This window comes from Pipistrellus hanaki (genome assembly GCF_964339955.1).
Source record: "Pipistrellus hanaki genome assembly, chromosome: 4".
NCBI classification, from domain to species: domain Eukaryota; kingdom Metazoa; phylum Chordata; class Mammalia; order Chiroptera; family Vespertilionidae; genus Pipistrellus; species Pipistrellus hanaki.
Genome location: NC_140506.1, coordinates 46,676,884 through 46,821,062, shown reverse-complemented (window position 1 = coordinate 46,821,062; position 144,179 = coordinate 46,676,884). Strand labels below are relative to the sequence as shown.

The window sequence follows — 144,179 nt, the reverse complement described above, 5'->3', positions numbered from 1 at the left end:
ACAAGTCTCTAATTTCACAAGAGATCATTTAAACCAAAACATAAGGAGGAACAAGTCTTTTAAGTATATCTGTGAAGGCCCCCTTTTCAATGGAATTTCCAACTTTGTCATTAGAATTGACTTTACTTTTTTAAAATGTATGTATATTGAGTGGCCTTGTAATTTAGATAGCATACTTAAGTTTTGCTTTTTTTTTTATCTTAATGTGGATAAAGTTTGTTTTTGTTGTTAATCCTAACTAGTATGACCTATTCTGATCTTTCATGGAGTTAGACCCTTTTAGGGACAGAATTTTTACCGTAGTCAGGAAAATGTACCTGTGCACTCTTGAGCCTTTCCTTCTGGAAGGTTAAGTGGGCTAAAATGACTCTTAGTTTTCTGCTCCAAGAGAAAGGGAAAGGCCTGATGTGAAAGAGTTTCTCCTCTCAACCCAGTGATACAACTTTTAGCAGTCCACTTCCTCTGAAGGGTTTTGCCCTACAGTTTCAACTATTAACTATTTTAATCCAGTTAAGATCTGGCCAACACTGTGAAATATAAGAGGTAAAATAAGATTTTGCTGACTTTTACATTCAAATATTAAATCTATCATTTTAATTACATGAAGAATTTAATTACCTAGTGAGGAATTGTTTCTAATAGATGAAGATCTGAATTTAATCTTCATTTGTTTGTGAAGTATATGCAACAATATGACTGCCTTACATGAGGACATGATAAAATGTACCCAAATACTTAGAATTGTCCGCCTCCTCAGAAAAAAAAACAATTTAAAATAACCACCTCATGAATAAAATTATTTTATATTATGAACTGATTTCAGCAACATTTTAAAATTGATAACATCTTTTTTTGGTATACAAGTATAGTTATTAGTTCCTGTAGTTTTAAGAATGGCAAATTAAAGTGATATTTTTCAGTGATCATATATGCATATATTTTGCGTGTTAGTTTAGCAGAAACAAATAGGAAAAATCAAAACAGCATATTATCCAGCTTCTGGATAACTTAAAATGTGTAACCCCAACAATGTCAAGCCCTTTGGTCTGCAGTCTTTTCTAGGTTAGAAGTAATGGTGAACTGTATGAAAGAGTGATAATTCCCATTGAGAGGATTTGAGAATTGATGTAGATTGAATCTATTTTTCAAAGTGTTATAAATTGTGTTTTCAAAACATGAAAATATTCATGGGAAACTAATTCTGTTGTCTTTTTTTTTTAATCAGCACTTATGCAATGCTAAATTTGTGATGCTTCTGCAGCTGAATTAGAGCAAAGTAAATATGCTCAGCTTATAAAACAAATCATTCCTGTTTCTTAGATTTTCTCACCTCTCTTCTTAAAACCGTTACTTTTAACTAGAGTAAATCACTGTTAAATTGCCTTTAATAGTTTAAAACTACTGGGTTGTTAGGCCTTATTTAACTATCCATAGAGCTGTTTGCAATCTTAAGCTGTGTAAATGTAGTTTCTACCTGTGAATCTGAGCTGTGGCCACCAGAAGAGAGCTAAGCAAACTATCCCAGACCTCCAACTGAGAACTGAGAAGGCTCTTTGCGATGTAGGCTTTTTTAACCTGTTGACTGTGGGTCTGTTGGTGTAAATGTAACAATACCTTCACCTCCATTTTCCTGGAGTAAAGATGATCAGTTGGTAGCAGTTCTTCTGCTTGGAGGTGACAAGTGTTAATATTTCCGTTCTGATCTCCCCAGTTTGGTTTCTTTAGACAGGGTTTGTTTTGGAGAGGTTTAAGTTAAAATGTGGATTTTCTTTTTAATTATATACTCGGTTCTTAGAGCAAGTGGAATGGGGAGCAGAGTTGTTGATAAATCTGAGATTCAAAATCATCCTGTTAAAACTTAAAAAGCTAGAAATTGCAATGCTTTGGAGCTTTCTAACGGTACCTAACCAGGCAGCCATTAAAAGTTTTTATGATATTTGAAGGGAGCAGGGGGAGTCTACTTGTAATAATTGTTCTTTTATCAAGTTTCCACCTTGTGCTTCAACCTGGATTACATTATTGTGTATACCAAAAGTAAAGCACAGGAGTTTCCTATATATTATATATTTCTGTTTGTTTGCCATTTTAAAATAAAAACAATTTTCCCAAAAAGCAGTGGTGTTATTCTTGGTCAAAAGTTCATTTATTCATGTACAGATGTTAATAAAAGCAGAAACTTGCATGATGGGATACCATTCATCAATATTTTAATCCTTATAGCTGCTTAGTATTACTATTATTGTTGCTGCAATGTAATTTCCTAACTCTGGTTGAGTCACTATTTGGCTTGGACCTTTCACAAAGCTACCATTTTTTAATACATTTGTTTTTCAGTATCTAAAATATCTCCTTAGCTACAAGGAAATTTGAACCCATTTGTTAAACTATCATTTTATAAAATATACCTCAGTGTACAGTAAACAACTAAGTTTTCCAAAAGGAGTCTGGCGAGATTAAATTGTTCCCAAATCCCAATATAAATCCCTGAAAATACCTTATTTATATTTATTTTACAGCTTTTCCTTTTTCAAAACCTATAACTCCTTTGAGAAAGTTGGGTGACAAAATATGTTAACTATATTATCAGTGCTAATAAATTAGTAGGTTTTTTTTTTTCATGTTTCTTGGATTATCTGAGTTTCAATCCAAACATGTGTGCCTCCTCATCATAATCATTGTCTGTAACTGTAAATTAGCAGGTTCATTCTGGTATCTGTAATCCTGATTCATTAAGAAATACTACTTTACAGAAAGTCTAAAATTTTCTCCAAAACTTTCCCTATGCCGCTGTAGAGAAAGAAAAAAAAAAAAGTCTTTAAATGTGAGATATTCTTATCTTTGAAATATGGGTGGCCAGAAAAGGGAGTGATAATGGTGGTGGTTATTTTATGATTACTTATCAGGGGCTGTAATAATATAAAATAAAAGACTCCAGGAGGTACTCCCTTTCAAAAATTGAATACTTACCTTCCTTCCTTGTATGGAGTGACCGAGTGGGAGTCTCTTGAATTGTTCGTCTTCCTTTTATCTAATATTCTATTAATCTCCAAAAAGATCAGTTTGAGTCTGGGAAAGGGTTTTTAATCAACACTTCACAGAGCTTAAAGCTACCCTACCTAAAGTGTCAGCTTTGTTAGACGGTTTTAGATTTAAAGCATTGCAATTGTCATGCACTGTACTAAAAGTAAAGAATGTACACCAAGTGGAAGATGTTGAAAAGAGGGAAATAGCACAAAGTCGATTAAGGGAGATTCAAGAATAGAAGTAACCATCAAAGCATTCCAGCACTTATCTCAAAATCTATGTAGGGTTATAAAAAAAAAAAAAAGGCAACAATGATAGTTTTAAACCTCACACTTAGGAGGGATGAATGTTGATTTAATTGATTCATTTGGATCAATGTTTTTAAAGTTTCACATCACTGATCTTTCATGTAGTGATGTCTTTAGCAGTCAGTGGTCTAACATGAGGCTTCTCAGATTTCATCAGTGGGACTCTCCATGACATCTGAAATTATGCAACAGCCTATACGATGGTAACTTTGGAATTGGAAGACCTCAATGCCAAAGAGCATGGTTAGATTGAAGAACTCCTCTTGTTAATTCTTAGCACAAAGGTTTTAGAGAAGTAGTCATTGTAAATGAGCCATAAAGGTTAAAGACACCAAATATTATATAGTGGGCTTTAATTGGTAGGTAGGAGAAATCATCCTCAAAGATTGACCATCAAGTGGATATCATGCAGTGACCAGAATTTCCCCCTCGAATAGAAAAAATCCTGAAAATGGAAATTTGACTTAATTCATGAGGCCTTCTAGGAAACTTTTCCCATCCCTTTGCCTTGAGATTTGTCAAAAACCTTTCACTATATTTTTGTATTGTTGGAGTTGAATTCTATTTAAAACAGACAGGAAAAATGTTTCCAGGGGGAAAAAATCCAGGGAGGCCCTGCATCTTTCTTTCTTGGCTATTACATCTGGTAATATGAGACACTGTCATAGATAAAATAATGTCAAACTGTACTTTGCAGCCAAACTGCGTACCAATACAAAGAATCTGAAATGAAAAGACAACCAGCACCCTAAGAATGATATGTCTCTTTTAAAGTTTACAATTTGAATAATGAACTTGGATAGAAACTTGGCAGGAAAACAAATCATGGCACCATCACATCACCAACCATTTTCACTTTTCTGTCCAATTTCAGAGTGCATGTGTTTGTGAGTATTTCACTAGATCAGTGACAGCTCTTTATTTGCATAATTATATGCTCTGGTCTGAAGAGAAAACTAACCCCCAAATTTCATGGGTCACCAAACTGCAACAATCAATGTTTTATCACGTATGCTAAGCAAAATCTAAGAAGCTATATGAAGTTTCTTGGGGAGTTTTTACTCCTCAGAAAATTAAAGAGTTTTCCTCTTCTGAATAGATTCAAAATCTTTCCAAGTTCTTTGTAACTGAATTCTGTTTGAAGGCAAAACTAGAGATTAACATGTAGATCTGGATCTTAGACTCACTAGCATTACTTCAAAGTGACTTAAGAAGAGCAGCATTTTGGGAACACTAAACTTTTAAATTCTAAGTACTGTCCTTCAAAATTATTGGTCAAATTATGGTTAGCCAAATGAAGTCTGAATTAACTACAATTGAATATAAAGTTCATTTCTTTCTTTGAAATAACTCAGGGTTACTTTAAAGACCTATTAGAAAAATATGTATATATGCCACATACATATACATATTCAGACATGAAATGCATATGCCATTTCACCAGAAGTAGACAATATATATAGTATGTCTTTTCAGTGCCTGTAACATAGCAGGTACTCAATGTATGTTGGTCATCAGGATTGTTTGTAAACTTATTTTCTTTTGAATACATTTTTCATGTTCAAATTCTGCAAGGCATTGAAATAAAAAAAAAATTTAATGCCTCAAGTTTATTTGTATCTGTAGATTCCCTTTGTCTCTAATGTATGTTTGTGTATAAAGTGGCTTTATTTCATTAAAGAAGGGTTTATTTAAATTGTTGGTGTCTTTAGTTTGTAGGCAACCTGCCAGACTTGAACTACAATGGAGCATAGAGACACATGCAGAGAGTGATTGTTTGTTATGAAGTGATTAAAATCCTGGAAAATGCAGCTTTACCTAGGCTCTTCAGGAATACACTAGGTGCATGATTTAATTCTACTACACAGGGACTTAGATATGAGTTTCATTTAAGAGCATAAAATAAAAAATGCCTTTTATTTGAAGTGATTTGGTTGTATAATAACAGTTTATCAGGCATTATACTCTCATCAAGGAAAATGTTAGGAAAAAGGAACATTGAGGGGAAAAGTTTAAGAATTGCATAGTTTTGAAATATTTTATTCTCTACCTTGAAGAAGGATGAGAGGTCTTTAGGTCAGGTGCCAGAAGTTTCCTATAATATTTCAAGTGAAAAAAAAATCAATTTCTCCCAAGTTTTTAATTAAAGTTGAATTACAAATAAAATGCTTTTTTTTTCTTTTAGTCTAAAAGTTTAAAGATCTGCTTAAAAGTAAGACCACCCACAGCCACCACATTTCACCTTACTGAAATGTTCACCTAGTTATACTCCCTCTCAGGCCACCCCCATCTTCTACCTCCCCAGAAATCGCTATTTGTACTGAAGATCTTGGATTCTTCTTGGTGAAAATTCCTCCAAATTGAGTCTGTAAAAACAAATACATACAAAGGTTAGCATTTTTATCAAAATGAGTTGGTAAGCGAATGAATTATGCTACTGTCTGACTAAGAAATAAAGACAGATAAAAAGTAAAACCCTCCTAGATGACTGTTTAAAGGTTTATAGGTTGAGGACCTATGTGCCTCTTAGTTAGATGAATTTGCATTCTGTTATTTAAGGTATACATTCTTGAAAGTAATAGGCAACATGTATACCTAATTACTTCTTTTTTTCTTCTTTATTTGACCTTTGTGGGAACCTGGCTGTGAGTTTCAGGGAAGGCTCCCAGTTTTATACTCTGCCTGGGACACAGCGAAATCTATTATTTCACACTGAATTCCACACGTGAAGGGATTGACCCTAGAGCTGAAAGGCCTAGGTTTTCTCTTTTTTATCATTTTTCATTTCTTTTGGCTCAAATGCCACCTAACCCCATTGTGTCCGAGAAAACTATCTCTGATCCAGTTCTTCTTCATGTACCTCCAAATATTTTTTCAAAGGTTTATGTTTTGTTTGTTTTTAATCATAAATGTTTTCCCAAGTAAATGTTTATAACTTTTCTGGCTACTTACATAATCAGGATTTATCAACTAAAGCAATATTAATGTTTTGTTATGGTGATGTGGGTTGGGGGAGGGTGTTTTGTGAGTTTTTTTTAATCTATTGTTGAAAATATTACATATGTTCCCCTTCCCCCCCCCCCCATTGACCCCTTCTAGCCTGCCTGTATTTTTTTAACTCCTTTTTTCGCTTTTGCTTTGTCTCAGTAAATTACTTAATATCATCCCCTGGAATAACCAGCTCTAAAAATAACCCTAGCACAGAGTGTCACAATTTGGCTTTCATACAGTTTTGAAAGAAAACCATTAAAATTTCATTGATCTCACAAATATTGATCTAGTGCTTGATATCAAATATCATATGAGATGCTGTCAGTTGCTGCTGATCATTGTGTCAGCTGTTTGAATTCCTGTCCTTTCCCTTCTTCATAGTCACATGGATTCAAGTTACTGAGACTAAAATTTTCATGATTAACACAATTAAGATAAATTTTGTTCTGTTTTTCATATTTCTCGTTTGACCATAGTACTCTACCTGCAGTTTTGTCAAATGATTATATATGTGTGTGTGTATACACTCAGTTTTGTAAAAGCATGTGTTTTACACCTGTGTGTAAAAACATTTTAAAAGTGATTCATCTACTAGGTAGCCTATGTTTCTATTTAGTTCTTCATGAAAATTTGAAATAATTTATATCTATATCCTGCTTTATTTCTGATCACCTGTCTTTTAAGAAATCACAATTTGTTAATAGAGTGCAGTTGTTTAGAACTTAGAATAAAGTCTTAGCCATTTCAAATTTACACACATTACAATAGGTATATCGCTCCTTGTATTCTTGCTGAAAAAATATATATAAGTGCAGCAATTGGCCAATGTGGCTTTTAGAGAATTATTTACATGAAATTGGATCTATATTTTTTAAATACTTTCTCAATAAGCTCCTGTTAAGTCGTGCTGTGCTTTTGTATCCTATCAGATCTGGAAATAGCTAGGTGCCTTTGGATATGTTTAAAATCTCAAATCACCCTGTTCCTTCCCACCTTCCTCTTCACTTTTACATCAAGAATTGATGGTTGTCCAGCCGGTTTGGCTCAGTTGGTAAAGCGTCGGCCTGGAAACTGAAAAGTCCAAGGTTCCATTCTGGTCAAGGGCACATGCCTGGGTTGTGGGCTTGATCCCAGTGGGGGACTTGCAGGATTCTCTCTCATCATGGATGTTTCCATCTCTCTCTCCCTCTTCCTCTCTGAAATCAATAAAAATGTATATTTTGTAAAATAATTGAAGGTTACATTACTTTGAAAAACGGAACACTTGAGGGAGGAAGCCATCCTATAAATGGCCAGCTAACACTGTGGTCTGCCTAAGCAGGACAGGCTGCGAAAGGACCAGAACTCCCCTAGAGTGCTGTTGGAATCGTACCTCCACAGGCGTACTTTCCACATTCACGGGGAGAGAAAAAAAATTTTTTTTCTCAGCCGCTCGGGTTGTTGGTTTCTCTTCTGCTCAAGTGCACCTAAGGTCTGTTTGGGACCAGGGAAAGGAAGCCGCGGTCTTCCCAGCACCATGGACAGCGCTCAGCGCGCCCCTTCTCCCTTCCCTCCCCACGGAACCCCCAAATCTGCCCCTGATGACTCTCTCCCATCACTGCCTCACCGTAGGGAACTAACTCTTCCAACCTTAGGATCTGAGCCCAAAGCGACCATGGGTTCTTTTAAGTATGCAATGTCGGGGTGCTGAGCCCTGCTTGCTAGCAGTGCCCCAGAGTCCACACGCCATTCGCCTGCTCCCCGAATTTGCATCTACTTTATCATGAAAGCAGCGCCACTCTCTGTCATTTTCGCGGTAGAAGTCTTACCCCGCAACTTTGTTTGGCCAACTTTTCCCTGCCGCCCCGCAGGTGGCCGGTCCGTGCCGCCCCAGGGGAAGAGGTCTGCACTCGCTCCCTGGGCTGGGATCTGCGTTAGAGCAGACACACGCCCAGACCCCCATTCCCCCGAGTCCCCAGGCGCGGCCGGGTCGGAGCTGTCGGCGGGCTGGCGCACCCAGGTACTGGTTAATCACCTCAAAGGAGCGGCTGGAGAGCCTGACAGCAACCTATTTGACAGCTCTAAAAAGGGGGGGGCGCCTGGCTCTGTACCCACCGCCACCTCTGCTCCTATCCCTACGTGCAGACCAACTCCCACCTGCACATCGCAACGCTCTCCCTGTCTGCTTTCTTCTTCACTGTCGCGCTCAGAGAAGTGTGGTGAAGGAAGATCACTTCCGTGCGGTATCTTTTTCATTTCATGTCTCCCTGGAAACACTCAAGTCACCACTCTCCTGAGACAAGGCTAGATCTTACAGATGTCACCTTGCACTTTGCCTTATGGAAACTCATCTCACTTGTTGGCTTTGAGGGAAGTGGCTTCCCGCCCGCTGCAACCCTATTCTAGTCAGCGACTCCCTTCACCTGACTTTGAAGATGAAAATATTACATTTAGAGCAGGTGAGGTGGCCAGAAACACCTTTTTATTTAAATACCAATTGTACAAAAATAGTTTCAAACCAACTTAATCCAAACTTTATAAGAAAGGGCTGGGAAAGTGAAAAATAGAACCCCTTAAATTAAGGGGTTTCTTTCCTATAAGATAGGCTTATTAAACCGATTTCAAACTTGCTTTTTTATAGTAACAGACACTACAATAATTTCAGGATAAAATTATTCTCTACTTGACATATTATAATAAAATATTTTTGTGCTTCCTCCGCGTAACAAGTTAGCTTCACAACACTGTAATTTTATGTCTTAAACACACATTTTACTAAATACGTCTCTGGTTAACAGTGTAATCTTTCTCATACAGCGCTGCTTACAGAAAGTCCCCCCCCCCCCTTTTTGTTTTAGTATGCAAAGTCACTATTGAGTTTTCCCCAAAGATGATTTTTTTTCCTCCTAGTCTGGTCATTCTTAGGTGACAAGAGTTGTTTTGCTCAAATACTAAAACAAGTCCGCGCTGCTGCTAGAGAAAGCGGGCCACTGCGGGTGCTATTTAAACTAGCGGCCGGATCCTCCTGCGGAGGAGAATCGTGGAGAACTCGTGTGGAGGCAGCCTGGCAGCTGCAGTGTACAGGAAAGCACAGGGGACCTGTTGAATAATAGTTAACTTGGAGACCCGCGCGTATCCTAGGCTGGGGTGCACCTGCCAAGGTCTGAACCAGCAACTGAAATCTCCCCCTGATGTCTGTATGTATTTTGCTGGTGTCATTTTCAGGAGCTTGGTCCGTGAACTGAGATTCTATCTTTGGATAAATAATATATTTCCCTCTCACCTTCCAGAGGTTCAGAGCAGAAGCAGGGAACCAGGTGCAGGAAGGGCGGAGCGCTTTGCTTTGGTGGTGCAGAGCAACTGTGGCGATGTGGGTGGAAGAGCTAGCACGTCACTGAACTCCTGGGTGCCTGGCGTGTGTTCCCTCAATCCGGGTTTTGGGGAATCTCTTTCCTTCCCTAGGGATTTTCCTTGTGAACTAAGGGACATGGTGGCTAGGACCTCTATTTAAATCATCAGGAATTTCTTCTCACTTTTAGGAAAAGTGCATTGTTGACAGTTTCAGAATGGCTTTTCTGGGTTATTCAAAGTAAACCAGAAACTCCCAGACCTGTGTGGATATTTCAGGGCCACTTTGTCAGAGAGAAAAAAAATATGTGGAGAAAAAAGTACAAGAGGTTCTTTTTAAAGATAAATAATAATAATAATAATAATAATAATATATTGAGTCATACGGACTAGGTCTCCTCCCCCCAAAAGAGTATCTGCAACGATGTTTGCTCACCACCTGTTTGTGTTCAATGAACTTCAAAACACTTCACCGGGTACATAGCATCCCCCTCCCCTTTATCAGGCTTTTCCTTTAATCCCAACTTTGGTTTTCTAGGGGATTGCCGCTGCTTTATCCACTTTCCCCCACTTCAACATCTTTTAAAATAAGTTTCCTTGTCTCTTGCTCATTTGTCAATGTCAAATATACACTGCCCATTTAAAGAAAAGTGTGTATTTCATACGTTATAAAAGAACAGGCTTCTTTATTTGGTTTCTTGGAAATCAATAATCTCTTAAACACTTGCCAAGACCCCTTGGGAAAGGGAAAAATGTAAACAATAACTACCAAACTTCAACATGACAGTGTTGGTTAAAATCTGCAGGACCACAGGGGGAGGTAGGAGAGGGAACTACAGGAGGCTCGGAGACTAAATAGAAAGAGACCAGGGGTGTCTGCTGTTCGCTCCACCCTTTGCCACTCGCCCAGGGAGCTAGCTGTCTTGGAAAGTCGAGTCACTTATAAGACATCTTAGTAGCCACTTTGGTCTTCAAATTATTGAGCTGGGAAATGGTTGGATGACCACAGTGAGGTTGCAAAAGACAGTTACCCTCATAAAAAAAAATCACCATAATTCCTTTCCTTTCCTCCACATAATTAAAGGCTTTGGAACACTGCTTTATTTTATATCATGCTGTAAAAAAAAAAAATCATCTACTCTTCTAGCAAACCAAACTTTAAAGTAACTTTAAAATAAAGTCAACCATTTAATGTGTGCTTTTAAAAATTAGTATGTATGTGAGGAAATAGACAAAGCATTAGAGCCATTTGGTTACACATTAGCAATTACACATTAGAGGGAAGAGCTCACCCAGTTTTTAGCCCCTTTTAAAACTATCTGTGTTCCTAGAAAGTAGTACCTGGTTGTATTAAATTGGCAGGAGATTATAAAGTAGGCTCGCAAGAAGGTAATAAAATATATGAAGTTTCTTGAGTTCAGGGTTGGGAGAGATTTATAAGCCTTTGAGGATCCACTGGAAGCACGACTCATTCAAATTTGAATTTTCATGATCAACTTTCAACCCTGAGAAAAGGAGAGCCATTTGCTTAACTTAATCTGGAACATATGTTTGCACCAGTAGCAGGTTTTTTGGTGTGTGGCTGGGGCTGATCAAGTTGTAAATTTTCCGCTTTAGGTTTTCAGCGCCTGCTAGTTTCAGCCTAACACCTAGAGAGAGACTTTGCGGGGTTCCTCACCAAAGCAGTCAAGATTTGACAAAAGGTTTCCAAACCACTAGGCTTTGATTGTTATTGATTTCCCCAAAGGTGGAACATATCTATACAAATGGATTCTCTAAATCCTAAATGCAAGTAACAAGTTAAACTCTCTTTTGTTAAAGGGTTTGTATAAAATGTCTGCATAGAGATTTTCTTTCTTTTTTTATTTCCTTTCATTTTCCTTCCTCACCTGCAACCCTTTCCCTAAGGGACACACAAGAGTAGGAGGGTGGTGGGTGCAGTGAAAGTGACATCTTCATTGGACAAAACAATACACAGGTCCCTTTGGCTTGTCTTAATTTTTCCCATCAGAAACTTAGAACTATTGATTTTCTGTCTCATTGTGCTCCAACACAAAGGGGTTCCCCCCAAAAGTGTTTTGAATAATCACCTAGTGATTAAAGTAAATATGCATTAGAATCCACAAATCATCCTTCATGGGAAACAAGCCTTGTGGCAGCTGGTATTACTAATATTAAAACATATCTCTCTATGGACATAAATTTTAGTATCTGGGCTTTAAGCAAGTTATAATAATTTTAGAATCAATTAATTATATACCCTAATGATAAATGAACGTAATAAAGTTCCCTAGGATCAGCTTAATTCATCCAGAAATAGGAGTGGGCAGTAGTGGTGGGAGCCAGAGGAGGACATGGGTGGTAAACCTCAAGGGTTGTAAATACCCATCTGGACCTGCTGGTTTATCTTCTTCCCGAACACCTCAATCAGATTACTGAAGGAAAAGTTACTAACGTGCCTTCAAATGTATCAGAACGAGCCACTGCACGATAAATGTGCCCTGAACTCAGGTGCACAGTTTCACTCAGTTTTATTATGCAGAAGGAGATGGGCAGCGCCCACTTGGATGCTGCCTTCATCATAAAATGAACAAGAGTGACCAAAACAAGAGCAATAACAGCATCACCAGCACTGTGGCTAATCAAATGCCCAGGAGTAGTTGAGAACAACGGTGCTAAAAAGCGGCTTTAATTCTGAAATGGAAGGTCCTGAGACACCGAGCGCCATCTAGCAAGCAAAGTTAGAATCAAAATGCACACGGAGGAGTCCAGCCCAGAGTGCAGACAGACCAGGGAATTGGGAGGCAGAGGGAGGACTTCAAGATGCACCTGCTGCGACTTAACCACCGGCACAGGCCCAGTTTCACCTGAGCCCCGGCGCTACCTGCAGGTTTCTGCTTTGCACCCCAGCAGCCAGCTCAAACAAACTAACTACTGAGGTGAGACAGACCCTTTCTGCCTGGAGCTAAGGCTAAAGGACAGCTCCTCGCAGGGTTGCTTATTGTCTTTAATTAGAACAAGCCGGCCTTCCCGTGCCCAGCACCCCCGACCCCCAAACCAGCCTAGTGTCTAATTCTGCACCTTCCCCTCCACGTGGGGACAAAGAGCAGCGCCTGGAAGGCTCACCTTGGACTGACATGACTCCCAGGGCTTCAGCGCAGAGGAAAGCACATCGCAGGGCAGACCCAGCAGGGTCTGAGAGTCATTCTGAGTTTACCAGGCTGCCCAGTGGCCTCCTGACAGGCAATTCCAGCTCTCTCCAAGTTCCCTAACAAGCCAGGGATGGCCATGGGGACTGAATGCTGCCTGCTAAACATGAACGTATAACTTTTTATTCTTCCACAGGCAACTACATCTTAGATATTGCCTTGGGCTGAAGGAAATCTAAGATAGCTAGAATGCTACCAAATACTCCTGTTGGTTTGTGGCTTTTTTTTTGGGGGGGGGTGTAAAACAGCACCTTTTTTATTTTTTTAGATTGGAATGAATTTACACCTACTTACATGAGGAACTGGGTTAACAAGATAATGCTTCTGGGATTGTGATATGAAGAACGTAAAGAGTAATCTGCTGGTTTCTGTATAAGCAAGAACCCCATGTCCTTCATTTAAACCAGTCGATCTAAATTCAAAAGACGAAGAGGGTTCATCTCAAAAATATGTCTGCTTTTGAAAGTACTTCTGTTGAGGCTTTTTGGAATTTCATTTTTAAGACTGGGGTTGGGGGGATCCAGTGTACATACATGCTACCCTTAAACTACTCCTAATTCCCTGCTATTGGATATTGCCTTTATAATAACTCATTGATTCACATTGTTCTTACACTACCAAGCCAGAGCTTGTGTTTTCTATTGTTCTGCCCTGCCTCCACCCCACACATACAATTTTTCCCAGCGAAGTATTTTGTTTAGAAAACACACACATATATATACACACACACAAAAAAAAAAAAAAAAAACCGCACAAACGTTTGAAAATAAATATTAAACAATTTCAGTTGAGCTTTAAATGCTACTCAGCCTCAGGGTCTGCTTCTCCATGAAAACAGGCATAATAGATATGAAATAACAGATCTCTTTAGTTTCCTTCTATGCTATTTACTGTGTAAAACATCCGCATTGAGAATAAAGGACACATTAGATGAGAAAGTGCTCAAAGTGCTTATTAAAATGTCTCCACAGGTTATAGTATTTTACAGAAAGAATCCTACAAAAATCCCAACCCAACCAACAAACTTAAGCCAATACAGAGGGGTTGTCAGAGCTTAGTCAACAATCTACAAAGCATCCAAAAGGGTTCTGTGAAACCTCCTTGTCTCCTTCTGGCTGAAAACATGTGTCAAGACCTGAGGGTGGAAAGTCGATACAATTCTCACTGCCTCTTCTTTCCCTCTTCCTCTCAGAACTTCAGACAAGTTCCCAGGCCAGTCTTCCCTCAGATAACAATAAAAATTTAACTTTTTTTTTTTTGGTGTCTTGTTAAATAGCACGTTTCTCCCATCAAGGTCTTCTTACACACGGAACCTTCCCCTAGACAGGGTGCCCAGCTGTTTAATTTAACATTGATTTATTGCTTTTAAAAGTAAATTTACACACATGCCAGCAGCGCTCCGTTTGTTTCCCCAGACCCTGAGATTTATTTTCTACTTAGCGCTTGTCTGACAAAACAATGTCCTTTAACTTTATTACACATCGATGAGGAAATCCGTCTTATTTTTGTTCGGATTTATTGCTGTGTTGCTCGTGGGGACTTTTGTGATCCAGAAAGGCTGGGGTCCGAGAATAAATAGAAAATTAACCAGAGTTGATGACAAAATAATAGTCAAAAACCTAGAATATGGCCCAGTCTATCCCAGCCAGCTGGGGGTGGGGCAGGGCAGAGGGTGAGGTGAGAGCGGTTGCTGAGGAAGAAAAACCACTTTGAGTGGTAAGGTAGCAGCTGAGAGCTAACGTGGCCAGGGCTGGGCTCTGTAAGGTCTCCAAATTCTGGGGGTAAGTGCGCTGGGAATCCCAGGGCGGGGAGGGCGGCGCATCTGCAGACCTCCCCACCCCGCGGCCGCCCGCACCTCCGCGCACAACTCCCAATTATCACATGTTCGTGATGGCTGAGCCCAAGGGAATTAAGATAGACTTTGAAGCAGCTTTTACGGTACACTTCATCTACATTTGAGTTTTCTTTGGTTCTCATTAAAAGGGCCACTTTCTTCTTTTCATTAATATACTGTCTTTGTGTCCTTCATTTCACACTCTTTAAAAAAAAGTTCTCTCATCAGATCAAGTGCAGAAAGGAGGGGGTGACATAATAACCATCATAATCACGGTAACAACAACAAACAACGGGAGCTGTGGGCTTAAACCTATTTCAGAGGGAGGTTTTCTTCTCCAGGAGGCAGGGTCCCTCCATAAGGAAAGAAAACAAGCGAGGGCCGAGCGTGGGGATCATAAAAGTGTTCCTAGGGTTAAATTATAAAGACAGGCAGGCTTTTAAGAGCCTGTGTGTGAGCGAGGGGGCTTCCCTCAGAGCTGATTTCTCACAGAGCCATCCGCTAATCACCTCGGGGGTGGGTTGCATGGGCCCTCCCTCTGCTGTCCGGAGTGAAGATGTGACAGGGCTGTCAGGGTGAGGGGGAACTTGGTCGGAGGCCCTTTGTTAGCCTCACAGAGCTCCACCCCGACTCCTCCGCTGCCACAGGCAGGCTGGCCAGGGAGTCACAGAACCAGGCTAGAGGGTTTGTGTCATTTTTATCAACCCAAGGAGGTTTTTTAAAGTGAGTGGTTCATCCTTTATCCTGAAACACACAAGACACCTTTGCATAGGCATTTCATACCTTGATGAAGAGGAAGAAAAGGAAGGAAGGAAGGGAAGAGGAAGGAAGGAAGGAAGGAAGGAAGGAAGGAAGGAAGGAAGGAAGGAAGGAAGGAAGAAAGGAAGGAAGGGAGGAGAGAAAGAAAGAAAGAAAGAAAGAAAGAAAGAAAGAAAGGAAGGAAGGAAGGAAGGAAGGAAGGAAGGAAGGAAGGAAAGAAAGAAAGAAAGAAAAAAGAAAAAAAGAAAGAGGAAAGAAAAGGAAAGAAAGAAAAAGGAAAGAAAAGAAAAGAAAAGAAAAGAAAAAGATCTTGGTCCTAAAATGGGGGAGGGGGAGTAACTCCTAGGATCCTTGAAATTTCGCCTATTCACTCGAGGGGCTGTTTCATCCCTCTCCTGTTGGCCCTTTGAAAAGGAGTCCTGTCACTCAGAAAGGGGCCGGTTCTCCCCCACCGCCCACCCTCCGCCCGCGGCCCCTCGGCCTCCCGGGCCACCCCGGCCTCCGGGCTCCGCTCCCCCGAGTGCTTTCCAGGGGGACCCGGGGGAGGAGAGGTGCGGAGCCCCTGGCCCCAGCGTCTTTGGGTCCAGAAACCCCGGGACGCCCCCCCCCCAGTCCCTCCCCGTCACGTGCCCGCGCCCCCGGAGCCTTTGTTCAGCCCGCGGCCCCCACGCGCGGCGCCGCTGGGGGGCTCCCGGCTGGGCCCCCGCTCCCGGGGCGGCCGGACCGCCCGGCGGACGCCCCCAGCGCGGGGCGAACCCAGGTTCCCAGCACTTTGGGGGAGGCAGCCCCGGGCCACCCCCCTCGTTTCCACCAAAGGCACAAAGGGGGGCGAGGGGCCCGGGGAGGGCGCGCCTCCGCTCAGGGGTGTAACCACTGCGCGGCTTCCCGCCTCCTTGCCATTCCGCCTCACCAGTTTCTGGTCTTTTTTTTCTCCTCCTTTACCCTCGGCCACGCTCAGAGGCTCAGTGGGTGGGAGTGGGAGTGTGTGTGAATGTATTTGTGTGTGTGTGTGTGTGTGTGTGTGTGTGCGCGCGCGCGCGCGCGTGTGTGCAGCTAGGTGGAAATTTCACAAGAACATGGTCTGCACCCTTATAAACTCGCGGGGATGGGGAGCCTGCTCTGGAGTGCTCCTCGCCCCGGTGGGAGAGTTCAGGCGAGTTATTTGGGAGGAAATAGGGGGTCAGATTTGGTCTAAGTGGAACATCTGCAAAACATTCGAGCAGCTTATTCAACAAAGAATCTAGCCATTTATTGTAGAAATAATAAAAAGCCACTAATGATTATGGTTCCCACCCCTTCCCCCAAAAGGCCAAATCCTAATGAAATAATTCAAAGGTAGGCCTCATTTCCTAATAGTGGAATTAAACAACAACAACAACAACAAAAAGAGCCCAACTCAAACTTTCCAGCGCGGCCTCCTCAGGGCCCTGGGAACCTTGCTGGGAAAGAGGGTAAATAAAAGGCGAGTTGGAATTATTTCGGGCGGAGCCCAGGCTGCAGGGCCCTGACTTGCTGCACCCAGTTCTGCCTTGATGTGCAATTAAATTACAGCAAATTCCTCTTTAAATAATAAAATGGGGAAGACTCTTCAGGGTTCGAAGATGTCTGGGGTTAAGGAGCTTTTAAAGCTTCAGTTTTCCAATGGCTTGTGCGATGAATAGCTACCTTCAGCTCCTAAGCCCATTATAAATATGCTATACATCTGGGTGCCAGTTTATCTCTCCATATTTCTTTTTTAAAACGAGGAGAGCATTCATAAAAAAGCTACTTGGCACACTTTATTTTAGGAAAGCAGATGTTAATTTTTCCACGTATCAGTTTATGACCAAGTACATGTGTAGCGTTGGAAAGCATCCAGAACGCCTCTATTATTTGCTAAATGACTGTTAGTCGGAGGCACAGTATTCTCAGCCTCACCATGGTATAGGTTCTATCCATAAAGTAAACATCTGTGATTTTTTTTTTAACCAGGGGAAGGGGGTCTAAAGAGTTCCTATAAACGAGGGGAGGGGAGGAGTTTAGGTAGGAAGGGAGAGCACACCTGCGTGGCAGCAAATACGATATTTACATTGTTCTGTGCGAAAACAAAGTGGTCCCTGCACCGGGCCCTCGGGGGCATTTACGTGGCGGGAGATAAAGTGGAAAGCCTTTCCCCGCGTGCCAAATGGGGTTCTCCCCGCGGCGTTCTGCGTGGCGAGATAACAGGTACCCAGCGCTCCCGGGGCGCAGGGCTTCCCCGCCGCCGCACCCCGCCCGGCCCTCCTCCGCCTACAGGCCCCGCGAGGGGCGCCAGCCCCGGGCTCCCCAATCCCTGGGCTCCCCGAATCCATGGGCTCCCCGAATCCCCGGGCTCCGCGGAGGTGACTGCGGGGTTCCCAGCCCCGAAAGGCGCGCGGGACGCGTCCTCATTTGCCCTGCACCGCTCGCTCTCTAGGATGCCGGCTGCCGGCGCCCAGGACCAGCCAGCGGCGTGATAATTAATGGAATACAATATTTATGGTCCGAGGTATTGACTCTGAGGCGAGCGCGCCGGAGAGACAGCCCGTGGGGGTCTGACAAACAGGGGGAGGAGGGTGAGTGCACAAACATAATGACCGGGGTACTTATGTCTATCCGGTTTACTTACTTGCACCCGAGGTAGGTAACCTCGTGATAAATATTAATACCCACCTAGACAGCCCCTGCGCCCTCCTCCTGAGCTCTCCCTTCTTGAGCGCTGCCCTTGACAAAAAGGCCAGAGAGGAGGTTTTGGTGGTGTTGTTTTTCTTTTTTTAAAATAAAAACATAAAATGCTGCAAATATGAAAAATAGGTCACCAATAAAATTGGTCTCAGCATGGAGCGTAATTGCAACAAAGTGCCGCCGAGTAAAAATCGAGGAGTGTAGCTGGCTGAGGCGGCACAGTCGCGAACCATCTGCTGTGTATTAAAAGTGGTGCTGTAAATATTGCTGAGAGCTAATGCATTATCGGCTTCTATAAGTGCACAGGGCCTGTAAGCTTTCCATATGTTAGAATATGTAGATCGGGCCAGGGTACAGAAAGGTGTCCTATCAATCACCAGCTTCTAAAGCATTGTTTTGCCCACTCTTTGTGGAATTTTTGGCCCCAAAGTGTAGGATATCCATTCTTATTCTCTCCTCCCCGCCCCTCCCTCCATCCTCTCCTCTCTGCCTCGCTCTTTCTCTTTTTCTCTGTGGCCCTTTCTCCCAGCTCCTTCCCTCCATCCCCTCCTCCTCACTCCCTTCTCTCTAAGGGGATAGGGCAGGCGTGCTGACGTCACTTCACATCAGTCAAGGAGAGTAACTGTTTCAGAGAGAGGGAGCGAAAAATTCATCTGTTTTTCATCAGTGCTAAAGTTTTGCCTTTTTAATAGAAATGAGCCGCCCTGGCTGAGTACTCCTTCTGTTCTGAAGCCCCCTTTTGGGGGGAGGGAGGTCTGAAGAGATTGGGAGGTGTTCTTCATTCTGTGAGTCCAATCATCCTACACCTGCACCTAATGCCAGACTCAGCTCAAATAGGTAAACAAAATTTAAAAAAAAAAGAGGCAAACCTGATGTCTTCTAGGGAAGGTTTCACACCCAACACTTACTAGACAACTTTTGCCAAGGATGGTGGAGGGCTCTGGCTCCATAACACTTGTGCTTTGAGTCCTGAAACTCCTTCCCTTCTCTGCAGTTCCTCTGGTTGTAATTCCACCCCCCACACACCAAAACCGCCACACACTGCACAGCTCACAATTTCCCTGCTGTCCCTCTACTTTTCGAGGGAAAGCAGTCCGAGTCTTCCTTTTCCTGATGATACCCCACATTTAAGAATTAACTATAATTATCCCCTCATCGCCTCTGAGTTCCCCATCCCCCATACTTCTCAGCTACAAGTTTTTACTCCAATCTGCAAATCTGGTGTTAGGCAATTCCCTCCATTACATGGTCCACAGAGATCATTTTCTGTCTCCCCAATGCTGCCCTTGTCTCTCTCATTCTGCCTATTCCACACCATTCTCTCTTCCCCTTCCTCCACTCCCCACCTCGCCCTCTTGTGCACACCCAGTACAAACCTCCAGCACTTCCAGTGTGGACAAAACCTGCTGGTCATGACAAACCAAGTTCAATCAGCAAATAAATAAAACTCTTACTTTTTTTGGCTGCCGGCTGCATTCCCCCTCTGGCCGTTGCCTCCTTTAATTATAGGAGCTATATTTCTTCCCTGGGAGACATTCGAGGGGGTTTTTGGTTGGAAACTTGTTTCTGCTGAGTTATTTTGGAGCCAGGACCAGTGAGTGAGTGGCCGGTACCCAGAGGCTTTGAGTGAAGTGCAGATTGAGACATATCGAGTTCCCTCTAAAAGGATCATTTCATGTGGGAGGTTGGACACAAAGTTTGCACTCGTGACTGGCATTCCAGTGAGAGACATGCATATTTTAAAACAACAAAGCAAGCTAGAGAGAAGGCGTAGGGGAGGGGGGAAACTTGGAAAGAAGTTACTAAGTGACAAACATCTGTCAACATGGGATAATTTGTACACTCTGATGTAAAACTATCTGCCTCCTTAGAAGAAGTTCAAGGCACAGGATCCAGGAGAGCAAAGTGGGTACATACTTTATTCCTGTGTGATATGGTGAAAAGACACTTTCCCCAAAAATAGGTATAAGGTTGATTAAAACTTCATAAATGAGAATAGTTTTTAAATGTTTCTTAAAATAGTGGAGGCCTCTGAAATTGCTTCTTTCTGATAGTTAATACAAAATTAGGTCCATTTAATTTTGAACGATGTACTTTATTTAAACAAGAGAGAGTGATAAAGAGAAAAGTAGGACATTTATTGTAGAAAATAAAATGAACATTATCATGACCAAAAGGGAAAAAAAAAAAGCAGAAAAAGAAGAGAAACAAAAAAGCTCCAACAATCCCTGGTTGCTATGCTCTGGAAGTCTTTCACTAAAAACACCAACTTCTTACAAGTGCATGTGAGCTGAACATACAAACATCCACCTCCCGGCAGTGTCAACTAGGAGAAACGGCAAAATATTTTCAGGTCTCTCATTTACGTGGGAACTTTCCACAGCATGTTACACTTTGAGAGAGAAAAGCAAAAAAGTTCCTTCTTTAGGAAGGAAGTTAAAAAAAAAAAAAAAGGCAGAGTGAAAGATCAGGCAAGATCCTGGAACCTCCTCTTTTTTTTTTTTTTTCTTTTTTCTTTTTTTTTTTTCTTTTAATAGCATGAATTTCCAACAGCCACATGGAAGTTCAGGCTGCAGCTTCCACCGAGCAACCCCTTTCTCCTCCAGCTCTGAAGACAAAAGGAGAGGAGGCCTGGTGGTGAGCGGGATATCTCTGTTAGTTGTCAGCGCAGGTCCATGGGCCGGGAATGCTAATGAGCCCCTGGGCCCGCGGAGGACGTGGCTCTCCGCAGACCCTGCCGCTCACACACACACACCCGGGCTCCTGCCTGCCGACTGACAGGCACACAGGCAGAGCCTCGTGCTCGACCCTGTCTCTCTCCTTTTTCCTCCGAGCCCAGAGATCGATCGCTGACCCCACCACTGGGCCAACGCTTTATTTATCTGGCCGCGCAATGATATTATCAGCCTTAAACGTTATATACAGCAAATGTCTTCGTAAATCAACACAATAGGAGAGCCTGCGGAGACCAGCCTGGTCTGCCTTAAAGAAATCCCCTCGCTATCTCCCTCTCCTTCTCCCTCTCCCCCCCTCTCCCTTCCAGACACCCCTTCTCCTTTCTATCTTGGCAACCGGGGACATTTAAGACGCTGGGCTTGGGGATCTGATCCCTTGCTTTCAGCCTGGTTGGAGAAGGCCTTGGCAGACTAGGAGATGGATAGACACCGTTATCCACCCATCACTGTGATCTCCATCAGAGGTTCCCTTATCAGCCGGATCCGATTGCCTAGACCTACTCCACAGACAAGATCCGGATTTCTCTAAACTGGGGTAGGAAGAGAAGGCGAGGGCTGGAGGATCGAGTGTGCCACCTTGCACCGTGTTAATTGTTTTCTTTCCTCTCGATTACAGTCAGAACCCTCTCTTCTGCGTTGCATGTTATTTCTTTGTGCTTTAAAATTGAAACCACGTGCAGCCTTCTCCCCTTTGCGCACACACAATAAACGCACTGCCCCCTCCCCCAGCCCATCACACAACTATTTACATCTTGGTTACTCACTCAGGCTCCTCCGGCCCGGAGAGGAAATTGGCCCCTTGGGACTAGGTGAGGCTTTGAGAAAGCCCATCTCAAATCCATATCCTGGGCCCCCTCCCGGCCCCCCCTCTACCCTCTCCTAGCACAGGTGGTTGAGGCTTACTTTGGGGAGAGCTAGCAGGGGGGACAGCCAGGGAGAAAGGGAGCTGTGTCTGGCCAGGCCCAGGGGCTGCTGCCGGCCCGCACACCGGCAGGGCCAGCGGTGGCGGCGAGTGAGCCTCAGCCGCACCCGGTCCCAGTCCCAGCGCTGGGCGCCGCGCAAGCCGCGCAGGGAGCAGTCCTCACCCAGGTCCTCCCTGGCAAAGAAGTCCCACCACAAGTAAATAAGTCAGTAAATAAATAGGCAGATAAATAAATAATCTCCGAAGGGGGGAGGGGGGAGCTTGGAAAAATGGATTCGCTGACAGGGAGAGATAATAAATGAGAGGCGCTTTCAGATAGATATCTCAGACGTGAAATTGCGCCCAGCTGGTTGTGTAAGCAAACAAATAGTTTCATGTTAGGAACTCTCAACTTGTGGCTTGATGAATAGAACACGACAGAGGTAAATGGGTCTTTAACTCATTTAGGAATACAACTCTTTGGCTTTCCAAGTTGTAGGCGCAGGGGCGCGGCGGAGGCTGAGCAGGCCTCTAACAAGAGTTTTATTAGTTGCCACTGGTGTCTCCCTGCGCACCCACCCCGCGGCCCTCCAGGCTCCCCCGTCTGCAGACATCCCTGCGATTTGTTCTGAGGGATGAGGGAGTTTCTGGAGGTGACCTACACTGTGGACGATATAAGGACTTCGAAGAAAAGGAGGAGGAGGAAGAGGAAGAGGAGGAGGAGGAGGAGGAGGGGGAAAAGGAAAAGGAAAAAGAGGAGGAGAAGGAGGAGGACGAGGAGGAGGAGGGGGAAGAGGAAAAGGAAAAGGAGGAGGAAGAGGAGGAGGAGAAGGAGGAGGAGGAGGAGGAGGAGGAGGAGGAGGAGGAGGAGGAGGAGGGGAATGATTAAAAAATGAAAATAAACTTTTTGCACGCCCCAAGCAGACAAGCTCAGGTGGGTGCCCAGTGCCCTTGAATGCACAGCCAGCCCGGCGGGCGGGAGGAGGGGCCTCTGGGATCTGATCATCTGAGCCCCTTTCGGTAGCCAGAGACAGCTCACCCGCACCAGCCTGGGGGGCAGAGCCTGGGAACACCCCCCCCCCATTCCCACCCCGGCTTCTGCCACGCCTGGGGCAGGTTGGGGTGTCCCATGGGGCAAAGGTCAGATTGGAACTCCCCCGAGCAGGGTCCTGTCTGGCCTCAGAGGAGGCGCAGCCGCACTCCCCAAAGGTTCCCGCAGGAAGGCACCTCCGTCCCGAGGTGGCCTTTTTGATGTTTTCAGCAAAGCTTGTAGTTTAAACTGACTTCAAAGCCCTCCAAGTTCTGGTGGCTCAGCAAGTGTTTCGGTTGGAAAAGGGGACGCTTGGCTTTCAGATGTCACAGGTAATTCCCGGAGGGGAGTCCTCTTGTGTGGGCCGCTCTGCCCAGATGCATTTCGCTGGGGACCCGTGGGGGATCCCTGGCCTCTGCCTCGCCCGCCCCGTCCCCCCAGCCTCCTCCCTGACTCCGCAGGCCGGCCCAGGCCCCAGGGGTGCAGGAGGCTCCGGCCTCGCCTGCCTGCGCCTCACACCGGGCGCCAGGCTCGCCCTGGCGCTCAGTCACCGCGTGGGGGACTCCAGGCGGCCACCCAGGCAGAGGCTCCCACCTGCGCTGCATCGCCTCCTGCCAGGCGGCTTCCAGGGGCCGTGGAGGTGCGGAACCGAGAGGGGCAGCCTGGCTGCTGCTGGAGCTGCCCCTGGGCACTGCCAGGAGGTCCACGCCTTGGCCACTGCTCAGCCCTGCCCCGCAGCCTGTCCATCGGAACCCAAAGGACCATTTGTGGGTGTGAGAAGGCTCAGGCCCTGGCTCTGATGCCTGGACCTGGCTCCTAAACCTCCCCTGAACGCGGGCACATTCAGGAGGCCGACAGCTAGAGAAAGCCGCCTGTCCTGCCCCCAAGGCCCCTGAGTCCCGGAGGCTCCATCTCTCTGGTGGAGACACACAGAGCCCCCTGGAGACTGTGTGTTACGCAGGTGAGGATGCCCCAGCAGCCTCAGAGACAGCAGAGGAGGAAAGCACTGCTGGCAGCCCCCAGCCTGCTGCTCACCCCAGCAGCAGAGCGCCCCTTCCCCTCCCTGGTCCAGCCCCACAGCCTCCCAGTTTTTAGCCTGAGCCTGTGGGGAGCTCTGTGAGGCCCAGGATGGGCTGCTCCTCTTCCCATGCTGGCTCTTCCTGGGGTGAGGTCCCAGGGGCCCCCAGGCAGTGAGCAGTGGGCAGTGGGTGCCACTCCAGCCTGCCTAGCACAGCCACCTTCGTACTGACACCTCTGGACCCTGGAGCGGGTGCCTCCTACAGTCCAGGCCTTGGCTTCTGCCAGTCCCACACTGCGTGCCTTGTGTGTGGGCCTCCATATTGAAATTAATTGAAAAATACGTTTCCGACCTATGAAAATGTTTATCTGTTTTCATCAGAGGGATCACACTGTAATGAATATATTTACATCTCATTTGGAGAAAAGCAGGAAAGATGGGGAGCTCTTAGGGACACAGCATGGCTTCCCCTCTCTCACCCCACTGGGCCCTGGCTCTGCCATCAGCCTGGAGGACGTCTTGGGAGGCCATCAGGGGTTAAATCTGAGTTCTCCCCAGGACCCAACTGCCTTGGGTTGCCCTAGGTACAAAGACAGTGCTCCTGAGTGTGGTGTGAAGGATGAGGGACATTTCTGAGTGGGATCAGTGGGTTGGAGTGTAGGAGCTCGTTAATGCATTTTTAATGGAGTGAGGTGGGGACCTGGAGACTTCTACAATACATAGCATATTGAAAGCAAAACTTTGTCAATTGCTTCTAAAAGTGGTGTGCTAGCTTGAAAAGGGCCTGTTTGGGGCTGGGGAAGGCGGAGGGGGGTGAGAGGTGTTATTTTAAAAGATCTGGCTTTATTAATATGGGTAGAAAAAGCTCCGTTGGCAGTATGTGTTCTCCAAGTGCCGCCAGTGATCCTGTAAAAACATCCCTGCTCTGAAAGCTGTAAGAGAGCAGCCATGCCCATCCCAAGCACACCCAAGGAGAGGCCCGGCGGGAGGCTTCTGCCCTGCTGGGCCACTAGGACCCAAACACCCCGTTTGAAGAGGACCTGCTCCAGCCTAGCTCCCCCACTCCAACATCTCAGGCTCACACCCTTAAGGCCACAGCAAGGCCCTTCCACTCTCCCCTCCCCCAACACACCTGGAGGGCCCTGCATGGAGCCCCTTCGTGGGGTTTGGAAAAGGGCAAACCCTCCCCACCTCTTCAGCGGGCCATAGAGGGAGCAAAGCCAGGGCTCCCAGCACCTCTCTCCCAGGGCCAGGGAGAGGCCAGACCCTCCCATCACAGGCATGAGGTACAGCGGTGCCTGAGCAATCCTTTCCCTCCCTTGACCCTCCTCTTCTAATGCGTCACACCCCTACAGCCAGGCAAGTTCCCACGGGCAGTCCCGGAAGCAGGTGGTGCCTGAGCCTGGACCAGCCATAGGACCAGGTCCGCCAGCCCGAGGCCCAGCTGCACACAGGACCTCTACGGCCCACCGCACCGCCCACAGGGACACAGGGAGGCTTGCAGCCACGGCTCCCTGTCGTCCCTGACCACAAGGGCCCCCGCAGCGCCTGGCCCTCTACATTTACAAAACCAAGCACTGGCTTGGTTTAGGAAACAAACATAGCCAACTTGGTACTAGACCTTAAAATTTCCCCCCTCTTAACCCCACCCCCACTCCAGTAAGAACTGGAGTGGAGACTAATTGGAGTGTTCTTTTGCACTGATGACATCTGTCAAACAACCAGACGCGTGGGTTTTTGCTAAATTCTTTTATTTTTGTTTAAATTTTCACTTCAATTTTAATTCTTGAAGAACAGCCTTGACAACATATATCGCACTCATTATAAGAAGCAAAGGGTTATATCAAAAATTATTAGTATAGAATCACAGGAAATCTGGTTTGGAACCAGAAAAAAATACAAAACAGATATAGATACATAGACACAGGACAATTTTTTTTTTTATAATTATTTGGAAAATGTTATTTTCCCCTAATTCTTGTTTCCTTTTTTTTTTATGTGCATACGATGTTTAAATTTTACAAAAAAATGAAAATAAAGACTAGTATCTTACAAAATGAATAACAATGTTGGGGTGGGGGGGTGCGTGTGTGTTTCTACATAGGATTCAGTCCACTTCCGTGTGTTGTTTTTCTGTACAGAATATATCCACATCCGTCCACAATAAATCCTGGAAGGTCCGTTAGTCTCCTTCTGTTTTATTAAAATTCCTCATGGTCCTCTCTTCCAAAGATTGTTTGCTTTTTCTCACCAGACACAAGGTCCTGTTCCTTTCCTTCCCAGTGGGTTCACAGATCTGATCCTAAGAGTCTCTTGTTCTCCTGGATTGTAGCGTTTCTGTAGGGTGGGCTGCTCCTGCCTTCTCTCCCCTCCTTCCCCCCTGCCCAGCCTGCCCAGCACGCTGCACCCTGCATCAGCTGCCCGGTGTCCCCCAGGCTTTGGAGTCCACGGCCCTGCAGGTCCTCTGAGTCTCTAAGGAGGTGGGGGCAGGTGGGAAGTGCCCGAGGATTAGGAACACTGGATGGACATGTAAGGCCAGTTGAAGCTGCTCCCGGACAGTAACATATCGCGGATGAGAGTTTCGATGGGGGTTTTACCTACCAAACGGACGAAGAACAGCTGCTCGATGACAGAGGAGGACACCGTGCGCAGCGAGGGCAGGCGCAGCAGCAGTTTGCCGAAGCGGCTGGGCTGGTTGGGGTACTGGCTCCTCACGTACTCCTCCAGGGCACACTGCGACTTCTCCTGCAGGCTCTCGATGTGGGCGGCATCCGACAGGCCACAGGCGTCTGCCCAAGCGGGAGCCCCCGGAAGGGAAGAGAAGGGGAGTGGGCACATGGTCAGGTCGGTGAACAGCAAAGGCACAAACAACAAGCCATTAAAAGAATCTTGTTTTTTTTAGGAGTAAAGGAGGAAAAAAGGAATAGAAGAGAAAATGAAAGAAGCCCACCCCTCCATGCTTCCCCACTCCTCGACCAGCCCCAAAACAAATAAAATAAACCAAACCCCCACCAAGCCCAGGGGGGCTGGAGAGAGAAGCACACACAGGCAGAGGCAGCAGCCTCTCTCGTCCCTTTGTGCTTCCTCTTTCACCTTTGGATGAAGCAATGTACGATGCTGGAGCCATGTTTGCTGCGCGGAGCAACCTGTCTCTGCCTGCAGGGGAGCATCCCTGCACCGGGCTCATTAGAAGCAGGACGTTCACCCCACTCCCCCCTGCTTTCTGGGGGTTCAGGAGCCCTGAAGAAATGTGCAGCCTGAAGGCAGTTCCTCAAGGCTTCGTGGAGCCCCCCTCTCAGCCAATGACCCCAACCAGAACCCTCAAGGAGAACCTAGATTGTGTCGTGAACAAGCACATGAGAGCAGGCAGGGCATCCTGGGCTGGCAGTGCCCGGGATCAGATCGAGCACAGGCTTTAGGAAGAGAGAGGATTTGAGATCCACTCTCCATGCAAGCAAGGGCTCTGCAGCACAAAGCCTTGGTGAGGGTGTACGCTTCTACCTGCGCCTTAGATCAAGTAATTGAAAATTGGTCACATCTCTGTAAACTGTATAATGATCAGGAAGAATGTGGCTCAGTTACTCCAGGCTGCGGAAAGGAGACATCTTTAGGATCAGACACAAAGCTGGGCTAGAGGCAGCAGCTGCTGCTACTGCTTCAAACTGGAAGGTGGGGAGTTGAGGGGGGATTTGGGGAGATAGGCTTCCTTTACAGGAACAACGGGGAATGGGGGGAGGCACCTACACGCAAGGACAGCATCTCAAAACCTGTGTGTTTATCTCATCGATAAACCAAGGCTCCTCTTGGTCTCCTAAAAATGTTTCAAGACAGCAGTGTATACTATATCAACTAACTGGAGGCAAGCAAATGGAGGGGATGGTGGAATCAGGGGAATGAGGTGAAGGCTTCCTCCCCTAGTTTTAAGGCCTGTGTTGTTTCTTATATTAATAATGAATACTTCACAAACAGGAAGATCGCAGAGGGACCCTTAGCCAGTCAGGAGGTTGACTAGAGATCAAAGGCAGAGTTTGCTAATATATAGATCTGGGAAGAAATCCATGCACGGCGGCGATGCCCCTGGAAGGACACTGCATATTTGTGAATGGGCAAGTGTGACCCTACAAAGACATAGCAAATGATTCAAAAGTGAAACCTGTGTCTGCTAGGTTTCTGAGCTTCATGTCCTTATATTTCAAGAACTGGGGCTTATCAAACACCCTACCCCCTTCATTTACAAGGCTATGGCCTTGAGCAAAAAATACAAATAAAACTAGTGATGATGATTCAAGAACTTCTGAGGCAAGTGTCCTTTGACCCCAGACCCAGACCGGGTTCCTGTCAGATGTCTAATTACTCCAGCCAGCTGCTAGGGTGCATCCACACCCGCCTGCCTTGGGAAATCAGTCAGGTTTTATGGCTGGCAGGGCGAGGGCAGGAGCACTTTGGGGCTTTGCTCCTTAGAGAGGGGACCCCGAGGTCTGCCCTTGGCCCTGCTTGCTAACCTGGCTCTGCTGAATAGCCACCATGCAGACTCATATTTACATATATCTTGCTTTACATGCATTATCTGCCCATTATTCGTCAGGATCCCTTTCAGCCTCAGACAATGCAAAATGAAAAGGACCCACTGATACCCCAGCAGATTTTTTTTTTTTTTTTAAAAAAAGACCCATATGGCGTCCCCTCAGGTCCGTAAAATATTTATCTGATATTTATGATGAGGGACCCCAGAGTGCAAGGTCACTACCCTTCTCCCAGCAAGACCACACCAAGGGAGAGAAGCCCAGGAAAGTCTTGCCTGGGCCCTGTGCTGGCTGCTTTGATATCTTTCCTCCTTTGAAGGCAGAATGCCTGTAGCTCAGTGGACTGCCAGGTGCCAGGCGGCAAGCCCTATGGCCCTAGTTTGGGCCTGGCTTCCCAGCGTAAACAGTCAGCCCCTCTCTGGATATTCCTGCAACAGGATTCCCCCAACTGAGGACAGACGGTACGAGCTCTTAGATGGATTGGGTGGTTGTGGTAGCAAAGTGAGGTGAGCAGGGGGTGTAATGTAGTCCATATTTATATGCCATGAGTTATATATACCCCAGATCAGAAAGGGAGTCAGCATGTGCAAAATCCATGTCTCACTTTTTATATGGCAGTGTCAATGTGGGAAACCTCAATATTTCTTCTACGGTATATGGGAAAGAAATTATGTAAATAAATAACCATTACTGTTCAGGCCCTCCCGGCTTAGCCTTTGTAGTGCAGAGAATGTATTTCATGTTGTGCATTCAGAAGAGTTTAGTGTTCAGGAAATATAGATGTAATCAGCTGCCATAACTAGAAATCAAAGTTATTATTGTACTGAAAATGGATTTATTGTATTTATGTTAACTAGGTGGCTCCTTTCAGGGAAGGTCTCATTTATTTGAGGGAATATTTAGGTGTATGAATTAATGAATTTTTTTTTTAAAGTAAGTTCAGGTCATGACCTAGTCTTTGGATGCTGTCCAGAATATTAAGGATTAAGCATACCATCCGGAGGCCAAATGTGAAAACCACCACAGGGAACCCCCCGTGCCAGCTTCAAATACTTAACTGGAGCAAACCTCATTGGACAATATGTCTAAAACTGTCTTTTCCATCATTCAAAGTTTGCTCAAAAGTTGGATGACTTTGAGAAGGCTTCCCATGAATTCCCTTCTGGCTGGCAATCAAAACAAGTTTAGTCAAAAGTGGAAATGTGTTGTATGAAAGAGGGGGGTGAATTACTACTGACAGCTCCATTTCCATTTTCAGATACTCTGCTTGCAATTTTCCAGCAAAATAATGTTATTGTTCACTTCTTGCCTCCCCCTTGCGCCTTGAAGAAACTTCTTTGGGCCTTTTTTTTTTTTTTTTTTTTTTTTTTTTTTTTTTTTTTTAAGAAACACTTTACACAGGGATGTTTTAGGATGAAAGTTGAAAGAAAAGCCAAATAATTCCACAGTCTACTCTGCAGCCTTGCCACAGTTCTTGCCTCTCTCTCTGGGAAAGGGCAGGGGATCGGAAAAGTCAAGGGAGTTCAAAGACCCTTAGGCAGGACAAGGCCAAGGGAGGAGAGACCTCTCTTGAGAAGACCTCTGTCCAGCTTCGAGTCACATATTCTGCTTCAAGACACCTCACTGGACGAGGCTGTAAAACCCCAGCCTCCCTGACACTGGCTTGCTTCCTGATTAATTTGGCGAAAGAGCCGGGTGGTGGAGAGCCAGCCAGCCAGGCCCAGGCCTGCCAGAACTAAGGCAGCCTGGTCATTGCCTCCCAGGCTCTTTGTCACTTGTGAAAAACACGTTTCTATCAAGAAGACTTATTAAGATAAAATGCATTCAAACTCCAAGGAGGCCATTCAATAAATCTTCCATTTGTTTTAAGGTTCTCACTTTATCCTCTTGCAGAGAACAACTCCCTCTCCCAGGAGCAGACCTGTGTTTTCACTGAAAGTGAAAGGGGGGCAGTCCAAGTCCAGAGCCATGGCCACCCTGCATACAAATGAGATGCTCTTGTCTAAATAAATTATCTGCTGCTCCGATCGATATTAATACTACATTTGCTACATTACAATATTGTGCAAATTTAAGAGTCATCTTAATACAACGTAAATACGATTCTTCACGCATGAAAGCCAAGAGATACTGATAGATTGTACCACTGCTTACTGTTCAGCCAGGCCGTGGGGAAGGGGTTTCACCATCTCCGCTCAAGAGTGGTTTTAATTTGGCCTTGGGGTGTCCTGGTTCTAGGCTAGATTTATTAGGATAGTTTATTTGTTCTCCGAACGGAGGAATGAAAAACAATAGTGCCAATACTGGAGGTAAAATTGCAGCTCTAACCTGCTCACAGTGGGCAAGGCTGAGATCCAGCCTGGGCCGCTCTGTTCCCCACCAGCGTCCCTTCTGGCTTTGTTTATATTTCCCCCATTACCTGCTGTCCCGGGTGTTTATATGTTTCCCTCTTGCAGGTTACAATAATAAAAAAGGCGGGCAGTGTTCTCAGAGGCTCAGACCAGAGCCTTCAAAGGCAACACTAATGCACTTTCCTGGAAGTTAATTTGAACCATCTATCATAAGAGGAATTGTTAACATGCATGTTACCACCGCCTACATTTAATTTGATATTTTTTAAGGCACTCTGTTAAATTTCCGACGCTCAAGTGTTTTGCATGGCGATGAGATTTACCTCCGGGCAGGGGAGCCTACCCACACTTTCGGATTCCCCAGCCTTGCTTTTTTTTTTTTTTTTTTTTTTTTTTTTTTTATCTTTCTTGTTTAGATCGAATCCTTTTTTTACTACCCTCAATAACCCCAGCAACTGCAAACATGAATGGTTTCCGATAAGGGAAAATCGGGCAGCAATAAAAGGGGATTATTTATGATTTACTTGTGCGTATTCTTCTCTTTCCCACCTATGTGTGTGTGTGTGTGTGTGTGTGTGTGTGTGTGTATGCGCGAGCGCCTCTCTGTCGGGAAACTCATCCCTGAGCGTGCCGCACGGAGGAGAAAGCCGCATTCCCACGTTCTCTCCTTCCTTCCCCTCCCCCAGAAACACACACACACACACATGGACACACACACACACACACCGCACACACACACACACACACACACACACGCACACCGAACACACGCGCAGCCAGGCGATCCACAGCACCGCTCCCCCACGAGACCCGCACCCGCCGCCGCCCCGCGCGGGGGTCCAGGCCGCTAGGCCCGCAGCCGTATCCTCCTCTCCCTCCTGCACCGCCAGGCTCTCAAGATGGCAGCGCCGCCACCAGCCGCGTCTCTACCGCGGGGGGAGAGGGAGGAAGAGGGGGCCCCAGCAGGTCCGGGCCAGGCCCCGGGTCCAGCGGCGGGCGGCGGCCGTGCAGAAGGCGGCCCGGCCGGCCCCAAGGCGCCCGCGGTGGCTCCCCGCGCGGCCTGGCCTCCGAGCGAGCGAGCGAGCGCAGCCTCACCTGACGTGAACAGCACGATGGCCTTGAGGCAGCTGTACTCGGCCGAGTCGACGTGCAGCGCCTTGAGCTTCTCCACCTGCTCCTGGAAGATGCGGATGTGGTCCATGAAGGCCACGACGCGGTCGGCGGACATGGGCGAGGCGTGCAGGCCGGCGGCGGCCAGCAGCGGCGCCACGTGCAGCGGCATGGAGCACTGCGCCGCGTTCAGCACGAACAGCTCGCTCCAGGTGAGGCGCAGCAGGGACACCTGGTCAGTGATCTGCAGGTCCGGGAAGAAGGGGATGTTGCGGGCCCACTCGACGGCGCTGAAGAGCAGGCGCGCGGCCAGCTCGCAGATGTTCTCGATGCCCATGATGTTGTTGGGCTGCATGCACTGGCTGCCGTAGCGCGAGGTGGGGTAGGGCTCCGCGCGCAGCAGCAGCGAGATGTAGCCCGACAGGTAGCAGTGGCCGTTGAGGGGGTCCCCGTTGGTGAGGGCGTACTGGCCTGGGTTGGGTTGGGTGGGAGGCATTCTTCCTCGCTGAACCGCTGGCGGAAAGAGAGAGAGAAAAGAGGCAATGTGCATCCAGGGGGCTTGCGGACAGAGCCGCGCTGCAGAGCGCCCGGCACAATGTAATGCGGAGGCTCTTCCCACAGTCACAAGCTCCCCGAGCATTTTCTCCTGCGCTCGCCCTGATGGCCTGCACCCAGAGGAGACCTGGGGTGAGGCCCTCTTGCTCCGCTGGTCGGTCCATCCATCGCCTGCGCGCACCTGGTCACGCAGCCCTGCCAGAGCTAGGCCTGACTTCAGGGCCCCCAGGCCCAGCATGCCCGAAAATCCCACCCAACCCCTCTACCACCGAGGGGTGACACGCAGATCAATGAAATCCCCCTCAGCCCCTCCAGAGTGAAACAAATCAGGGTAGAAAATAAACAGCAGAAACCAGAGAGAAAGGTTGTGGTTCTAGGCAAATGCCTAGCTGCCTCTTCATTTGCAAGCAAGCAACATTCTGCTAAAAAAAAAAAAAAAATGCTTCCATAGTCTCTAAAAATGCCATCGAATTACCCTTAAAATAGATACAAGTTACATATGCTACTAATCACGTACAACTTTTCAATAGAAAACAAGTATCCTTCTTCCCTCCCCTCTCCTCTCCACCCCATCGCCCCACACCAAGTTCTCACTGTTAAAAGCAACAGAAAATTGAAAAAATTTCAAGAAAAAGTTGAACTTACAGTAGCCAAACATTATGGGGAAAAGTAGGAACAATAATTAATGTCTGTCCTGCGTGGTGCCACTGCAACCTGCAGCCAGCGTTTGCCCAGTGAATGCACGAGCTTGCAACTGCAAAAACACTGGATTCATTAACCATCTGAATGCAAAACGTAAGCATGCTTTGAGTTCTTAAAGCTGACCAAAGTTTTTTTTTTTTTTTTTTTTAATGTGTATGTTTTACTTCAACAGTGCCAGCGTTTTAAATTGCCATGTAAACAAAGACAACTCTAAGAAAAGTTAGGGCTACTGAACTCCCCCCCCCAACAAATTAATGTAGATATGTCCATGTACATGTAGCTGTCTTATTTCAGGTTGTGCACTGTTTTCTTAAGTTTGCTTTGATTCCATTTGTAATGCAAGTACCAATGCAATCTCAGCTCTTGAAACATAATGGCTAGAATACTTTTTCCTCCTAATTATAGTTTTGAACTTGGCAGTTATTTTTCAATTAAATGAGAGCACAATTCAAAGTTGTTGGTTTTTTTCTCTCCCACCTCCACCCCCCAGATGCCTACAAAAATCTTCCTGGAGCTAGAAATGAAGTCGTCATATTTGCCTGCTCTTTGAGATCTGAAGGAATTCAATTTCTTTTTCCTGTGGCATATAAAATATAATTTTAAAGTCAATTACAAGAAGGAGTAATCTGCATTCTGCAAAATTGACTGGTTCGCTCATTCGACTATAAGACATCTTTAATGATTGTCAGGAGATAAACTTTAACTGTAAGTGGCTAAATATATTTATAAGATAAGTGCTGCATCTCTTGCCACATGAACATGAAGCATATCTAAATACAACATCAAAAGTTGCGTTAAAAGAAACCAAAGCCACACAACACAGGGATTAAATGATGTGGAAGCTCATGCCAGCTGCAGTCTCTCTGTGCCTTACAGCCAAATCAGAAGGTTCGGTAAATGCCGTTGTAAATTGTAATTTGTATGCAGTATTTAAGCAGAGGGTGGAGTTTGATGAAGAAATAAAATGAGTATCATGCTTTTTAAAAAATGACACAACTATGAAAGCAAGGCTCAGTCACAAACTTTCCTTTCAAAGTAGAGGGGTGAAAACAAGGCCACGGCTCCGGAGGAGGCGGCCCCAGCTCCGCGAAGAGGAGAGGGAACCAGTGAACAGGCCAGAAGCCCCCCCCCCTTCCCCTAATTAGACCTACAAGTGCAATAAATCTCACTCCTCTTTTTCCATGCTAAGCTTCCACAAGGATGATGCAGCAATGAATCTACGCAGGGTACTCCAGTCCCCAGCCCTCCCCCATTTCAAATAAAGAGAAGGAAGAGGTGGAGGGGAAAGTGAGATGCAAAAAACACAGAAACAAGACTTTTCTGGGGGTTGGGACGTGAGCACCCCTCCCCAAGTTCATGCCAGCACAGCCCCAAGCATCCTCACGCACACGCGGGAAAGAGACACACATCGAGCACATCCAAGACAGAGGAAGAAGGGGGTGTTTCAGCCACAGCTCACGATCCCAGGGACACAATCCCGAGCAGGCAGCGAGAGGGATGGAGGAGCCGGGGAGATGAGCGCAGGCCGGGAGGGGGAGGCAGCGGCAACGAGCTGGGGGGGGGGGGGGGGACGCCGGGGGAGGAAGGCAGCAGCGGGGACAGGGGAAGCTGGGACGGGCCAGGACTGCGGGAGCCCCAGCCCCATCCAGCAGCCACCTCTGTGAGAGGGAGAGAGAGAGAGAGAAAGAAAGAGGGCCGGGGAGGCGGGCGAAGCTCAGGGAGAGGAGCAGAGAAGAAGAAATATTCACCTTCCCGCCTCATGCCCACTTTGAGGCACTTCTTGAGGCGGCAGTATTGGCACTGGTTGCGGTGGTGCTGGTCGATGGGACAGTTCCTGTTGGCACGGCATGTGTAAGTTAAGTTCCTGCGGACGCTCCTCTTGAAGAAACTTTTGCAGCCCTCGCAGGTGAATTGGCCGTAGTGCTTGCCGCTCGACTTGTCCCCGCACACCACGCACTCGATGTGCTGCTGGCTCTGGCCCGAGCCGGGCGGGCCCTGGCCCTTGTCCCCCGCGGCGCCGGGGGTGGCGGGCGCGCCGGGCTGGCCCGGGGTCTGCGGGGTGTGCGGCGCGCCCGAGCCCGCCTGCTGCTGCTCCCCGCCGCCGCCGCCGCGGGCCGCCTGCGCTGCGGGGTTGGGGCCGCTGGGGTTGCCCCCGGCCACGTCGTCCTGCGGATCTCGCAGCTGCTAACTACCATTGCCATATCTTTGGGCCCGGGGAGCGCTGGGGGGGAGCCGAGCTGCTCGCCGAGGGCCGCGGGGCGCGCGGGCGCGCCGGGAGGGGAAGGGGAAGGGGAAGGGGGGAGGGGGAGGGGGTGGGGGGCCCGCCGGGCGCCCCGGGGTCGCGGGAGCCGAGCCCGAGCCGCGCACCGGCCGCTGCCTCTGCCTCTGCCGCCGCCGCCGCCGCCGCCGCTACCGCCTCGGCCGCCCCGCCGCCGCCGCCGCTGCGCGCCCGCCCGCCCTGCTGGCGTTTTGTTGTGGTTCCTGCTGTTTTCTTTCTCTCTTTTTGCAGCCCCCCCAGGCTCTCAGGATCCCCCCCCCGCAACACCCCTGCTCCCCTCGCCCGCTCCCCCCCGCGCTCCGATCCTGGGGGGGCCGCGCTCTCCTTCCCCCCCTCCCCACCCCCCCGGAGAGCGAGCTCCCTTCTCTCTGGCTTTTTTCTTCTTCCCCAAGTTGCAAAATCAGAAATGGCACAGGCGGCAGCCGGGAGCGGCGCGGGGCGCAGCGCCGGGGGCGGCGGGCATGGGCCACGGCGCGCGCACACACTCGCCCTCCGCCTCGCCCGCACCCCCGCGCGCACACACACACTCACACACACACACTCACACACACACAGACACACACACTCGCACACACACACTCGCTCACCCGCGCCAGGCGCCTGCCCGCCCGCCGACCGCCCGGGCTGCGCGCGGAGCTCGGGCTGAGCCGACCCCGAGGAGGACCGCGCGGGCGGCGGCGGCGGCGGAGAAGGAGACGGAGACGGAGACGGAGGTCGGGGCTGCGGGCGCCGCTGGAGCCGCCGCCTCAGCAGCTGCAGCGCCGCGCGCCGCCGGCGGAGCCGGGCCCGGGCCGGAGTCCGAGCCGGAGTCGGGGCCGCGGCCGGAGCGCGAGCCCGGGTCGGGGGCCGCCCGCGCCGCCGCCGCCGCCGCCGCTGTCCCGGCGGCAGGCGCCCTGGCTGGGCTGGCGGAGCAGGGGAGCTCGGGGAGCCGCGCGGGGCGCGGGGCGAGGCTGCCGGCGGCGATCAGGGCGCGCTGGAGTCGGGGGGCCAGGTCCAGGGCCGGACGCCGCCAGCCATTCAGGAAGGCAGAGCCGGAGAGCGGGAGGCGGCGGGCGAGGAGGATCACACACACTTTGCTCTTTTTGTTGTGCCGGTGGCGCCGGGCGCTCGCTGCCTCCTTCTTCTTTGGGGAGGTGGTGGAAAGGAAGGAAAATAGGAGATAATTCACGCCGCCGGCGACGAATTCACAGCGAGATGGAAAAAACAAAATTCAAAAGAAAAAATGAATTGGAAAAAAAAAAAGCGAGAGAGATATCCAAAGTAGGTCGAATAAATAATCCTCTTCTTTTCCTCTTTCTTGCTCCTTCTTCTGCTTCTTCTGCTATAACACACAGAGCTAGTTAAAAAAACCCTGGAGATCGCCCAAAAATGTTCTTTTTTTAGTATTTTAAATAAGTGCTCTTCAGCCGGGAACCAGCACCCTCCCTCCAAGAAAAATCATATATGTATAAAATAACGATAAGAAGAATACGAAGGGGGTGTCTCCTCCTCCTCCTCCTCCTCCTCCTCCTTTTTTTTTTTTTTTTTTTTTTTAAGTTTAGCCCTCTCTCTTCTACAGGAATGGAGTAAAAAAGACAAGAAGGAGGGAGAAAAAGGAGAGAGAGAGAAGAATACGGGGGAAACAACTAAGAGGATATGTAAGAAAAGAGAAAAAGGAGAGAAGAGAGCGAGGGAAAGAAGAGAGAGAGATTGAGAGACTGAGAAAGAGAGGCAGAAGAGGAGGAGAAGGAGGAGGAGGAGGAGGAGGAGGAGGAGGAGGAGGAGGAGGAGGAGGAGAGAGAGAGAGAGAGAGAGAGAGAGAGAGAGAGAGAGAGAGAGAGAGAGAGAGAGAAAGAGCGATCCCAAAATTGAATGCGTTTAATCGGGAGGACTCGCAGAGCAATGTTTCCGAAAGGGGGATCTGCGCGAATGTCTGTATATAGTGAACTTTGACACTACTATTGAAACTGACACGTTTCTATGGAGATCGCTGCCTTATATGGAGCTCGTGTCAAGGAGCCAGGAGAAGGGCTGCTGGCAACTGATAATCAAAGGAGACTGACTGGTCAGAGCCCTGAATGGGAGGGGGGGGGGAGGGAGGAGAAAATGGGAGGCTAAGGTTAGCCATGCCTCCTGCACGCCATTGGTTGGAGAGTCCCTCCCCCCCTCCTCTTTCGCTCCCCCCCCCCCCAGCTACCCACTGACAGGGATGGGGAGGGGAGGAGGAGAGAAAGTGAGGGAGGGGGGTGTGCTTCTGACAAGCGCAATTTACATTGAGATCGCCCTGCTCTGCTATTTACTCTGAGACCTGATTAGTATGGGTCGTCTATGGTCACACTCACACACTCACACACACACACACACACACACACACACTCACACTCACACACATGTGAAAGCCAGAGGGGGGAAGGGATGGCGAGGGGGAGAATGCCTTCCTCGCAACGTGCAAATGAGAAGGAAATAACGTTGATTTCTTATGAAAAGTTTTTAAAATTAGGTTTCATGAGCTTGAAGAAGAGTGCCATCAAAAAATGTTAGGATTTTTTTTATATATGGGAATTTAACTCTCACCATTTTAATGACTCGAAATACACTGGGTTTTGATTGTTTTCTTCTTTCACATGTAAGCATAACCCAAGTGTGGACTGCGTTGATTTTATATCCTTTTAAGAAACGAGGCAGACAGAGACTCCTGTGTTCCTTTTTTTTTTTTTTTTTTTTTTTTTTTTTTTTTTTTTTTTTTTGGCTCCTGAGTTATAACTTGGTTTTAAAGGTTTAATTACGACAGGACACTCGTGGAATCTGCAGCTATTGCCACAAAATCAATCAGCATTCAACGGTTCCTATTGATCCCAGAGATGATTTAAAAAAAAAATAAACTTTCCAATCAATTTGATTTTTTTTCTTTCTTTCTTTATCCCCCCGCCCCCCCCCCCCGCTTTGGTGTGTCCTCAGGCTGTCCCAAACTCCAAACAGCGCTTCAATAATTATTAAGAAAGCAGTAATAAGTCCTCATATTGTTGGGGGTGGGGTGGGAGTTAGTGCGACCGAGTCAGAAAAAGAGGAAAGGGGCGAGAGAAAGACAGGGGAGAAGATGGGAGAAGTGGGGGTGGGGGGGGAGAGGGGATGGGAGAGAGTGGGAGAGAGGCGGGTGGGAGCGGGAGAGAAAGAGGGAGGGAGGAGGAGGGAAGGGGGAGAGAGGGGGAGAGAGAGAGAGAGAGAGAGAGAGAGAGAGAGAGAGAGAGAGAGAGAGAGAGAGAGAGAGAGAGAGAGAGAGAGAGAGAGAGAGAGAGAGAGAGGAGAGAGAGAGAGAGAGAGAGAGAGAGAGAGAGGAGAGAGAGAGAGAGAGAGAGATCCCCGAAGGCGATTGGTCGCGGGAGGGGGGAGGAGGGGCGGCGCGGGCCGCGGGAATCGCTGGCTCGGGCTGCCACCTAGCGGACGGGAGCCGCGCCCGGAGCGCACAGCCGGGCCCTCCTTCCCCGCTCTCCGCAGGCAGCCCGAGCCTTTTCTCCAAAGGAAGACAACACTTTGAAAATTCTTTCAATGGATTTTTTTTTTTTTTTTTTTTTTACTTGAAAGACCGTACTAGGGGAAAATGGTACTTCTGTTAGTGACACAGTCTCCAATAGCACACTCGCACCCCCCTCGTTTTGGGATCGCTCCTCTAGGCAGGCTCCGGCGGGCGCGGAGCGGCGCCGTGACAAAGCCGCCGCCGCCGCCGCCGCCGCCGCGGGTGGGAGCCGCGCCCGCCCGCCCCGCCGCTCCGGGGAGCGTGAAAGTTTGTCTCCGCTCCGGCACCCCAGCCTCAGATAGAGGTGGGAGTAAATGGCCGCGCTGTGTTGACAGAGGTAGGGTTTGTGTGTGTGTGTGTGTGTGTGTGTGTGTGTGTGTGTGTGTGTTAATATTCGTTCTCCCTTTAAATTCCACCAGGGAGGGGTTTGGGAAGCGCTGCGCTTTGGGGTGCGTTTGGCGCTCCCCCCGTCTCTCTCCCTTTAAGTGGGGAGTTGGCGGTGGCTTGGCGAGGAGCGACGGTTTTTAAAGAGCAGAATAAAGGCTTTCCTGTGCCGGCCCCGAGCCCCTCCGGCGCAGAGGACGGGAACGGCCCGCGTCCGCGGCGGCGAGCGGCGGCCCATTGTGCGCCGCGGATGGAGAGGAGGCGCCGCGGCCAGCGGGGGCTCCTGCCCCCGTCCCCCTCCCCACACAGACGCGCTCACGTCTGCTGGTCAGTTCAAAGGTGACATGAACACGACAGGGAAAAAAAATAAAAAAGAAAAAGAGAAAGAAAGGGGAAAAAAAGGAAAGAAAGAGCCAGCACCAGCGTTGTATGCATGCATCCTAACGGTCCCTCCCCGTGCAGCGCAGAGACGCGGGCGGACGGGCGGCAGGGAAGGAAGGAGACAGAACCGGGAGGCGGCGGAGCCAGTGGACGCGGAGGCGAGCGCGGGCGCCGGGGAGCGGGAGGTCCAGGCCCACCGCCCCCGGACCCTGCACCGAGCGCCGCGGACACCGGAAGCCAGGCAAGTAACGCAGGGGCTGTGGTTTCTTTTCAACTCGGGGTCGACGAGGCGGGCCGGCCCGGGGGCAGCCTGGGCTCCAGTGGCCTGGGCAGGCCGGGGCCGGCGTCCAGGCAGCCGGGGCGGGACGCGGAGAACTTCCCGGGGGCCTGCCCCGGAGCCGCCCTGGCCCGGCCGCCGCCCCGCCGCGCGGAGGCACGGAGAGCGCCCGCGGAGCTGAGGATCGTGCCGCCGAGCGTTCGTTCGAATTCAAAGCAGAATTCTCCACCCATCCTACCCCCTCCCCTCCCCCGCCGTACACACGGGGAAGCCGCTACGGGGCCTCCAGCGCGGGGGCAGGGGGCAGGGGGCCGGGCTGGCCCTGGCGAGCCCGGCCCCGGCCGCCCACCTGCGGGCGCCTTGGGGAGCGGGATCCCCTAGCGCAGTGCGATCGATGGCGGCCTGTGCGCTGCGGGCGATAGTGTCGGGAATGAAAGGGGCCGCGGAGCCGCTTTCTCCAGCAGAGAGAGCGCCGGGCCCGCAGCCTCCAGCCCCCATTCCCGCCGGGCTCCCGGCCCGCGGCTGGAGGGCTGAGGGTGCGGAGGGGTCACCGCCCGGGGTGGGAGGGGACGAGGGGGCGTGTGTGGAATGCGGAGCCCGAATCTAAACCAGCGGCGGCGCTCCCCCTGCGCGGGCCGGGGCGCGTCTGCGTCAGAGGGCGCGGGGCGGGGCGGGGGCCGCGGTGCCGCCCGGGGCGCCCCGGGGCTCGCGGGGCGCGGGGATGGGCCGGGCTGGAGCTGTGTGCCTCGTTCCGGCCTAGCCGGCTGCAGTGGGGAGGGGGAGGGGAGGCAGGGGGGCGAGGATTGGCGAAAGAATGGGCTGAAACTTGCCGGGAACGGCGGCGCCCACTCCCGCTCGCGGCGGGCTCTTCCTGCCTGCCCCCACGCTGAGCTTCCAAGTTTGGAAGAGACCCCTGGGGTCCCCCGGGGGATGGGGGGTAGCGGGCCCTCGCTCCTCCCGAGAGGAAGGGAGGGAGGGGTGCAGCCCCCAGCCCCTGCCCAGGAGGGTGGCTGCTGCTGCTGGTGGTGCGCGGAGCAGGGGAAGCCCTGGGCTTCCCATCAGGAAACAAATGCACCAACTTTGTCTCAATGGGGTGGTGGGAGGGAGGGGCCAGGAAGAAACCTAAACTTTTCGAGGAGAGGCACCGTCCCCTTCTGGGACTTACCCAGCCCTGGCGGCACCCAGGCCTCGGTTTCTCTCCCTGACCACGTTTTCACACCCTCAGAGCGCCTCCCCTGGTGCTCACAGCCTCCCCAGCAAAATGGCTTCTGTGGAGGGGCTGAGGGTCCTGGGGACTCCGGGGGAGCTCTGGCCTGCGTTTGTCACTGGCTCAGCTTGGCACACTGGACCTAGGGCCCGGGTGATACTCTTGTTGTTTGGGAGGGCACCTAGTGGAAAAGTGATCATATTTTGTGGGAGCACAGAGGTCCCCAAGTCGTGCAATTCCACACACGTGTCCAGGCACCCTCAGGTGCAGAAGCAGAAAACGCAGTTGCAAATTTCTTCCCATTTTTCACTCGTCCTCTCTTCTCCAGATCGCTCCATTTTTTCCCCCACTCATCCCCTCTTCTCCAGATCTCTCTCCCTACCTTCTCGCACAAGCGAGAGCTTTAACGTAACATTAGCCTGTGGACTTGGCTGTTGGACTCAGGCCAGCTGTGGGGTAGGGGCGGGGGCAGGGGCAGGGGCAGCACCCTACTTGAGACCACTAGCCCCGTGGCCCTATCTCCTTGGCCTTCTCCAAGGCTTCTCCTAGTGAGGCCGGTCTAGGGATCAGAAAAGCCTCCCAGGACCTGGACTCCTGGGCCTCCCTCCTTAAGTCTCTCCCTGCCTTCCTGTTTCCTACCAGCTACTTCAATGCACACAGAGTCTGCAGTGTGGTTCTCCCAACAGATGAAGAGAAGGAATCAGGCTGTAAACTTAACACTGCCCCTTTCAGACTGCGAGCATCATGGCCTAGTCTTAATCACCTTTTAAAAAGGACTTCCACACAATCCTTGATCTCTCCTAGCCAGACTGCCAGTACACAGTTGTGACCTGGTGGGAGGAGGGGAGCAGAGATCTCGGCATTGACTTGCATGCCAGGCCCCAGAGTCTGATCTAAGCAGACTTTCCAACTGATTAATACCCCCTCCCCAATAGCTTTCTTCTGAGGAATGCTGAATCATTCTTCACTAATCTCATGACATCTTTGATAGTGGTATTTTGCTTTCCCGAAACTCACTGGATCATTCATTTTGGCTTTTTGGCAAATCACACTGAACAAAGGTGTCCTTGTAAAAACGTTTTCAAAATCTAGTTCAAGAGCCCTGAGATCCTACAAATGACCAGATGTGTGTAAAAGATTCTCTCCCATACCTCTTCCCTACCCTCTAAATAATTAAAAAATGGTATTATTCTGTTTAGAGAGACCACAGAACAGAAATAGCCCTGTTTTACGAAGCCCATCTGGAGAGATGAACAAGCCTGCAGTCGGGAGAAAGGTCAGTTCTTCTGATCTTATTACAGACCTTTCCCAAAGAGCTTATTTTAAAGGTGCCGAATCAATTAGTCTCCGTCGGCATGAGATTAATGCTGGGAAGGACGCAGTGGAAGATGTATTTAATGTGCTCTTATGGAGATACTTTGAAGAAAACGGAGGAGAGAAACCCACTGGCATGCCTGCCTCATGTTTTGTGCTTATTAAAAAAAACAAAAACAAACAAACAGAAGCCTGGCCTATGTCAGAAATCCCTTTCCAAAAGGCTGAATTCCTCTGTGTTGTAGCATCCCAACTGTAAAAAGTTCTGTCTTTGACAACCTGAAAACAAGGTGGGAAGGCCATGTTGGGAGTGGGCAGTCCTGCCTGCTCTTGCCCTGTTCATAGAGTTGAGCAGTGGATCCAGCAGACTGCTGTACTCACTAGCACTCGGCAGACTGGGCATTTCTTCCTTGTCACCTTTGGGGCGAAACACTGAGAGATAACTTTTACTTTAGAAGCGGTTTAGTTTTCCATCACAAACTGGCCATGTAAAGCATGGGTTTTGGAAAACAGAGATAAGTGAAGTTCTTCCCCTTTCTGCTGAGACCCCCAGTTAAAGGGCCCCTGAGTAGCCACAGAAGAGCAAGTGATGACCTTTGGATGCAAAACAAGCTTTTTGTAGGAAGAAAAGTGGCAATCAATCAGTGAAAGGGGTAGATGTGTGTGTGTGTGTGTGGCGCGCGCAAAAATTTTACTTTTTGTAAAAATCAAGTCTTAGCGAGATAAATGCATTTCTACAAAAAAGAAAATGGAGAAGTTTATGTTACAAAATGCATTTTAAATGCCAGACTTGAGTGAAGACTGAGTGTAAGGCTCTACTTCCCAGAGAAAATGGGTTGGGTTTGGATGGAAAGTTTTGGTTTTAAAAGGAGTTTGGCGTTTATTAAAGTACCCTGACAATACAGTCCACTAAACTATATTATCATTTTTCATAATAATCACCTGTCAGGACACAGATTTCTTTTATTATAGGATTAGCCCATCAGAAGTAGATTTGAATTGGACATTCATTGATTAAGGACCGCTCAAGTATGTTTAACTTTTTAAAGTCTTCACTGCCCACAAACTAAACCGGTGGGAAAGTACTGGCTCACAAAGCCATCAGATCTGCTGGTAACTATTGTCATGCTTCACTGGTACCCACCTCTCATAAAGTTGATCTAAATAATAACCCTAACCTTTCCTTCTAAACTGTCAGTGGAAAGATATGTTTATTACAGTGTCCTCCATCAGTCTCCATCAGGAAGGAGAGAGGGGATTTAAGTAAAGTTTAGATGAAAAAGAATGAGCGTAGCACACCACTGATACAAACCACATGGAGCAGTAAATAATTATGCCCTCTGTTATGCCATGTATATTTTATTTACCCATTTCAGAAGTGGATAATAAACCTCGCCCATCTATGGGAGGAGTTAATAAGGTATTTCAAATGCATGATCTAACAAAACTCTAGGATAGTTCTATGTTTTATTGTTAACCGTTTGCATGAAATCTTCTGAAGCTGAAAAGAGAAAGGAAAGGGCTTTGTGTTAGTTGATCCTCGCCTAGTCTAGGGCTAAGGTTGGTGTGAAAGGGACAAGGAGGTCACTTGAAATCTCCTTTTATCTACTCTTATTTTCTCTCTGGATCAGCAACTTTGAATAGATATCTTCTAATCGCTCTTAATGGAAAAAAACTATGGGAGCAACAAAACTGCCTTTGGAAGTGGATACACATGTGGACAGCTAGCTAAGTTTGCATATGACTACATCTTTACACACATGTGCTTAGAGTTTTCTGGAGTGCATGATGTAAATGTTTCCCACACATTCGGTGGGTTATGGATTGGGCGGGTCCTATTTGCCCTAATACTGAAGTATGCACGCACACCCACATTAGGATTCTCTATCAGGTCTAGGTGATTCTTTCAGCTGGTTCTCCCTTCAGCTTTTTCTTGCCCTCACTCTCTGGGATGCCATATTTAAGTTCTAGTAAAAGAGCAAATAATTGAGAACACGATGGACAGTTTTTTTTTTGTTTTTTTTTTTTTGTTTTTAAGTAAAGACATCTTATTTCAACTAGAAGCCACACTGACGGGAGGATTTCTCTTCAAGGGCAGAGATTGTGTGACAGGTGGGAGGTGATGGGTAAGATGAGACTATTACTTTCAATCTCTCCCCCATATTTTTTCTTTTTGGTCTTTCATGGAATCAAATTGGTTAAAACACAATAAGTGGCAAACAAGAGGCTGACCTTAACGCAGTTTAGTTTTATTTTATTTATTTTTTTTTGTGTGTGTATGCTATAGGTTAGTATCTTCAAATATTTGAAGCTGAGCAAATTGATTATAATTGGTTTTGAAATTGGAATTATTTTAGTAATTATATGCTGACTGAAATACTACCTAAGTTGTCTTCTTTAGGTGGTGTTGCATTCGTATGTGCTTCAGAAAAGAGAAGCAGCTCTCATGTTGTTAAGTATGAGTGGCTATCCAGAAAAAGGACATTAGATTTCTAGGACTGAAAGCACTTGGCTAAGAAGTCTCTCCCTGCCCCCAAACCCATGTTCTTCCAACTAAAATTCGAATTGCTCCCAGAGTCTGGGACATTTAGCTGTGAATTCTTCTAAGGGAATGCTCGGTTACCAGGGCTACAAGTTCCCATCTCAACCTGCCAGCCTTCCGGCCCCCTGCTACAGACCTCGGAGACCCTGTGCGGTCTGGGCTGGGACCTTGAGCCCCCTCTGCTCTTACCCGGGCCTATCAGAAATCTCAGCGACAGAGTTGAGGCTGGGTGGGAGAGGATTAACCCCTCTCCCTCCCTCCCTCCTTTCTGAACACCAACAGATCATTTCCCGGGTTTCCTGGTGAATAGGAGTGTAGGAGCCACCCTGTCCAATAAAGATTAAATTAAGTAGAAGAATCTCAGCCATTGGATGCTTGGACGCTCCGATGGGGCATCAAACCAACGTTTAACACATTTTTTCCACTCACTGGCGCAAATCTTGGACCTATTGGGCTTAATTTTAGACAAGAAAGAAAGAAAGAAAAAAAAAAAGATAAGGAAGGGAAAAGGGGAAAATGAAAAAGAAAAAAAAGTCACAGAGAAACTCCAGCTTCCAGGGAAGCAGTGACCTTGTACTCAGAGAGAGAGGATGAAGGCAAAAGCAGGGCTTCCTGGCCTTTCTAGTCTTTTCTTTCTACTCCAAGGATTGGAGGCTCCCTCTCCCAGCTGAGGGCTTGGAGCTTGACAGTTTGGGCTGATTTTTGAATCCGTGTTTACCCGTTAGGGATGGAGATACACGTGGCCTGGGGTCAGAACTGGATGCCTGGGAGGAAAGGTGCACGCGCAAACCCCGTCAGCTCTTCTATGCTGACTTCCTTTTTTTTTAAACTAGGGTTTTGGTTTCGGGAACTGAAGAGTTTCCTCTAGTTACTGCCCAGCAGGAGAAACAATGGCTTTCTCTGTCAGCTGGTTCAGGGCGCTGGACACTGACCTTGAGGCCGAGGCAGGGTCAGGCACTTCCTCCCCTGGGAACCGGCCCAGCCCCCGAATATTGGCCTCTGGCTCCCACCGGCTCCCCTAGTCCCCCCAGCGCAGTCCGGAGGGGCAAAAGGCAAGTCCCTCTGTGGCAATAGCTTCTCCACGCAAATACAACACTGAATAAATTAACCTCAAACCAGCTAGTTGGGGTGTAGTAGTTTAGCAGGACTAATTGCAGACAATGGAGCTGAAATGACTTTTCCAATTAGCTGCTGGTTGGAGTTTAGTTGGAGGAACTGTCAGCTCCAACGATGGGTAATTGCTTTATTGCTCACAAAACTATCATCTATTTAGAACATATGTGCTAATTACTCTGGATGGGCCTCGAAAAAAAAGAGACCATAAATCTAATAGCACTTAAAAAAGTCTACGGTGCTTGTAAGCAGCCCCAGGCCCTCACGCGCGCTCTTCTGCCCAGGTTGGTGTGATGGATGGCTGTCTCTCAGAGAGGAGACGGTTTGGGCCGGAGGCACTGACGGGGATGCTCTGGTCAAATCGCTTGTGCAGGAGAGAGCGACCAGCACACGCTGTGCCCAGGCCATACATCACTGTCATCCAAGCCAGTCCCCTCTTTAGCCATGCACCCTACCCCGCCCCCCCCCCCATTTTTGCAAAAAGATTATTTCAGAAATCTTTTAATTGGATTATGCTAGGAAATTAATCCCCGTTAGCGTGGCTAAATTTGTGGCTACTGTCCGGAGGAAAGTGGCAACAGCTCTAAGCACATGTGGGTGGAGATGGAGTGCTATGCACACTTCGCTAGCTGTCCACACACTTGCCTCCACTGCACGGTCGCTGCAGTGAGGCCACGTCTTCTTGCTCCTTTCCCCTCAGCCCCCAGATTTCCCATCGTGGGCCGCAGCCCCGGCCCAAGACCCCAGGAGTGACTGGGAGTGAGAAAGGGTGGAAAGACCCATCTGGGCGAAAGGCCGCGGCAGCCCCGATGAATCCCCCTTTGTTTAAAAGCCACGTTTCTGCCCCGGATTCCCTAGCTCTCTGTGGAGCATACCCACCGCACCCCGCCTCCCTCCCCAGGGGGTTCTGGGGCCGGTGCGGAAAAGGAGGCCGGGCTGCGGCGGGAGGAGGAAGGAGGGTGTGTCGGCCGAGGCAGCCGGATTAATTCTTTACTGTGCCCTCTCCCTCCTCCATCCCTCTGTTTCTGTGCAAAAGCGCCCGGTTCGCCCCCGCGTTCTCCCCGCACAACTTTGGAGACACTGTCCCCGGACAGGCACCGCGCTTGAGGTCTAAGATTTCTGTCTCGGCGTCGGTGCCAGCCCCGGGGCTCCGGGTCCGAGCCCGGCCCAGCGCCGCTCGCTCGGGCGGGTGGGGAAGCTGCAGTGGGCCGGGTCCCACGGGCTGCTTATCTCAGCGGGAGGTGACAACATCTGCCTGAAACGGGATCTCTACTTGTGCAGCTCAATTGAGCTCTTAATAGCAGCCCTCTGAGGTGTGGTTAATTGATGGGGATAAAGGCATAATGACTTGACGGGGAGACGCCAGCGATCCTTTGATATACTTTTTAAAAGGACACCAAACCACCCCAAACACTGGCCAGTGGTCGCTGGGTGGGAGGGAGGGAGGAGGATCTGGAGGCAGGAAAAGTGGCGCTGGCGCTGCTTTTATCGGGAGGGGCGAGCCCGGCTCCCCAGGCCGGGCACCTGCCCACAGCCAGGCGCGGTGGTCACAGAGGGCTGGGGTGACAGGTGACAAGTGACAGGACTGGAAAGCGGGGGGGATGCTGGAGCCAGTGAGATCGCAGCCCTTCCCAGGCTCGGTCACTCAGCAGCCCTGGCCCTGCGCGGGGCTGGGTCCTCCGCTGCTCTCCCCCCCTCACCCAGGGACAGCGCAGGGGTGCAGGGGCCGTGCTGGGCGGCAGCGCGGGCTCCGCTGAATGGGCCACCTCAGAGGCGTGTGTGTGTGTGTGTGTGTGTGTGTGTGTGTGTGTGTCCCTGACACACGCAGCCTGAGCCCAGCGGCCCCTGAGCACGTGGCCCCGTTCTGCCGGCCAGCCCAGAGTTGTCCTGAGATTTCCCCCTGCGCTGGAACGGGCGTCTCGGGTCAGAGTAGCCCTGTGCACCCCCCTCCTCCCTCCATCCCCCCAGATTTCCTTCCGTCCACCACTTCTCAGCACCAGCCTTTCCGTGTGCCTGATTTCCCTTCACTCGGGTCTAGTTTCATCTGCAGAGTGTCCCCACGGCTCCAGCCTCCAGCCCAGGGCCGCACAAGCTCTCAGCAGAACACTGTATCCAATCGCCTTTTCTATTGGCAAAGGGGAGCCCCCTCGGGGTCCAGGCCGTGGTGCCCCCGGGCAGGTATCCTGTTTACAAGTTGGAGAGGGAAATCCTGATGCTCCAGGTCTGAGCTCCCCCGGAAACGGACGGAGAAATGACTCCAACCACGTCCATACTCCGTGGTTTTGGGAATTCGCAGGTGTTTCGGCTGCTGTTGTTCTTTGCCCCCCTCCAGGGCCCCACACAACAGGGATCAGATTCCCAAGGAACTTAATTTCCCCAAACCCTCCTGTAGAGAAGGTGCACATTGTCACCCGACGACGCTTTGGGGTCAAACTTGCAAGAGATGCCTTCCTCCTCATCTAGCACCATTCCGCCCTCTGCGAGGTCTAGGGGATGGGGACTCACTGTCCTTGAGCCAGGGAGCCCCCGTGACCCCCGCAGCCCCGCCCACGGAGGACTGCGAGGCCGTGGGCTTGTCCTCAGGCACCTCGGAGTCAGGGCCAGGGTCCGGGGCCAGGTCCCTTCCTCGGTCAGCGGCTCCTGCCGAGAAGAAGCCCGTGACCTGGTGGCGAGTACCGTGGCAGCCACCCGTCCCCCTGAGCGCTGGGATCGGCGTGGGCCGGCCCGCAGGGGCCCGCAGGGGCCGCGGGGGTTGGGGAGCACCGTCCCTCCCGCAGCCAGGGCCCTGCTCCGCGTGGCTCCTCACGTCCTCACCCCGCAGGGCGCTCCCTTTGGGAGATCAGCGCGCTGAGCACCAGGCCGCCTGGGGAGGGCCCAGGAGCCTCCCTTCCTGCCCCGGAGGAGGCCCGGAGCTGGACCCTGCGCTGAATGACCCCGCCAGCAGGAGCCAGCCGCATCCTGCGCGGAGCCTCGCTGGCGGGGTCGCCTGCGAGCACGGGAGGGACCTGGTCGGACAGCAGGAGCCGCGCCCTGGCTGGCGCTGAGCGCCCTCAGTGCCCAAGTCCCAGGCCTGCTCCGGGGAAGATCCCAGGAGGAGGCCAGGCCCCATGCATGGGGTGGGGCTGCTGGTGGAGCACGCAAACCTTTTAGGAATGGGCCCCAGGGGAGTGTGAGGCAGCCTCTGCACGAGGAGGTGAGGTTCAGGGACCCCGTGGATGGAGAGCCCTTGGCTCGCCCTCCTCTCTCCTGCCAGAGCCCCTGTGCCTCCCGCGCCCCGGGGGCTGCTCCCAGTGGCCAGGCCCTGGGCGCAGCTGGGGTCGGTGGCCAGGCCCGGGACGCAGCTGGGAAACCTTAAACCCGGTTGTCTGGTGTGAGCGGGAGCTTGGTCAGTGGGAGGGGACGGTGGCCTTAGGCATTTTCTAAAACATCCATCTACAAAGCGGGGATCAGCACAGAGACACTGCTGTGTAGTTCATCTAAAAAGAGTTTTGGAGAAGCGTTTTCCTAGAGATTGCTTTGTCATCCCTCACATTGGAAAGCCGGTATGTGTCTCAGCAGCAGCACACTGAACCGTGTCTTCCTTCAGACAGGGAATGAGCAGCGGAAGCGCCGCCAGCCTCCAGCCAAACTCGCGAGGAGGACGGATGGCAGGGGGGACCGGTGCTCCAGATGTTGCACTAGAGGCGCTGCAAGTGTGAGCAGGTAATGTGGAGGAGAGTGACATTGTTAACAGAAAGCATCTAATTAACAATGACTTCATTTGATTGGGAGGATGAAAAAACCTTTTTAAATCAATCCAGATTCACTGGCCTAAGCTCAGCCAATTTATGAATATGGAGCCTGACTGGGGTCTGCTTTCTTTCAAAGATGTCATCTTAGGGGTAATAGCATAGGTGAAGTCATTTGGTTACACTGTGGAAACTTTTATAGTGCCTTCCTTGGGAATTTAATTCAGTGCTTCTTCATTTTATTAGGAACAGACTGACTCCATCAACTGCGCTCTCCCTGTTTAGAGGCAGGACTGCTTGAAGCAATTAGGCTCAGCAATTAGCATAGTTTTACTGACCCCAGCAGCAGTGCACTTCTTAGGTTATCCGTTTCTTCAAAGTCAGGGGAAAGCTGGAGCACAACGTGCTTCCCAGGTGTCCAGGTTGGGGGAATAAGCCCACAAGCAGGGTAGCACAGCAGCGCAAAAAGCTTCCTAATAGTCCTCAAGTGTTTGTTTCAGCAGATTCAGGTGGATTCCACTCCGTCTAACCCCCTGATTTTGATTCTGCATCACATAATACCTCCTTCCTTTGAGATAGCCTTTAAAACCTCTCTCCTTTGGTTGTATTTTTAGCAGGATGGCTTTTGAGAAAGTGAATTTTCTCCCTTCTTTTCTGTCTGCATCCATGGTGCTGTGGATAACGTTTTGAAGGAGTACCTGCAAGACGTTGCTGCAATCCTTTCCCTGTCACCTCAGTCTGTTGGTAGCCAAGGTCTTAGAAAATGTTTGGAGCCCAAAGCAGTCTGGGAAAGAAGGGACACTGCTTTTGCCACTGTCCTGGGCAATGAAGGGATTACATTTACATAGCTGTTTAGTGTCTCTCACTCCTCTAAAATATATATTCCTCTGCAAGATTTTGCCAGATTAAATCGCTGACAGTTCATCAGTAGCAGCAACAATGTAATACCCCTAACCTTATTAAATCAATAAATACTAGATCCATGCATTGAATTAAAAATGCATCAGCGAAGCCAGGAATTACAATCATATGGCATGGGCCTCAGAATCAAAGATGCCACTCAAAAATTGACTAGTTAGCATTTACTTAACCTTCTTTTTTCTGTTTTGGGTTGATGATTAGATATTTGGGACCGTTGTGACAAGTTTTGCTCGTTTATTTCTTGAAAATCCTTTCCTTTTACTAATTCCTCATATTTAACCATGAAAATGATGTATGTATTTAACAGTAGTAATATACTTTGACTTTATAGTTTTTCTTATTAGTTTTCATCTAGGGAATATACTTCCATTCAGAATGCATTACTCTAGTAAAACATGCTCAGGTGCATACATTTCTACATAAGCACCAATAAATTTAGATGCATATGTTTTTGTATATGCATAAATAAATATACTCAGTGTGAATGTATGGCTATACATTGATTATAAGTTTATTTAAAAAAAAAAGAAACCACATTTAAATTTATCTTTCAGCACTGTCAACTATAATACAAGCCGAAGTACTATTTATGGTTTTAAAACAAGTTGTTGATTTAGAATCGGATTTGCTTATTGAAATTTGTTCCACAAGAGAAGAAATTAAAATTTTCAGGTCTTTAAACTTAACACAGTACTTAGGAAGTTGTACACATCTTAAGTAGTTACATTTTATGTGTAAAAAAAAAAAGATATCTCAAATGTGGTTTACCAGGAATTGGTCAGTTCAGTTAAATTGTAGCTTATTATGTAAATTTACAATTAGTCCCTACTGAAAATCGGGAATGTAGTTAACACCGGAAGTTTAATGGAAAAAGTAATATTACTCTAGCCAGATATTTGTTCATACTGATTAATGACGCTAATTATTTATAAACATTCATCCCTATTGATGTCAGCAAGCGTATATGGTACTGAATTCTGAAGATAGAGTCACTGGGCCCTGGGTTCCCCACACTGTGAAAGAAAAAAAAAATCTTTATTTGACAAAATAGGCAATCAACTGAAATCTATCCTCTTTAAATAAACTGATTCCTCAGTATTTTCCCAGTATTGGTGTAAGTTGTTGTCTGTGATGTCCCCAGGGCTCCGTCCTCTGCTCTCTGATTTGGTATATAAAAGCAGCTCTGAATGATGGATTACTGTGTCATTGCAGCCTGCGAAGGATTAATTTGTTTCATTGATTTCTCTTTAGGCAGATTGCCAGAATTTGCTGCTTCCCACCTTTCCTTAAGACTTCTAGAAGTAGTAGACAGTAATAGCCTAAGACAAATCAGCTTCTTCTCTTAAAAATACAATCATGAAACTAGGGGTCCTACAAAAGCTGTGTGTGTCAAACTTTTTATTGGCAAACTGGGAGAGCAATTAATAGGGTACTTTATTTGCTTTAGAAATATTTTTAATTGAAAAATTTCCTTGACATGTTGACTAAAAACACATTATATTAATAGCTCTTACGTAAACATTTATAATGTTTATCTTATAAAAATTTTCCCTATTTTGTAAGGATCTTGTTTAACTCAGGATAAAAAAAATGTGTTGTCTATGTAATTGACAAATACTTTTCTTTCTATGCCAGATTTTAGGATCAAATAACATATCAATGTAACTTAAATTAATTTACCTAAAATATTTATGATTATTTGACCCAAAGAATCTTCAGAAACTTTGGACAAGGACAGAGAGTATTAGAGCATAGAAATAGAATTGTTTAATTGTTTAAAGAAAAAAATAACTTTTCTAATTGAAAAGTGGTGTCTGCTCATATTAGAGAATTTTCACAAGTTAAAAATGACATTTTGTGTATTTTCTCTTAAGCTTTTTTCCTCCAAGCACTTATATGTTTTATATATATTATATTTATAAAAATATGTAGAAATCACTTCATATTCTGCTTTTTTCAGTTTATGTAGTAGAATAAAAATTTTTATATATAAGTAAAATTATTATTAAAGTCATTTATATTGACGATATAATGTTTTAACATATATAACTTAATTAATTGTCATTATACCATTGGAGAGTTAGATTTTAATTTTCCATTAAAAATAAAGTTATGATGAATAACATTTAAAATAAATCTTTAATCATTCTTGTGATTATTTTCTTATGTTATTAGAATAGAAATTACTTGGACTGAGGTATAGACTGTATTTTAAGGTTTTTAATATTGATTGCCAAATTATTTTCTGGAAAGGTTCTTTCACTTTATACCACTACTGTTTTAAAAAAGTTTCTCTGTAGAGGCAGCATTCCAATTCATGTTACATGAGCAAATAAAACAGAACAACAGTCTTTTCCTTGTGTTCTGAAAGCAGTGGTAGTATTTTGCATATACTTAATTTCTCAGAAGTATTTTCCCAACTGCAGATGTGAAATAGGCTGGTTATACAAATCTATTTGTTTCCCTTCTGTAGTGCTGAAAATTATATTGATTTAATGATCTCAAGTTATACTTTTTATGCAATTAGTTGTGTAGTAAAAACTAATATTGTCATGTGCTAATGTCTTTTTTCCTCCATTGTGCTGTGGTAGTAGTCCATGCAGTATCAGCAAGTTTATGCTTTTCCTGTGCTTTGCTGAGAGGAAAAAGGAACATCTGTTTCCATTATCTATCTACATCATAATGATAACAATTAAATAGCTATTATGTTAGTATACAGTAAATATATTTTGCTGAATTACCTATACTTTCTTGTTGGAAAATTTCAGAGATTTTAGAAGCAGTTAGTTTTACAGGTAGTTTCGTGTAGAGGTTTGGAAAAGTGTTTGCTTACTTTAGGAGAATCATTGCAGTTTCTTTTTGTCTCAGTAAAAACAAACAAACAACCTGATGATTGAGTACTAGGCTCTCAGATGTGACTCTTAAATATATTTCCCTTAGACATGTTTAGAGTACCGACTATTATTGTTTTTCTCAATATGTATATATATTTTAACATTTTGAAATTATTGATTTGAGTGGGAGAGAGAGAGAAGAGAAATATCAACTCATTGTCCCACTTATTTATGCACTCGTTGGTTGATCCTTATGTATGCCCTGACCCGGGATTGAACCCACAACCTTGATATATCCGGATGACTCTCTAACCAACTGAACTATATGGCCAGGACTCTCTCAATATTCTTAAATGGGTAATAGTGATAGTAAGAATACAGTTTATTTTGTGTTTTGTGCCACTTATGTTCTGTTTGTATTTTACTAAACTGGAAGATTGTGTGTGTGTGTGTGTGTGTGTGTGTGTGTATTTATTTACAGCCTATTTCACTTTCTTTTCCTTATATTAGGGGGACACAATGATATTTACCTCACAAACTCAGCAGGAGAATATTTGAAATCATATACTGTTTCTATTGACCTTTAAATTTTCAGAGAAATGTTTTGGTTAAAGATGTTTTGGTGGTTACTTAAAAAAAATGATTAGAAACTATTTCAAACAAACAAAAAATTATACATATAATTCCCTGTACTCCAAACTCAATTTGAGAAATAAAATGTTACCAGAACAATTGAAGCTCTTCCTAAAAAGATAACCATCCTAAATTTTATTATTTTAATCATTTTTGCCTTTTAGTACCTCTTTTAACATGATATAGAATTTTGACATAAGTGAACTCTCCTTTTAAATGACTGGATATGTTCCTCTGCTTTATTGCCCTCATCTGTGAAGTCGGGGATAGGTCTACATGTTTTCTGCTGGCCTCCTGGCCATAATTACAAAAAGTTTTTTGATTACCTTCTTGTTTTCCATATGAAACAAAATAAAACAAAACAAACATAAGACAGAGGCCCAGAGAAGTTAACTAACTTGCCTGAAACAGAATGGTAAATCCCAAAGCTGGTTATACTGGTAAAACTTAGATCCCCCGACTTCCATTCCAGCACTCTTTTCTTTAGTTGACGTTGTCAGCTTTTGGGTACCAGCTCACTGACCACTGCTCTGGATTATCCACAGGCTAGTGTGATTTTGGGATTGTGCATGCAGGAAAGATTTTTTTCTTAAAATGTCTTTTCTGTGGGTAAAAACATTGGAGCCATACCAGTCTGTAAGTTACTTATAGAAGAACACTGTGCGTCCTGCAGAGCCTGTGGTTCCCTCCTGGACTTTTCTGGAAAGAATAATAGTTTGGGTATGATGAGGCTTTTGATAGGCACCTCACTTTACAGTTAATTTTCTGATCTCTGTATGGTAACTGGACCAGGAAAATGCAAGTGTCTCTTTATGTGTACATGTATCTCAATTTCAATATATTTTGGCAGTCAGGATTTGGACAGATTTTTTATATTTTTGTTTTTTATATGTTTTTATTGATTTCAGAGAAGAAAGGAGAGGGGAGAGAAAGATAGAATCATCAATGATAAGAGAGAATCATTGATCAGCTGCCTCCTGCACACCTCCTATTGGGGATCAAGCCTGCAACCTGGGCATGTGCTCTTGACAGGACTCGAACCCTATACCCTTCAGTCAGCAGGCCAACACTCTATCCACTGAGCCAAACCATCTAGAGCTTTGACAGATTAAAAAAAAAATATATATATAGCTTATTATGTGGTCAAATCACAAACCACTTTCTTTTTGAAAATAAGTTTGCTTTTTGTTTCTGTTTAGCAACCAACTTACTGGAGCACTGAAGTGAAAGCAGCACAAATAGAATAATGTGGAAACACATTTTAAAATCTCTTTGGAGAAAAACCCTATTCTAAAAATGCAAACTTAGAATTACATGCATGTATGTTTTCTCTCAGGTTTTCACTCTAGCAAATTTAAATCATTCTTAGTTGAGATGAGCAGGCTTGACTCATAATATTCACACAGTATCGTGCCTCTTCTATGAAAAAATAGCTTTATAACCAGATGTGGAGTTATGTATCTTATTGTAAAACCACCTTTTCCAAAATCTGTTGCTTCAAGACCAAAAAGTTGGTTTAATAAATTATTTGCTTCCTTCTGTAAATACATACTTGAAAACTTATAATAATAGAACCATTTTTCTTTAGGGCAGATGAAGCTAAGTGGCTTTGCCAATGCTATAAATATTTTCAGGGTGGTTGTGTTTTAACAAGCAAACCACATACTATTTTTTTCTGAGTAGTTTAGGTCAATTATCTTATGTGTTCAGCAACTTCTAGTAAGGAAATTTCCCTAGCATATTAGGTTAGGGAGGAGAGATCCAATATAATCGGATATCCCCTTTTATTTAGCCTAAATTATTGGTTTATTTGCTTAGACAAATGTGATCTCTTTCATTTCAATAGCATTTTTATCTGGAGGAAAAGGGGTGTGTGTGTGTGTGTGTGTGTGTGTATGTGTTTAGTTGAAAATTCTGGTGAACATCTGTAATATGTAATATAAGGAATTTTCTGCACTGGTTAAATTTCCCCATGTTGCTGTAGCAAGTTTATGAAATTCATGAGAAAAGGTGTGGGTACAGGAAACAAGCCCCTGGCTAACCTGTTTTCTCCCTGATCATAATATGAATCTGTCTGATGGTGGTGAGAATATGGAATCTTAACCACCAAATCAGCAATGCAAAACCAGAACGACCCCAGTGAGACATGAGAAGGGATAGTCCATATACAATCCATATGTGTTACCTTACTCTCTTAGTGAAAATTGCTCTCTGTGGAAAAGTTATGTGGTGTTTACAGAAATAACAGAACATGGTAAAAAGTTATTTATTTATTTATTTTGCCATATAGAATAGTAGGATTATAGTTTCTTAATGTCTTCACTTTTTCTACTCAGTTCTTAATGACTTCACTTTAGATCAATCTGAGATTATTTCAAAACTGGCATTGGTTGTATATTCTCTATTGACACAACCAATGCATAATTTTCATCTGTGACTTAAGAATTTGTTTATGGTAAGAGACAGAATTTTCTTCTATTAATGTTAGATTTGCCTGCTCACTAGGATTATTTCCCATAATTCTTAGGATAATTATGTTACTGTGGTACTTACTGTTTTTGAGATATAAAAAATCATACTTTATTGAGTTCTTGTCACATTTAAGGATTATGAGGTAGATAAAGGCATAGTTTCTGCCTTCAGGGGTATAATAATCAGTATGCCCTTTTTGCCAATAATTTAATAGATTATGTTTTCTTAATTTAATGTATTTGTGTTATTTATTAATATTAGTATTTTAAGAAAAAAGAAAATATATTTAGTTTTTTTTGTACTGTTATTTACATTTTGAAAAAAAATCTTAGAATTATAATTTGGTGTTTATCCAAATGATATTGTATTATTTTTAATAGAGTATCTTGAATAAAAAGAATATGGCCATTGCTAACTTTAAGTCAGTTTTAAAAAATATAAGATCTAAGAATTTTTCTTAATACTATAATTAATTTTGTTTAACTTGAGTATGCCAACCTAATTATTTCTCTGCAAAAAAAAAAAAAAATTTGTGTAACAATGTTTTTGGAAAAGTGGACTTTATGTTGCTTATTTAGCAAGAAAGAGGTTTATTTTTTTTTTTTTTACATCTTAACTAACAAAATCTATATGAGTTTAAGTTAGGAATTATACTAAGTATGAAGGCAAAACATATTTTCATAAATATTTAGAAAAACACCTATGATTGGTCTTGACCCCACATTATTTTGATGCTAATATTACTGAATTTAATATAGCATTCGATATGTCTTTATAGTTCACCAAAGTGTAAAAGATGCTCAGTATAAATACTATTTGGCTTTCTCAAAAGAAGTGGATTGTTGATATATTTTCCAACAGATTTGACCAATGTAGATAGAGAACCTTTATATGAAAAGGTTAGCAAAAATACTACCATTCTCTTTATAATATTTGCCATCATTTTGTACATAATTATTTAGTTTCTTCTATTTAATGTGTAGATGTAGATATAAATTTTAGTTTATAAGTACTAGTATGATTAGCAGTGGGATATAGTTTGTATCTTGTGTAGAGTGTTTATAAGATATAATAGGTCCTTTTGAATTTTGGTGATCAACTGGGTTTTGCATTATTTACACACTTCTCAAAATGAGTATATAAATTCCAAAGTAACTCCCTTTTCAACTAGTTACATTTTGAGATGTATATTTTAATTTAATAAGTTTTATGTTTAAAAAGAGGCAAAAATTACAGCAGTAATACCTGGTAGAAGGGTACAGTGGATTGTGTCATACTATTACAGTTAACCTGCTACCAGTCTAAGTTGTGGTTTTTTTGGACTAGCTAGAGCTTAGTGTTTTGAGGAAAGAAAGGAGTGTTATTATAGGAGCTTTGAAAGCCACATTCCAACTGATGTCTATCATGGAGCCCAAAGTCACTGATATCCTATTTGTATTTCAGTTCCAATATTAATAAGTTTAAATGTGTTTTGAGTTTTAACAAATGGTTGAAAGATTTTGAAGGGCCTACATTTTATAGTAAAGAAGTAGCCAAAGGCAATAGTTTTATTCTCATATAAGCTCTTCTAATTATTGTCCTACTCTAGCAAAGTATATAATTTTGTTAACCAGGGTCACCCCAATAAATTACAAATAAAGGAAAAAAGTAAGCCCTTAATTTATGAATTTTACTTTTTTCTTTCTTTCTTTTTTGGTTGACTATTACTTTTTATGTAACTATTAAAACCCCATTATCATCATTATATGTTAAGCACATCTCATATTATTTGATCTATTCACGTGAAAATATAAAGTTTCCATTTTACTGATAAATTTAAAGCCCAAACATGGTTAAGTTTTTTGCTTAGATCACATGGCTGATGAGTAACAGAGCAAGGGTTCGAGCTGAAGTCTGTCACTCCAGAGCCCATTCCTGATCCATGGTTATTTCATTGCTCCTTATCATGTAACTCATTGAGAAGGAGCTACTTTATGATTTTATTATAGGCCAAATTAGATTCTCACAGGTATGTAAAATTCCACAGAACAACACTCTTACAAAACAAAGGGACATCTACTATGTAATTTCATGTTATTCTCATGTTCCAGAATTTATAGGGCGATGACATTCTCCAGAGTTTATGTGATGCTGTACACATAAAATGTTCTAAAGGATGAAGGATGACTCATATCTGAGAGATTTTTTTTTTTTTTTGCAATAGGTTGGCTTAGCTATTAAATAGCACTTTTGCTACCAAATTGAAAAATTAATATCAAGGAACTTTATTATTTCTGATTTTCAATCTTTCTTCAAAATGGTTTTTTATCTTTAGTGGCTTTCAGGGAAAATAATCTTGGTTTCCTTTAGTAGGTATATTATTTTGCTAGAGCTGCTGTAACAAAGTAACAAATATGGGGTAGCTTGATCAACAGACATTTATTGTCTCCCAGTTCTGGAGACTGAAAGTACAAAATCAAGGTGTTGGCAGGGTTGGTTCCTTCTGAGGGCTGTGAGGGAGAGGAGCTATTTCATGCCTCTCTCCTAGCTTGTGGTGATTTGCTGGCAATCTTTGGTGTTTCTTGGCTTGCATATGTAAATCACCCCAATCCCTGCCTTCCTCTTCATATGGTGTCCTCTCTGTGTATATCTGTCTCTGTTTAAGCTTTCTCTTTTTTATAAGGACACTGGTCATATTGGATTAGAGCCCATCCTGATGAACTCATCTTGATCATTTGCAAAGATCCTATTTTTAAACAAGGTCACATTTACAGATACTGAGAGTTAGGATTCCAACATTTTTTTTTTTTTTTGCGGGGGGGGGCGCATAATTCAACTCATAGCAATAGGCAATTTTTTTTTTCTAAGACAATAGATTTGGAAACACTTTAGTAGTGGTTTTTTATATAATTTGCAGTTTGTCAAACCAGCAGTGTAATTATATGCACATCTCTATATATAAAAGACTAATATGTTAAGTGTCCTTCCCACTGTCTGACTGGTCACTATGATGCATACTGACCACCAGGGGCCAGACGCTCAACACAGGAGCTGCTGTGATGCACACTTGCCATTTACAAGAAATGGCAGCATGGACCTGGCCAACAAAGCAACACTCGGCTTCCCTCAAGTGGGACACAGGCCCTGCCACCACCCCACCAAATTTCAGCTGATGCTGCCGAGATCCCCTGGCCAGCCCAGAATCAGTTGCTGTGGGTTCTGGGTAATGACGTCACGTAGTAACACCCAGCCTCCTTTCCCTAGCGTCTAGCCTCCTTGGAGTTTCTTTAGCCCAGGAACACAACTTGCTTTATAGCCAAGTGGAAACATTTTACACTTTAACCAAATGTCTGTGGAGTGTTTTCACTGCAAAAGTCCTGGAGTAGGTAGCTAGGAGACTTGGTGGAATCCTACTTTTGTGATCCCCACAAAAGTCCTGGAGTAGGTAGCTAGGAGACTCGGTGGAATCCTATTTTCTTTTCATTAGCCAGAAAATGGAGATTTATTGATAGAAAGCTTAGAAACTTGACCCAACTGAAAAGAATTGAAAATGACTTCAGGTTTTCTCATTGTACAGAATTTAGTCAAACATTGCTGCAGTTAAATATTTTACCCTTTGTTCTCCCTGTGTGATCTACAATAATAATCTGCCTTGTGTTGATATTTACTACTGTACTGCTGACAATTACCTGAAAGAAAAGCTGGGGTGCTTCACTCGGCTGGAAAAAATTTAGCTAAGTCAGAAAGTAGGTCTAATTAAGCAAGTTTGTTCTATATCTATAAAAGGCTAAGTTGACTCACACATGCATGATACATATAAAGCTCTTGCTGGCGCCAATTGCTTGCGGGTGTTTCCATTTGTCATTGTTGATCGTGAATTTGGTTGATACTTCTATTATAGAGAAAGGGCGAATAGCGATATTAAAATATTTCTTCTAATTAATTTCGTTTCAATGTGCACAAATTTGTGCACTGGGCCATTAGTATATTCGTAACAGACTCATGTGTGAATATTTGTTCTAGAATAGAACTGATTTTGCACTAGTATTATTATAAAATATTGTTGGAAGAACAAATTTGAGAACTGTTCAAAAAGGATTTCAATAAGAGATGATTGGATATCATGATGTGTGGGGCATATAATAAGCTATTGGTATTGTATGTAAAAGATGGGTATAGCTGATGGTATGATCAAATTGGGATACAGGTAGGCATTCAGGGTAAGAGGATGTTGCAAAAGAAGCAAAAAGAACATGAGTTTAGGTCCTAATGTAGGAATGAGCATTTTATGTATAACTAGAGGCCTGGTGCATGGGATTCATGCATTGGTGGGGAGCATGGCCTGTGGGGATTGGCCTGCTATGGGAGTGCCACTCATCCTGATCAGCTGAGAGGCTGTGGACCCACTCTTTGAGCATCTTCCCCCTGGTGGTCAGTGTGCATCATAGCGACTGATTGACCAGTCGTTTTAGTAGTTCTGCCATTCAGTCACTGGACTTTTATATGTATAGATGGGGTTGGTGCTACAGGGAGGTTTGAGGGCCAATTATATTCTCAAGGAATCCTAGCTCTGGCCCTTTAGGGTTAATGCCGGTTTTAGCTAAGTTTCAAGCAATTGCTCTAGGATATATTTTAAATATTATCATGTAGAAAATTTGAAATATATCAGTAACAAGAAGAAAAACATGACCTGTAGCCCCACTACCCAGAGCTAGTTATTATTAACCTTTTGGCATCTTGATGTAATTTCTTTGTAATTCCTGCTATGATTTTTCATTTAGATCATATTGCATTAACAGTTTTCTAAAATACATTAGAGTCTGAATTCTCTAAATATATATTTAAGCCCTAACCAGTTTGGCTCAGTGGATAGAGCGTCGGCCTGTGGACTCAAGGGTCCCAGGTTCGATTCCAGTCAAGTGCATGCACCTTGGTTGCGGGCACATCCCCAGTAGGGAATGTGCAAGAGGCAGCTGAATAGATGTTTCTCTCTCATCGATGTTTCTAACTCTCTATCCCTCTTCTTTCCTCTCTGTAAAAAATCAATAATATATATTAAAAATAAATAAATGTATATTTAAATTGGAAATATATTGGGTAACAGACTTAATGGTCATTAGTGATGAGTTGGGTGACCATAATTAAATAAGCCATTAGGTCATACCAGCTTTGTCTTATCCTATTTGGTCCTTTGCCTTTAGTCTTATTCTTCCTCCCATCCTCCCTGTTGCTTTCAACATCTTTTCAATGCTCATGTCATTCTCCTGGCTTACCTCCTTCAGTCAGGACAGAGGTCCAGCTTTTTAGCATAATAAGGCATTTCTGTATTATTTCTTTTGCCTTTTTCTTCTCATCTGCTACTTTCCCAAAAGTTTCTTGAAGTTCTCAGAATATCATGTGCCCCTTTGCAGCTCTATAATTTTTCATCTCTTCTCTTTACTGAGCGTGCCCTTTCTGTATTTCTCCCTCCGCCCAGGAGCTACTCATTCTTTAGTACTCATCTCACATGGCATTTCCTTTCCAAAGCTTTTATTCTGAGCCAGTTTTCACTTCCTTTTAGTATGTGTAGCACTTTCTACAAAACTTGTTATAAACTGATTACAGGGTTTTATAATGGCTAATTTCCATCTTTATCTTTCGTGCTAGACTGAGTTATTTAAGGACAGGAATCAGGTGTTACTTACACTAGTATCCATTGCACTTAACATGGTACCCAGTAGCTGATCAAGCAAAAATGTTTACAGAATAATAATAATCCTGTCTTTTCATCAGGAATGGTGGCTATAGCTAGAATAAGTGATTATTGAGGGTGGGAGGGGTAATAGGTGAGGGAGTAAGATGACTAGTTAGCTTCAATTTATCAAACATTTATTAAACATTACAGTTTGTAAGGTGCCCAGCTGGGCCTTGTGGAAGTGGGAAACTAAAATGAAGAGGAACTTTAGGGGTTTGCAGTTTAGTGGACAACTCCCAATTTTGGTAAGTTGTTGTGGGATGATGAGTGTAATAAAGAGTTGTTAAAGACAATGATTCATTAAAATGGAATTGTGATTGGAAACATTTTTAGTGTCTTAAAATTAATGAAGTTCATTTGTCTACAGGTGACGGTAGACCTACGTCACAGGTCGTAGCAGATGTTCTCACCATCTCTATTGAAGTTTCCTGCTCTCCACTTGCAAGAGGAGCCCCAGGACCTCATCCCTCTGGTAGCTGCAATGAGCTGGTATGATGCCATGCTTTCCCACCTTGTATTTTGTTTTGGCGGAGGATCTGGGTTAGAATTTAGCTGTTTGTTATTGCAAACAAATATGTAGAACCGAAAATGGAATGTTTCCATAATATTAATATTGTGATTTCTTTGAAATTGTGTATCACCTGTTCACAGAACCACGTGAGTGCTTTGCTCATAGATACTTAGCATTGTGAGTTTGTTTGAATTATGCCTAGTTGTTGACTCTTTCTCATTGATTTTTAACAGATGTTAATCTAAGCTTTTTATTTTCTTAAATAATCAAGAAACACATAACATTAATTTTACTTATACTTAAGAACTATGTCCTTGAATAATGTTTAATCATCTCTTCAACTCTTATGGAGATTGAGCAAGGCAACTGATAAAATTTCATATCAGGAATATTTAATTACAAAACCTTTGCATGTACTAGCATGAATGAACACTGTAGCTAGTAACAAAAATATTTTTCTTCATAAAAAGTTGATATTTTTCAGAATTCTGGAAATGTCAAAGTAGTTTTGCCTGTAGTCATATTACACTTAATGCTGTTGAGAATATCACTAACATTAACAAAAATATTCTGTAATTTCCTCAGTTATTGCACTTGTGATGAGGAATGTAAAATAGGCATGCTTTCACGTTCTGAGCATTTTCATTATATACTTCTGATTTTACATGTCAGAAGCAATCTCTGTTTTAGCTAAGACACAGCTCAGAAGATTTTTATTTAGGGATAGAGGTCAGACTCTGATTGTTTGTATTTTTAGTTCAGTATACATAGAATACAGTGAATGTGTCTAAGGAAATATATGTGCAACTTTGTATGTAAGTATTATGTATCAATAGTATTTATATATTTCCATGGCTTCATTTGTAGGCCGTCAGAGCATAGTGGCTTGGGATCAAGGCACAAGTTTTATTTCTATGTTGATTATTTAATTTAGATGTTTTTTGTAACTACTGGTAACACTCATCCTGCAGATAAAAGCTTTCCTTCACCAGGGAACTTTGGCAAGGGAACTGGCTAGATCAGCAAGTCCATTTCCATTGTGGAAAAACAACTCGAAACTCCTCTCTATGGATGGTGAGTCATTGTCATTTTCATACAGGAAAAATCATGCTAGTGTTATTTTATGTTTTCAGTGTTTTAGATTTTGTTTTGTGAGATATTAAACCATAATGCTTTATTACTTGAATATAGGATCATACAGAAATAACCTAACAATGAAAAATAATGGAAATAATAATTTGGTGTTTATGCTAAAAGTAGTTTGATTACCTTCCCTCTCACCTTCATCTTATTTTTATATAACACATGCTAACTAACTTATAATTAATGACTTTTATTTGGATGAATATTAGCTGAATGACCTGTCCTATACTACTTTAAAATATATTACTGATTTTAGGAAATTGCAGTATCAATATGAAAATTCTCTTCCATTTTGGTCTTTCAACTGGTAGCCATTAATGCTTGCTATTCAGAGATATAGTCGATGACTACATATGTTTAATTTTATAAGAGTTAGTAGTGTATATGCTTAGCAATCTGTAGTTCAGGTAGTATTATTTAATACATATTTAATAATCATAACTTCACTTTATTCTACTAAGTACTTTTGTGATTTGACCCATGAATCGTATCTGACAACAAATTACGTACATATATGAGTATATATGTAAACATGCGAGTATACAGAAATAACTTGATGCAGTTACTAATGTTGCTTTGATCCTCATTTTTTTCTAGTTGTTTTCAATTGAGTCATTTCTTTGTCAGGCTGTCAAAGTAAATTTTCTTTTATAGTCTAGCTTTGTTAGTATTCTGCTTTTTTTTTGTTTTGTTGCTGTTGTTATTATATTTTTATTTTCCTTCTTTCAGGCTATAAACAAAACCCAAGGCTGCAGAATGGTAGGACTGATGCTCACTGAAGGCAGATGAAAGGCCTGACTGTAAGGAGGGGTTCCTTTATACTACAGGTACATGACATTGCATGATTATAAACAGCCTTACTATCTATACTATGTTTTTTGTTTGTTTGTTTTTTTGGAAAAGGCCATGAAATTTAAAAAAGTAATAACATGGCACTATAATTTGAGAAAAGTTATTATTGTACAATTTTCTTTTCCTCGCAAAGTCTCTGAGTATTTCTATATTAAGATTGGATGATTTCAATGTTCCCAAATTCCCTACTAGATGATTTAGACTATGGTTTTATATTTGACCTCTTACGAATATATGATTTCTAGAATAAAATGAGATACTTTTCCCCTTTGGATGTTAAAAATTCAATATTGGGGGGGGGGGGGAGGGAAGATTGGATTCTTTCTTCCCATGCTTTCTAAGTAATTAGTCAGTGTAACTTGATGTATTTTTTAAAATTTTGTTTCTTGAATACATTATTTTATATGATTTGCCTCAGTATGATGATGATTATTTTCACATTTGGCCTACCTCAAACATTTTCAGTTGGACTAGACTTTGGAAATTTCTTTAATAATCCAAATCTAACAAAATTAGTTAGCATATAAATTTGAGTTTGTCATAACTAGAATAATTTTTAGTATAGTTTGTAATAAAATACTATTTATTAAATAATGAATATTTGCTCAGTTCCATGCTTAAGTGCTTTCTATGTCTCATTATATCTTCACAACAGTTAAATGGGGTAGGAGTAATTGCCCCAGGTTTATAGATAAGAAAACTGAGACTAAAAGAATTTAATAAATCTTTTAGTAGCTGACCCAGGATTCCAAGTGTGGATATATGACCTCAGAGCTTCTGTGGTCTACTATTTAGAAGTTCTGTGTTAAGCTGCATGAAGCTTTTATGTATGTAACTCAGGACTGAACTGCTTCGCTTATGAAACATTCTGGCTAGTTCACAGTGATTTTATACTGCTGATTAAGGCACACCAAAATGTCACTGGCCACAACATTTGCTTTTGTGACTTCACGTGGGCATAACTTGTGACAGCCTGTCAGTAGATTATGAATATTTAATGTTGTAGGTATATGCAAATGCATATATCACATGTATGAGTTCTTTAAGTAGAATCTTGGTGATTCCCTTGGAAATTGGTGTATCTTTAGTATCTACCTCACTTTTTAGATAATAGGATTGTTACTTTACTCACAAGTTTGCTAGAGGCTGAGACCCTTGTTCTGGAAAATCATTTGCATATGAATATAAAACAGGTAGGCTAAAACGGTGATGGTTCTCTAACAGACACATAATGAAATGTGAAATGTTGGTTTGATCTTTGTTGAGGAAAGCCAAATGCATAAGTTGTTTAGACATCATGGAAATCTATGATCCTATGATTTTTATACTTAAAATCCTTTGATGGTTTCTATTGTTTATAAAAGATAGACTGTGTTCTCTTTAGTTTATGTATAAGGTCTTTTGTTATTGAGCCATTGCATACTGCTTTAGGCTTACCTCTGGCAGCCCTCATATATACTCCTTACATGTTAGTCTTAGAAGTTTTGAAGACTTTCCTGACTACTGACCTCTGCCAGTGAATCTTACCTTCTTCTTTTTAATATATATATTTTTAATTGATTTCAGAGAGGAAGGGAGAGAGGGAGAGAGACAGAAACATCAATGAGGAGAGAGGATCACTGATTGGCTGCATCCTACATGCCTGGGATTGGGGATCGAGCCCGCATCCCAGGCATGTGCTCTGAGCAGGAATTGAACCATGACCTCCTGGTTCATGGTCGATGCTCAACCACTGAGCTACTCTGGCCGGGTGAACTTTACCTGCGTTAAGCCTTTCCTGTACATAGGCCTATCCTAGAACCTATATTTTATTATACTTATTTATATGTCTCTCTAGACTATAGATTTATTAAGGGCAAATAAAAAGGTGGTGTGTCTAATTTTTATATCCCTAGTTTTCAGCACAAGGAGGAACATAGTAGCTTCTTAATAAACATTTTTGAATGACTGAGAGAATGAATGAAGGAATGGTTGGTTGATCTTGATAGGAAAGAAAAGAATTTTTTTTTTTTAAAGAAAAGATGATTCTAATAGTTGGTATGACAGGGGTGATAAAGTAATTCTAAGATGGAGTATTGCTATACTTTTCAGGGGCCATTCAGTGTAGAAAATAGTTCTCTGAGTTCTCACTATAATCACATTGGGTTCTTGGAATTCAAGATACTGTAATCTTGAACAAACAAACATTTATTATTGGAAATTTACCCATAAAATTTAGGTAGTTGATTTTTCATAAATATATTTCAATATGAGTATGATAGATCTTGACTCAAGGACTCTATTTCTTTCCTTAAGGATGCCCACATGTGTTCTGGTGTCATAATCAATCTAAAGTTGGAAAAGGACCCTTCTGCTTGAAAATTATGAAAAGTAAGTAAAAAATGAGCCTATTTGGTTATCACATTTAAAGTTCCATTTGCTTTAAACTATAGTTCTTATGTAATACACTCCTGATTAATGGTCAGTATGATCAGAATGACAAAATCTTACATAGCTTAGTAATTTTATATTTTGAAAAACACTAATTTATCACATTATCCTTTTAATAATATGACAAGCCTTAAATTGGTTTAGATTTTATCTATTTATCATTTAATAAGATTATATGGATTAGAGGTAAAATGTTCTTTGGCCATCAGCTTATATTATAACTTTAACTGAGGAAATGCTATGCAATGAAAATATTAAAAGCAAGCTTAAGACTTCTAATAACAACTAGATTCTGATAAATGATTTTATTTGTTTTAGACTATATAAAACAACTTAAGAAAATATACTGAATTAGAATGAGCTATGTTGAAATAGCATATTCACCAAATAATTTAGATAAAATGAGGCAAGTGTTGAGAAAGTTGGAAGGAATGCAATTTTCTTTACTTCGGCTATAAACATGAAAACTTTTAATTTTGTAGGAAGACATTAAATACTCTGGTCATTCAACTTGTATATCCTTTAGCCTATTTAGTAGTAAAAAAAATTCTAAGTAAATATGTGATTTAATTTGTGATGCTGAGAAACAGAGATTAAAAATAGCAATAAAAGTCACATAATGAAATAAGAATGCTAAAAAAATCCAGGGGTTTTACTGTGGCCATTATTCATTCAATTTCTGGCAGCCTTCATGATTACAAATCACTTGATTGACTAACTAGACATTCTCAAAGTGAATTATGAATCATGTTCATTTTTCCTGGTTGATAGTTGGCACATGCTGTAACTCTTATATTTTGTGATATATCAGATTCTTATAACAGTAACAAGAGATATAATCAAGTCTTTATTTCAGAAAACTAAATTGCCTCTTCAAAAAATGAAATGTAGTTGCTAACATTTTAACAACACAATTTAATTCCTGCCTTTGTATTCCAGAGCAGAATTCACAATGATGATGTTATTTTTTGCATTAAAAAAATCTTTAGAATGATTTACAATCAGGCATAAAACTCATACTTATATCAGTTCTATAGCCTCCTTGAGCATTTGCCTGAGTCAAGGTTGCAAAAACAGTTAGTATTTAAAAAAAATGCATGATGGAGGAATTGTACATACTTAACATTTTCTTTTAAGGGAAATGCAGTTTTCTCTAAATACCTAATTTGTAATGAGGCCATGATGCTGCAAACTTAAAAGTGTGGAGCATTTTAATGGTTATTAGTAGAGAGGATCTCTTTTTGAGTAGGGAAAAGAGTCTATACTGACTGGAGTCTTTCCATTGGTAAAACTGAATCCAGGGGGTCAAATTCTGCTTTGAAATGCATTCTGTTCCCTTTTGACTTAATAAGAATTCTTCATGCACAACTACACTGGCAGTTGAGTAGCAGAAAATTCTTATAGTACAGCTGCATTTTCTTTAATCCCATCTACCCAAGTAATTAAAAATAAAGTGGGTGCTTTTTAATGTGATATACTCAAAATTTAGAATCTTGAACAAAATCCAGTTATTACCTTAGTAAAGTGAGGTTCCTTCATTGAAAATTCTCAGGCATGGGAATGTAGGGCCCCAGTTGTTTAATAGAGTTATTATGAGATCCTCTCACTAACAATAGAATTGCATATGATAAAGTAATTCTGTGTTTCCAAAAAGGCAAAATCATCAAAGTTAGGGGAAGCTTTGCATATATAAGAATCACAGAATTGTGCTGTTATACTTTAGCCATATGTAAAGCAGAGTAATTAGTGTGTCAGTGTTCCCGTGCTTTCTAACTTAGTTTTTTTTAAATAAATAAGATTTATTTATATTATATCTAAAAATTGTTTTGTTGTCATTTCATTGTCTATAAAATGTTATACAATTTTTTTCTGAATAATATTATTCTACTATATTAACTTATATGAAAATGGAGTAGTAATGTATAATTATACCTAGTTATATAAGCCCATTATAAGCCAATTTTTATTTTAGCATTTTATTCTCTTAAAAATTGTCTAAAGTTCTTGAATTTATGCTTTAATCACCTTGAAATTTAATTTTTAAACCCCTAGCACCACTAATGATGTGCAGTTAAAGTTTCTATTAAACATCTCTTCTAGGATTAAAATTTTATTCCTGATTAGGCAATTATTTATGCATATAATCCATTATGGAGGTTTACCTGGAAAATTTTTCTTCTTTTTTTAATTTATTATTCAGATTATTACAGTTGTTCCTCTTTTCCCCCCCATAACTCCCCTCCACTCGGTTTCCACCACACCTCAGGCCCTCACCTCCCCCCACCACGGGTGGCCTGATGGTAGTTATGCCTGATGATAGTTACACCTACCTATGTCCTCGTCCATAGGTGTAAGATCTTTGTCCAATCTCTTCCCCCACCCCCACATCCACTTCCCTCTGAGAATTGTCAGTCCGCTCCCTTTCCATGTCTCTGATTCTATTACATTCACCAGTTTATACTGTTCATCAGATTTTTTATTCATTTGAGTTTTAGATTCACTTGTTGATAGATACATATTTGTTGTCACTTAGTTGTTTGTAATTTTTTTTATCTTTACCTTTTTCTTTTTTCCCTTCTTCTTAAAGAATATCTTTCAGCATTTCATATAATACTGGTTTGGTGGTGATGAACTCCTTTAGCTCTTTCTTGTTTGTGTAGCTCTTTATCTGACCTTCAATTCTGAATGATAGCTTTGCTGGGTAGAGTAATCTTGGTTGTAGGTTCTTGCTATTCATAACTTAGAATATTTCTTGCCACTCCCTTCTGGCCTGGATAGTTTCTGTTGAGAAATCAGCTGACAGTCACATGGGTACTCCCTTATAGGTAACTATTTTTCTCTTGCAGCTTTTAATATTCTCTCTTTGTCTTTTGTCTTTGGCATTTAATTATGATGTCTTGGTGTGGTCATCTTTGGATTCCTTTTGTTTTGATTTCAGGTCTTATATTTAATTCTTTAATCTATTTTGAGTTAATTTTTTGTGAGTGGTAGATGATAGGGGCACAATTTAATTTTATTTGCATCTGATAATAGAGGTTCCTCCTTGTTTTCTTTCCCTTTCCCCCTCTTTTCTTCTTAGTGCGAAAGTAACCTCGCTGAAGTCGTAGGGGTGAGGCTGGGAATGGGAGGGCATTCTAGGTATTGCCTTTGAGGTCCAACTTAATATGGAGAGGATTTCCTACTAGACAACCCCAGCTTTAGGTGGGGCTCTTTGCCTTCAATATTTCTGAATTGAAGTTTAAATTTGCCAACTAATAAATGTCCTCAAGTTAATATTGGCTTTGGTGTTTGATGTTCTACTAACTAGAAAGATAGCACTGGGTTTGATATTTCATTCAGAATTTGACTTGAAAAGTCCCTATTATGTCAGCTCAGTGCTTTAAGGTGATTGTATATTTGTAAAAGTTCTGCATTTTTAGTTTTCAGCAGAGCGGATAGTCTAAACTAGTGCTTGTTAGGTGGGGATGATTTTGCTTTCCCAAGGAATATTTGGCAATGTCTGGAGACATTTTTGGTTTCTGCAATTAGGGTTCGGGAGCTAATGGTATCTAGCTGGTAGAGATCAGCAATGCCACCCCAGTACATTTAATTACAAAGAAAAAACACATAAGGTTTGATATTAAAAGACCTGGGTTGGCATTCTCACGCTATTAATTTATTAGCCAAGTGACCTTAGAAAAATCAGTTAATCTTTCTTACTTTTATTTTTTAAATTAATTTTTAAAATATACATATATTTAAAATATATTTTTATTGATTTTAGAGAGGGAGAAAGAAGGAGAGAGAGATAGAAACATCAATGATGAGAGAGAATTGTTGATTAGCTGCCACTTGCACACCCCACACTGAGGATTGAGCCCTTAACCCAGGCATGTGCCCTGACCAGGAATCAAACCATGACTTCCTGGTTCATAGGTCAACACTCAATCACTGAGTCAGGCTGGCTGGGAAATCGTCTTTATTTTTAGCTTCTTCATTTGTAAAATAGGAATGATGATATTACCTCACAGGATTATTGTGAAACTCAAATGAAACATTTATAAAGGTGATTTATAAAGAAAGCATAAAGTTATACAAGTACCATAATTCTAAATGTTATTTTATTTGTATACTTAGTTTTTTCTAAGGCCATCCCTGGTTTAAGAGGCAATTAAGTCACATTGCTTAAGTTCAAATTCCAAATCTTTCTCTTGCTAACTTCTCTTTGCTTCACTTACCTGTTCCATAAATGAGAATAATAATTGTATTAATTTCATAGGGTTGTCATGAAGATTAAATTATATAATCTATGTAAAGTACTTCCAGCAGTGTTCAGCACATTCAATAAATGCTACCTACCTATCATCATCATCATTGTCATCATTAGATTAAACACGGAAGCTCTTTTCCAAAATTAAAAACCATATTTACCATTTATCAAGTGGTAAATTATTAAATCAACTTCACTCTTGTGATCAGTGCAATTAATTTTTTCTTAGTGGTGAATGCATATGTAAATACAATGATACAGGTTTTTTTTTTTTTTCAATTAAGAAAATTCATTGACATTGTACTTATTTCAAAATAGTTGATATTCCTGATAAGTTGTGTGTATATAAGTTTTGGCAAATTTAATTATGTTTTGAGTACAGTAAGGACATTAATAAAATAATTCCTGAAAATAAATCCATTGAATAATAAAGGACCCTTTGAAATGTGATTGCTCACTAATTTATTCATTCTTAAAATAAATTTTCACATTTAAAAAATAAATCTGACTATATTTATACTCCTTAATAATTTGTGAGACTTAAATTAATTATATAATCTATTTGAAAGGAATCATCAAAATAATCAAAGCAGTAGCATTGAAGGGTCAGTACTAATATGCTGGTGATAATGAACTTAATCAAGTAATTTCTTTAGGTAAATGCCTAATGTAAAGTCTGACTAAAACAAATGCTGAGTTTTGAATACACATGAATTACTAACTGAAAGATTGTGTGATTAAAATTTTTTTTATTGATTCAGAGAGGAAGGAAGAGGGAGAGAGATAGAAACATCAATGATGAGAAAGAATAATTGATTGGCTGCCTTCTGCACACCCCCCATTGGGGATTGAGCCTGAAATCCCGGTATGTGCTCTGACCGGGACTTGAACTGTGACCTTCTGTATCATAGGTCGACACTCAACCACTGTGCAACACTGGCTGGGCAAGACTGTGTAATTTTTGTTGTGAACTGATAAATTTAGCAAGATCTAGGATAGTATAATAGTTGAGATTAACTTATAATATTCAGGTTTAAATTTATGCTTCTCTCTTCTATGCAAGGCATAATTTATACCACTTATAACTCAAGTATGCTTGCTTTTATTTTTTTTGTGTTAATAGTTTGGTGAAGTGTTCAACATAAAAATGAATTAAATGATTGATGATTGCTACATAGTCCAATACTGATTTCAACCAGTCAAAATGTTGCAGTTTTGGTTTAGTTTTAAGAAGAGTCTGAGGCACATAGTTTCTGGGACAACCCAGGTCAGGTGACCTGGTTATGTCCTGCCAAGCTGATCTTGTAGAACAAATAGGTTGTTTGCAAATAGTAGGATGGCAAAGCATTCTCTCACAAGATTTCAAGTTCACAAAGTATGACGCAACTGGGTAAAAGGTCAAAGGTGAAAGGTAATAAGCCATTTAGGACCCGTTCTTTTGTGGAGCCTTTGGCTGTTTTTCAGACTGAGGTCTTGGAAATAGTTCATGCACAGGCCTTTTGCCAAAAGACTACTGAGAGTTGGCTCAAGCAGGATTTATTACAAAGTCCTCTCCTCCTCTTTTTCTGACTCTCTGTCTTGCTGTCTGAAATTTATAAAAGTGCAAGGATTTTAATAAGAACTAAGTACAGAAATGAAACAACCAAATAAATTCATGTTTTACATAAAATAAATTTAGAATGACTTTTCCATTTAGGGACAGAGGTCCACAATTGAATCTATTGTTATAAATACTTGCAAAATTGATTGCAAAGTACATTAAAAAAAAAGACTAATTTTATCAAAACAACAAAGAAGATTAAAACTATTGACAGGACAGCTAAAGGCAATGTAGACTGTTAAAACAGGCAGTATATGTCTGTTTCACTTAAATCACCAGAGGCAGAGGCAGTCTGACAGTGTGATATTTTAATTAATGAGCTCTTCTCTGAGTGTATGTTATCTATTGAGTGTTAAGATTTGCTATCTATTATGAAGAAAAAAAATATAATTAGGCTTCCTCAAAATTTCTTGTCTCCTTTTAGATTTACTGCTGTTAGAATAGGAATTCATTCTAGGAATAATAATAAAAGCGAATGTTAGATTTACCTTCTCTGGCATTAAAACTTGGCTTGAAGAACCTTCTTTAGTTCCTTGGCTATCCTATTTGTCTACATCACTAGTCCGTTTTATCTTGTTTGTTTTATCTAACCACGACAGAGTTAGAACTATTGTGGTTAATTTTGGTATATTTTCACCCTTGGATTTGAAATATTTTGTTAATAAAGTTCTGGGACACCAAATCTTCTTTAGGTTAGAGAAGGTGGGGAAAGAAACAGTGAAACAAGGGCAAAAAAATATTTCCCAAACACAAAGTATGAGCCATAGGCTTTTTAACTATAAATACACTTCTTTGGGTAGTAGCAATTATAAGAAATCAGATCAATGGGAAATAGAATAGTTCATAAGAAATTTAGTGTAAGTCCTAGTGGAAACCAAAGCATGCAGTGTGGATCATAGCCCGTGGGACCTTGGCTTTCCTTTCTTTATTGTACTAATAAGGACAGGCATGGAAAGGATGGGACTTTCCAGTGTGTTTCGTAAACTCTGTTTCTTCTTTTCTTGTAGAACAATAAAACAAACACATTTACTTCTCAAACAAATTTTTCTGAGAATATATTAATACACAGGTGGTCTTGTCTTTATCTACTTTCTTCAGAAAACTAACTCTAAAAGAAAAATATTTCCCTGAAGTTTGGGAAGTCATTTGCCATTTTCCTTTCTTTGCATTTTTTGGTTTCAAGAAAACTGCTGCGAGTAAGTTATTATATTGTTGATAAACAAAGTTCTCTTTTTTAAAAAATGAAACAGAATGACAAGTTCATTTTATTTATTGACTTCCAACCAGACTGTGTTGGATAAATTAGAAAATGGCAACTTTTAAAAGATTGTATTTAAAGAGTTTGTGCAGATCTCTCATGTAAAAATTGTTAAAGAAAAACTTGAAAGATATTTTTTTTCTTCTTTTTAAGAATTAAACTTAAGAAAATTAACCCTGGCTAAGTCACTGAGCCTCTTTGAATCTGTTTTCTTGTATATAAAAATGAAGGTAGAACTCAATTTTTAAGGTTTTTCCCAGATCCAAACTATATTGTATCTGGCCAAATATTGTTTCTAGGATTGAAGAACTCTGACTTGCTATAAAATTTGGTATTTCTGTGTTTTTTTTTTCTTCAGTGAATTACAATGTTAGGGAGAAAGTAAATTAGGATCCTGAGGTATGAAAAATGCCATGAATCCATATTCAAAAGGCAGTTAGCATCATATCCCCTTGTTTGTCCATTTCCGTTTGCCACTCTCTCTTTTTTTTTTTTTTTAATGATTTCTTTATATATTTTTAATTCTTTATTGTTGAAAGTTTTACATGTCTCCTTTCCCCTCCATTGACTTGTCCACTCCCACTCCACAGCTAATGCCTTCACTCCGCTAGTGTCTGTATCCATTGGTCATGCTCATATGCATGGATACAAATCCTTTGGTTGATCTCTTACCTTATCCCCCTCACATTCCCCTGCCTTTCCAAACTGTCTCTTTGATGCTTCTGAGTCTCTGGATCTATTTTTGTTCATCTATGTTGTTCACTATATTCCACAAATGAGTGAGATCATGTGATCTTTTTCTTTCTCTGACTGGCTTATTTGCTCTCCAGGTCCATACACGCAGTTGCAAATGGTAAGAGTTCTTTTTTTTTTTTTTTTTTTTTTTTTTTTTTTTTTTTTTATGGCAGCGCAGTATTCCATTGTGTGGATGTATCACAGTTTTTTAATCCACTCATCTGCTGATGGGTTCCCAAATCTTAGCTATTATAAATTGTGCTACTATGAACATAGGAGAGTATATATTCTTTCTTATTGATGTTTCTGATTTCTTGGTATATATTCCTAGAAGTGGGATTACTGGCTCAAATGGGAGTTCCATTTTTAATTTTTTGAGAAAACTATATTGTTTTCCACAGTGACTGCACCAGTCTGCATTCCCACCAACAGTGAAGGAGGGTTCCTTTTTCTCCACATCCTCACCAGCACTTGTCACTTTTTAATTTGTTGATGATAGCCATTCTGACAGGTGTGAGATGGTACTTCCTTGTCATTTTGATTTGCATCTCTAGGATGATTAGTGACTTTGAGCATGTTTTCATATGTCTCTTGGCCTTCTATATGTCCTCTTTTGAAAAGAGTCTATTTATGTACTTTACCCATTTTTTTTATTGGATTATTTATCTTCCTTTTGTTAAGCTGTATAAGTTCTGTATAAATTTTGGAGATTATCTTTTATCAGATGTAACATTGGCAAATATGTTCTCCCATGTAGTGGGCTTTCTTATTGTTTTGTTGATGGTTTCTTTTGCTGTGCAGAAGCTTTTTATTTTGATGTAGTCCCATTTGTTTATTTTCTCCTTAGTTTCCATTGTTCTAGGAGATGTATGGGTAAAGATAGTGCTACAACATATGTCTGCTATTCTGCTGCTTATGGCTTCTTTTAGATTTTTATGGTTTCCTGTCTTATGTTTAAGTCTTTTATCCATTTTGAGTTTATTTTTATGTATGGTGTAAGTTGATGATCTAGTTTCATTTTTTTTTTGGCATGTATCTGTCCAATTTTCCTAACACTATTTATTGAAGAGTCTGTCTTGACTCCATTGTATGCTCTTGCCTCCTTTGTCAAATATTAATAGAGCATAATGGCTTGGGTTGATTTCTCAGTTCTCTGTTCTGTTCCATTGGTCCTTTTGCCACTTTTACTACTATTAAGTATACTAGAGGCCTGGTGCATGAAATTCGTGCATGGGGGGTCCCCTCAACCAGCCTGCACCCTCTCCAGTTCAGGACCTCTTGGGGAATATCTGACTGCCAGTTTAGACCCGATCTCCAGGAACAGGTCTAAACTGGCAGTTGGGACATCCCTCTCACAATCCTGGACCACTGGCTTCTAATCACTCACCTGCCTGCCTGCTTGATCGTCCCTAACTGCCCCCCCTGCCTGGCATGGTCGCCCCATAACTGCCCTCCCTCACTGCCAGCCAGGTTGCCCCCAACTGCCCTTGTTGCCAGCCAGGTCTCTCCCAACCGCCCCCTCCCTGCCAGCTTGGTTGCTCCTAACTGCCCCTCCCCCCACCAGCCTGGTCACCCTTTTCTGCCTCCCTGCCGGCCTGGTTGTAGGCAGCCATCTAGTGAGGGCGTGAAGGTTAATTTGCCTCTTTATTATATAGGATTACTTTGGTTCTGCCTTGATCGAGAGGAAAAGACTAGACCAAAGAGGCCATCAAGTGAGAACTTTCTAAAGGTCTAAAGGAGAGAGCCAGTTGATCTCTGGTGAAAACAGAAAGTCATACTTCTGGTACACGGGTTTGTTTTTGGGCTCTCTATTCAGTTCCTTTGATACATGTGTTTGTTTTTGTGTCAATACAATACTGTTTTGATTACTATAGCTTTGAAATGTAGTTTGAAATCAGGGAGCATAATACCTCTGGCTCTGTTCTCCTTTCTCAAGATTGCATTGGCTATTCAGGATCTTTTGTGGTTCCATTCATGTTTTAGAATTTTTTCCCCCTATTTCTGGAAAAAGTACCACTGGAATTTTGATAGGGATTCTATTGAATCTATAGATTGCTTTGGGTAATATGGACATTTTACCAATAGTAATTCATCTAATCCATGAACCCAGACTATCTTTACATTTTGTGTCTTCTTCAATTCTTTCATCAATATCTTATAGTTTTCAGTGTTGTCAAATACGAGTTTTTACTTCCTTGATTAAATTTATTCCTAGCTATTCTTTTGGATGTGTTTTTTAATGGGATTGTTTTCTTAATTTCACTTTCTGATTGTTTGTTGTTAATGTACAGAAATGCAACTGATTTTTTGCATATTGATATTATATCTTACAAATTTACTGAATTTGTTGATTAGTTATAATTTTTTTTGGTGGAGACTTTAGGATATTCTGTATATAATATCATGTCATTTGGAAATTGAGGTAGTTTTACTTCTTCCTTTCTAATATGAATGCCTTTTACTTCTTGTTCTTGCCTAGTTGTTCTGTCTATGACTTCCAGTACTATGTTGAATATGAGTAGGTATCATTGTCTTGTTCCTGATCTTACAGAAACACGTTTCATTTTTTACCATTGAGTATGGTGTTGTGTGTGCCCTGCATATATGGCCTTTATTATGTTGAGGTATGTGTTCTTAATATCACGAATGGATTTTTAATTTTTTCAGATGCTTTTTCTGCACCTATTAAGATGATCATATGATTTTATCTTTTATTTTGTTAATGTTGTATGTTACATTGATTTGTGGATGTTGAACCATATTCATATCTCTGGGATAAATCCCACTTGATAATAGTGTATGACTCTTTTAATGTACTGTTGAATTCAGTTTGTTAATATTTTGTTACATTTATGTTCATCAGGGACATTGGCCAGTCATTTTCTTTTCTTGCAGTGTTTCTGTATGGTTTTGATATCAGGATACATTATAATTGGATAGCATATAAAGAGCTTCCCAGAAAAGAAAAAGATAAAGGATTTCATCACCACCAAACCAGTATTACATGAAATGTTAAAGGGTCTTCTTTAAGAAGAAAAAGAAGAAAAGGTAAAAGTATAAACAATAAAATGGCAATACATGCATGTCTATCAACAATTGAATCTAAAAAATGAAATAAATGAATAAGCAGAACAGAAACAGATTTATAGATACAGAGAATATTTTGACTGTTGCCAGATGGATGAAAAAGGTGAAGGGATTAAGAAGTATACATTAGTAGTTGCAGAATAGTCATGGGGATATAAAGTACAGGGAATATAGTCAATAATATTATAATAACTATGTATGGTGTTAAACGGGTACTAAATTTATGGGGGTGATCATTTAGTAAGTTATATAATGTCTAATCCCTGGGATGTGCACCTGAAAATAATATAATATTGTATGTCAACTGTAATTAAAAAATAAAAATGATTAAAAAATATATTGAATTTTAGAAAATAACAAAAATATAAAGTTAAGCATATATTAAAAAAATCATTTATAAGTGGACCTGTAAAATTTAAACCTATGTTGTTCAAGGGTCAGCTAACTGTATTATCATTCATCTGTTTATTGATGAAGTACTGTGACTTTTCCAAATGTTTAATTTTATAATTTACATACTTATTTTGGTCAAAGAAGTATAAAAATCACAGGTTCTTTATTTTAACTACGGATATGTAGAAGCTTTATTTTGCTGCAGAGGGAGAGCACTATGTTATTCTTGTGTTTTAACTATGACTGTGTTTTAACTGTGACTATCATCTACATTTTGCTCAATTAAATAATTTCTTTTGTTTTTGATGGAAGATGAGAATTTATTGGAATTCACTGGAGGAGTCTCTATCACTGTGTGTGCCAATCCACTTACGAATATACTATGTTACTCTTGAAAAAAAATTTGAAGTTCATAGAGTGGTAATCTGGCCCTAGATTGAATACTTTCTAACTTAGATCAAGAAATTCTTCATTCAGTAGAACTTGAAAATTTCTTCTTGTTGAATGAAAAAGGATATTAATACAATAAAATTATTTTTGTTTGATCTTATTAAAATTTTAATGACTAGTTTACTTGTCTAGAAACTTTCCCTTGGATAATTAAGTGTGGTGAATATGCAAAAATGAAATTGTGAATTAAACAACTTTTTATGTGTGTAGCTTTCATTCTTCAGAAATAGGACAATATGGAAGAGTTCATTAACAAAAAAGTAGAGACTAGCCAAAACAAATCTATTTCCAACCTTAAAATATGAAAAAAATAAACAGTTAAAAGTTGAAGTATTATAAACAACTTTTAGTTTTTAAGAATGTGGCAACTATTATAATAATATGTATGTAAGTATTTCTGTTTCTAAAAAAAATAGACCACATTTTTCTTTTTGAACTATGTGATTTACATGGAGTTTATTAGGACATATATATTACTATAAATAATTGTGAGTATGAATTTGTTCTTAAAAACCCTGATTCTTAGCATTTAGATTTTAGGTACAGTAATGCTCAGTTTTTATTTCTATAAATAGGATTAAAATTTTTTTTTTTTGGCTAGGAGAAATGTCAGTTTGTACTTAGTCATCAGAGATGAGTAATATTCTAGAAACTCTTTCTCCTAGTTTAGACTTCTTAATGTTATTTTAGTGTAATTTTTCAGCCACAGTGTATTGTATTTTAAGTGGTATGTTGAACAAAATATGTAGTAACAGCTGTTGTAGAGTCCTTTCCTATAAAAGATTACAAATGTAATAGAGTTGGATATCTTTATGTCAAACATTAAGAATTACTGGGCAATAGCAACAGACAGGAGGCTTTAAATAGCATTGTTTTAGTAGAGGATGGGGATGAGATATTAACTATCAAGTATGTTATTACCAAAATATACAGTATAGAAAGAAAAATTATGGGTCCTCTAAGCATCCTAAAATGTTATTTGGTTTCATTAAAAATTTTCAATACATTACCAAACTATTTTAATCTACCTTAAAATATACCTAAATAGATTTATCTACCAGGTGTATCAGGATGATTTCTCAGATGCATATCATAGGGAGCCCAAAGGAACTTAATAACTATGGGTTATATTATCAACTTTGGTATTTATCTCCTTTAAGCCAAGTTTCTTTACTCTTCACTGTTGCCATCCTACATTTGTGTGTGGGTTTTTTTTTATACAACATGCAAAGTATTTTCATGCATATCATTTAATCTTGCCTGTCATGTAATTGATACTCAATACTTGAGGAATAAATGAGAAGCTGCATCATCTACATATAATGGTTTTCATTTAAAGATAAAGAAGCTGAAGTACAGATGAAAACAAATGTATTGTCTTGCAATGAAAATATCGAGGTTCATATCCCATTTCTGAAATTATGTGCTCTTTGGAAAATTTCTCCTTTTGAGTCTCTGTTTCTCATGTGTAAAATGAAAATCCTTTTCTCCTTGAGGGTTATTGGGATGATTGAATAAAGTAATCTACACGAGCCCATCTGGTGTGGCTCAGTGGTTAAGGGTCAACCCTGGATCCAAGCGATTGACAGTTTGATTCCTGGTCAGGGCACATGCCCGGGTTATGGGCTTGATCCCTGGTAGAGGCTGTGTAGAAGGCAGCTGATCAGTGACGTTTCTATTTGTCTGTCCTTATCCTTTCCTCTCTCTCACTCTAAAAAAAGAATCAATAAAAACATATTTAAAAAATCATCTACATGAAAATGTTTTGAACTCTAATGCCTTATAAAAATACAAAATCAGGATTAAAAATTTTTAATTTACTACAAATTGTAAATCATCAACTTAATAGCATATTGGAAAAGAACAGTTCAATGGTTTTTTTACTGTGTCTATACCATTTCAATTCTAGAGACGCTAAGTCTATTGTAGGTCTGTATCACATTATTAATATTTATCATTATTGCAAAGCGATTGTTCTCATGAGCCCAAGACTTAAAGGTCATTTTATTCCTATAATATATTATAGAAGTTAATATGCGTGTAATATATTGTAAAAGTTAATATATTGTAGAAGACCATTGAATGAATGTTTCTTTATTTATTGATTTCAGAGAGGAAGGGAGAGGGAGAGAGAAACAGAAACATCAATGAAGAGAGAGAATCATTGATTGGCTATCCCCCACAAGCCCCCCACTAGGTATCAAGCCCACAGACTGGAATCGAACCCAGGATCCTTCAGTCTGGAGGCTGAGACTCTATCCACTGAGCAAAATGGGCCAGGGCTCTTTTTTCCCTCCAGTTGAAACCTATTTAGGTTTATAAACTACAAAAAAAAAAAGTTATGTAGTAGGTCACCAACAGTTTCATCTTATTTGCTTTAACCAGGTCTTTCCCAGAATATGGGATAAAGGTTCTGATGATAACCTTATTTATTTCCTTCATCTCTTCTTAAAAGAATATAATCTTGATTAATTATGATATTTAACCTTTATGACAAGTGTATGAAAATAAGTTACCTAATTATTGCCCTGTGACATTCTAAATCTACTAGGGCCCAGTGCATGAATTCGTGCACCTTGAAAGAAACTGTGGGCTGCGAGACTGTGGTGGGCACAGGGGCAAGTCTCAGCCTATCCTCTGCACCCCCACCAGGCCCCTCCATCCGCTGCCTCTGGTCCATGTATGCCAGCAGCCCTGCTCCCACTTGCTGATGGTGCCAGCCCTGTTTGCACCTGCTGATGGCACAGAGTGATTGGGGCTGGAGCCAGTAGCGGGTGCGAGTGGTGGCTGCTGCCCTGAATGCCCCTCAGGAGAGGGGGAGGTAGAGAAGCCTTGAGGGGTAATCAGGGCTGGCACCAGGTGCTGGCAGTGGCTGCAAGCAAGGCTGGTGCTGGCAGCAGGTGAGAGCTCTGGGTGGGACCATGGTGTGTGAGGGCAAAGGACTGGGTCCCAGGTTCGATTCCAATCGGGCATGTGCCTTGGTTGTGGACACATCCCCAATGGGGGATATGCAGGAGGCAGCTGATCGATGTTTCTCTCTCATCAATGTTTCTAGCTCTCTATCCCTCTCCCTTTCTCTCTGTAAAAAATCAAATATATATATATATATATATATATATATATATATATATATATATATATTAAAAAAGAAACTTAGGTGAATAGAACACAGAAAGTTAATATGGACTGGACTGGAACTGGAACACTCATGTAAACAGCACTGGCTCCTGGTGCAGTGCTATTTTCAGTGTTTTATGTAATGTATTTTAATGGTTCTAATTTATTAGATGAACATATGGTCCATTTGTTATATTTAGAATCTAAGTAAAATAAGACATTTTTAAAATATCTGTGTTGGGAGAAACCAAGATGGTGGCATAGGTAAACACCTAACTGCAGCCTCACACAACAATTTCAATAAAATACAACTAAAATACAAAATGGACATTACCCAGAAATACAGGATAGTCGACTGACTGGAAATTCTACAATGAGAAGTGTTCAGTATCCCCACGTGGTATAAGCCAGTGGTCGGCAAACTCAGTCAACAGAGCCAAATATCAACAGTACAACGATTGAAATTTCTTTAGAGAGCCAATTTTTTAAACTTAAACTTCTTCTAACGCCACTTCTTCAAAATAGACTTGCCCAGGCCATTGTATTTTGTGGAAGAGGCACACTCAAGGGGCCAAAGAGCTGCATGTGGCTCGGGAGCCGCAGTTTGCCGACCACGGTTTAGGCCACTATACTGGACATTTTCATCATTGAAGAAGTGCTGATATATACCATTGCTTGCATGTTCTTAAACTTCATACTAATGGTATCACACTAGTCATATTCTGGAGCTCTTTTCACTCAATAGTGTATTTGAGGTTTATCTATGATGACACACTAATTTGTGGACATTTAGGCTATTTTCTACTTTTAAATGTTAAAATAATGCTGTAGGAAATAGGGTTATGCTTATTTCTATACACACGTGTGAAGTTTCCTTAGGATATGCATTTGTTGGTTGTAATCATTTTTAACTTTATATGATGTGATAAAATATTTCCTTAAAGTAGGTATGTCAATTTAAGCTTCAACTAACAGTGTGTAAGACTTTCTTTCCTCATATCCTTGCTGAGACTTAATATTATTAGACTATCATATGTTATTTTGTTTTAATTTTTATTTCCCTGATATTTAGTGAAGATGAATAGCTTTTTATATGTTTATTGGTCATTTGAATTTCCTTTTCTGTGAATAGTCTTATCTTTTCTTTTTTTTAAAATATATATATTTTTTTGATTTAGGAGTTCTTTATAGTAATTCATTTTTGGTGATGCATTATAAAATTGTCCTATTTTTGTGGCTTTGTATTTTTACTTGTCTATGGTGTCCTGAGGCCTAAAAATTAAAAAAATTATTGTGTAAATTTTTTAGCCTTTTCCTTTAATGCTTGTACATTTTTAGGTCTTGCTTAAGCAAGTTTTTCTTATTTTGCTGCCATATGGTTCATTTCCTCCTTTTTTTTTTTTCCTAAAAGTTTTATAATTTTGCTTTCTAGATTTAGGTTTTCTCAATCTACCTGGGATTTATTTTATGAGGCAGTGATCTAATTTTCTCCATAAGTATTACTAATTTTCTATGCATCAATTTTTCAATAATTTCTCCTCTCCTCACTGATTTGTATAGCCATTTTTAATATACCAAATTGTTACATATGGATAGGTTTTCTATTCTGTGCAGTTGATTTGTTTATCTCTGTCAGTATTATGCTATCTAAATTATTAGAGCTTTATGATATGACTACAGGCCCAATGCACTAAATTCATGCAAGAGTAGGCCTTCCTACCCCTGGCTGCTGGCACCAGCTTCCCTCTGGCACCCGGGGCCCAGGCTTTTCTCCAGCAGCCAGCAGGCACCTCGGACCTGGGCTTCCCTCTCAGCCCCAGCTTTGTCCAGAAGGTTGTCCGTAAGGACACCCAGTCTAATTAGCATATTATGCTTTATTATTATAGATGATGACAGTTAGGGTAAATCATCCACCTTGTTCATCTTTTTAAAAATCATTCTGTTTTCAGTCTTTTCTCTCACATGTGAATTATAGGGTTGTACTATTAAGTTCTGTTAACAATCCTCCAGGGATTTTTATTGGAACTGAATTTAGAGAGAAATTTAGTGAGAATAGACATTTTTATGAAACTTAGTTTTCCCACCCACCAACATGGTTTATTTCCCCATTCGTTTGTGTTTCTATTTATGCCTGACAATAAAGCATGATTGCCTCTCTAGATGTTTTCTTGTGGCCTGGTGCTTTCTTGTGGATAGATATTTGACTCTTGATTTAACTTTTTTGATGTTTATGAATATATTCAGTTTTTGGTACTCTCCTTGAGTCAAATTTAGGTTACTTACACAAAATATTCCAAAAGTATTAGTGCAGTTTTAAATTTAAACGACTTCAAGAGTATAAATGCCACAGAGTTGTACAACAATTATTTGGACACTTATTTAAATTTCTTTTAAGTTTTATGGTTTTTTGAATTACAATTTATAGGTTTTCCCTCATTTTTTTTCCTTGTGCAATTTATTTGCTGAAGACATCAGCTTGTTAATCTGAAGTTTCCACTGTGTTTGCGTTTCTGAAGACCACCTCCAGTTTCAGTGACTCACTGGGAGAACTCAGGGCATTTATCAGAGAGTTGGCCTCGTGGCCATGATTTATTACAGCAAAAGGGCACAAAGCGATGTCAGGAAAGGGACAAGGCGAAGGGGGCCAAGTCCACAGGAAACCTGGCACACGCCTCTTAAGAGTCTTTTCCTAGAGGAGTCACACAGGATGTATTCAATTTCCTCAGGAATGAATTGTGACAACACATGTGAGATGCTTAAAGGGGAAGTTGACTGGAGATTCAGTGCCCAGGGTTTTTGTGTTTTTTTGTTGTTGTTTGTTTTTGTTTTATATTTTTTATTGATTTTTTTTTACAGAGAAGAAGGGAGAGGGATAGAGAGTTAGAAACATCCATGAGAGAGAAACACTGATTAGCTGCCTCTTGCACAACCCCCACTGGGGATGTGCCCGCAACCAAGGTACATGCCCTTGACCAGAATCGAACCTGGGACCTTTCAGTCCGCAGACCGAAGCTCTATCCACTGAGCCAAACTGGTTTTGGCAGCCCAGGATTTTTAATGGAGGCTCGTTACATAGGCATCCTCTGCACCCAAATCCCAGACTCTCAGAAGGAAAGAGGCACACGGAGCACTCTTATCTGTTCCTGGAGTGGTGGAACCCTACTGAAGTCCAAGTTTCCAGACACCAGCCAAGGTCCAGCCTTGCAAATGGGATATATGCCCACAACCAAGGTACATGCCCTTGACCAAACCTGGGACCCTTCAGTCTGCAGGCTGATGCTCTATCCACTGATTCAAACTGGTTAAATCTACCATAGCTTTTTTTTTTTTTTTTTTTTTTTTTTTATCCACTCATCTACTGATGGGCTATTAGGTTGTTTTCAGATCTTAGCTATTGTAACTTGCACTGTGATGAACAAAGGGGTGCATACATTCTTTTTGATTTTTTTTTTTTTTTTTGGTTTCTTAGGATATATTTCTAGAAGTGAATCCCACTAAGTATTTACAATACAATTACTCTGATCTGAAGTAACTTGAAATAATTACTCAGTGTTTTTAAGCCATCAACTTGATACATAGAGTTGTTTGTTTAATTTTACTTTCACTTTTTAGGAATTGCTTTTTAAATTCTTGATTCACCTTTGCTTTATTATTATATTAGATATTTACCTTATTTTAAAATCATATCTAGAAAAAAAATAAATTTGGAGAAGTCTAGCTTCTGCTATTCTCTCTTCTACCCTTTACTCTCCTTCCCACAGTCAGTAATTTAATTAGCTTTTGATTGATCTCCTCTTTGTTTTTGCTATGAGCCAACTATGTGTTTATATATTTATATTTTCTTTCTTAAACACATGCATACTATTCACATTGTTCTCCACCCAGCTCTTTTCATTTAATAATATTTTCTGGGAATCATACCATAATAGTATCTAAACATTCCTTATTAGGATCTGTTTTTTATCTAGTATGGGATTACCATACCATGAATGTAATGTAAGTTTGGACCCCAAAACTCTCTTTAGGTTTTACTCTTTCATGGGAAACTGTTTTGCTACCCAGAGCTTTGAGCAGAGACCCAGCTTCCTTGCTGCTTTCCTGAGCTGTGAGAAGAGTTTTTATTTTTAATATTTCTTTTAACAAAATATTTTTGATTTTAGAGAGGAAGGGAGAGAGATAGATAGAAACATCAATGATGAGAGAGAATCATTGATCAGCTGCCTTCTGCATGCCCCCTTCTGGGCATGTGCCCTGACTGCGAATTGAACCATGACCTAGTTCACAACCACTGAGCCAAACTGACCAGTCTTTTAATACTTCTTTTTATGGAATAAACACTCTTTTGATTTCCTGACCTTTTTACTCCAGTATCCCAGTTATTTCATTCTAACTCTCCTACTTGTGTGTGGGCCCCAAACCATATATTCTGTCTCTACATATGGACATTATACCTCAGCTAACTAGCTCTTGGGTCCTATTTCTGCTCTGTAGAGTTTCCTTAACTGTCATGCTGTCAGCTACTATTGTAGCTCTGGGATTGAGTTCTCTCTGTGTTTCTGAAAGTTGGGTATTTCTAAGATATGTATTAATTTTTGGTATGTGTTTTATCCAGCATTTCTATGTGTTTGGAGCAGGAATAGTTCACTTTGTCATGTTGCCAGAAGTAGATCAACAGCATTTATTTCTGTCAACCATGTTTGTCATCCCTTTTCTATAATTAGCTGGTTGAAGGAATACACACATACATTCACACATATGAAACAATTTTATAAGATATCTATCTTATAACTGAAATTATTTTATTTTCTACCAAACCTTTTACCCTTTCTTTCACTTGAAAAGATTATGATCTTCTACAGTAGTAGTTATTTTCAAGTGCTTTTCCATACATTCTCTTCCTTTTTCTCCTCTCTGTCTTGCTTATTTATTCATTTTTTTACATCTTTCTCTTAGTCAAAGAAAAACTTGTGTAGGAAACACAGGTCAATTAATCTTAGTGCTTCCTCCCAAAGGGCAATATATATAGTCACAAGGCTTTTAGACAATAACACTATAGTAAATATAGTCTTTTTAGTAAAATAGATAAAAATTACCTGAGTACAATTTGTGGATATTAGTGTAGGTTCTTTTTTTTTTTTTCTTTCTTTCTGGAAAAAGCTTTATTGTTTTCATTTGGTCCAATGCATGGAGAGGGCTTCAGGTCGTTAAAAAAATAGCTAGTAGTTTCAGGGAGAGGCTCAGGCAAAAGCCAAACATCAGGGGGATGCAGAGAGGCCCCTCAGAGGCCTCTGGGCTCCACAGGCGCCTAGTGGTGCTTGAGGGTGAGCCTTTTAAAGAGATACTCCCTCAGCTCAGCCTGGGGGCTACCAGGCTGTGGAGGTGAGTCAGGTGTTGCCCATTTTCTTGATGAGTTTTACCCTATCTCATCCCGGAAGTGGTTCTCCAGGAAGTCACAGAGAGGAGGGTCTGTGCAGATAGAACTCAGGGCCTGCAGCTCTACAAGGGCCTGTTCAGGTTCCTCTGCAAGGTCAGGGCAGCGTCCATGGCATCCTGAGTGTTGCCTACTTATCTTGGGAGGCTTCAGCGTCCTGGAAGAAAATGCGGCCACCATGCTTGTGCAACTTTAAGTGATGCTCTGCACCTTCATGCTTCTCTGCCAACTCTTGGAAGAAGTGGCCCATGCCCTCAAGAGCCACATTTTTGGGGTGAAACAGAAGCCCAGAGAGAGGTAGGTGTGGGAGGCCTGCAGATGCCCGGGGGCCAGGGGGTTACTGCAGCCTCCACCTCGGGATAATTCTGATGACTTTGGGAGCTCATGGCTGTTCGGCAATAAGGAGTGAAGGTAGAAAACTGGTGTGCTGGCTGGTCTCAGAGCTGGTTCTGAAGGTGGAGACAAGATATGATGCTGTGGAGTGGTCAGAGGCTGTCCCTGGCTCTGTTCTGTCCAAACACTGTTGAAGCAGGAGACAGATCCGGGACCGCTGAGGGCATGCTAGATTCTTGATTTAGGATATATTTTTGTCTTTGAAGAGCCCTTATCCAATGACATTCATTTCTGTTTGGATTTACGATGTTTGTTTCACTTGTACTCCCCTTTGTGCAGGGCAGGCGTTTCATTAGAACTGTACCTGCTAATTGCATGCCACCTAAAGGAACTTTTGTATTTCATATATTTTAGGTAGATCTTTTGCTATGCATTTTTTCAAGTTAAAATATGGAGGCAATATTTATATATAGTAAATAGCTTAGAAATATGTAAGACATAATTAAATCTACAGATTTCTTAAAGAGATCTGTAGCTTTGGAAAAATTCTCCTTTTTCCAAGATACATTTACTTGTAACTTTAAAATTTTTAAAAAATTATGAAAAAAATTGTTTTAACCGTTTTGAGTTTCTTAAGTGATTAAAATTAATAGCAATTTCATTCCTACTTGTTTTTGTTAGCTTTTAACTCATATTATATATAATATTTTAACCAGAGAGAAAAGTAATACAAGAAAGAGTATTAAATCTTTCTTTGGACTACTTTGATTGGCTCCAAGGGAAGTTAATTTTCAGGATAGTTCAAAGATATAATTATTATGATTTTCTTGCTATAAATTATTTTTAAAGAAACTTCGAAGCATACTTCTTCATTTATTTTTAAAAAGAGCACAGAAAATTTAAGTGCAAAAATGGCATACATGCCATTGAAAGCTGCGCATTGTTTATCAAACTTAAAAGTGAAATGTTTTTCCCTACTGGATTGGCTCAGTGCTTGACCTATGCACCCAGAGGTCACAGTTCAATTTTGGTCAGGGCACATGCCCGATTGTGGGCTCGGTCCCCAGTGGGGAGGAGGTAGCCAATCAATGATTCTCTCTCACCATTGATGTTTCTATCTCTCCCTTTCCCTTACTCTGAAATCAATTAAATAAAGGTGAAATGTTTTCCTATTATACCTTGATTCTAATTATGAGCGATCATGCAGTGTAGCTATTTACTGACATGTTTAGTGAAAATGTGAGGAAGGTGGTAAAGCTAATGAAAATCTTTTATTTTTTTATTCCTTGCCCGAAGATAACATATGTTTTACAAATTTTCTTTTTAGCGAGAGGGGAAGAAAGAGAGAGAGAGGGAGCGAGGGAGGGAGGGGAGGAGGGAGGGAGAGAGAGAGAAACATCAGTGTATGGGAGAAACATCAGTGTATGGGAGAAACATCAGTGTATGGGAGAAACATCAATCCATTGCCTCCTGTACATGCCCCTACTGGAGATCAAACCTGCAACCTATGTATGTGTCCTGACATGAAATTGAACTGGCAATCTTTTGGTGCACAGGATGATGCTCCAACTAACTTACCCACATCAGCTAGGGTGAATGAAATCTTAATGTGGAATTTTCCTGATATTTTGGGCTATGATATTTGTTACATTTATGATGTCACCTCTGACAAAGTTACATCAACTTAGATTTATAAATATGTATATATAAATGTATATACATTTGAGTATAGTATATATACATTTAAATATGAGTTTATAGGTGGAGACAATAAAATACACATCAAAATTAATAAGTATAAACAGTGTTGCTCTGGCTGGGTGGTTCAGTTGGTTGGAGCATTGTTCTATGCACTGAAGGCTGAAGGATTGATCCCAGTCAGGGTGCATGTGGGAGGCAACCAATGGATGTCTCTCTCTCTCTCTCTCTCTCTCTCTCTCTCTCTCTCTCTCTCTTTCTCTCTCTCTCTCTCTCTCCCTCTCTCTCTCTCTTCTTTCCTCTCTCTCAAATCAATTAATCCATATCCTTGGGTGAGGATTAAAAATATAGTAAATAAAGCAGTGTTCAACAAGATAACAGTTGAAGGCCCTATAGTTGTCACTGTTCCACAGTGATGTGAAACTAAGAGAGAAAGCTCAATTTTTCCTCTAGTTGAATTTTTCAAAGTAGGATCTTTTACCCATATTTTTTTAAATAGGAGCATGTCTTTGCTCAGATCTTGCAAACCAATGAGTTGAAGATTGACAGGTTGGTGAAGAGAACACAACTTTATATTTGGTTTCAGGGAACTGGAGTTTTAATTACAGCTCTGGTGATGAGGGAAGTGGGAAGGTTTGCATTTCACACAGCAACTCAAACAAATACAGCATAATATCTCCATTGCTTCCAAGTCATTTCCTGCTTCATCATTGTTCACGCACATCCTACACTTTGCATTAATAAAACCTGGGTTTTTGAGTTATCTGGTATCTACCACAGTCTATGGGAATGACTAAAGTTACTGCTAATCACTGAAGCATGTGAAACAATACCTTTTTAGAAAAGCACTCTATTGAATGTATTAAAAATTTAAGAAAGGGCTACATGTTAGAAGTCTATTTCAGAGTCATTGAATATTTTCTCATGTAGTATGTAAACAGCCTTATTGAAAATCTGTACCATTTAGTGTAGATATGTGTTTTTACAGTAAAGAGGAAGCTAACTAAAGCAAACACTTAGAAAGTGACCCACATACCTGCATGTAATATATATATATATATATATATATATATATTTTATTTTTTTATTTTTTATTTTTATTTTTTTTTTCTGTCAAGGGAGTTGACTGTCTCCTTATCATGTACCCAGGAATCTTGAATCCTATAAAAGGATCAGAATTAGGAAACAAGTTATTGTGCTTTGAGGTACCAAAGATAAATATTCAGTTAACAAAACAAACGAGAAAAATATCACAAAAGTCAGGGTGTGTAAATTAATAATTTTTATTAATCCTGGGAACAATTACTCTATATGGCAAAGCCAGGAAGACTAAAAAATCACCTTATATTTCTATTTTTAACTTATGAAAAGATAAATGTAGAAAACGTATTTACCTATTCAATGGAGCAAATAGTTTCCATAATGCATATATTAGAAGAAGATGCCTAACTATTTCAGAATACTCAAGGTGGGGAGACATAGTAGAGAGAGGAGAAAATAGCCAAAGTAATGAATAAAAGCAATTCTGACAAAGAGGTGGGGGTTCTTTCTACAAGGGCCAACCCGTACCATGTTTTCAATTCTGACTTTTTCTTTTTGTTGTTATGATAACTTAAACAACTTTTTAAATTTAATTCATTGGGGTGACATTGGTTAATAAGATTATCCAGAGTTTAAGTATACAATTCTATAATACCTCATCTGTATATTACCCCAAATCAAGTTTCCTTTTGTCCAATTCTGATTCCTTAAATAGATTTCTTGCAAAGTGTATTTTCCCTGGATTCTAGAATTTATAGGATGGGCTTAGCTAGCATTAACAACACAGCAGTTTATTTTCCTCATAGACAAACCTGCTTGATCAAAGCAAGACATAAACAGGATGCTTTGCTAATTATTACGTAAAGACAAAGATGAAATATGGGTTTTGGTGCTTATTTCATATTACTGTCTATGAATGAGTAAAGGAATTTAGAGTTTCTTTTTCTTTGTTTCACTTTGATTTTATTAACTTTTGGGGATACCTAATAATATTTAAAAAATGGATATTTAGTCTTAGAGAAATAATTCATTTTTTTCTCCTAGTCTTTTAGCATGTGGATATTGAGTTTTCCTTTTTTTCTATTCAGATCATGTGCACAATGTTTAGCAATAATACTATCTATATTCTACAATAGTTTTTAGAATTGTATACTGTACTTAGTTTATAATATCCAAAAAATATTATTTTTCTGGTTTTAATGTTGTAAAATACATCCAGAAAAATTGATTGAGGAGAACATTTCCAAAATAATTTCTAATTAAGTAGTGTTTTTATTTTCTCTTAAATAAGTTTTTCTTAAATAAAATTATGTAAATTTATTTTTTCTTAAAAGTTAAATGTCCAAAATATCTATATTTGTACATACAAATATATCTTAGTACAAAATTTCATTATAGTACATGTAGTTATATGTTAAAGATTGATAACATTGAGAATAAATGATTATTTCCAAATAGAATAAAAGGGTAGGTATTAGGAGCCTTAATTTAATCTCCATTACGTGGTCTTGAGCAGGTCTAGGTTCTCCTGTCTCTTGGTGAAAAGTCTGTAAACATTTACATTTCATTATAGAAATTGTGCACTTTTAAGGCTCACATGTTAGAATTTTGAAGAGGTTCTCACTCTTTTGTATACACACAGACAATACATACAAACCCGATTTGTTTATCCATTTATCCACTGATAAGCATTTGGGCTCTTTCTATCTTTTGGCTACTGTGAATAATGCTACTATAAACACGCATGTACAAGTTTCTGTGTGGACATATGTTCTCATTCCTCTTAGGTATATGCCTATGAGCAGAATTTCTGAGTCATATTGTAATTCTGTGTTTAACTTTTTGAGGAATATCCAACTTGTTTGTTTTCCACAGCAGTTGTACCATTTTACATGCCTACCAGTGATGTACAAGGGTTCCTATTTTTCCTGTATCCTTGCCCATAATTATTTTTTGATTTACACTTTCTTAGTGGATGAGAAGTGTTTTCTTCTTGTGCATTTTCTTAAATATCAATGAAGCTGAAATCTTTTAATGTGCTTTTTGGCTATATATAATCTTTGGAGGAATGTCTATTCAAGTGTTTTGCCCATTTTTTTATTTGGGTTGTCTATTTGTTGAGTTGTCAGGGTTCTTTCTATATTCTGAATATTGATCTCTTATCAGGTATATGACTGGAAAATATTTTCTTCCATTCTCTAGCTTGTTCCTTCACATTCTTGATAATGTTCTTTAATGTACAAAAGATTTTAATTATGAAGTCCAGTTTGTCTATTTTGACTTTTATTGCTCATGCTTTTGGTGTCATATCTAAGAATTCATTGCCAAATCTGACATTAAAATTACTTCTATGTTTTCTTCTGTCAGTTTTTTAATCTCCTGAATTTAAGCCATTAACTTATCTTAAATTAATATTATATAAGAAGTAAGATACATATTAAACTTACCCTAGTAATTATTTGTATGTGGTTATCTATTTGCTCCTACATTTGTTGAAGAAATGCTTATTTCCTTGCTGAATGATCTTGTCAAAAATCAAGGTAATAGATTTGGCTTATTTCTGGACTCTCAATTCTATTCTGTTGGTCTATATATCTATCTTAATGCCAGTATAACACTGTTTTGGTTACTGAAGCTTTGTATTAAGTTTTAAAATGGGAAAAGCATGTCTTCCAATTGTGTTTTACTTTTTCATTATTGTTTTGGCTATTCTTGAAATTCCATGTAAATTTAAAGAACTATAATTCACTTTGTGGAGTATTGTTATCTTAATATTAAGTCTTCAGTTCATGAACATGCAATACATTTCCAGTTACTTGGGTCTTTTTAAATTTCTTTCAGCCATGTTTTGTAGTTTTCAACAGATGTTTTTCAACTTCTTGGTTAAATTTATTCCTTGGCATTTTATTTATTTATTGCGAATGACATTGTTTTTTTAATTTAATCTTCAGATTGTTTATTGCTGCTGTAAAAACAACTGACTTGTGTGTGTTGATCTTCTACTCTACAGCTTCACTGAATTCACTTTTTAGTTCTAGTAGTTTTGTGTGGATTCCACAGGATTTTGTATATATGGAATTATGTTACCTACAAATATAGTTTTTCTTCTTTCTACTCCTAAAAAGCATCATCAATTTTTATATTTTTCTTGACAAATTGCTCTGGCTAGAACTTCCTACAGTGTTATCCGAGGTCAAAATGGACATTCTTGTCTTGTTGACTTAGGGAAAGCTTTTATTCTCTCACTATTGAGTATAATGCTAACTGTGAGTTTTTCATAAATACCTTTTATCACGTTCTATCTTGTTTGTGAGTGTTAATATCACGAGCGGGTGTGAAATGCTCCTTCTGAATGTATTGAGATGATCATGTAGTTCTTTGCTTCATTCTGTATAGTGGTATGTTTTACAATGATTGATTTTCATATGTTGATCAACTATTTGTTCCTGAGTTAAATGCCACGTGGACATAGTGTATAATTTTTTAAAATGTTGGATTTGCTTTGGTGGTATTTTATTGAGGAATTTTGTGTATATATTCTTAAGAGATATTGGTCTGTACTTTTCTTGTGATAGCTGTTCGTCTTTGACATCAGGTTAATGGTGACCGCATAAAATGTATTATAAAGTGTACCTTCTCTGTGATGTCTACTTTTACCACTCTTATTCAATGTAGTACTGGAAGTCCTAGCTACAGCAATCAGATAAGAAGAATTAAAAAACATCCAAATTGGAAAAGAGGAAGTAAAGCTGTCATTATTCCCAGATGATATGACATTGTACATAGAAATCCATGAAGACTTAACAAAAAAAAACTAGTAGATCTAATAAATGAATTCAACAAAGTAGCAGGATACAAAATTGATATCTAGAAGTTGGTAGCATTTTTATATACCAGTAATAAACTCTCAGAAATAGAAACTAAGAAAACAATCCATTTACTATTCTAACAACAACAAAAAAAAGGTTCTTAGGAATAAACTTAACCAAGGAGGTAAAGTTTTGAAAAACTTTAGAACATTGAAGAAAGAAATTGAGGAAGATACAAACAAGTGGAAGCTTATACCGTGTTCATGGAATGAAAGAATTCACATCATTAAAGTGTCCATACTACCCAAAGCAATCTATAGACTCAACACAATTCCTATTAAAATACCAATGGCATATTTCACAGATCTGGAACAAATATTCCAAAAAATTTATACGGATCCCCACCCCCCCAAAAAAAGACCCTGATTAGCCTCAGCAATTTTGAGAAAGGAGAGCAAAGTTGGAGGGATCATAATACCTGATAACAAAGTATACTTCAAGGCCTTTGTAATCAAAACAGCCTGGTACTGGCATAAGAATAGGCATATAGATCATTGAAATAGAACAGACAACCTAGAAATCAACCCACATCCCTAGGGTCAATTAATATTTGACAAAGAAAAGCAAGACCATGCAAAGGAGAAAAAATAGTCTCTTTAATAAGTAGTGTTGGGAAAACTGTTTCAGTTTATGCAACATAAAGAAACTATCCAATAACTCGCACCATAACAAGAATAAACTCAAAATGGGTAAAATACTGAAATGTAAGTTACAAAACAACAAATGTAAGTTTTTGTCTATTAAGTGCAATGTTCCTCTTAAGTGCAAAGAGTTCCTACAAGCTCGTTAATTGTTTTGGTGGAGGGACTGATTCTAGAGCTTCATCCCTTGCCATCTTCCATGGTGCTTTTCCCTTTGGACAATACGTTTTATGGTTGCCCATTTGTAATGAATGACAGGGGCAAGAGAAATAGGTACACACAAGTTCTCACACAACATATAAACCATGGGGATTATCAATAAATATTTATTGACTGCTGAAAGAGTATAAGCTGTCAGGTGAATGCTATAAGTTTTTTTTCTAGTTTCAGCTCAATATTCTTCCTGTTTTTTAAGGTAGTTTTTATAGTAGCCCAACATTGGTACACTAAATGCCTCTGTTGGAAGGGGTGACATGCCACATTGATTTTTCATCCTGAGTTTAGATCCAGATTGTCATTATAACGTGGGACCTGAAAGGTGGAGTTTGTGGAACAGCCTTATCTCTTACTGCTGACAGGGGTGCCATTTGCCTGTCTTTCTCCTTGCTCCCCCTTTCCAAGCCTGTGGGTGGGTCATGAACAATTGCTTCATGACTGTGTGCAGTCTGCAGACCTTATGTTGTGTAGGCCTGCTGTAGACAATGCTCTTTAATTGGGCAGAAAAGTTGCTGCATTGGCTTCTCTCCCATTTAAAAAAGCTGAGTACACGCTGTTACCGCAGCATTTCCAGGCTATGCCAGCTCGAGGAGCAAGATCCTAGGATTAAAAATCAGACTAGGGGCTCCACATGGTGATAAATAGCACTATTGAGTCTGATTATTTTATAACTGTAAGGAGGTGCTTTTTTGAACGTGGTTTAATATGCATTTACTCATTCTGGAAATTCACTAGATTTTAACTGCTTTTAAAGTCCCACTTAAGATGATTTTCATTAAAGATTTTGGTAAGTACTCAGAAAAGAACAATAGAGTACATTTGGGAAAAATGCTTTCAATGAGAGATCTTGGGTTGATTGACTGACTCTCTCTCACACATACTCAGAATGCTACAGGTGATAGAAAATTTAATCTCTTAAAAGTGTGAGTGAATAAAAATGGAAACCTGGGAGTGACCTGTTTTTCTTTGATCTATATTAAATGTGAATAAATCAGTTTTGGTGAAATTAAGTAAAATCATTTCCTTTTTCTATAAGTAATCACATTTTATGGTTGAATATTAAACTCTGGAAAAAGGGGCAGTTGTGATGGAACTATCAAAATATAAGCTATGTCATATGAAAGGATTGCTTTTAGTATGTTGATAGTATAAAAAATTCTTTAAAAATCTTTTCCTTATAATTAAAATGTCTAAATTATAATCATCTATGAAGAAACAAATAGTTTTAATCTATTCCATGGTTCTCCATGTGATGTTAATGCTATGTACATTAGTATTGATGCTTGAGTTTAATATTACTTTCACTAGCATTAAAATTGCTAACTCCATAGCTTTGGTAATGCATATTTGAATATTTAATCATGTTGCTATAAACAGCTTCTCTAATGCTACATTTTCAGCGAATATGATGGGCCTTCTGTTAGTGCTGGCGTTTAAGCCATCTTGCTTTCTATTTTCCTGTTGTATATACAAAGCAAAGTATTCCCACCTGAGATTTCCCCAAAGTTTCACTTTGGAAACAGAACATGATTTGAAAGATGTTTTCTGTTGCATGTTGCTCAAATCAGGTTTTGCTTTGAATCAAGCCAAATGATGAAAACATAGTTCAGTCTTCTTTCCAGCAGAATGCAATTACCTCTAAGGCCTATACTAAAAAGACCAACTAATTGAGAACACTTGTCTTTGTTTTCAGTTAGCAAATATTTTTTATTAAGAATGCCCATTTTTTTTTGAAATTCAAAAAGATGGGTTTATTTTTAATGAACTTAAGAGTTGGAAGCTCTGAAAAGTAAAGCAGGTTATCTTCCTCCTCAAGGGGACATATACTAATGCTATGCTCGTGTGAAGTAACACCGAGATACCATAAGCAAACAGTAGATGATTCATGTCAGATGGTTCTCCAATAATGTTAGGGGGTTGGGGGGGGGGAAGCAGCTGATGTATGGGATATTGAAGGCAGATTAAGTTGTTAATGTATATTAGTATATTCTTAATTTCCTTTTAATTGAAAAAGACATATTGACTTTAATTAGAACCATTTCACAGGAACTGTCAATTAGCACATGTCAAACTAGTTAATTCAGAACAGAATTCTTTTAATTAGGGTCTGCTTTCCTTTAACTATGGGGCCAATGAAATCAGCCTTTCCTTATCTCGATTTTAAATGTCTCTAAGACATATAATACAAATGTAGACTCTTATCTATTATTAGAAGCACATATGGATAACATTAAAATGATGATGCTGGCATTGTTCATGCAGCACAAATCAGGGTCCCTTTATGACTGTTAGGAAAAAAATGGCTTTGAACAAAGACTATTTTAAATACCAGATTTATCCTCCTTTAAAGAGACTGCAAAATTTATGACATGCATGTTCACATTTAAAGTATTATTTAATACGTCTGCTCAAATAAATGGGCCTATTCAAACGTTTTGTGTGTTCTATCAGCTGAAGACACATAAAACATTGTCAAGCCATACAGCAACATTTTTTTCCTTAAATGAACTGTAATCAAAAAGGGAAAACAGATTGAATGATGATTTTTTTTTTTTTGCACAACATAAAAATAGCATTAACTTTCATTGCACCCAAAGATTTAATACTACAGTTGATACAGTGACTAAGTCACTAGTAGTGGGCTAATGTGATCTTAGTAATCAGACAGTGTAAAATCTGAAACTTAGCTCTTGCTTAATGTACTGATGTGGAATTGTAGCTTTTAAGGTGCAGTTGGTATAAGGACGGACACATACAGTGAGCTTGGGGGCGGGGCTATAGGGTTTTCACCTACAAATAGGTATGCTCAGAATTAAGAGAAGATTTTAAGTGAGATGTAAAGGGAGAATTAATGTGAAATCTAGCCTACTTCATTATGTGAGGTTTAGCCACTGTTTTACTGAGTTATAGCAAGCAAGTATTCTGAAATTCAATAAAAGGAATATTTAATAAGCTAAACTCTGGATTCCATGGGAATTATCTAGAGACATGTTTTATGTACTCTGATAGTGTTCAGTTCTAAAGTGTGCTGCACTATGACTGTCAGTGGCTGCATTTGTGCCAGTTGAACTACATGAAGAATTGTAGCAACCTTTTAATCTTTTAATTTTCTCTAACATAGGCAAAACAACAAGGGCAACAAACAAACAGATGGAAAAACACACAACCAAAAGCTCCTTTGTTTTTCTTCCAGAGTTGACCTTTCTCTTCTGAACTATGTCTAGGGGTGCTTTTGCTCTCTACTTTGTGTTTGAGAAGCACAACCTGTATTCAGCATGTCTATATACATATATATATTTTAATCTTCACCCAAGGCTATTTTTTCCACTGATTTCTAGAGACTAGAAGGGAGGGAGGAGAGGGAGAAAGAAGGGGTGGAGAGAGAGAGACAGAGAAAAAAAACACCCCATTGATGTGAGAGAGACACTTTTATTAGTTGCTTCCACACTATCTCCTACTGGGGCTGGGGAACCTGCAACGGAGGTATGCGCCCTTAACTGGGAATTGAACCGGCAACCCTCTGGTACACAGGACAATGCTCTAACCATTGAGAAAACTAGTCAGGGTAGCATGTCCATATTTTATTTAGTTCTATAGGTTTTAACATTTTTGGTCATATAATCTCTGATGAAAAATATGGATTCTCTTCCCAGAAAAATCCACATAGGCATACATTTACTAAAATGTTCAGGATGGGAAATCTTAAAAAAAATAATTTGACTCAGACTGCTGAAAAATATATGCTCAGCTTGATATGAGTTACTACTTGCAATGCTTTAGCCACTATGCTTGGTTCTGGGGATATAACAATGAGTGGAAATGATCAACTTTAGCATCTGAGTCACTGTGACAAATAATTAACAAGTTTTCAGAAATTATTATGTGATTTATAAAAATTTTAATCTCTGAACTGGTTAAAGTTTGATCTATATTAAAACTCTTGTACAAGTTATAAATGTGACAAGATTGACAATTTTACATAAAAATTTCCTGAAAAATATAATTATTGAAACATTAAAGGAGTTTAATTTTATAAATGTAACTTAACAGATTTTATTAATCAATTTTTATCTATAATTCTGTTTTGGCTAATAATCTCAGGTATTAACTAATATAATAATTTTGATTAATCTCTTAGTTCTTTTTATTTAAATTATATAATTTATAATTATTTATAAAGATGACATAGGAATCCTATATAATAAAAGAGGTAATATGCAAATTGTCCATCACTCCAACACACACGGCCACCCCCATGTGGACACAAGAGGGCCAGCAGGGGAGGGCAGTTGGGGACAAATCAGGCCTGCAGGGGAGGACAGTTAGGAGAGACCCAGGCCAGCAAGGGAGGACAATTAGGGGTGACCAGGCCAGCAGGAGAGAGCAGTTAGGGGCATCAGGCTGGCAGGAGGGCAGTTAGGGGCAAGCAGGCCTGCAAGGAAGGACAGTTAGGAATAACCAGGCTTTCAGGGGAGGGCAGTTAGGAGCAATCAGCGGCAGGGGAGGGAAGTTAGGGGTGACCATGCCTGCAGGGGAGGGCAGTTGGGGGTCACCAGGCCAGCAGGGGAGGGCAGAGGGGCAATTGGGCCAGGAGGGAAACAGTTAGCTGTTGATCAGGCAGGCAGGGGAGTGGATAGGGGGTAATCAGGCTGACAGGCAGAAGCAGTTAGGGGCAATCAGGCAGGCAGGCAGGCAGACAGGCGAGTGGTTGGGAGCCAGCAGTCCCGGATTGTGAGAGGGATGTCCCAGATTAGAGAGGGTGCAGGATGGGCTGAGGGACACCCCCCTCCTGTGCATTAATTTTGTGTACTGGCCCTCTAGTAATAATATATTTTTTATAAATTAGTCTCATTTTAAACTCAAACTGTGCCCATAATCTTCAGTGTGGGGGGGTGGTCGTAATTAATTTCTTGATTGTCCATAAATAGGTTATCTTTACTATGCCAGGGTTTTAAATTTGAACAGTGACTGAGTGAGATCTGCTTTTCACAAATTAACATATCCAAACTCCATTATTCCACCACATAGTGTTAATTCCTTTGTATCTTAAAAGGGGTAGTGTGTGTGTGTGTGTGTGTGTGTGTGTGTAGTCTTTATGAGTACACTAAAGCATTGTTAAATACAGTTTTATCTAAGCACCAGTGGCCCAGTGCATGTAATTCATGCACAGGAGGGGTGTCCCTCAGCCCAGCCTGCACTCTCTCTAATCTGGGACCCCTTGGGGGATCAGGCTTAAACTGGCAGTCAGACATCTCTTTTGCAATCTGAGACTGTTGGCTCCTAACCACTCACCTGCCTGCCTGCCTGATCACCCCTACCCACTCTGCCTGCTGTCCTGCTTGCTCCCAACTGCCCCACCCTACAGGCCTGATAGCCTTCAACTGCCTCTCTTTCTGGCCTGCTCACTTCCAACTGCCCCACACTGCTGGCCTGCTTGCCCCCAACTGCCCCCCAAGCTGGCCTGATCATCTCCAACTGCCCTCCCGTCTTGGCCTGATCATCCCTAACCGCCTCTGCCTCGGCCCTACCACCATGGCTTTGTCTGGAAGGACATCCAGAAGGCCTCCTGGTCTAATTAGCATATTACCCTTTTATTAGTATAGATACTTATATACTTTAGTGTGTGTGTTTTAATCCCAGTTGGTCCTTGATTGTCTGTAGCACTTTAAATGTATTTCTCTATTTTAATTTATTGAATGTCGACCATTGGTACATTTACCAGCAAAAAATTTTTTTATTTGAAAATTTATAGGACACATGAGCCTTAACTTGGTTTAATCATCTTGATGGTATAGATGGTGTAGGTTTTATATATTGATAAAAATAGGTTTTTAGATAATATGTTTGTGAATGAAAACCACTGTTATTTAATTCTGATGACAGATTAAATTATTAGGAGCTATGATTTCAAGTAGTTTTATCCAAATAGGAAAACTCTAGAAATCACTGTAGTGCTTCATTTAAAAGGAAGTAACTTTCAGATTAATTTTTTAATTGTTTGATTTTAAGAGTTAAAATAGAAAATTGTAAAATTATTGTATCCAGTCCTAGATCTTTAACCAATATAGTATTGAGTTTTTTAGGGACTACATACCACACTCTGAGCATGGTATTGCTGTTTATTCTGTGTAGAATTAACCATCCCCATTCCTTCCCCCCCTTTTTTTTTACCTAATGATCAACAGTTATCTAATATTAATATTATAATTTGGTAAGTATTTATTATCTTAAGTAATACTGTGTTTAGCTTTTGGAAGTGACAGGGAGATACCTATTGATACTTATTTGTTTCTATTTTTATTTTTGTTGGTTGTCTCAGGTTAGTTTGGTTCGATACCACAAGTATTTATTAATACCTATTAATTCCAGAAACAGTTAATATTAGACATTATCCTGTTGAACAATAGTTAAAACATTTATTTGTCTTTCTTTTAACTATGAGGAATCTGTTAAAAACTATTTAATCTAGTAGTTTTTGTGTGGAGTCTTTCAAGTTTTCTATGTACAATATCATGTCATCTGCAAATAACTTTACTTTCTCCTTTACAATTTGGATGCTTTTTATCTCTTGTTGTCTGATCGCTGTAGCTAGGACTTCCAGCACAATGTTGACATTCCTGCCTTGTTCCTAACTTTAAGTGAAAGGTCTTTTGACTATTGAGTATGATGTTGGCTGTAGGTTTGTCATATATGGCCTTAATTATATTGAGGTATTATATGATCCCTCTATTATCACTTTGCTGAGAGTTTTTATCATGAATGGGTGCTGGATAATATAGAACCTTTTTTCCTGCATCCATTGATATGATCATGTGATTTTTATCCTTCATTTTGTTTATGTGCTGTATCACACTTGGTTTGTGAATATTGTACCAGCTTTGCAACCCCAGAATAAATCCCACTTGGTCATGTTTTATGATCTTTTAAATGTGTTGCTGGATCTGATTTGCTAATATTTTGTTGAGAATTTCAGCATTTATGTTCATCAGGGATATTGGCCTATAATTTTCTTTCTTTGTCATGTCTGCATCTGGTTTTGGAATTAGGGTAATGCTGGCCTTGTAAAAAGAATTTTAAAGTCTTTCTTCATTTTGAAATTTTTGAAATAGTTTGAGGAGGAAAGGTGCTATTTCTTCTTCGGATGTTTGATAAAATTCACCCGTGAAGCTACTTGGTCCAGGACTTTTGTTTGGTGGGAGCTTTTTGATCACTGCTTCCATTTCATTTGTTGTTATTGGTCTGTTCAGGTTTTCTGATTCTCCTGATTCAGTTTTGGAAGGTTGTATATTTCTAGGAATTTGTCCATTATGCCCAGTTTGTCTAGTTTCTTGGCATATAATTGTTCATAGTATTTTCTTATAATCCTTTGTTTTTTCTGTGATGTCAGTGTTAACTTCATCTCTTTTGTTTCTGGTTTTATTTATTTGGGTCCTGTTTCTTTGTTTCTTGATGGACTCATTAGCTAATGAATCTAGCTAAAGGTTCATTAGTCTGTTTTTTTGTTTCATAGAACCAGCACTTGGCTTCATTGATCTGTTGCATTATTATTATTATTATTATTATTATTATTATTAGTCTCTATGTTATTTGTTTCTGCTCTCATCTTTATTATTCCCTTCCTTCTACATACTCTGGGCTTTTGTTGTTGTTGTTTTTCTAGTTCTTTTAGGTGAGATTTTTCTTGCTTCTTGTGTCAGACATGAAATACCATGAACTCTCCTCTCAGGACTGCTTTTGCTGTGTCCAATAGATTTTCATTTGTTTCCAGGTAAATTTTTATTTCTTCCTTTTTCTCATTTTTAATCCATTTTTGCTTAACTAGAGGCCCAATGTATAAATTCTTGCAAGGCCCAAATTCGTGCAAGGACCTTGGCTCTGACCCCTGCTTGCTACCTCAGGCAGGGGCCTCTGTCGTCTCTGCCATGCTCCCCATCTGCTGTGGCTTTGTCTGGAAGGAAGGACGTTTGGAAGGATATCCGTTCTAACTAGCATATCACACTTTCATTATTATAGGTAACATGCTAGATAGCCTCCATGCGTTTGAATGTTTTGAGTTTTTTATTTTGTTTATTTACTTATTTAATTCTTTATTGTCGAAAGTATTACATATGTGTCATTTTCCTGTAATTGACCTCAGCCAACCTCTCCCACCCCTCTCCAGTTGAGTTTTTAAATTGTAGTTGATTTCTAATTTCATGCCATTGTGATCCAAGAAGATGCTTGATATGATTTGTATTCTTGAATTCGTAGGGACTTATTTTGTATCCTAACATGTGCACTTGAGAAGAATGTATATTCTGCTGCTTTCGGATGAAATGTTTTGTAAATATCTATTAAATCCATCTGATCTAGTATATCATTTAAGGTCTAGAAGATCTATCCAGTGATGTCAGTGGAGTTGTAAAGTCCCTTATTATGACTGTATTGCTGTTGATCTCTCCCTTAAAGCACACCAATAATTTAAAAAATATATATATTTAGGTGCTCCTATATTGGGTGCATATACATTTCCCAGGGTTCTATCTTCTTGTTGGATTGATCCTTTAGTATTATATACTGTCCTTTGTCTCTTTTATGGCCTTTGTCTTGAAGTCTGTTTTGTCAGATATAAGTATTGCTACCCCAGCTTTTTTTTTTTTTCATTTCCATTTGCATGGAATATTTTTTCCCATCCCTTCACTTTTTTTTTGGCAAATTGATTCTTTTTTAACTGATTCAATTTGGTACTAATTTAGAAAGAGGCCGAGTAACACTCTAATGACTCATGTGAAATTGCCTGTAATTTATAAAAAGATAGCTTTTAATTTAAAAGTAATGTTCAAAGTAATATTTGGTATAAGTGGTAACTGGTTTGCCAATTTGACATAATCTTATCTTGATTTTTGTTTGTATTATAAAGTCTCTTCTGGGCTAATTTCTGTAGTAACTTTTTATCGGAACATGAGATTCTTCTAATGTGCAATTAAAGTCTTTGCATTATTGGCAATATATTTTATAGAGAAACTTAGGGGTAAAAATCAGCTCATTTTATTTTGTAGTAAAATCAGAAATAGGGAAAATATGCTAACATGATAATATCTAATGAGGGAAATGTTCCATGCAGATGTCTGTTTTTCTATTAATCCCTAAAATAATTGTATGCTTTTATTTATATGAGTAACATAAGATACAAATATGTTATTAGGGATATATCCACTTCTAAAAAAGTTAAACACCATATGAGTTTAGAATTTTAACAAATTGTTTTAAAAGTGATTTAAATCTTTAGATAATGTAAGATTTGAGATTTCAACAAAGATATAATATCTATGTATGCTCCTTCTGAGAGTTATTTAGATATTTTTTTTCTTGTTCATCTGCATTTAATACAGCTTTTAACATAAGGGAATGAGAACTGGGTGTTGAAGGATGAATCTTTTATGGGTACAGAGAAATATTTTCCTTAGTTATTTTTGAAGTCTCCATCTAGGCACACTGGTAATTTTATTTTTATTATAGTATGTAGATAATAGGGTCATATGTTCTCAAGCTATCAGAGAGGGCATGCTAAAGGAAAAGAGAAAACATATTTTTTGTTTTTGCTGTTGTCATTAGGAATTTTCATATTTTCTTTGTACATTGGGCACCTTTTCATGTTTATTGTACTATGCTGATAGTAATGTCAGATTTCATTAAGCCAACACCAAGTTAGTGAACATGAAAAGCAGAATATTTTGCTATTAGTATTGTTCTAGATTTTTGTCCTTTAAGTACTTACTTTTTATGGGTTATAATTTATTTTACAATGTGAATTCTTTAGGAAGATGCACTAGTATTTTGTTTTAAGCTACATTAGGCTGCTAACATAAATTTGGACCTATCCCTTCATTATTAGTAAATATGTTGCGGAACTAATACAAATGATTACTAGCAGTTCTTACATTCTGTACTTTCCCATTTTATACTGCATACTAGAGGCCCATTGCATGATATTTGTGCAAGAATAGGCCTTCCTTCCACTGGCTTCCCTTCCAGCTTCCTGGGATCCTTGCTTTTGTCCAGAGCACTGCCCCTGTAGCTCCTTCCTCCCACCTCCCCCTCATAGCAGGCGTCTGGCCCCTCTCGACGGCTCTGTGCCTGCATATGCAAGTTAACCCACCATCTTTGTTGGGTTAATTTGCATACTCACTTTGATTGGTGTGGGCATAGCAGAGGTATGGTCAGTTTACATGTTTATCTATTACTAGGTAAGATATGTCAGTGAATTCACAGCTTTGGTGAGGGGTGGAGAGAGACATATCTATCTATCTATCTATATAAAAGGCTAAATGACTGGCCATCTGATGGTAGCTATGACACACAATGACCACGAGGGGGCAGATGCTCAAAGCACAAAGTGCCAAGCTCTGGTGACTTGGCAGCAGCAGTTCTCGGGGGTGATGACCCTGGAACCAGAGAGGAGGGAGCCTGATTCCAGGGTGTGTCACCTGAGAACTGCCCTCTCACAATCCAGGACTTCTTGGGGAATGTCAGAGAGCCAGTTTCAGTCCAATCCCCAGAGGCCAGGCTGAGGGACCTCACCTGCTGGAAGGACCCTGTTCACTCTGCCAACTCCCTTTGAGCCAGGGCGCCACCCCAGGTGCAGCTGGCCTGGGGAGGGACTGCGGGAGTTTGGCTCTAGGGTGTGTCCAGCCCTTCTCCCCCAGTCCTGCCCCACCAGCCACCTTCTAATTAATTTCTTTTCAATGTGAATGAATCCATACATGGGCGTGCACGCGCACACACACACACACACACACACACACACACACACATTGTTTCAGCCTTTTACATGGGTATTAGCATCCTTCAGTTTTAGAATTAAGAAAAATTAATAATTAAGTCGCACTGCTAGTTATACACATTTTACACTAACCCTATCAGACTTCGTAGTACTCTAGACTTGAATGTACAATGAGAAAGACAGGGAATGTGGGTATGGGAAATTGGAAAGATGAAACATGGAAAGACATGGAGAAGATTAATACTCTTGGTTTTTGATATTTAATTTATAGAATTAACTTACTTTTGTCTTAAGTCTTGAGCTTATGGTTATAATTGGAATTAATTTAAGTATAGTTACCAATATAATAGAATAAATTATTTAAGACTGGGTACTTTGTTAGTTATTGAATATATTGATTAGCTCTAAATAGGTCATCATGTAGTTTATAAATCTTAATGCCTTATCACTTGTACATATGCCTGATATTTAAAAAATTAAACCTTTGTTTTTTGTTTTGATTTTTCTTTGTTCCTTAGGATTAATGGGAAAAACATGAACTTCACAATAAATCTCTCCTAAAATGTTGATTTACAATTTACTTTCTCAAGATTCATTTTGAATTATGGAAATCATCTTCTACTGTAACCTCCTACAGAAGGATTTAAAAATGAGTAAGTCAACCTTCTGAATTTTCAGAGGTACTTGACTGAAATTAAAAGATATTATTATGTTGGTTGCTGCTAATGTATTAGGAATCATTATTCTAAGAGTCCACTTAAACACCAAGCTCAGTGTCATTTAGTGAGCGGTGGGGTGAGGCATATATACACAATTATTTATAAGCCTTACGGAACTGCTTGCCAGTTTTCATTTATTTTGGTAAGCACCAGGATCAACTTAATTTAGAATAAAAGATAATGCCAGGTTTAGATTTTGCCAAATATGTTAGTGGATGTGGCATAGATTTTTGTAATGGAATGTCAGATAGAAGTCAAACATGTTGTCTGTTGTATAACACTGCCTATAGTTAATATATTATTATGCACAAAATATGTTAAGAGGGTAGATCTCATGTTACGTGTTTGTACTACAGAACAAAATCAAAACCACAGAAGAATATAAAACTTTTTTTGGAGATGATATATTTATAGTAGCTTGATCGTGGTGATAGTGTCATGGGTATATGCATCTGTTCAAACTCACCAAATATATATATTAAATATGTGTAATTAAAAATATTAATTATATCCCAGAAAAACTAAAAAAGATGTTGGTTATATTTTAAAGATATATCCTGGAGAAAGAATAAAATAAAATTAAGCAGATGAAATCCCAAAACATTCAGAATTCATTTTTTCTTTAAATTTTCAATTATAGTTGACATTTAATATTTATATTAGTTTCAGGTGTACAGCATAGTAGTTGAAAGGGTGAAGGGATTAAGAAGTACAAGTTGGTAGTTATAAAATAATCATATAGTCAATAATATTGTAATAACTATATGGTGCCAGGCCAGTACTAGATTTTGCACTTAGAATTCTTGATGTAGCAGGTGAAAGGGAATGGCTTCATGATTCTTTGCTTCAGCCTGTTGCCTTCATGATGAGTACTTGATACTGATGATGACGATGTTGGTGTTATCTTTGGCATTTAAACCTCACCCAAAGATATATTTTTAAATTGATTTTATTTATTATTATTATTTTAAAATATATTTTTATTGATTTCAGTGAGGAAGGGAAAGGGAGAGAGATAGAAACATTAATGACGAGAATCATTGATTGGCTGTCTTCTGTATGCTCCCCACTGGACATTGAGCCTGCAACCTGGGCATGTGCTCTTGCCTGGCATTGAACCCAGACCCTTCAGTCCGCAGGCCAATGCTTTATCCACTGAGCCTAATCAGCTAGTGCTACATTGATTTTAGAGAGAGAGGTAAGGTGAGAGAGAGAAACATCGATCAGTTGCCTCCTGTATGCTCCCTGACCAGGACAAATCCACAACCTAGGTATGTGCCCTGACCAGGTATTAAACCCACAACCTTTTGGTGAACAGGATGATGCTCCAACTACCTGAGTTACCTGGTCAGGGCAGAATATCAAATATAATCTTAACAGTTTCTCATTAGAGAGCTTTTCTTTTATTGAGACTGCTGATTCACCGGGGGGGGGGGGGGGGGGGGAATCCTCTTTAAGGGTAATATACAAGTGAAAAACAATTTAGGGCAGAGGAAGAAAAAGAGGAGGAGGAAAAGAGGTGGCAAAAGTGGGTAGATACTGAGAGAAAATATGAAGGGAAAGAAAATGAGGAGAGACAGAGGGTGGGATACAAAATAAGGTAATTTTCTCCATTCTGCTCAGGCCTTCTTACTCCTATTCCACTGTCAGTAGCATTTGCTGAAAGCTTTTCTAGAATATTCAAATCTTCCCACTTAGTTAATTCAAACAGATTCACTGTCAATGATAATTCATTGTCATTTTGTAACTTTTTTTTTAAAGCCCTTACCCAAGGGTTGATTTTAGGGAGAGAGGAAGGGAGAGAGAGAGAGAGCGAAACATTGATGTGAGAGACATTGATTGGTTGCCTCCTGTATGTATCCCTATATCAGGGATCAAATCCACAACCTAGGTATGTGCCCGAATCGGGAATTGAATCTGCAACCTTTTTAGTGTATGGAACAATGCTCCAACTAACTGAGCCGCCCAGCTAGGGCTCTGTGTCACTTTATACCAGGCAATGTTCCAGGCTCTGGAGATATAATATAGTCAGTGAGATGAAGTCTCAATCCTCATGGATCTTACATTGCAACAGATGAATAAATGTATATTTGATTTGTTATGGGGGAAAAAGCAGATGAAGGGGATAGAAAATAACAGAGTATGTTACTTTAGAAAGGGTAGTCAAGGAAGTTTTCTCGACAGAGGTGATATTTAACTAGGAATCTGAACGAAGGGTGGGGAACAAATATGTCAGTTTCCGGGCAGTGTGTGCCTGGCAGGAAGATGAGTTAAGTGTAAAGGCATATGCTTGGTGTGTTCAAGGATCAGCAAGAAGCACAGTGGATGGAGGGGAGAGTGGTAGGAAATGAGGGTAAGACTGGCTGATAGACCACAATGAAGTAATAGGATTTTATTCTAAATGTCATCACACTTAGAAACCTGAGAGCGGAGAGGCAATATGGACTCATTTCACTCAAGAAATACTTTCTTATATAAAAGCAGAGCTGCAGCCGAAACGGGTTTGGCTCAGTGGATAGAGCATCAGCCTGCGGACTGAAGTGTCCCAGGTTCGATTCCGGTCAAAGGCATGTACCTTGGTTGCCGGCACATCCCCAGTAGGGGACATGCAAGGGGCAGCTGATTGATGACTCTCATAGATGTTTCTAACTCTCTATAAAAAATCAATAAAATATATTTTAAAATAAATAAATAAAAGCAGAGCTGCAAAGTATCAGGAGAAGGCTTAGGCACTTGCCCAGTTGCATTTATTAATATAAAGAGTGTAGCAGGAATGGGACGTGGTTGTTCAAGGACAGCTTGCACTATTGTACCTTTGGAAGAGTACGCAGTACCGTGATGGGATAGGTGATTGTTTTCCTAGAAAGATTTTATTAACTCTTTCAGAGGCGATTAGAAGTGAAGTCAGTGGTGGCTAACTAGCAAATATTTTTGTATAAGACCCTGGGTAGATGCTTTTAAAAATGCTAGTCTGTGCAGGTATTTGTCCCCATTTTACAGAGAAGAAAACTGAACCTCAGAGGTCCTATTGTGCTATAGCTGCTGGAAACACTGGCTAATTATCAGAATACTCACACTAAAGTAGGCACTTTGCCTGAATTATTGGGGTAATTGCAATAGTGTAGATCTAGGTACTAATCATGATTAACTAGGCAATTAAATATCTAAGAATATATTAAGGGGTAATTGAAAAGACTTGTCTTTTATTTTAAAACACACACTTTCTAATTATTTTCTGGAAATTAAAGGACTACGTGGTCATTTTTAAAAATGAGAAAATATAATTTTTACACACACACACACACACACACACACATGCACACACACATTGTGACAACTTCTGCTTCTTCCTTGTTAATGCCTCAAACCTGTACTTTTTCTGATATAAGCCAATAAATTCTGGTTGTATTATTATTGTATTTATTTAAATAGTTGAAGAGTGAATGAGTTTTAATCACTTCGTCCTAGAAAACCAGTTTGGAAAACTTGGTGAATGTGTTTGATAGCTGAGTTTATCTAGTAACATTGTTACAGACGTCATCTGAAGTTCTGTAGTCCAAGTAGTAGTGATTCAGAGTCTTATGCTCTTGTGGCCTATCTGCAGAGCATATTATCAAATTCAATATTTATTTGGTATAATTCATCTAAAGAAAGTAAATAAAACAAAATGTTTCCCCATCCCTTGATAACCTCCTTGCCTACAGCATACTATTGGAAATGTATCTCAGTCTACAAGGTCAGATGTTCAAAGTATGCTTTTTGTAATTTTTTTATAACTCAGTTTCTATTTTTGAACCCATATTCTGCACAGATGGCTGAAATTGTAATGTTAGTGAGGGATCGCTTACCTTTTCCTAGTGCTCTGTTAATTCTTGGGTAGAGGTGATGGGTCCTACTAGACATCACCATCTTTCCACACTGGTGGCATCTGTTGAAATATTCATCCTTCATTTTGTTTCTGAAGTTAGAGTTGATCATCACCCATTGCTGCTGACTTAGCCTACATTCTCATCCACAAGGTTTTAACTGGCAGAGCAATTCTTTCTGCAATTGATTAGAGTGTGATCTTTCTTTGGTCCCCAAACTCTATTAAGACCATGGAGAATTTTCTGAGAGTGCTACTTGTCTAAGTCTCTTTGGGGCTGGATGGGGCCTGGGGAATGGAATGAGGCTAATAACCTTGTTTGCCTCACAGTATCCACCCAGTTCTGTGTGATCTTCCTGCCTCCTGTGTCTAGGACATGGATGCAGATTGCCTCTGTCTTTTGTAAAAACAGTCTAGCCATTGTTCCTTTGATTCTTCTTTTTCTTCTTCCAGGGAATTTTCTTCAAGTCTGGAGATGAGAAAGTCTTTTTTTTTTTTTTTTAAGATGTTTTAAATCTGTGTTCTGTGCCAGATGCTGTAAATCCATAGGCTGAATTTGACCCATGGAAGTGCTTTTTGCTTGGGAAGTATTTCAAAAATTGGGAAAATTCACATAAAAAGCTTAATTTCTAGATTTCTCTTTTAAAGAAATAAGTATCACTCAAAGAACTTTTAATTCTATTACCTCATTTTTATATGTTTTTATTGATTTCAGAGAGAGGAAGGGAAAAAGAGAGATGATAGAAACATCAATGATGACAGAGAATCATTGATCAGCTGCCTCCTGCATGGGGATAGAGCCTGCAACCCAGGCATGTGCCCTGACTGGAATTGAATGGTGACTTCCTGGCTTATGAGTCTGAACTCAACCCTGAGCCCTATAGGCTGGACAGATTTCTTTTTCCTCTTTTTTTAAATTGAAAAAAAATAATTGTTTTTTCATATATATATATATATTCTTTATTGATTAATGTATTACATATGTGTCCTTATCCCCCATTGCCCTCTCCCCATCCCCTCACTCCCCGGTTGTCTGTGTCCATTGATTAGGCCTATATGCATGCATACAATTCCTTTGGTTGATCTCTCTCCCTTACCTACCCCACCCTCCCCTTTGAGGTTTGATGGTCTGATAGATGTTTCTCTGTCTCTGGATCTGTTTTTGTTAATCAGTTTATGTTATTCATTATATTCCACAAATGAGTGAGATCATGTGATATTTATCTTTCTCCAACTGGTTTATTTTGCTTCGCACAATGCTCTTCAGTTCCATTCATGCTGTTGCAAATGGTAAGAATTCCTTCTTTTTTATTAGCAGCATAGTATCCCATTGTGTAGATGTACCACAGTTTTCTAATCTACTCATTTGCTGATGGGCACTTAGGCTGTTTCCAAATCTTAGCTATGGTAAGTTGTGTTGTTATGAACATAGGGATACATATATTCTTTCTGATTGGTGTTTCTAGTTTATTGGGATATGTTCCTAGAAGTGGGATCACTGGGTCAAACGTGAGTTCCATTTTTAGTTTTTTTGAGAAACTCCATGCTGCACCAGTCTGCATTCCCACAGCAGTTCACGAGAGTGCCTTTTTCTCCACATCCTCACCAGCACTTGTTGTTTGTTGATTTGTGGATGATAGCCATTCTAACAGTGTGAGATGGTACCTCATAGTCGTTTTGATTTGGGCAGATTTCTTTTTGGGAAGAAATGATCTGACAACACTGAAACCAAATTTCCATATGGTAAAAGTCAACTAGAGCTTCATAGTGGATCCTTACAGGATTTGCTCTTCTTGTCCCTACATTCTCTTTTGTTTACTCTGCTTTCATTTTCTGAAACAGTTTTTTAGAGTTGATATTTCTACCTTAAATGTTTGGTAGAAATCATAAGTGAAGCCATCTAGACTTGGAGTTTTCTTTGTGGTAAATTTTAAATATATAGAACTACTCAGCTTTGGTAATTTATTTCTTTCAGGTAATTTGTCCATTTCATCTAAATTTTCAAATTTACTGGCATAAAATAATTCATAATTTTATCTTTCTATTGTCTTTTGTTTATAGTATCTACAGTGATTTCTCCTTTTCCATTTTTGTTCCTGGTAAATTTTTTTCTTGACCAGTTCTAGCTAGTTTATCAATTTTATCAGTCTTTTCAAAGAGCTAGCCTTTTATTTCTTTTTAAAAAAAATATATATTTTATTGATATTTTTACAGAGAGGAGGAAGGGAGAGAGATAGAGAGCTAGAAACCATCGATGAGAGAGAAACATCGACCAGCTGCCTCTTGCACACCTCCTACCAGGGATGTGCCCACAACCAATGTACATGCCCTTGACCGGAATCGAACCTGGGACCTTTCAGTCCGCAGACCGATGCTCTATCACTGAGCCAAACTGATTTCGGCTAGCCTTTTATTTCATTGCATGGAACAACACCCAACTACCTGAGTCAAAATGATCAGGGCCCTGCTGGCCTGATCTCACCCCCAACTTCCATCCTCTAACTGCCTCTAACTGCCTCTGCCTCAGCCCCCACCACCATGTCTTTGTCCAGAAGGAAGTTAGACTTCTGGAAGATGGCTGGTAGACTCAGTTTAATTAGCATATTACCCTTTTATTAGTATAGATAGATTATATGGGATAAGATTGCTTAAATGGGGTGGGGGAGCCTTTTTCAGCAGGAGAGATGCTCTTAGTAGATAAAAACATATAATCTCTATATCTGGACTGATAGCCAGCCATATGAACTATACTGCTAAACTGGTCATTAAAAAATTGAATCACTTTCTTACACCTTACACCAAACAGCTGTTGCCCTTAAAATCCCTTCTCAGCTCCCACCTTAGGTTCCACCTTCACAGTTCACCCAGAGTAGGTTCTGATTGGTTGATTTTTATGCCAGTCAGCATCCAAAACTCCGCCTCTTAAGCAGCCATTGGCTCCTCACAGTTCACCCAGATTTTGGTTCTGATTGGTTGGTTTCTATGCCAGTCAGCATGTCCAGACCTATCTCAGGGCCTGATCATAGAGTCGGGGCTGATGGTGAGCAGGCTGAACTGCTGACCTCTGGGAGAGAGAGTGTGCCTCTCCAGTAGCCACAGCCACTGCTGATCAGCCCCGCCTCTCTTTCTCTCCAAGAGGTTAGCAGTTCAGCCCACTTGCCTGCTATGTGTTCAGCCTGGTGTTCAGTTGATCCTTGGGTCATTTTGGATGTTATGACCCTGGCTCTATATATATAGACATTCACAAGAGCCACATGACTTGAAGTCTGTTTATTAAATTCCTCTGATTTTTCCAATTTTTATGCCTTTTACTTATTCTCTTCTGATTGATATAGCTAGAACTTCCAGTAATATATCGAATAAGGTATAAAAGCAGACATCTTGGACTTGTTCATGATCTTAAGGGAAATGCTAGTAGTTTTTGCCCGTTGGGTATGAGGTTGGCTGTGGTTTTGTCCATATATGGCCTTTATGGTGTTACGGTATCTCCTTTTTATTCCTCATTTGCTGAGACTTTTGATCAGAAATGGATGTTGGAATTCACTACATCGATTAATATGAACATATGATTTTTATCATTAATTTTGTTTATGTGGTGTATTACAATATTGATTTGCAGATATTGTACTAACCTTGCATCCCTGGAATAAATCCCATTTGATGATGGTGTATGATCTTTTCCATGCACTAATGAATCTGGTTTGTTATTTTGTTTAGAATTTTAGCACCTATGTTCATTAAGGTTATTGGCCTATAATTTTCTTTCTTTCTTGTATCTTTATCTGGTTTTGGATTTAGGATAATGTTGGCCTCATAAAATGACTTTGAGAGTGTTCCCTCCTCTTGAATTTTTTTGGGAATAGTTTGAGGAACATAGATGTTAGTTCTTCTTGAAAGTTTAGTAAAATTTGCCTATGAAGCCATCTGGCCCAGGAATTTTGTTTGTTGGGAGTTTCTTGATTACTGCTTTGATTTCATGTGAGTTTCAAACTTTTAAAAGCACTATTTGAAAACCAATCCCAAATATCAATAAATAAAAATGATGTTTCAGCTCAAAAATTGATATGGATATGTAAAAAAACTCACAGGAATCAGAATAAAGGAGTTTCCACTGGCCAAATCAGAGACATTTTGAGCTTCAAAATAATGAGGTCAATAAGTTTTAATTCATTAAATTAAAAAAATTCTTGAGTCCACACTTATAACAAACAAATACTAGTATAATGGATAGAATACCAACTATCGATATTAAGTGTGAGAGAAGTGGTAAAAGCAACCATTTTAACTATGAGACAAGAAATTTATGTAAGTGACCATCCTTGTTCTTAGAAAAGCCTTACTGAAATATTTAGAGGTAATGGAACATGATGTTCATAGCTTTCAAACAATTTAGAAAATAAAAGATATATTAGTATATAAAGAGAGAAAGAAAAAGAGGAAAGAGAGGAGGGGAGGGAGGCAGGAAAGAGGGATAAAGCAGTTATGGCAAAATGTTAACAATCTAGGTCAAGCACAAACAGGAGTGCTTTATACTAAGCTTGCAACTTTTTTGTAAATTTAAAATGATTTCAAAATAAAAAATTATATTAAAAAAGCAATGGTGTGCTGGAATTCATTCTATTTGGTATCCCCCATTACTCATTTTCTTCTGAAAAGGGCCCCTGATGTGCTTCTGAATACAGTTTGAAAATCTCTGCACTAAAGTGATCTTTTCTTCCAGCAAAGAAAGGGGAGAGAGCAAATAGTTATACATATACTAATTATTTTATATAGGGAAGGGGATGTCTTATATTTCACTAGCTGTAAGAAGAGACCAGTTACCTTTTAAAATATTACTGATGTGCAGATATAGTTGGTAAATATAAGTAGACACTTAAAGGAACCATACGGATAAAACTAGGCACTAGGGCAAAGTCTGTATTTGCCCCCAGGGTTTGTGGAATTCTAAGAGAGACTGCCTGTATGTAGTATGAAGGAACTTATTTAGGTAGTTGCAACAAAGCTTATTTTTTATTTAGGTTTGTTTGTGCAACCAGAATGAAGCATAGGCAGGAGTGAAGTTGGAAATCTTAGTTCAAGTTGATAATCATGATAAGGTTGGCTGCTATCACTAGAAAGGCAAGATCGTAGCAAACTTTAAGAGAGCAGGTGATGAAAAAACGATTCAGGATTGACCAGAGAACAGTCAGAGGAACAATGTTAACAGCATCCTCCTGTGGCTCCTTCAACAGTTGTACTGAGTCAGTGCCATCTGTATACTTCTTGGAAATGGCACACATAATGTCAGAGAGGAACCCAACCCGAGGGCCATTTCCCTGTGTTTCCCGGAGTTAACATCATAATCCCTATGCAGTATAGTACCTCAAAAAGTACAGAACTGGAAGGTCTAGAAAATATTGTACAATACCAAAATTATGAAATTATTATCAGCATGTGGATAGCCTATAGGTTATTTTAGTTTGGCTGCAAGGGAATTCTAGGGTCCTTAAAGGAAAAACAACCAACAAAGGAAACAAAATAAGTCATCATCTTCTGAACTGATTTGTGTTAAATACTAAACTCTCATAAGTGATGAGATATAACAAAGTGGGGAAGTTTAGTATATAAGACGTGAAAGAATGTTGTTTTCAGAGCTGCCACAATGTATCAGAAATTACATGGAGTAGTTTTGATGTGGAGAGCAGGTAAAGAATGAAAGCATCTATAAAGATGAAGAGCAGCAATGCTTGCAATGAACTAATGAGCAGATGTACAGAACATGTGGTTCCTTGGCAGTTTGGAAAATAAATGAAAAATGACTTCTCGTGGACAAAGATGATGTAGGAGTAAAAAGGACAATTACTGTAAAAATGACCCTTTCTTAGATATTAGAGAAAATGTAAATTAAACAAAGAGATGTTAAATGGAAAAGGATCTGTAATTTGAACATTGGTAGGCCTGGTGTGAAAGTAGGTAGAACTAAATCAAGGGGGAAAGCATGTTGACAAAAGGAACTGTAATTGTAGGCAATATATAGACAAGGTGCTTTGTAAAGCTCTGCCACAGAACAGCAATAAAGCATCAGTGGTAGTTGGGACAAAAGAGTAGAAGAATGGATAATTTAATGGCCACATATAATAGTTATTACTCTGTACAATATGGTAAGGGCAACCAAATCCAGTGCTTCAGGCACAAAGTGGTTGGCTAACAGAATTAGGAAGAAGTATTATTTCAGTTAGTGTAGCTGGCTTAGCTGCTCAGGTACACCCCCCACCCCCCCTCAGGTATTAGCCACTGCTGTCTGCAGAACTCCGACACGAACAGCTCAATGGTCTGCTGGTCTTTAGAACACACTATATTTTAATGATCATAATAAATGCTTAAGAAATACGTAGCAAATACAGAGATATTGGTGTTTCAGTAGAAATTAATGGCCACGTCTGTCTTTTGATTGGTGTTTTCATTTAAATCATCAGGCCTAGTGATAAGTTCCCAGTCACAGATTTTACTAAAAAGACTGACTATATATAATATCTGACATTTTTTATTCTTATAATAGACTAGGTTTTAAACCCTGGAACCACAGTTCTGCCCAATGAAATACATAGTTGCTCTGGCAAGCAATAATAACAAATAAGATGTGGTGTTTTTATTTTATAAAATAGTGCGCACACATATAGTGCACGCAGGGTTCCAGAATACAAAGCCGATTTAATGGCAATCAAATTTTAGTAGAATTTACTTGATTGTAACATCTTCCCTTTTAGGCTGGAACACGGTATATTACAGAATATCAGACAAATCACTCATTCTGGGAACAAAGACTTTTGAAAACTGTCAGCTCACTGACAGTTACGATGAGCATGTATTTCAGGCTTATAAAACATATTAATCAAACTTGTTCAGAAGTGGTGGCCCAAAGAGGGTTATTTTATTTTTTGAGAGATACTTTAAATAACTGAGGAGCGCTGGTGACATAGTCTTCATGAATAGAAAACTACAATGTTGTCTTCCCCCCACTCCCCCAAAAATGAGTAAATGATTTTCTCAGGCTTAAAGAATGAGCATAACGCAGGAATCTGTTTGTTACAAGACTATTTGCAAAAGACCTATGCACCACTCATTGAACCTTGAAAAACACTTGAAAATATGGGTTGCATTTGCAAACTTCAGTGTATGACATAGAAATCTGGCAAGCTGCCTGGCTTCTACTTAAAGGATTGTCATTCTGGGAAAAATAAATTTCTCTAACTAGACAAAAGTCAATGTTTTCATGTTTTACTGCAATCAAACTGATAGAGCTGACAATTTAATGTCTCAACACTTAAAATATCTGCGGATAATCAGTTACCTCAATCAATCATAAACACAAATCCTTCTATTTTTGAAGCTTGTGTGTCTGTGACTAAGATATAAAACAGTTTGCCGAGGCCCTTCCCCCACAACACCTCATCATCTATCCACCACCCTCCCAATATTCCTGATTTGTTTTTAGCGATGCAGATATTTATACACACTATGCATCTGGAAATAACTTTGAACAACTCAAGTGTGATCAAATTTAGAAACTTTTCTTTCACCGTCCTGTTTTATTTAATTTCTGTGGAGAGTTTATAGACGGTATGCCTGTCAGGGAATGTGGAAGCTCTCTGGCATTCCAACTGAAGACATCATTACGAGTGAAAAAATGCTCAAGGCTTTTTCAAAGTGGGTGCTGAAACATACATTTCCTTTCTCTGACTCGAGGGGATGCTGGTAGCTACCCCAAACAGACAGGTATTTTGGGGTCAAATGGCGTAGCGCTGGCCCCTTAGGATTTCCTGGCAAGCACACCGAATGGCTTACTTCTGGAAACTAATCATAATGATGAGGATGATAAAGCCAGGGAGGCAGTGACAACAACATAAAAAGCTGCCTGAGGAATTGGATTCCAGGTAGCTCTAGATTTGGCAGAGCTGACAGGTTCAGCTCCTTAAGCTTTGGTATTGATAATGACGGGAAACTTCAGACAGTTTTAGAAATCTGTTTCCATTAAGATATGTACCAGGGCGTTTCTGCAGCTGTGAGAACAAGTTTACTGAGGCTCACCATCCTCCTTCTAACACGATAAGAACTGGATGTGAGTGGTTTTACATTCTTACAGATAATTATTGTGAGCACTCAATAAGCCAGATTCCTTATTTGAAATATTCTTTACCTATAAATATGGATTTATGGATGGTGTACATGCATGCATATGCATACAATAGACATACACATTCACCACCACTGCCTCCTTTTTTTTGTTTCTTTGATTATTCAGGGCTTGGCAATCAAACTAAGCCGGAGTTTTAGGACCCTTGGGGCAGCATCTTTTAGTTCCCCGTCAGGCTACGCTGAAAAACAATCAATCTTGCTCTTGCACTCACTTGGCGGAAGTGCCACCGCACGGATTGTGCAGTGCTTTGCTCTTGCCATGAAGCCTGGGTGACAAAACTTTCTACAAGAAGCTGACTGTATTTGGGGTTATGAATATGCAATGACTCTCATTAGTATTGAAGCGCCAGAGCAGGGGTTGACATCCCCCACCACTTTGAGTTGCTGCAGAATCAGCTAATGAATCGTCTTGCTCTTTGGCGCACACAGCCTGCTGCGGTGGCTCCTGCGTTCCAAGGGGAGTTGCCCAGTTTGGGAAGACCACGGACTGTAGCAATTAATTGTCAAGATCTACTCTCGGTTTTGTGAAATAATGTTTGGACGGTGCTTAGATTGTTAAAACAAAAGGGCACTAAACTTTGCATGAAATAATACCCCGAACGGGAAAGTTCAGAGAGAGACGAGAATGCATGTATGTCCTTACAGTCACCACTGTGTATAGGCATACTTCCATCCTGCATCATTGTACAGTGCGTGTATCTATATATAGATGAAATCAAATCACAGAAATCTGACATTCTGCTTGTTTGTCTATTATCCTTCCAAATAGAGCAAACAAGTAATAGAAAATTCACCAAATGAATGGGGTAGAAACAAAGCTATTTCATCAATTCTTTACCATATTCTTTCTTTCTTTCTTTCTTTCTTTTTTTTTTTTTCCCACTCCTGGGTCTCTGCCAAACATTTTGCAGCTCATACACATACCATCTTTCATGAATATGTTACCAGTAAGGAAAGGTTTCTAACCACTGATTAAGATATCTAAGCGGATTTGCAGTCTGTGAGAAGATGCAAAAATGCTCAGAAAACACTTAGAATCATCCCTTTTCAAAAGGATGAATTAAATGTGTGTTTCCATACTCCTCCTCCCTTGAAATTTCCTTTCAACTGGAAGAGAAGTTCTGTGGCTTTCTACAGATTGTAAAATAGGGCTTGAATTGAAATAGATCATGCTAAAAGGTAGGGGACGTGTAAGCTGTGCAAATAAGGCAACACAGACTAAGTTCTTACATTCAGGTATTTGCTTTTTAGTCATTTGTTTAATTTGCAATGAAAAGGCGCCTCTTGCAAGGAAGCAGATGAGTTATGTTGGTAGAGCTTTAGAGGGTAGTGCTATTATAATTTTCATATCTGTTTAACCCATCACTAAAAACAAGAAAAAAACTAAAGTCCAAGAACATTCACAGATAGTACCGAGTATGAGTACAGCTTAAAATAAATGCAGTATGACAAAAGTGGCTCAAGCATCATACATCAAACACTTGTTACCTCTGCTGGTCCTGGTGTCTGCACATGACTAAGAACAAATCAGTGATAAAAATCTCAGGAAAGATGAAACCAGTCTGAGCCTTTGCAAAGACCATCAGTCATCTTACAGAGCTGTAGTATTATTTGTTCAAGTAATTCTTGGTTTCCTATTTAATGGACACAATACACCCTCCACTCTTAGACCAAAGCCACCAAGGGAAATCTTTTTATTTCTTTGTTTAAAATATTGGACACATCTTAGGACCATCAGAAATGATCACATGACAAGGTACTAAATTTTCTTATTTCATTCCTAAATTTGCATTCTTGTTGCACTTCACTGTCAGTATAAGGTTTAAGAAGCTTATTGTTTTAAAGTTCCTTTATAATTAGAAGAAAAGTTCTAATCATGGGATGTTTCTGATTTTTTATGGTGTTTTCCTAAGTAGCCAAATATGTTTTAAAATCATAAGACAAAGTTCTGCCTGGGTATGTAAAATAAAGTGTTCAGCTCATGAGGTACACATTTTAGATTTTAAAATATAAATGGGGGAACAGATCAGCTGAAATTATTATAGCTAACCATATAGACTATTCAAGTTTAATGGAAATATTAACTAATATCTGTTACTATGGATATGAGAATCATATTACGAGTGAAAATATTTTAGTTTTATGGTAATTATAATTATGATGGTTTTGATTTGGCTCTGTAATTAGCATCTATACTCTAGACATTGTGACTACTGTGAAAAAAATATTTATAAAAGGTTTATCCAAATATAATTTGGCACTTGTTGCCTTTATTAGAGTTTAATGGAATAAAATACAAAGAACTTGTGCTTTTGTGTGCTTTGCTAATAATCATTTATTGCACCTCTTTTTCTTTTTTCTTTTTTTTTTTTTAAAAAATATATATTTTTATTGATTTTTTTTACAGAGAGGAAGGGAGAGAGATAGAGAGCAAGAAACGTCGATGGGAGAGAAACACCGACCAGCTGCCTCTTGCACACCCCCTACAGGGGATGTGCCCGCAACCAACGTACATGCCCCTAACTGGAATCGAACCTGGGACCTTTCAGTCCGCAGACCGATGCTCTACCACTGAGCCAAACCGGTTTCGGCTATATAACTATGATACAATTGTGACAGCAGACAAAGCAAAACGTTGCATTGTTTCTGTTCATATTATGTTAGGCTGTTCTGCTACACAACAGAGTTTCAACACCTGCAGGGCAACTTCAAATGTACCTATGGATTGCCCTGGCCAGGTGGCTCAGTTGTAGGAGCATTGTCCCATACACCAAAAAGTTTTAGAATCTGATTCCCAATCAGAGCACATACCTAGGTTGCGGGTTGATTCCTGGCTGGGGAGCGTATGAGAGGCAGCCAATTGATGTTTCTCTCTCACATCAATGTTTCTCCTCTCACTTCCTCTCTCTAAAAATCAATGGAGACATTTCGGTCAAGGGCATGTACCTTTGTTGCGGGTTCGATCCCAATAGGGGGCATGTAGGATGCAGCTGATTGATGTTTCTCTCTCATCGATGTTTCTAACTCTCTATCTCTTTCCTTTCCTCTCTGTAAAAAACTCAATAAGTTATATAAAACTAGAGATAGTCATTGTATAGCCTGTGGTAGGGGGAAACCTATTCCTTTATGGGGTCCCTGAAAACTGTTATAATTGTTTAATTCTAGCCAGCAAGTAAAACTTCAAGCTTTGTTTTAAATTTATTCAATTCAATTCAATTTAGTGAACATTTCTTGAATGTCTCTTTTTTGCCAGGCACTGTGTTAGATGCTAGTGGTATAAAGACAGTCTATTTAGGGAAACATTAGAAATAATTATAATACAATTCACTGAATGCTCTTATGGAGGCATATACAAGGGATCATTGGAACATATGGGGGAATAATTAATTTGAAGGAAGATGTTAAGGAATGCTGTTTGAACAGAACTTTGACGGACAAGAAGTAAGACTTTGCCAGAGGACAGAAGGAGTTTGATCATTTATTTCAGGCAATGGGAACAGCACGAGCTCATGTGTGAATACACCTTGTATTTTTTGGGATATAGAAAGAGTGGCACACTGCAAGAGTGGTAGATTGTAAGAGTGGTCACACATTCTACCCTTTCCTACACCCAACTCCTGGCAATGTGGTATTGAAGATCCTGCCATTAAGAAGTGGAGATGTTTCCCATCTCTGAATTTGGGGTTGGCCGTGTGATTTGCTTTGGCCAGTGGACACTAGCAAATGTGAAAGTGCTTATGCACTGGGGCTTCTATGCTTCGAACCCTGAGGACATATTGCGAGTGGACCTAGGTTATCCTGCGGAAGAATAAGGGCCGCCTGCAGGAGGGCAGAGGCTCTGGCTGACAGTCTACTAACCACCAGACGTGTGTGTGAGATTGTCTTGGACCATCTGGTTACCAATTGATCCCCCAGACAATGGGAGTGTCCAGGAGAAATCTGTTGTCAGCCCAGTCAGGAAGACCCAAATTATTTGCACAATTATGGACTAAATAAAACATCATTTAGCCAGTAGGTTTGGGGTGTTTTGATATATAGCAAAGCTGATACCTAGCAGGTCTAAGTAGAGCACATGTGTCAAACACAAGGCCCGCGGGCCAAATCCAGCCTGCCAGGCCTTGCAATGTGGCCCGCACCGCGCTGTCATCACTGCACTCCGCTGTCAGTTTATGACATTGTCAGTTTATGACTGTTCAGTAAACCATTCGGCCCGCGATTTAGGCTGGATTTTAGATTTTGGCCCCTTCTCTGATTGAGTTCGACACCCCTAAAGTAGAGTGTAGGGGATGTGGGAGGAGGCATTTCCTGGAGATGAAGAGGATGGGGAGCATTTGCAATATCATGTTAAGAAGTTTAGACCAATTTTGTAGGACCAAGCTTCCCAGACTTTATTCATTGATGTACCACTTTTATGTTTTTTAAGAATATCTGAATACTATCGGAATTAATTTTTAATTGTTCAGATTTTATACTAAAATTTATTTTGAAAGCAAACTCAATATTAACTTAAAACCCTAGGCTGATCTGTGTATTCTACTTTTCTAGACCTGTTAAAATACGTTCTAAAAGTAGGTCTGGGTGCTATCAGAAGTCATTTTGTATTTCTCTTATGCTTTGCTGTGTTCTTGGATTTCCTGTTTTAACCAGTAGGAATCAGGAGCGTGTGGAAACTAATTTGAAGTAGGAAAGGTAGAAGGAGTGAGGAGCCTACTGCAGAGGTCCAAGTGGGATATGGCACATGATAGACAGACTTAAGATGCGTTCTGAGGAAGAGGGGAAAGGATCTGGTGACAGATTTGATGTATGTGTAGTGGGAGAGGGGAGTGTGAAGGACCTACTGAGTGGATATTATAAAGAAAGAGAGTAAAAAAAATAAAGGTAATAGATCTGTGGCTATGTTTGTTGAGTTTGTTAGTAGGTTATTTGAAAACAGAGGCCCACTAGACATTTGTGTATATGGATCAGGCTTATTAAAATATTGTTTTTAAAATATCAGCATCTAAGTGATAGTTGAAATCTCAGGAGTAGATAATGTCAAGAGGAAATACCCTGTTTCCCCAAAAATAAGACAGTGTCTTATATTAATTTTTGCTCCCAAAGATGCACTAAGTCTTATTTTCAGGGGATGTCTTATTTTTCCATGAAGAAGAATACGGTACACATTTATTGTTAAATGAAAATAAAGGAAATTTATTACCTGTATACGGTACGGTAGTACGGTAGTTGTCAACACAAACCAGACAAACTGTGAATCCTACAATATCAAGAATTTACTCATTTATTCAATGACAATCATGTCATCATCTTCTGGAACATCATGATAACAATCCAATTCCTGAATTTCCTGGTGAATTTCTTGTGACTCCATTTCTTTCAGAATCAGTGGACCAAATCTCTCATGTTTAGCCTAGGGGGGCCTTATTTTCAGGGGGATGCCTTATATTTCACTCAGAAGGAAGCCTATAAGTAGGTCTTATTTTCAGAAGATGTCTTATTTTCAGGGAAACACGGTAGTTGGTACAGATTTTCAGTCTTTTATTTTTCTCATCCCCAAACTCTTAGTGATGTGATTTAGTGCACCCCATTTTCAAATGGGGGTGTCTTTGTAGTTTGAAAAAAGTGTTCTCCAAATTATTTTCATGTACTACCCTTCACCCCCTCCCCCAGTTGAGTTAGTGAAATGAGGACAGGGCTGAGGAAGAGGAAGAGAAGTTGGTAAAATGGAAAGAGTGATCTGAGATGTAGATCCCTCTAAGAGGGAGAGAACTTTTATAAAAGTGAAGGAACTTTAAGATGAAGGGATATGCCGTGGTACTAAATTCTACAGAGGATTATTCTTTAACCCAAACTGGCTCATCACAGTGTATTACATGGCCTGTAATGGGGGCACAGTAAATATTTGGATGAGTGATTTATGTAGAACTGTTGTGTGTTTGAAACACTCCATAAAACTCAAGTATTCAAGTCAAACAGGATGTGTAATCAAACAGGATGTGTAATTGTACTGCTTTGGGCTCCAACCAAAATCAACGAGAGTTTTAAAAAGTTGTGTTTCTCTGTCCATGGTCGTTGTCTTAAAAGAGCGGCCCCTTAGGCATCACAGCCCTATCTCAGTGCAAAGTAGTGTTTGAGGCTGTTTTCAGGGAATAATGTCAATCAACAACCCTACGGCCACTCCACACATGGGCCTCCTCCTAACCTGTGCACCTGTGGTTCCCGGAAGTAAGTTAGCTGCCTTATGATGATTTGGGTTGATGGAATAAATATATTGGATTGGCAGAACTGAAATGCCATATCTGGTTCTCAATTTTTATACTCATGTTAGCCGCTCCTTTTAAAGTGTTACTGTTTTTTTTTAAGTGATATCAATTTCTACCCAGCTCTGCCTGTGGTTAAGGAAAGGCCCTGGATCAGGATAGCGGAGCGTTCTCAGACCCGCGATTTGGTGGCTGCGCCTCCTGCTTGCAGCGCGCTCAGCAGCATGCACCGGGTTGACATCTGGCATTCACAGCTCCTGTGAGACTGGCTTCCCCCTAAATGTGCCCTGAAAGCATCCCTGCTGTGCCCCTTCTGTGCAAGTGTAAACACATCACAGGAAATGAGCAAGTAAAGACCTACTTTTCCTGAAGGAATGGAGAAAGCCCCTCACCCAGCTGAGAGCGGGCGTTGGGGTCCAGCTTCAGGAAATTGGACCAGCCACTTGGGCAGAGGCTGCTGTCTTGTGGCACCTTCGTCCCTTGCTCCCTCTCAAACCCCTTTCCCCGGGTGCACTGTTCTCAGTTGTCTGGCTGAGGAAAATTGCTCCAGGACCTTCAAAATGTGAAATAAGGGGTTGTCTTTCATTGTATTTAGTGCAGCTGGATTTAGTTATTTACTAAATATGTACATTTGGCACTGTCCTTACTGAGGTAGAGGACTTGTTTTAAAATGACTGAAGCAGTCTAAAAGTTAATCCTAAAAATAAATGTATCTAATATTTCTATTTGTTTTAATGGAAGCCAAACCATTACAATGATTAGAGAAAATAGGCACATATTTTGAAGCTAAGACAGCAAAATAAAAGAGGAAAGCCTTTCCCCTTCCTTTCCCTCCTGGCTTCCCAATCCCGTTGTATTTGCTCCAGCCTAATGGGTGCATTTTATTATTATTATTATTATTTTGCATTTTAATTTCTTATTGGTTAAAGTATTACATATTTGTCTTCATGCCCCCATTTCCTTCCCACCCTTGTCCCCCCCCCCCTCATGCAACCCTCACTAATGGGTGCATTTTAAATAAAATCCACTCACTCCCTTTGCTCTCTGTCTTCCTGCCACTACAAATAGCTCAGCCCCTCTTTCAGATCCACTTCAAGGAAACACAGGCTTGCATCCCCCCATCCTGGTTTTGTCTGAACTGCTGCCTCCTGCAGCACCCCCAGGCCCCGCTGCTGGCGTGGGGGCACCGGGAGGTGAGGCAGCCAGCAGAGCCAGCACAGCCCAGTGAGTCAGGCGGGCCTGTGTGTGTGGAAGCGCGTAGGTGAGCCAGGAGCTAATGAGAAAAATAGGGGCCCGCCGCTAATTCTGATGTGGGGAAATCTGAAAGGCTCTCCTGCATGCCAGGGTATTTGAATATTTGGCAAACAGCTGGCTGGGCTCTGGGAGAGCGCCTCTCTCGATTCGCCTGCTCAGATGTTCAAAGATAAAATGAGGCAGCCGGCGCGCCAGCACATAGCTCATAGCCTTGCAGTCAGTTTTGAATTTAGATTTGAATTGTGATATCAATGTCATGGTGGCACATGCTTTGAGAAAGTACTTACAGAGAATAATTGAAAGATTCAGTGTGAAGCTTCTGAAAGCCGTAATTTAAAGTTCCAGAAGCCTCCATATTACTCTCACCATTAAAATTTAAAGTGACAGAGGCCCAATTATGATAGTTATTTTCTTAAATAAAATCATATTTCTATCCCAAGTGAAAGATTCATTGCTGCTCACTAATCTCTGTCAGGAGAACCCATCTCGGCGGCGTCCAGTGTCAGCAGTGAAGGTGGCTCGCTTTATCCTGGGGACGGTGAGGCGACTGGGGGAGCAGAGCTGGAGAGAGAGTCTCCTCGGGGAGCCGGCCTTGCAGGAGGCTGATTTGCATGATAATCACCATCATGTATCCTCTGTGGTGCCAGCCTCCACACTTAACCAAATGCGGTATAACTTTTAATAGCAGCAGAGAAGGCCCAGTAGGAGCCCTAGCACACATTTTGCCAAAACCTAAATGATGTCAAAAACGGCTAGTTAAGAGGGTTGTAAAGCTAAACCCCACTGAGGAACGGAGACTTGTAACTTAACTTTAAAACCAGATTAAAGAGAGAAATACTTGAGAAAGGCTATAACTTTGGAGACCATTCTAAGATATGAAGCTCTTCCTCCTCCTCATCACCTCCTTTATCCTCCTCCTTCTTCTTCCTTTTCCTCTTCCTCTTTTTCTCACAGAAATCTGTTTGCCAGGAGAATTGGTTTACCAGAAGGACTTCTGTGGCCATTGAAACCACAACATGGAAATAGATCAGTGGGACTACGGAAACATTTCAGTGCAGACATTTCTTTTACCAGTTAAGAGCATGGAGACAGACTTTTATACTATGAATCTTTCGAAATTCTCTGGCCCATTGGTTTTCCGCCATCCTGCATGGTGGAATTTGGGGAATATCGTGTAATGATAGCCAGAATTGCGATGAAAAAGTGCACAGGGCCAGTCAAGCTTCAACAGGGACAGAGGAGCATGTGAACCAACTAATGCTGTGATGTACGATGGTGAATGATACAGAGCGTATATCCATCAATACTAATCTAAGCAACATCTTATCAATAATAAATCATGCAATTTCTCAAAAGTGTCACACTGTGATAAAACATTTACAAGTAGGTTTTGGGTTTGCTGTTCTGTCATGACTTTAGCACAGCCAGTCCTGTGGCAGTTTGCAAGTTTAAATTTTGTTGTCTGGCGTTAGCCCCAGAATCTCTCTCCACCTTTTTTACAAAACTGATCCTGTGATATGAACTCAACTTCTTTTCCTTCATCCTTGCCTCGAATCATGTGGCTTTCCCTCTTCCTTCCATTTTATTCGCATCTCAGTGGTGTCTCTTCCACCTGCCACATTCGATGTTTTTTGGCCTCTTGCTGAAAAAATCCTTCCCCAAATTCCCTACTCTGTTTTTCTTCTTTTTATTCTTCTTAAGTTGTCTACTTTCTTGCCTCTTCCTTTTCACCATGTACTCTCTAACCTGTTGCAATCTGGACTCAGCCACCACTGACACTACCGTCACAGGCAAAGTCTACACTCCTACTTCACAGACCACTCTTCTGCCCTCAGGGAGAGGGACTTCCGTAACTGACACATGTGGAATGAATAAGTGGGCCAGCTCAGCTTACTGCCACCCTTTTTCTACCCAGAGGAGAGCCTACCTACAGAGAGTCCCCTCTCTCCCTGAGTCTGGGAGGCTCCCCGCCCGTCCCCCCCCCCCCCCCCACACACACACACACTCCCAGGCTGCATGAGCCTGGCTGTGGAGAAGGCCTGAGTTGATGGTTTTCCAGTGGTCGCCAACCTTTCAGACCTCACCGACTACCAGTGGTCCACGGATCACAGATTGGCAACCCCTGGAGTGAGCTTGGTCTGGCTTTCACAATAAGCTGCCTCCTCTACTCTGGTCTCCATTAGTGATCAAGGTTATACTGTACCCTCTCATCTCTCTTATTTTTGTATTCTTAACTTTTTCAGAACCCAGGAGAGGAAGGGGTGTTCTCAATTTTGGGGAATTGCTTGGAAACCTAAATAAATGCAATGGTGTATACAAAGCAAAAAGTTCAAGTCCTCTCTTCCTAATCTACCTCCCCAGAGGCTTGATTCCTCTCTCTTTCTCTCTCTCCCCTTCCCTCCCTTGAGAGGACACAGCAAAAAGGTGGCTGTCAGCCAGGAAGTGGACCCTCACCAAGAATCGAATCTGCTCCTATCTTGATCAGCCTGCAAAACTCTGAGAAAGAAATGCTTGTTGACTTAAATCTGGTTCCACCGCCTACCCGCAAGGCACCAGGCCTACAGCGTTAGTTGGGCTGCCCTTCACCTAGATTGTTTTGCTTGTATCCCAAGGCTGCTCCCCTGGTAGAGAGGCCTGTGGTAGCTCATTTACAGTTGACCTAAAGACAAGAAGAAACCTCCATGTGATGTGACTGAGCTGTGGGATCCTGCCTGCTGCAGGTAGGCCCTTTCGAAGGCTGGTAGAATTGGTGTGGAATCAGCTACCCTGTGACGGCCTGTGTGGGAAAACCCACATTGTGTATCGGGGATTTGGCTCTGGCAGCAGACCTGTGCCTGACCCACACACTTGCACATTTTCCTCACCCAGGATGCACATGGACACATGTCTTCATTAGACACAAGTGCAGACGGAGCAGCCAAGAGGGCCTATTAAACAGCCAAGAATTCCGACAGGATGTGCACATTGAGATGGCACTGCGGTGAGGACCAGCAGCCTCGCTCTGTTAGGTCATTTCGCCGCTCACCAAGAGATTTGAAATGGACTTTTAATTATTATTGCCGATTTGCTATGGCTATATTCCTTAATATGAACATGTGATTAGGATTAATTTTCTGTAATTGATGAGTAGATCTCTAAACTTATAGGATTGAATTTGTCGTCATATATCGCCATCTGTACTATATTGTTGTATTGGCATATGTTATGCATTATTATTATTATTATTATTATTATTATTTTTGCTGGAGTACAAATCACAGGCACTTATCTGTTTTAGTTTTGAGGTTACTCCTCTTCCTCCCTTCACCATTGTGTGGCTTTTTAGATTTATTAATGGAGATAGAGCAGGTCTAAGTGTTTATTAAACCCTTTTTTATATACAGTAAAACCCATTAACACGGACCTCACTAAATTTGGAATTTTTTGGTAATGAGGGCAGGGCCCGGGTTAAAGTTTACTTTTGCATTGTTTCTGAAGGAAAGCTTTTCTGGGCTAACACATAGTATAAATACAATTACAGGGGGTGGGGTGGCACTGTCACTTTAAAAAGCGGTCTTTTCCAGTGCTCCAGAGACAGGCCTCGCAGGAGAGGGAGAGAGGTGGTCTGCAGAATGCACGGTGCAGACCACGCGCTCACCGGCGATGTGACCTTGGACAAATGACTCAGCTTCTCTGAGGATCTTTCCTCGTCTGCAAAATGAAGACAGCTATCTAATTTATGGGGTTGCTGTGAGGGTTGCATTTAATGTGTCGAAACTGCCTGGTATGAGTATGTACTTCATAAATGGCAGCTAATTATTACCTACCTAAAGTAGCTAATTTCAAATACTTCTCATTTATTTTTTTTCACTAAAGCAGGGTTCTTTAGTGCTTCAGAGTTTTGTTAACCTGATCTGAAATATTGCTTTCCTATTATTACTGATTAAAGGAAGACCTAGCAGATTGGTACGGTAGAGAAAATCATGCATGTACTTTAGAGTCAGACTCAGGTTTGAAAGTAATTCTATCACTCATTAGCTACATGGCCCTAAGCAAGTTACATAATGTTGCTCAGGTTTTATTTTTCAATTTGTGAAAATGAGCTGATAATACCTCGCGGACTTCCGTGAGGACTCAGTGAGATAATGATGTAAAGTGGTCAGCCCGGTGATTTTCATGTAGTATCTCTCAGACATCAGATGTTGCTATTATCGTGATCTTTTTGACAGTGGTCCACACTCAAGATTTTTCATTAATTCAGACTTGTCTTCTTCAGTTCACCTAATTAATGGGTTTTACTCAAGATGTAATCTTCATTCTGATGAGAATTTTAAATATGTAAGTACAAAATTATAGAGAAGCAAAATGGCTGTATAGATAGGTAAAGTAAAAGAGGCAAAAATAACATTTCAAAAGTGGAAGCACAAGGCATTAAGTTAGACTTAAATTACGGAATAGTAAAAGTTGCGCAGGATCTTTGTTCTTTATGAAAGATCTTTATGTTAGCCAGGAAGAAACAGAGCTGTAGGTATACAGATTAGAAAGTGTAGCGTGGGACCAGCTCAGATCATTCATCGGAGAGGGAAGCAGTAAGTCCATGTTCAACTTTATTTTCATCTTGTTGCTCTCCCCTGTGCTTCATTGGCTGTATGGATGAGAAATTGAAGCACCATCATGTCCTGCACAGAAACTATAATCTCTCCTCCCCTAATGACAGGCCTTCACAGTGTGTCAGAATCCATCGCCTCAGACTGTATTACTTTGATGACTGGCAAATGGGTGCCACTTGTGAAATGAAAGCAACCAGGTGTGTGTGTGTGTGTTTATTAAGTACTCTTCAATAGGAGAAATGTGTTTTACTGAAAACTCACTCCTGTTATTTTTGTAGAAGCAAGAAGTGCTCATCTTCCTTTGGGAAGACATAAGAATTATTTTTCATGAGATTATGAGCTATGATAATACAAATTCACAACCATAAATATGTCATAAAATCAGTTTTTCCCCCTCATAATATGCATGCACAATGAAACCCTGTGATAAAAACTAGAGGGAGCAGAACCAATTATGTTGGGGTTGTGTGCCTTTGACTTTCCAGGGCTGCTTGATTTAAGCAGATTGTTTTTAGACGTAAAATGAGTTCTTTAAATACTTATATAAGAATTTTCATATAAGTATATTCACAAGTCAGACAAAACCTTTTGTTAGACCATGTTTTCTAAGATTTGGGTCAGAAAAATGTCACCACTCTAATGCACAACATATTGATTAGTTGTATTATTTCAATATGTATTTTTTAAGTACTTAATGGTTAATTGTTAAAGTGACATTATTTTTTCTAGGTCAGCATATCAACAGAAATAGCAAGAATAACTAATTTTTATTATATGCAACAGGCTAGAAGCTGGAGATATAATGGGAAGCAAAAGAAAAAAAGAGTCTTATTTGCTAACAACAACCTATTAAGTAGGTATAAAAAAGGAAATGAGTTCATAGAATTTAAATAATTTGTCCAATGTTGGAATAGGTAAGAGCTAGAATTGTAGTGCAATATTTGTTACAGTAGCCTAACCTACATCCAGGTTAAGAGACTAAAACACAGTGGTTGAAACAAGAGGGAGCTCCCTGACAACGTAGAGTTGTATATCATCTCCGACTGCTTATGCTTAGACTGCTGGGTAAGGGAGAAAGAAACTTCCATCTTATTACCCTCTGCTATCCCTCTGTTTGCCTCATTCATGTGTCTGAGATATATAAGAATTCTCTTTAATATACATTTTTAAAAATTGATTTTTGAGAAAGAGGAAGGGCAGGAAAAGAGAGAGAGAGAAATTGATCTGAGAAACATCAATCAGCTGCCTCCTATATGCCCCCTACTGAGGATGGAGCCCACAACTCAGGCATGCGCCTTAACCGGGAATCAAACCAGTGACCTTTAGGTGCACAGGATTACACTCAACCAACTGAACCACACCAGTCAGGACAGAAGTATTCTCTTTAAAGGCATTCCCTAGATGTTGGACTTCTAATTTCTATTCACATCTTGTCTGCCATATCAGCTGCCAGGAAGGCCTGGAAATAAACTCTTTGTGGCCATGTACTTCTCAAAATCCAGAGGTTCTATTAATAAAGAAGAAGGGGCAATAGGGAGAGTTGCCAGTGTCTGCATCGCATGCTAATTAAGAGCATTGTTTCAAGTGAAACTTTGGCCACAGACTTGGACAAGTGACAGATGATCTTATGACTTTGGGATATCCTACATTCAGCATTTATTTCTTTTCAAGTAGTACATCAAGGTTATGTGCATATGTATTGTATATAGTGTGCATATAATATATTTAAATATTAAAAATACATGTGTTTTAATGGTTATTACACGATTCTACAGTGGTCTCTGGCCATCTGCAAGTACTAATTCAGAATTTCACAACAGAGGAAGCCCACTGGCTTTCATCTTTGGCAGGAAGGCTTATAAAACCCCCAGGAGTAGTCTTGCTTACATTCTCACTCTGAAAAAGATATAAAATTACTCTAAGGTTTTATTGAAGCACGTATTCAATACATAAATCATAAATAACCCTGATCCAGAACTTCAAAGTTTCCTACAATTCTTGGTCTATCCTAAATAATGCTTAGGCATTTACTATAGAAAAATTAATTCACATGTATTTATTGAGAATATAATTAGATAGCAGTTACGTTGAGATAGACCCACAGATATCTTCTGGGGCTACAGGTTCCTGGAGGAGATAATGTAGTCACTGATAAGTGCAGCTAGCCATGTAGAGCTGCTTGGAAATACTGTGTTTTGCACCGATAGGCCTTCTTTGTTCCTTTCTCCTGGGTCCACCTCTTTAGATCCTATTTTGCTACATGAAGTAGGAGAAAAGCAAAAACGAAAGATAAAGGTTTAAGTTAGAGCTAGTCTAGTTAGTCTACCCTAGGCTTTATCAGGGTGGGGGTTGGTATTGGGGAACATTTCCCAAGTGGAAAGCAGTTCCAGATCTGATTGCCTCATTGGCGACATGGAAGTACAGAGAAGCAATCCAAAGGGAAAACCTCAAGAGACAAACTCCAAGCAGACCACATCCTGCAGAAGCCAAAACTTGAACCTTTTCTCTCATTATACCAAAACCTATATCCCTTTAAACAATAGTTTAGTTTGAGTCCAGTAACTTGATTCAGCCGCTTCCATGGCGGTGGGTTGGCGAGTGGAGTAAGGGCAGAGAGAAGATGGAAGTGGAACTTTGCTCTCTCAGTGTAGGTTAATAGCATGTACAGGACATGACTTTTCTCCAAGTCCTCAGAGAACTAGCAATCTGTCTGCAGAGCTAATGTCTCTGAAAACATTTAGTGAAAACCAAGTGCTTAAACTGTGTGATAGTGATTACTCCAGAGGAATCCAGATAAGGGATAAGTCAATGCAGATTTGTTTATTGGAGAATGCTTCTTAGATAATGTCACAAACGAGGTGATTAAGAAGGCAGAGATAATTAAGAAGGTAGAAGAAAGGGGATGAACAAAGATTCGGAATGAGCTGAGAGGGCAGTAGACCTCTGTGCCTTCAGTGGAGATTTCATGTTGGAGACTAGGAAATGAAGTGGAATACTTCAAAAACATGATAGTGATAAAATTTGTCTGGGTTGGGAAGAGTATCTCAGCAGTATAGGTTGGCAGGGGGCAGGAGGAAGTCAGGACTAAGTGTAGCCTGGCTACACTAGGGTTGGCCAGCAATCCAGTCCTCAGTGACCAAGAGCAGTGGTCTGCAAACTCATTAGTCAACAGAGCCAAATATCAACAGTACAACGATTGAAATTTCTTTTGAGAGCCAAATGTTTTAAACTTAAACTTTTTCTAATGCCACTTCTTTAAAATAGACTTGCCCAGGCCGTGGTATTTGTGGAAGAGCCACACTCAAGGGGCCAAAGAGCCGCATGTGGCTCATGAGCCACAGTTTGCTGACCACGGACCAAGAGGATGTGATGACCTTGAGAGTGGTTCAGGGAAAGTGTTGGTTCTGAGGAGACCAATTCAGGAGGTGTGGGCAACTAGACTGTAGATACAGGTGAGGTTCAGAGTCAGGAATGGTGGTGTCACGCCCTGGGGATTCTGATCCCAGCTGGATCCCAGCCGGCAGCAGGAGTCCTGGAACAGAATCTGGGGTTCTAACACTACAATATTCTGAAGATTGGGCCAATATGTTGGAGTTAGTAGGGAAATAGAGGGAGAAAGAATAATGAAGGAGTGAGGAGCAAATTCAGTGTATTTTAGTACAAAAGGAATTCCAGTCATGCTCTCTGGCGGGCTGAGGTTGTTTTTCCGTTGCCTGCCTGGTGAGGATGGGCTGAGGTCACAGCTACTCTGAGCCTCTTAAGTGGAGACTTCCATAGGGCAGGACAGGAGCTCAGAGGGTCCTGGAATGAATGTTGGAAGAGGAGGCCCAGTGGAAACAGCATCACTTGGAAGGAGTTGCTACTACAGCTGAGGAGACCTAGGAATAGTGAGGAGGCTGCCACATTCAGGGTGAAGAGAACAGAGCTTGACAAATAGGGCAGGGGTGGTGGGTGGGTGGGTGGGGACTTAGTAGAAATTAGAAGAAAAGAGGACTGCAAAAAATATTTCAAATTAAGAAGTAATAGGCTTTAGTGACAAGTTTGATATAATGGATGGAACCTAAAATGATTCCAGGTGGATTTTAAATGTTCATGTAGTATGGCATTTTGCTCATGAGCTAAAGGGCATTGCTAACAGGCATTGTAAACACATATGCAAAGGCTTTTGGCTTATTTTTTAAAAAAAACCCAAATAAATAAAGTAAATTAGTAAATAAATTGTGTTAAGGCTAAGCTTACCTGTGTGTTTGCTGGCTTTACCGCTCACTGCCGTGGGTCTGCTTGGAACATTTCAGAGATGTGAATAAAGAGAAATGTTTCTTGCAAAGGTGTCTGTCATTCCTGGTCTATAACACTGTTACTAATATACATGTACATGGATAGGCACACGGATATGCCTAAGGTGGAGCCTCCCTGGGTCCTAGCATGCTGCTCTCATGTGGCAGGGGCTTTACCCTGACTGGGATTGGTGTTGGCAGTGCTTGTACATGCCTTTACCCACCTGGTTCCCTCAGAGCCTTTGCTGAGGAAAGCATGCTCCTGCCCGGCTAGATTGCTTCCTCACAGGCTTCTCCATCTGCAGCTGCTGCTTCCCAGCCATCCACTGGGTGCTAAATGATGGGCCCCAGGCAGGGACTTGATTCACGAAGGCGTAGGTCTTGGCACCTCGGGAGGGATTTTATTCCTGTTTATCAAGGCAAGGAAGACAAGACAGAATCTGCTTGGGGAGGGAAACCTTGTTTTCGAAATGCACAGACATGTGGTGTTTCTGATTTTGTGACTTGTGGATCTACACCTGGAGGTGGCATGGATTTGAAAGTCATTATTTAAGGTAAGGAAAGAAAACTTTAAACAGTATTAAAGTTTAATCCTGTTCAAACTTTCATTTACCATAAGAGAGCTTGTAGTTTTGTTGTGTTTTGAACTGGCGAGCTAAGTAAATTTAGTGGTCAGCCAAAGACCAGTCGATGTATTGATAGTTGTGAGAAGGTGTTTTAGAAAGGCTTGGATTAACAATGTGTTTGCGTTTGTTCACAGATGTACTATCAGTGGGACAGGAATAGGCGGAACACCTGCTTCCCTGAGTGCCTGCTTCACACCACCTTTCACATTTTCTAGAAAAACAGCCATTGGAGAATCAACAGGCTCCCTTCAACAAAAACAGAAACAAGTCAAGACCCTAAGAATGCCACCGAAGCCAGCAGCGAATCATGCGGGGGCTATGCAAGCAATCTCCAGCAAAGGAAGTTCTCAAGAGAGTGTGCGACTCACCAGCCAGGAATCAGGAAAGGTTGAACCTATCCATTTCATCTCAGTTGCTCCTTAATCAGTGCAACCCTTCCAAATGAACCTGAATTGAAACATGCTCTGGCTTTTCAACTTAATTGAATAATTACTACATGTGAATCACTATATGGAGTGGGGGAAGGAGACAAAGGTGTGGTCCCTGCCTTCCATAGATTTATAATTAGTTTCAATGAATATTTTTATATGTGTCTTCTGTTCTTAATAAGTGTGCCTCTAAGACGGGAAACAAATGGAAGAGTGTATTTCTATAAGTAATTTAAGTTTTTTAAATAAAAAATAAAACTTGTGAACAATTCAGGACATCTTAATTCCATTTCTTTTTGGACTTCTGATAGGTAGGATCCTTTTTGTTGATTCCAAAAATGTTCTGTAGACTTTAGAGAAATCAACACATTTTAGTTGGAGTTAATTTGAATTAAATTCATTTTTTCCATTTAGGTATAGAGTGTCTGTTGGAAAACTATATTGTGTTTGTATATTTGGTGGGGAGTGGGTGAGTGAATCACATCTGTTGTTTCAATAGGCCTCTACCTTGAATGGCTAGGGGCCTGCAGTACTGAGTGAATTATTAGCATGGAGGAGGGGAAGGTTTGGATCAAGCTTGGGGTCCTTACTCATGGATCCAAGACAGGGCATGACAGGAGCCAAACAGACCTGGAAAATGGCTGTGTGTGAAAATTTGGCTATTTCAGTATTCATGGTGTTGTCTTCTATGTTCTATAAGTTGAGTAACTATATAGTTTTTCCAAAAAATTACTTCTGCTCTGTGAGTAAGTCATGATTTTTCCAGTGTTAAGACAGGAATATGATTGTAGACACTAGACGTTTTATGTAGTGTCTGTGACACATTTTGTTATGTATGAGCCACCAATCGACATGTCTTCATCTTGAGAGTGTCCATCTAAATTGAAAATGTGCCAGCGTTTTAACATTATCAACAGACTTCTTAATTAAGCTGCCGATACGTACTGCCAATAGTGTGTGTCGTCTGAGAAATGAATTGTGTAAATGCTGTTTTCCTCTAATTGAATAAATAATGTCACTCCATATAAAAGTGATTTCAAGTGTTCTTTGAGTGGGGTATTATATTGTTCCCTAGAGAATTTGATGATAATTCTCATATTATTCCTTTTTATTTAATTTCTGAAAACCTTTCTTTTGCGTCTCAGGAAAGAATTATTCTATTGTAATTTGACCAGCAACTTCAGTTATACGATTCACCTTTAATAGGATATATCTGTATCACCCAGCTCCCAAACCCTGGTGATATTGTGTGTTTGTTATGGCACTTTCAGTTTGCATGAAGTAGCTTTCAATAAATCTGAGCTACGAACTTATTTTGTACTAAATTGTAGGTATTTATTTTTTATTCTGGGAGTTTCGTCAGAGGCAGCATCTCTGTATTCCAGGTGCCTAGTACAGTGCCTGGTGCATAGTAGGTATGGGTTCAGTTAACACTTGGTAACCAAGGTGTGTAAAGTAGCCTTTTTAAATCTATGGTTCATAAGGCTCTGTAAAAGAGAGCAGTCTTGCTAACAGAGTAATAAGCTTGCTATTGGTTTGTAGTTTATAATTGGATACTTTATATATATTGTAGTTTAGTCCTCTACGTTGGACCTCTTAACTGCAGTTTTGGATTCAGGAGCTCAGCTCTATGATTTGTACCAACAGCCACTCTGCTTCCCTGTCCCAGTCCACACCGGGGCAAGTCCTGAGGGCTTTCCCACCTCTCATTGATGATGGCTTGTTCATCAATGGAAGGGCAATCACTCAATTCATGGGGCACTCCAGATGCTCCAGGCACTGCGCTAAGTGCTTCACACATATCCTTTCATTAATTATCTCACTGAAACCTCACAACAACCCCCTGAAGTATTACCCACTGCAGGGATATGTATCTTGCTTAAATCATGGGGATGTAAATCCAGATCTCTTAGATCCCAAAGCCTGAATTATTAACCCCAGCTCTCTGCTGCATCCCTGGAGAAATTTCCAGTGCCAGGTGGTGGGGTGGGGGCACTCACATCTGGATGTAGTCCAGATTCACTGCATTTAGTTTCCCCAACAGCAAACTGTCTAACAGATAAAACCCAGCCAGTTTACAATTGTTTTAAGGATGGGGGAAAGCGGAGCAATTGAGGGAAAGCAATGTTGGAACAAACCAGTTTGAGTCAAACCTTTAGCCTTTACCTCAGAGTGTTTCTGTTTGATTTTTTTTTTAAACTTTCTTTTTTTAACATGGTCTGACACCATGTGATAAATCAAAGCCTGACGTAATTGACCCAGAATTGATCCCCGAATGTCTTTTGGGGGAACATGCTTTAAATCTGGTTGTTGATTCTGAGGAATAATTGCCACCCTGGAAAGGTAATTACATATGCCATTGTTTATACACATAATAGGCTCAGAACGCATGTTCTACATAGAGACGAAGAGAACCCTGCGAGCACATTAGGGGTGTGTGGTCTGTATTGTGTGAGAATGCCACAAATAGCATTTGAGCTGCTCCCGATTACTGCTGATGTCCTGATGTGAGGGCATGTGTGTGTGCGTGCGTGTGTGTGTGTGTGTGTGTGTGTGTGTGTAAGGGAGAGGCTGGCAGTGAGGAAGGGGCTGGGCCATGGGAGGCGGCACGTTGTGCTGAAAGGGCAGTGGTTTGCTTTTCCTTAGTGCTTCAGTTTGCCAAAACATCTTCTGGATCTGATTCACTTAGCCTGGTCTGGTTAAAAAGACTGTTTTTGTGCTGCTTGGCATATGCTTATTAATGAGTTCTCATATTTCTTTCCATCAAGGGCTGTTTACTTTGCGGAAATATAAAGTGAGAATCGTCCTCCGCAACATCCTGCTCAATGCCCTAGTTGTGACCACCCCTTTAAGTAAACCAAGCCGTCAGCGAAAATGGTAGCAAGTGCCTTTCCTCTCCCTCGCGGTGCGTTCTGGTAAAGTATAAGTGGGACTGAGACCACAAATGACCGATGAAAGCACTTGATGCTTTTCCCTGTAGCCGTAAGACAGTAGCGGTTCTAAGTAAATACAACAAACAAGGCTCTTTTGTGGCAGTCTAACCCTAGCAACACGTACATATCTATTTAAATCAAAGCTTCACAAACACAAAGTCATGACTTTCTGGAGTGCTGCCCAATGAAAGAAATAGACACGTGTTCCACTGCGGAACCGAGCATTGTTTGAGGCCGAAGCGATCCATCCCCGGCTGTTCCCTGCCGCAGCGTCCGGCCCATCGCATGACCCGCGTGTTGGGCTTGACAGCGGTGCGTTACCTAACAAAGGCCTCGCAGCGCCGGGCAGCCGTGGAATGTCAGAACGAGCACATTTCACACACAGATGTGCAGCTGTAATGGCCTGTAAGAAGATGCATGTGGCAGGGCTCCGAGGATGGGGGCTGGGGGCTGGGATCGCGTGGCCTGTGGGTGTGCAGGTTGAGGGCCGGCGGGAGGGGGAGGGAGGCCAACAGTTAGCAGTGGGGACATGGCCCCTCTGACCACATTTAATCAGCCCTCTGTAAACAATTCAACGTTTTCATTGTTCTCTGAAAACTAATAAAGAGAAACAAGCACTTTTCATTCATCTTGAAGTAATTTTCTGTCAGGTTGGAGCCCCTCGTGGCCTCCAGCGCATGCAATGCTAGCTGTGTGATACAACTACGATTGCAATTTATTTTACAAACTCTGGTCATTCACATGTCAGTTAGTGTTCACCAAGCCGGCATCTGAAATTGTGCAGTTAACGAGTTTTACAACATTTCTATCAAGAGAAACTGTTTAGCATAACTGACTCTTAAGGAGTTATTATACCTCTAAAAATCCATTTTAAGGGGCATTATTTAAATAAAATAGAAAAACGGTTCACTGCCTTTTAAAGGGGCTGCAAAAAAAGTCCATCAGCTCCTGCGCCGTAATCCTCAGCTTAAAGCACTCTTGAGAGTACTTCTGGGAATTGTCAGCATAATGAAATGTTTTGTGAAATGTCCAGATAGATTCCTCTGCTCAACAATTTTACTGCGCCATATTTATTTTCCTTCCCGTTTTTAAAGAAGTGAATTACTTTTTTTTGAGAGGATAACTCTGTGCTGTGCAGATGAACTGAGCGCATTATTTACCCAGGCTGCGGTGGAAGGGATGGTCCTGCCTGCAGTGCCATCTCCACGCTTCTGCAGACGGGGCCAAAGCAGGGGAAGGCCTCTGTCCCCGTTTCGTGTTCAGCTACAAGAGGGTTAAGTCACAAGGAATTAAGTTATGGAGTGTCACATGCCCCTCAGACTTTTAGACAACTTTGGTACACAGTAGCGCTTATCATACTTTCTTTCTTTCAACTTTACAGAAAAGACTCTGTTTTCTTTCCCTAAATAAATAGATGCAGAAAAACCGATATACATGTGTATCGGCACATGCGGGATGATGCGTAGTGTTTGAGCGGCCCACTTCCATGGGAGATGCTAGTGACCATGTTACTTCAAAGAAGAATAGATTCCCCGCATTAATGGAGATGGCCAATGACCCCAAACCAATTAACGGCTAGAATCCATAATGGAGCACTATATGGCATAGCAGCAAGTTCATTTAGTAAATTATATTACCTGACAGACGTAGAAGCCGCCACTTGTAATGTGAAAATGGCTTAATGGTGCTTTCTACTAGGAGCAAGATCAAGAGAAAAATTATGTCCTGCTGTAACAGGAGTTATTCCGTATCCTTAGGAGGTGTATCTATAACACGGCACATTTTCATTTTGCCACAAACGGTCCCCTAATTCCTGAGACTGATACTTGTGCACACGACCGTAATTTTCTGAGGGAGACAGGCAGGTGTTCTTGTGCCTGTTAGCTCTATCTGCCCATAAGAGGCACAGTAACATCCATGAACCAAATACAATTTGACATAATTCATGCCTTTATTACCTCCTACGGAATGATATTATTTCATGCTGGCACATTAATGTTTCCAGCACAATACTGTCATTCCTAGAAATTTTACCTTCTGAAGTTCAAATATTGAGGAATGAGTTTTAAAACCCTCTAACAGCATTAGATTTGGGGAAAATGCAACTTATTCCAAGGTCAGCTTTTTCCAAACACTTTTGATATTTTGTGGCACTGCAGATAATGTTCAGACAATGGCAGGATCATATCTGGAAATTCTCACCTCCTCCTGACCAAAGAAGAGCTTGCTCCAATATTTTGAAAATACTATTTTAATTTTTGCAAATAATATTTTGTCAACTTCTCTTGTCATACATTGCTGCTATTTGTTCCCTTGTGATGTAAACCAAAATTTTGACCAAAAATGTTTGAGTGCCACTTGAATCTATTTGGTGTAGTACTCAGGTCTGTCCTAATACTCCAGTATTCAAATGTGTTAGGGAGGTGGAGTATATAAGTTTCCTATTGTTACCATAACAAGTTACCACAAATTTAGTACACAGATTTTTTATCTTATGGTTCTGTAGGTCAGAGGTCTCACTAGGTCAATGAAAGCATTTGTTGACTGAGCTGTATTCCTTCTGGAGGCTCAGGGGACAATCTTTCGCTTGCCTTTCCTAGCCTCTGGCTGCCTTCTTTCATTGGCTCATGGCCCCTGGATTGACATGACACCTGTCTGACCTCCTCCCATCGTCACATCTCTCTCTGCAGCCAGGAAAGTTCTCCATCTTTGAGGACTCATCTGATTACTTTGGGTCCACACATATAATCCTGGGTAATCTCCCTGTCTCAAGATCCATACCCTTTTCACACTTACAAAGTCTCTTTGCTGTGTAAGACTTCACATTTAGGGGTTTTAGAGAATGGAACTTAGACATCTTAGGGGCAGGCATTAGTTTGCCTACCACGTGGAGTCTCTGTGAATTCTTTCTCAAACTGATATTTGAAGGATTAATAGCAGTCTCCAGCCTTGCAGTCTCTTAAAATCATGCATGAAAATGGTTTTAAAATTTTGAGTATGCACCTTAATATGTGTAAATCTTCTTCTAAACTACACTATTATAAATACTAGAGGCCTGGTGCACGAATTCGTGTACAGGTGGGTACCTGGGCCTGGCTTGCGATAGGGGCCCTTTGGGGCAGCGGGCCATGGGGAGGGACCAGGGGAGGCTGGCCGGCCATAAGAGGTTGGCTGTGGAGCACACTGAACACCAGGAGGACAGCTCTTGCATTGAGTGTCTGCTCCTTGGTGGTCAGCGCGTGTCATAGTGACCGGTTGACTGGTTGTAACAGTCACTTAGGCTTTTTATTATTATTATTTTTTTAAATATTTTTTTTTTATTGATTTCAGAGAGGAATAAGAGGAAGAGAGAGATAGAAACATCAATGATGAGAGGGAATCATTGACTGGCTGCCTCCTGTATATCACCCACTGGGGATTGAGCCCGCAACCCAGGCACATGCCCTTGGCTGGATTCGAGCCCAGGACCCTTCGGTCTGCAGGCAGATGCTCTATCCACTGAGCCAAACCAGCTAGGGCATTTATGTATATATATATTTCTATTAGTAAAGTTTTATTTCGTAGAATATAAAGGAACAAAAAGAGATCTCCAGGTGGTTCCTTTGGGCCCAGTGCCACATCACCTTTGTGCCCCTGGGAATACGAGCACCCTATTTGGGAGTAGAAGGAAAAAGGATGACGTTTGGAGTAGCTTGTGTAAATGTGGCTCCTTATTCTTTCAGACATATAAGGCTCCGAGGAAAGGAAGGGGCTGCAGAGACTTTTAGTCTCTGATAGCTATTTATTTGCTTTGCTTAAACTATTATTGGCATTTGTAGTTATATAGTGTAAGGGTATAGAATGTAACATGCCCAGAACTTTCCTGAAATCTGAGAGCTGTAAATTATAGAATTATGAGACCGATGCCATTTTATTAAAGATTAGAGATTGTTGACAAAAAGCTCTGGGGCAGTGGTTCTCAATGTTTCTAATGCTGCAATATAAATTGTAATGTAAATATCTGTGTTTTCCGATGGTCTTAGGCTCTACAGCAGCGGTTCTCAACCTGTGGGTCGTGACCGACAGGTTGAGAACCGCTAGGTGAGTTGCCTAAAACCATAGGAAAACACAGATATTTACATTACAATTTATAACAGTAGCAAAATTGCAGTTATGAAGTACCTACAAAAATAATTTTATGGTTGGGGGTCACCACAACATGAGGAACTGTATTAAAGGGCCGCGGCATTTGAAAGGTTGAGAACCACTGCTCTAGAGTAAGGCCACGTCTCCCCAGAACAACTACTTGTGTGCGCTCGCTTAAAAACCCAGAGAACCCAATTGCCCCACAACTACTGTAAACACCAGTAGCAAGGTCCCCGTGAAACTGACTCAAAAGCAAAGGTAACTCTGCTAAGTTCACTTTAAGTCATTTAGAAAACGTGTATCAGCCACACTTGATTTCCGTGGCATGGAGGCTTACTGCAGCACAAGACACCCAGACATTGTAACACAGGCCGACTCTGTAAGTCCCCCTGTGTTAAAATGTGAGATGTTTTCAGAGCAGTCACCCTCAAAAGGGTGTGACACACCTCTGACATCGAAAGGAGCATCAGCTGGCGAAGGAAAGTAGTTGCCACAAAAATGTACATCAATCAGGGAATGTCAGCAGGTGTTTGCCAACTGCCATGTGCCCAGGAGCAGTCTGGGCAGCACTTATCTATTTGATCCGCCCCAGGCCACTCCCATTCTCTTCCTGGAAGGAGCACAGGTAGTCTTCTTACATCCTTCACTACAGTTTCCATTAAAGATCCCGAAAGGTAACTGATAGCATGTCACTGATTACTGTCTAAAGCACTTAAACATCGCAGCTAAATTTCCCCACTGAAACCCAATCCAGGGATTAGCAACA

At 41.1% G+C, this 144,179-nt stretch overlaps 3 protein-coding genes across 7 annotated transcripts in view; 2 read left to right on the top strand and 1 right to left on the bottom strand.

Moving 5' to 3' along the window:
• ARB2A (ARB2 cotranscriptional regulator A) overlaps positions 1–2,112 on the top strand; it is a 337,934-nt gene extending 335,822 nt beyond the window's left edge. For all 3 annotated transcript variants that reach the window (XM_084882686.1, XM_084882684.1, XM_084882687.1), the window contains one exon: positions 1–2,112. This exon is cut by the window's left edge and continues 807 nt beyond it. The gene's annotated coding sequence lies outside the window, so the exon portion shown is untranslated.
• A 23,440-nt stretch (positions 2,113–25,552) lies between these two features.
• NR2F1 (nuclear receptor subfamily 2 group F member 1) lies at positions 25,553–35,266 on the bottom strand. Its single transcript, XM_084881943.1, is given in 4 exon segments — positions 25,553–26,607; positions 31,788–32,315; positions 34,808–35,239; positions 35,242–35,266. Coding segments are annotated over 4 exon segments (1,260 nt in total). The 5' UTR covers positions 35,261–35,266; the 3' UTR covers positions 25,553–26,326.
• A 3,407-nt stretch (positions 35,267–38,673) lies between these two features.
• LOC311622016 (uncharacterized protein) lies at positions 38,674–137,655 on the top strand. 3 transcript variants are annotated; one of them, XM_084882693.1, is made up of 11 exons: positions 38,674–39,167; positions 39,677–39,836; positions 49,635–49,750; positions 62,717–62,838; positions 63,832–63,934; positions 64,733–64,830; positions 67,151–67,225; positions 78,023–78,175; positions 106,684–106,818; positions 128,844–129,155; positions 129,304–133,158. In XM_084882693.1, exons 1-3 carry the CDS (start codon positions 38,915–38,917, stop codon positions 49,744–49,746), a joined length of 525 nt encoding a protein of 174 aa, XP_084738819.1. In that variant the 5' UTR covers positions 38,674–38,914; the 3' UTR covers positions 49,747–49,750; positions 62,717–62,838; positions 63,832–63,934; positions 64,733–64,830; positions 67,151–67,225; positions 78,023–78,175; positions 106,684–106,818; positions 128,844–129,155; positions 129,304–133,158. The 3 variants fall into 3 exon arrangements, with proteins under 3 accessions (XP_084738819.1, XP_084738817.1, XP_084738818.1); XM_084882691.1 differs by lacking the exons at positions 128,844–129,155; positions 129,304–133,158 and adding an exon at positions 136,062–137,655 and having other exon boundaries at positions 64,733–64,803; XM_084882692.1 differs by lacking the exons at positions 78,023–78,175; positions 128,844–129,155; positions 129,304–133,158 and adding an exon at positions 136,062–137,655 and having other exon boundaries at positions 64,733–64,803.
• Positions 137,656–144,179: the final 6,524 nt, after the last annotated feature.

Bases quoted from the DNA above. Each gene is read 5' to 3' on its own strand.
- LOC311622016 (XM_084882692.1), top strand. From the start codon at position 38,915: ATGGTACTTCTGTTAGTGACACAGTCTCCAATAGCACACTCGCACCCC. The intron at 39,168-39,676 runs GTAGGGTTTGTG...CTCCCCGTGCAG, and splicing joins GCCGCGCTGTGTTGACAGAG to CGCAGAGACGCGGGCGGACG. The intron at 39,837-49,634 runs GCAAGTAACGCA...GTCTTCCTTCAG, and splicing joins CCGCGGACACCGGAAGCCAG to ACAGGGAATGAGCAGCGGAA.